The following is a 144,179-nucleotide window of genomic DNA, read 5'->3' as shown; positions in this document are numbered from 1 at the left end:
TTGTGCAATTCCATGTGTGTGTCGATAAGTATGCCTAAAGGACCAGAAATGAGAGACTTAAACACAATTAGTATATTTTGCTGAATATTTTGATGTCTTACGTTTAAACTCCTTGGGATGGAATAAAGAATTCTGTTTTAGTTATGTAGTCTTCCTAACATTCTTTGTTTCAGAAAAGAATTAAATAAAACAGCACTCAGTGCTTACTTTCCTCAGTCTACATAATAATGTACAACCTGAGTCACAGGACCCTAGAGATGATCAAGTGGATGCCCAAGCCCAACTACTGCCATGCATTTTAAGCATCTGGTGTTGACTCAATGTTTGTATCAGAGTAGATGAAATGTGAATACATACCTCAAGACAGTATCTTGTCCTGGTTTATGGCTGGGACAGAGTTAATTTTCACATGAAGCTGGGAGGGGACATAGCCCAAAATAGCCAAAGAGGTATTCCATACCTTATGACATCATGCCCAGTTTATAAGGGCAGAACTGGCCAGGAAGGAGGAGTCACTGCTTGGGGCAAATTGCATTGTGCATCACCTGCTTTGTATATTGTCTTATAAGTACTGTTGTTATTTTCCTCTCCCTTTGCTGTCCCAGTAAACTGTCCTTATCCCAACCCACGAATTTTACCTTTTTCTTCTGATTCTCCTCCCCATCCCACCGGGGGGGGGAAGAAGAGTTAGTGAGCGGTCACGTGGTGCTTAGTTGCCAGCTGGGGCTAAACCATGACATATGTAAAGTAAAAAGCCTATTACTTGGAAAGAAGCATCCAGGGAGACTAGAAAGGAGAAAGAGTTATGATGATGACAAATGCTATTCTTACCAGGATTATTTTTTTTCTGCATCAAGCCTTCAACATTGCAATATCACTAATGCACATTTTATTTCACCTACATCAGTCACAACTTTCCCCTATAAATTCAACATATAAATTTGAGTTTTCAAATAAATGATCCATAACAAAATATTTTTTAATCTTAGTTTCTGAGATGAGTAAAGAACAGCTAATAATATATACTTTTTATAAAATAAGGTTAGCTGAAGCCTTGGGGTAAAAATCTGCAAGATAGTAACAGGCAAAACAAAACGTATGCTCTGCCTAGAGGAGCCAGTAACAACCAAATTCCCAATCATTACTGAATATTGATATGCTTTAGGGAGGGCACTCTAACTTTAAATGGGGAGAGAGGACTGTACACTTTCTCTGTTACCATGAGAAAATCAAAACTCCTGTCAAAGCACTCATCAGGCAGCAAGCATGCATGTTGCCAGATGGATAGGCAATCTCTGTCAAGAGTAATATAATCCTGCCATTTGCTGAATAGCAGCCAGTAAAAATTCACTGCCTTTATGTAGCAAAGAGGCTTTAGTTTATTTCTAATTTCTGATTAATGCTCTGTGAATGAATCTTTGGCCAGTGTGTGCTTTGAATCACATGTGACCATGGGGATACAACCCTTTGATCAACTTGCATAGGGATCTCATTAGGAACTAGTGAAATACTGTATTTACAAAATGCACCAGGAAATAAACTGTCTTAAAAACAAAAGATATGTAAAAAACCCAACCTGTTCTCTGACAGTAGAGACAACAATTAAGAAGCAGACCCCATGCTCAGCATGTAGTCAGCTGCTTAGCTTTCCTTTTAGTGAGGCAAACTATTTGATAAGTGATGAAAACTGGATATTCGGGTACCTAGACATAGTCCATTGCTTAAAAAAAATTTTCCATGCCTTGACATATGGATCATGTAACTGCCAAGTACACCTCCTGTCTGGCTTTGGTGCAAGAACATATGATGGGGGGACAGAGAGCTTGCTGAAGAACACCAGAAAGAGGAAAAGGCAGTAAACGGTAGCAAAATTGCACTCCAGATACCACTGTGCACAGTAATTGTATTGACCTTTAAGAAAAACAAAAAAATGTGCTAATGGAAGTATAATTTTTTTAATTTAACTTAGTATTTGTAGTGGTTTTATATGGAATTTAGGCGGAAGCTCTGTCTACTGAATTTTCGTTGAAGGACTTTCAGCACATTTGTAAGCATTTGTGAAGGAAAGAGTAATGAATTCTTCAGATCATAGCAAAGTCCTACCTTTCTGAAGACAGAACAAGAAATTATGATAGAATTCAGCATTTACATAGAAACTATAACCAGAATGAAAAATGAAAAATGTCTTGCTTAATTCAATTCAACTAAATAATAATTTTTTTGATAAAAGACAGATGAAAGGATGAATTGTAAATAAAGAATGAAATCTATTAATACATGTAATCTTTTCTATAGTTCAAGAGATATTGTTTTATTATTTCATCATTTCTATGCATCTTTTTTATGGTATTTAGAGAAGTTTTGGCAGAGGATAAACATCTCGAATTAGGCTCATGCAGTCTGAAGTGCCAGAAGAGGATTCATCTTAGTGGGCTATATTTACTTACTGAGTGCTAATGAACATTTTGCTTTAGATTTCATAAGTCAGGTCACTTTATGCAGACAAATTAAAGTTTCTGGTTACATTTGCAGATGCTGAATGAATTGCAGTTTTTGCAATTGCCAGTGGAAAAGAAGTCACCACATGAAGTACTTGCACATGCAGTTTAGATATTGAGATATAAATCCTGCATCCAGGGCTCCTATTGTATGAGGTTGTCTCACACCTTGCAGAAGAAACTTAATACCTCTGGCAGCTCTCCTCAAAGTAGTGTTGAGTCACACGACAGAAATATCTGCTCTCCATTTTAAGCATGAGTCCATGCCTTCATTCACACTCAGACTTGTTTCTTGCCCTTGCATCAAGATTAGAGGCAGGTTTGAAGAAACTTCCAGGGAATTCTGGGGGAGAAAAATTGGACCTCATGTGCTTGTCAGTGTGGATCCAGCCTGTCTGCAGGGTGTATAGGCCAGCCAAAGCACAGCATATCCCATCTGTCTTGGTACAGATGTCAGGTGAGGACACATGATGTTGTTCAAAGGACTGGCAGATGGAAGATGTAGGTAGCTTAACATTTGCCCACTTTCCTGCTGCATAGGCAGTGGCATCTGAAATGGAAGCACCTTGCAGGCATTCAGATATGGACGCATTCAGAGAAGTCAGGAAGCCCACCTGTTTGGTGTTTGGCCAAGGCTTCTAAACACAATGTAGACTCAATCCAGTTCTTCAAAAATGAAGTGAGAATATCCTTTTTGTACCAACTGCTGTCTATAGAAGGCTGTTATAATTTAAGAAGGAGAACTCTTGGGATTAGATAATCAGAATTCTTTGTTAAATTTCCACAATTGATGTCACAAAGCACTATGGACCCAGCCTTATGAATTGGTTTCTCTAAAGCACCTCTAGGACTTAAAAACCTCTAAGACATTTTAAAAAGTGCTACTGAATTGTAGTATTTGGCCCAGTCACAGAGACTGGAAGAATTTTACATCAGAAATTAATTATTTCAGCATTGGGAATTTTTACTACTTTTGCTAGAATATGCTAGTCACACTAGGTCAAGAAAAAGAGCAGATGGTGGGATTATTTTTCTCTGCCATCAGAGTTTTTTGACAGCATTTCCTTCTATTTTGACAACAACAGGGGTTTTTTTTATCAGTATGTTTTTAAGCATATATCTGTATGCATACATATATTTATGTATATGATAAACCCCAGGTGTGTGCAAATATGTGCACACATACATTTATGATTTATTCACAAGATGCTACTTCATCTACTATTTATTCACAAAATGTTACTTCAGAATGTCTACAAGTTGACGGTTTATTAATATTAATGTATTCCAATTGCTTTGGATTATCCTGTTCATTGAACAATGAGAAAAAATAATATTCATGATCTCCAAGGAGACAAGCAAAATGACTGTTGCTGTTTTAAATGAAAACTTGTCTTAAGAGAAGTGTTTTGCATAGGGAAGAAAACATAGATCTGTACTATTTCATGACAAGCAACAACCTTGTCACTTTAAGCATGGCAGTCTTGCCCAGGACCAAATAAAAATAGACTTAGCTGCGCAAATAAAGAGGACTTCATGGGTCATATGAAATGTCTTCTTGTCTTAATGATAAAAAATTATTTTAAATCCCATCTATGACATGCTTAAAGAATTGCTCATGCAAAGACAGCAAAATGAGAAAAATTAGTAACCTCTGAAGTCCTTATAGATATGTACTGAATTTAGGCTTTTTATTATTTTATAAATTTATACTACTTATGAATGGAATCAGATTAATTATTATTTTACAGTGTATTGATCTGTTATGTATTTTATATCTTATTTTTATATATATATATATAAAAAATTATGAAATCACTGAATTCAGTGAAATACATGTAGCCTGTAAGGAACTTATGAGCTCGCACAGGTACATGTAGTTTTCTAACATGCAATGTGTGTAGACATTTAGTACAATGAGGGGTTTTCTCCAAAGAAGGTGTTTAGTTGGACAGGCCTTTGAGCTTTTTGATAAGATGTTTGCCATATTCAAATTCACTTGAGCTCTTCTACTGCCTTTAGTAGGATCAATATTTCATCCATTGTGGCTAAGGAGTAAAACCCTTGACGTTGTAGGCAACTGCAGATAAAGACAACAGGTGACTTTTTCTGATTAAAGCTACGTTATGAACACTAGCTCATTTTCTTGGAGTATTAAGAGAGGCAAGCAGCAGACACCTGAAACGGCTGAGGTTGAAGCAGACTAAATGCTGTCTGTTTCAACATATAGAAGCTGAGCGGATTCTTGGGACACTTAGAAGGGGTATGCTATCGTGGAAGGCTTAATACTCTATTGGATTTTAATTTCATATTTTTAATTTTTTTAATTTTCATATTTTTAATTTTTTAATTTCATATGCCTACATTGAACTGCAAAAGTATTATCTTAGGTTTACATCAAGTTACTTTTGTCCACAAAATTCATACTACAGAAACAAAATTTTAGGCAATTTCATAAGAAGTCCTACTGCTAAAGAAATAACTAAGTATGAGAGTTTCACGTGTTGATTTGGGATGTACTGCCAATGTGAAATGGTGAAGCTATTCAGGATGCTCTTGTTAGTAATGGTTTTGTGGCTTGCATGTAATTTCTGGTTAATTTCCTATCTCTGTATTAGGTAGTTTGCTATCTTTGTATTAGGGACAATAAAGGATATAAATTTAACTCACTAGACATTTCATAGTGAGACTTGTGTTGAAATGTTTCACACAAGAAGTGTATTTTGACAGACACTTCCAGGGAGTGGGTCTATAGCAAGATAGTCTTGATTGGAATGTAGACATTTGTCTTTCAGTCAGCAATAGCTGGACACGTCCTTATATCCAAGACAAATTTCGAGGAATGTCTATGAGAAATAAAGAAGTCACGTACAAAATTCACAATAATAAAAAGCACAGAATAGAAGGGGACATGGTACATAATGTAGTTTTGACTTCAGAATTTTTGATGTTTTTTCCCAAAGCAAATATTTGCATTTTTCTGGATTCCTTGTTCATAACAATTTACAAATCAGGTCAAAACATTTAATGTGAAAAATTGTTCCTCTTTTTCTGATTGGCAATTTTTAGCCATTTAGAAAGACAGATACTATTGCTACTGCATATTCATTTAGTTTCTGTCTCAGTAAAACAGTCTATTAACAAAGTATTTTTTTTTTCAGTGTAAGATTCAATTTCCTTTCGTAGAAGAAACCTGGATATAGGCAATTTCACATTTCTAATTTTTTACTTTCACTCCCCAGTATATGGTACTGATAGATGTGCTGTGTCTCTCCAACGTAGTTCAGGTTTTCTGTTGACGGTTGGTGCACACAAAGATTCTGGATAGGACCAAGTAAGAATTAATTAAAATGTTCATTTTTTGTGCAGTCATCTGTTGTGGTACTTAACACGTCTGGTCAGAGGAAGAAAGCAATTTGTTAAAAAAGTCCATAAACATAAAAACACCTCATAAGTGATGTCATGTACCTCTCACTTTCACATCTGTTTGCTACTAAGATACCAACCTGGAAACTTTCTTTCCCCACTCTCATTGTTGTTCTTTCTTCCATGCTCATAAATTGCATGAAATGACTTCCCTTGACCCTATGCCAAATCCCTATTATCTGTTGATTCAAATTCTTCTAAAAATACATCGCTCTCAGTGAACCACAAAACTAAAACCTTCTCCATCCCACTGATATACTAGATTCGAATTTTTTTACAGAATATTACTAAGAAAATTATAATAGTCAGAAAACATAAATTTGATCCTTTCTCTGAGCCTTGCAGGATGTTTTAGGCCTTCCAAATTCTAGCAATTATGAAATTAAAACCACTGGAGATCTGGCACTACTGGCATTTGAGGTATTTTACATTCTTTGAAGATGTGAATCTCCTTTTCATTTTCTCTTCTTCATGCTCCTTTAAAAGGCTGAAGCAGTTTGAAGGGCCCTTTAAGATCACACATCAAGCCAAGACGCAATTCAGTCCTGTATGCTTGCCCCATAATCCGCTCTAGTAAATACTTGCATGAAAGGCCATGCTGAGCAAGAGAGGGACACGCCAAGAAGACATTCAGAGACCTGGCACTATTACGGGCTACAGGACAGGCTGAGAAGCAGCTCTCAGCTAAACAACCTCTGTGGAAGTGACTATATTACGTGACAGACATTTTTCCAGTCTGGAAAAGTCAAGCAGTTAGCGTTACTTACAGATGTCTTGGTCAGCCTTCTCTGGGTTAGGCTGTGCAGTTGTGCTGTGCAGCAAAGAATAAAGAGCAAAGTCTCTCCAACAGCCTTTCACTGCTTTGCAATGCCGCAGGCTTCTGGCTGTTTCTGTTTAACTCTTAAATCATATAAATTATAGCAGCTAAACAGATGTTTGCTTTTGCTTACCAAAAGCTCAAGGATGAGTGACCTAATTACTCGACTCAGAGTTTTGTTTTGTTCTTTCCTCTGGTTGCCCTACCTCATGTCCAAAATCTATGATATAGGAGGATGTTTTATGTTTAGGAGATTTTCTTCTAGCTGAATAATATCTTTATTTATATTTGCATTGACAGGCTGGTACAACATCATCATGCCAATATGGGAGCATACACTCGTGCAGGAAACAAAAAAGTTTAAGCTTATAGAATCATAGACTTATAGAATTGTTTAGGTTGGAAAAGACCTTTAAGATCATCAAGTCAACCATTAACCTAGCACTGCCAAGTCCACCGCTAAACCATGTCCCTAAGTACCACATCTGTGCGTGTTTTAAATGCCTCCAAAGATGGTGACTCAACCACTTCCCTGGGCAGCCTGTTCCAACACTTTTAGACAAGCCTTTCTGTGAAGACATTTTTCCTAATATCCAATTTAAAACTCCCCTGGCACAACTTGAGGCCATTTTCTCTCATCCTATTGCTTCTTACTTGGGAGAAGAGACCAACCCCCACCTGGCTACAACCTCTTTTCAGGTAGTTGAGGAGAGCAATAAGGTCCCCCCTCAATCTCCTTTTCTCCAGGCTAAATAACCTCAGGTCCCTCAGGTGCTCTTCATCAGACTTGTGCTCTAGACCCTTCACCAGCTTCATTGCCCTCCTATGGACACACTCCAGCACCTCAATGTCCTTCTTGTAGTGAGGGGCACAAAACTGAACGCTATTCGAGGTGCAGCCTCACCAGTGCCGAGTACGGGGGACAATCACTTCCCTACTCCTGCTGGCCACACTATTCCTGATACAAGCCAGGGTGCTGTTGGTCTTCTTGGCCACTTGGGCACACTGTCAACTCATGTTCAGCTGGCTGTTGACCAACACCCCCAGGTCCTTTTCCGCCGGGCAGCTTTCCAGCCACTCTCCCCCAAGCCTGTAGCGTTGCCTGGGGTTGTTGTGACCCAAGTGCAGGACCCGGCACTGAGCCTTGTTGAACCTCACACAGTTGGCATCGGCCCATCGATCCAGCCTGTCCAGATCCCTCTGTAGAACCTTCCTACCCTCAAGCAGATCAACAATCCCACCCAGCTTGGTGTTGTCTGCAAACGGACTGAGGGTGCACTCGATCCCCTCATCCAGATCATTGATAAAGACATTAAACAGAACTGGCCCCAGTACTGAGCCACTTGTGACCAGCTGCTGACTGGATTTAACTCCATTCAGTTACCCAGTAGGATTGCACCGAAGGACCAATTTCCAAATATAAATAACTTTACATTTAAATTCTTCAAAGTGTTAACAATGTCAGAAATTATTACTGCAATGTAACATACTATTTTTGTATTCTATGCTTGGATTACAGAAAGTAGTTGTTAAAATAACAGTCTTCGTTTGTCATTATCCTGTGGCTTAGTGATATTTGCTGGTTTTGTCATTTCAGTTAAAATGCAGTTTTGTTATAATTGGATCTGGACAAAAAACACTTGCTTTAGGTTACAAATCCAAATGTAAGTTCTGTGGCCCAATATTATTTTTTTTTAATCTAGCATGAAACAGTGCTTGTTTGAAATAAGGTTTGCGAAATAAAAATAAGCAAACAAAATCATTGCTATTGAAGAAGTGTTATTTAAATAATCCAGGCAGCTAAATAATTCAGATGATAAACTTTTTTACTTTCTTAGTATCCAGAAGTTCATAACTGAGAATAATGAAGACTCAAATGAAGTCCAATAATATTTTTTTTAAGCCCTAGATTTTAAAGCTGTTAATTCTCTTTTAACAAGTTTGGTTTTACTACTGTCATACAACTACATGTCTGAACCAGTCTTTTTCAAAGTTGCTTTTTTAGGTTGTATTTGAAATGTTTTTGAACAAATAATATGTTATGTTCACAACTGTCATTTACACCTGAGTGGTTTTATTCCTGTAAATAACAGTTCTAATTATTTAATCTTTCAAGGAAGGCAACTTTGAAGTGTGGCAAAGTCCTGTTTGAAATTTCAGTCGATTTTGTAGACTCTTATGCGGTGTTTTACATACAGACTAATTATCATAAGAATGTTGTTAATGTAAATAAATAATTAAAATTCTAGATAGCTCTTTTAAAATATTTAGTTTATTGTCATTATAATAATTCTCATAATTGCAGTGATTCTACTAAGTGCAAGATTTTCAAATCATATATTTCTCCTTCTGCTACTGCACCATAACTTATACCTAACTTTGAAACTTTATTTTTGTTTCATCTACCCCACTGCCCCAGTTTCTGCTATTCCTGCCTGTAAAAATTAATAAATAAAATTTCAGAAAGTGAAAATCAACATTACACATATCATTAGGACAAATGGTTGCTAGTGATAGCAGTAAAGCTGTGCATGACTGTATGTTTACAGTATTTTGTCCACTCTAGTTTTAAATGCTTCATATGTAATATCAAATGACACAGTAAGAAAAATTAACCAATAAATCCCTAAAGACATTTCCATAACTTTTCTGGAAATAGGAGACATTGGCCAATTCAAGGGAAGTCATGAGATGAATTTGACTGCAGCAAAGCCTAAATCCTCCAATATTTCAAGAGTGCTTTCACAGTGTCAACATCTGCTGTCTTTCACACTTTTCCCACATAATGAGTAGGCTAGGAATGGGCAAGAGGTTGGGAGGGGACACAGCTGGGACAGCTGATCCCAATTGACCAAAGAGATATTCAATGCTTTATAATGTCATGTTCAGCAATAAAAACTGGGGCAGTGGGGCACTCTTTCCAGAGCAGCTGCTGCTTGGAGACTGGCTGGGTGTTGGTCTGCTGAAGGGAGGTAGTGAGTGCCTTTGCATCACTTGTTTGTTTGTTTGTTTGATTTTTCTCTTTCTTTCACTTATTTAACTATCTTTATCTCAACCCATAAGTTTTTCTCATTTTTGCTCTTCTGATCCGCTCTCCTGTTCTGCTGGTAGGGGTGGGGTAGGAATTAGCAAGTGGCTGGGTGATGCTTACTTGCAGGCTGGAGTTAACCCACTACCCTCTTTTAGATATAGAGGCATTTTAGAATATGTCTAAGAAATTATATTGGCAGTAGTGATGAATAAAGAAAAAAAAACAAATAAAAAAACAATCCATAAAATTGGTGCAAGGAAGCATTTTCTGATCGCTTCAATCCAGATCTCTTTCTAGGTAACAATATAACCACTGCTCCTTCACAGCAAGACATGGGCTGAGGCCCACATCTGCAAAAGTGTTAAGTCATGTGCAGATTATCTTTTAAGAGCAGCCTCATTAGCACTTTTGAGAGCTCACAAAGATGATGACTCACTCACTCTCAACACTGTTTGGCTCTTGGAGAGGGGTGCTGAAGGGTAGTTTAAGGACGAATCAGCCAATACAGTTGGTGGGAAGCTAATAGATAGAATCATAGATTCATAGAATCATAGAAACATAGAATCATAGAATGCTTTGGGTTGGAAGGGACCTTAAAGATCATCCAGTTCCAACCCCGCTGCCATAGGCCGGGACACCCTCCACTAGACCACATTGCCCAAAGCCCCATCCAACCTGGCCTTGAACACTTCCACGGAGGCAGTCTATAGCAAGATAGTCTTGCTATAGGAAAAAAAAAAAAAAAAAAACAAAGAAAAAAAAAGAAGCAAAAAAAAAAAAAGCTGTAAGGAGGTTGAGAAGAGAGAGGGATAATCCCATGGCTCACATATTCCTTTACCAGCAAAGTGGGCTAGGACCCTCATAATGCTTGGACAGTAGTCAGAAGAGTGTGCATTTTGGCTATATCTACAGTTTAGTACAAAGCAAGATCTGAGGAGTCCTTTGGTGGTGCTGTGCCTGGCTATACTAAGAAATGTGTATAGATTCTTTTGAGGCACCAGATGTTCCGCTGATTTTAGAGGGGGTACAGTGCCTAAATAACCTTCAGAAACTAAACATAAGAGAGGTGAAGTCTCTTGAAGGTACGCTGACGATATGATTTAGAGATTTTATTAAAGGTCAAAAAATGTGTACAACTATTTCTCTTATTCTTTTTTGAGAATCTTCCAGGAGGTAATTTTCCTGGCTATCTCTAAAACAGATCAACTTTTTGAGCTGTAAAAGCAATAACAGCAAGGAGGATTAATCCAGCATTGGGGGTTTTTATTACTTTTTCAGGCATGTTATTTGCTATTACTGCTCACACAACACAGCTTACTCTTTTTCTTTATCTGTAACAGTTTGTTTTACTCAAGCCTTCTACAAACTTGACCTCTTGTAATAACCACAGCACTGCATTACCCAGGTACACTGGGTATTTCAAACATCCTTTAGATGACATATTTTTTTGTTCTGACAGAAAGAAACAACAGATCAACTTTGATAGACAAAAATGTAAATAAGTAAAATCTCAGAAATGTGACAGAAAAATTAGTTTCTTGTGTGTGTGACTCCATTAAAGATCATAAGATGTGACAACAAACAATTAAGTCCATTTAAATGCTGCTTAAAAATAGTTTTGGTCTTCAAGCAGAGTTACTATGACATATATTCCATTGGGACAAGAACAAATTTATTTTTGATCATTCTTAGATCACTTACAGTATTTGTTTTAATCACTTTCAGATGAATGTTACTTTTATGTAATAGCAAACATCTTGTGCACATTGTTGTGGATTAAAGTCTAAACCAAGGTTAGAACATGTGATCAAAGGTTCCTGGTAAGTGCTTGCTTCAAATACGAACAGCCTGTGCACTAATGGAGCTGTGTTTCAAGGATGCCAAACTAACTACAATTAAAAGAGACATACCTCTTAGGTAGCTGGATGTCCTCGGGAGTTTTACTTACGAAGTGGCTTTGCCGGATAGTGAAGGTGGACATCAGGACAAGCTTGTTAGTCATGCAGAACTGAAGCAAAATGGCAATTTCTTCTTAATTATTAGCTATGGGCTGTTAAGAGTTGTATTTTGTTTATACATGGACTCACTCTGTGAGTAAATTAGAGCCCTGCCAGCACAAAAGCTTAGCTTAAAAAAAGTAAAATATAGCCAATCTATTTCACTACACTACCGATGTTCTGTGGCAGGTGAGTTATTCTGAATAGAATAAAATTGCTAAATTGTCCTGCAAATGACTTTTTAATAGCAACTTCCAAAAAATCAAATGAAGGACACAACACATAAAGTAGTGGGATTTTTCTAACTGATGAGGATAAAATCTAAATGCATATCAGAATGCAAAGCTCAGCAGAAAATAGACTCTCAATAGATAAGTGTTCAGAGTTCAGAGTGTTTACTGCCATTTATAGCTAGAGGTCCTGCTCTAGATTTTTTGACATTCATATTATTTAGATGCCTACACAGGGTTTGAAATCATATGCATTGGGCTGTGATTGGAGAAGACAGCTAAAAATGTATTGTAATGTGGCAGTCCAGGAGGACGAATATTATTAACTGCAAAAAATTTCACACAAAGACTGACTTTGGGGATTACTTTTTGACTTTGGTTAAATTAAAAACAAAAATCTCATATTTCATTCTTGGAAATCTCTCTTTACATTTTCTGGATGTCATTTAACTACTAACATCAAAGTCCCTTCAATTTTGACATGAAAGCTTTCTAGATCCATAAAGTTCTGGTTGTGTGCATAACCAGAATCATCTAAGTCCTAAGAGGACTGAACAGTTTGGCACCTAGGCCAGACGTAACAATCTATACATTAGGCAATTCTCAACCTAACTTAAGAGAGGCTTGATTGAGGCTGAAGGGTTTGAATAAAACTGTGATCCTGCCTGCCAGAGCGGGCTCAAGAAAAATTCAGTTCTGGTGTGTTTTACAGCTCAGCTGAAGGCTCATGTAGAGGTGATCACTTAAAAGCTCTTTGGTAAAAGTTTCCTCTGAGGATATTGGAAACTGTGATTTGATTTCTGCTTTTGCTTGGATTCAGAAATGTCTGTCTAGACTAGATACTAATCATGATGACATAAACTTTTCTAAAATATTGATATGTGCTCACACCTTCTTTGAATCAGCTCTGTTTCCAGAGAGCATTATTCCAAAATCAGTAATATTAAGACTAACAAAGAGACAACAAACACATCTTGACTGAGTAATTCTGTTGCTGGGACTTCAGTAATAATGCTGTCCTAGGCACCTCTTTTTCATTCAAAGATCTGACATATTTTGGACAAAACATTCATTGGATAAAAAGTAAAAAAGAAAGACTAATTGAAGAAGGGACAGGATCTTGGAATCTCTACCAGCTCAGCAACTCTCCTAAAACTAAGGGGGTTTGTTTTTCAATGTCTTTCTTTTCTTTCCACCAAATAATTTTCAGATCTTTTTTGTAGTAAGGAAAAGCTTGAAAACTATATAGCAGAGCTGCCTGGCAGTAAAGCATTACTAGCAACTTATATATTTGAAATACTGTCAGAAATACCTGGAACTGTAGTGAAATTCTCCATCCTCAGTGTTAGAATGAGAGAGTAAGTGTTGCTACTTCATTGAAATAGAAAAGATTAGCCTTGGCAATGTTTTTAATTACAGTTGAGAGTACAGATCTCAAGTAGAAGGAGATATCTTCCCTCAAGCCTGAGTTAGTTGAGTTTAAGAAAGTAGTGGAGATACTCTTATTATTAGAGGTTTGCAGCTGGTTAAATCAAAGCATTTATTTCTCTGCCCTCCTCCCCACCCCCCCCTTCAATTTCAAGTTTGTTTTAGCTTGCATGTTTACTTTTATGGTCTTTTTAGGGATTCTAGGCAATTTAACCTCTGGTCTGCACTGCAGGCACAAGGCACCTGGAAGTTAGATGCTCAGCTTTGCTATGCCTCCTCTTCCCCAAGCTCCTAATTGGATCCAGCTTTTTATCTCACTCTTCTTTCCTGCTATTTCAGATGAACCATGTTTATTCAATCACTGTTTAATTCAGAATACATCAAATATGATTTTCACAAGGAAGTCTCACACTTTGAAGAAGAAATTGGAGGATTTTTTTGTATGTGTGAACCACACTGACTACTGCTATAGACAGCCATTAGCTACCTCTAAATCTAACAAGACAAGAAAACTCAAGGTAAGATATTTACAGGAAGCACTGCATTTCCTTTGCCTAAAAGATTTTGATAATTAAAAATTTTCAGTGGATTTATGGTTTTGGAGCAACTGGTTATGTTATATTGGTTTTGGGTTGATTCATCTTTGTGCACTGTGGGAGAAAAACAGTAAATTTTAAAAGTGAAAAATACAGTTAACAAGCTTTGTTAAGGGCAAAATAGGTAAATGAAGACAAAATAATAACATTAATAATAAGAGCTCTCTTCAAAGCAGACAAATAGCTCCCAGAATTATTTTAAAGTTGCACTATTTAATGTAGATTCTTACACTTTTTTAAAAAAAAAAATAAATACATCTGTTAGCTTCTGAGACACTACAAAAAAGTTATTTAGAAAAGATGAGGAAACATGCCAGCAAAAAACAAGTACAAACCTGCAAATATCCAGCTGTTCAAGCTCTAATTTACTTCAGTAGATAATCTGGACAGGAGAAGCTAGTAAGCCCGAGTACACTCAGAGTATTTAATTTTAAGGGAATTATTCAAGTAAAGTGTATTTAAATGACATTGTGAAATAGGTTGTCTTGGGTTTGCGTGGCAAGGTTTTGGTAGCGGGGGGACTGCAGGGGTGGCTTCTGTGAGAAGCTGCTAGAAGCTCCCCCTGTGTCTGATAGAGCCAATGCCAGCCGGCTCCAAGACGGACCCGCCGCTGGCCAAGGCCAAGCCAATCAGTGCCTCTGTGATAACATATTTAAGAAGGGGAAAAAAAAAACAAGTTAGAGAGAGCTTTTGCAGCCGGAGAGAGGAGTGAGAAGATGTAAGAAACTCTGCAGACACCAAGGTCAGTGCAGATGGAGGGGGAGGAGGAGCTCCAGGCGCCGGAGCAGAGATCCCCCTGCAGCCCGTGGTGAAGACCATGGTGAAGCAGGCTGTCCCCCTGCAGCCCATGGAAGAAGGATGAGGGGGTGTAGAGATTCCACCTGCAGCCCGTGGAGGACCCCACGCCGGAGCAGGTGGAGGCACCTGAAGGAGGCTGTGGCCCTGTGGGAAGCCCACGCTGGAGCAAGCTCCTGGCAGGACCTGTGACCTCATGCAGAGGAGCCCACGCCAGGGCAGGTTTGCTGGCAGGACTTGTGACCCCGTGGGGGACCCCACGCTGGAGCAGTTTGCTCCTGAAGGTCTGCACCCCGTGAGAGGGACTCCATGCTGGAGCAGGGGAACGATGAGAGGAGTCCTCCCCCTGAGGATGAAGAAGCGGCAGAAACACCGTGAGATGAACTGACCGTAACCCCCATTCCCCGTCCCCCTGTGCCGCTGAGGGGGGGAAGGTTGAAGCTGGGAGTGAAGTTGAGCCCGGGAAGATGGGAGGGGTGGGGGGAGGTGTTTTAAGAGTTGATTTTATTTCTCATTGCTCTACTCTGTTTTGCTTAGTAATAAATTAGATTAATTCCCTCTCTAAGTTCAGTCTGTTTTGCTCGTGACGATAATTAGTGAGTGATCTCTCCCTGTCCTTATCTCGACCCACAAGCGTTTCGTTATACTTTTTCTCCCCTGTCTAGTGAAGGAGGGGAGCGATAGAGTGGCTCTGGTGGGCACCTGGCCTCCAGCCAGGGTCAACCCACTACATAGGTAAAATACACTGAGAAATACAATGTATAAACCAGAAAAAATCATGGCTATAAGAGCACTGAATGTGCTGCATAATAAAGAGAACCATAATGAATTAATTATGTGAAAAGTTCCTCAGAAGTCATTTTTACAACATGTAGATGAGAGCAAGCAAAGGAATAAGGGTAACAGAAAATTATTAAAGTGATACTGGATGAAGATAAGAGTTGGCCAGGGAAAATGGCTCTGCATTAATTCCTTTGTAAATTACTTTAAACTCTTGTTTCCCCGACAGTTCCATCCTAGCACTTAAGCTTGTTTTAAGGACTAACCTACACATTTTGAAAGGTACAGAAGAGAACAGTAGAAAGGAGAGAAGATCATAGAATCACAGAACAGTAGGGGTTGGAAGGGACCTCTGGAGATCATCTGGTCCAAGCCCCCTGCTAAAGCAGGCTCACCTAGAGGAGGTAAGATGAAAGAGACAACCATTGAGGGGAAAATAATGAGACCCTTTGTCTCCAGCAAATTAAACAAGTGACACCATCTAAGCAGTATAGAGAAATACAAGCAATTGCTGTCATCTTTGCTATGTTCTGCTACTGCCTTCTTGAAAAGTTGATAAATGAATAAAATAGCTAGGGGCACCTGAACTAGGTTATATTAGAATATTAAACTCGATTAAATGAACTATGTATGAAAATAACTTTGGGGCACAGAATCACTCTCAGCTCTAAATTACTCTCCCACAAACTTAAACCAACATTTACGCTGAAGGAAAAAGTGAAAGCTATGCAAATGTGCATGAAAATATCAGCTGGAAACACATCCAGAATTACATTAATTATAAATTACCTATATTAAGTTAAGATAATGGATTAGCTTTGTTTAGGGAACTTCTGTTAACTTTGATGCAGAATTCTCAACCAGTTCTTGACTGATGTAAAATTCAGCAGATCTGATTTTTTTTTTTTCCATATCTGGACAGATTTGCAGTCCCTAAATTTCCTTCGGACTTTTCACTTGAATGAACTCAAAATGAAGCTTACGCCTTTTAAATGTAAATCACTGAATAACAGTAGGACACTGGGCCAATTCAGCCTCATACTGACACATATGCAGAGCAGATTGGGAAATGATAGTCTACTGCACAGTAATGTTTATAAACTGTGAATCTTTATTAGGAGAAGAAGAAAGTACAAGACTAGTAGAGGGATCAACAGTGTAAGGAGGTCAGGGAATAAATTTACATTTCAGCCACACACCCGCTGATAAGGCTGTAAAATCCATGCTGTGGGAATGACTCCTTTTCAGTTTTGGCATTATATAAGGGATATGGGGAACCTACATTCATCCACCACCATCAGCCTTCCAGGGCTGGCAGAAATTCATTGTAATTTTCTTCTCCAGGGTAGCAGCTCGTCACTTGTATTTATTCTGATGGCTGGTAGCAAACACACGTATTCTGGAATGTTGTTAACTGTGAAGAATCTGTTGAAAGTGAGGTCGTTTTGCAAGCTTTTGTGAAAAGCAGTTGGAAAAGGTCTGAGTTATTGAAAAAGTAATTATAGGATTGCTTCTAATTAGATTACTCAGTTCTCTAGGGAAACACAAAGATGTTGTGGTTTGACATTTTGGCCCCACACGCTGCCATGCAACCATGTTTAGCAAAAAGGAAATTTTGTCAGGGTGAATAAGACATATCTCAGGAAGAAAGTGCATTGGTGAAAGAAATGTGGATTAGACTTCAGTAGAGCCAGATTTTTAATTGGAAGATGTGACTCAGATGATTTCAAAGCCCCATAAAAGAGGCTTATTATTTAATTTAAAAATGAGTGTTGAAATAGTAGGGGTTTATTTCCTAATGAAAAGATTTTAATGAAAAAATGGCTACATTATTTAGCTTTTCATTATTGTTGGTATAGTGTTCTTTAGCTGATTCTAACTCTTTTGATATTCCCTAATTCATTTGTTTGGATTTCAGTGTTTTTAATGAGAAATGCAGTGCTGATCGTCTTGTTTTTCATCCCCTTTTGTTATAGTCAACAGATGAGGCAGACATTTTCAATGATCAATCAGTGCCAATTTGTAGAATTATTTTGGCTGTTTCTGCAACCTGAATTCCTAATTTTATCCAGAAATAATCCCAGAGAAAACAGAAGTAGAATATAAGCATTTCTAAAGTGTTTATCTCTCTTGAACATAACTGCTTCCCTTGAATCGGAGAAAGCAATGATATCAATTAGAAGGCATAGCCACTTACCATATCATTCACTGGTTTGATTAACATATCCTACCTTTGGAAAAGACTGTGTATGGAGTATTTAAGGAATTATCTGATAAAGATACAAGTCTTACAATGGAATTCTGGAATTTCCAAGATTTAGACTTTTGCAAGTCTCCCTCCATGAGCTATTCCTTTGAAGACTTGCTGAGAATATTTGAGCTGGTGCCTTCAGTGCTAACAGCAAAGAGCTCATTGATCAGAGACAAGGTGGGTCACCAGGCTACCATTGTCCTGTCTTCCTGTGGCTTTGTATCAGTATTTGTAACAGCTCCATTAATAAATGTGAGGTAGAATACACTGAGGACCACCATAATGATTGGTCCCAGTATGGGAAAGTGTTATTGCTTTAGACAGACATCTGCTCCAAGCTGCTTAGGAATCAGAATGAACTGACTAGGAAAATATCCAGGAAAATGAAAATAGAAATCCCATTTCTAAAAACAGGACTTTTTTAAAAAAATAAGTTTTAAATCAAGAGAACTCTTCTGTTAATTCAGTTTTATTACTAAAGCAAAAATCATAGGGCAACTCCTGAGTCTAGGTTCAGGTAGTTGATGGGAGATGATGCAGAAAACTCTGCAAAAGCATTCTTGACCTCATCATAATAACAATGGAAATTCTTGTTTTCCATGAATCATAATTTTTGCTCTAATATTTTTCCATGGGATAACAAACTACCTAATTTTAAAGTGGATTTTTTTCTTTTTATTTTTTTCTCTATTCCTTTCATAATACACAATGTTTAAAATAGAAAAAATACTCTGGCAAACAAAGATGGGATAAAAAGATTATTGCTGGTCAGTAGGAAAAAGAAATGACAACTCTTTGCATGTCCATGTAGGTGTATCAGATACATACCGACCAGTTCTGTGAATTCACACTCAAACCTCCTCAGTTAAGTATGTGCTCATTGACTTTGTTAAAATTGTTTTAACTACAGTTGATTCCTCTACAGGTAATATGACCTAAAGCATCAAGAGGCAAGTAGTCAGACACAGCCAGCATCTATTAAGTATCAGGGTCTTAAAGTCTAAGAACACAAAATAACAGTGAAGAATAATATATAAAAAAACCCAAATGAACTAAAAAACAACAAACCAACCACCAAATTATCTACAGCTCCATGGAGCATACAGAATTCAGAAACATATCCCAGAAAGCCAACTCTTGCCCTTTAGTTTCTGTAATTTCCAAAAACAATTGTTGGTTTATGATAAAATTTAGAAGAACATGTTTTTTATTTAAACACATCAAAAGCTGTTAGGGAATTTCCATTGCATTTTCCATTCAAGGAACATCATTGAAGCAGATTTGTGAACATTTATAGACTTTTATTTTTATTTTTGAGCAGAATAATGGAAGAGATGCAGTTTTGAGCTATATACCAAAGAGTTGTTTCAGTGAATAAAGCCAATAACTTGTTTTTGGAATTGCTAGAAAGGATAAGATATGGGTAGAAAGGTGGGGAAGACTGGCAAATTAATTGTTTCTAATCAACTGTGCGCTGATGCCATTAACTTATCATTCAATTTTTACCAGGTATTGACACCTGATATTTATGAAAATTAAAGTAATATCTGCTTACAGCTTAGGTATTCTGTTTTTTATTACAGGCTTTTTTAAGTCCACAATTACATATTTTCATGTATTTATTAAGCTATACCTTGATTTAAGATGAGACAAATAAGTATCTGAACATAATATTTGATGAGATAGCTGTTAAAGACTGTCATTAAAGAACAGACTGAGCCTGACATGATGGTTGAAGCCTAAAAGAAAACTAGTTCACTCCTCTCAACGAGGAATGAAAAAAGGCCCAGGAAGAAAACTAGTCTGAACTACTGGTTTCATCATTAGAAACAGAATTGAGAAATTGAAGGATCTCACATGAGAATACAGAGAAGCTTTCTGAATAAGTAGCTTAAGTAGGAAATGACTTAAGAATATTTTATTATTTTGTCCATCTCACTTTATTTTCTTCCATCTGAGATAAAGACTGATATACATTGCAAAAATCTGGTTGTAATTACTTCAACTATCAGATAATCATGATGGGGTAAATCACATTTGCTGTTGTTTGGAAATTTGGGAAATAGCATGTTTATAGCATGAAATTTTTAGCACTACATTTGGGATGTCCACTGCATGTCAGTCTTCTCTCACAGCCTTGGTGGTCAAATTCACCCTTGTTAAATTCCAGGAAGGGAATACTCTGTGAAAGCCCCTTCCTTGACAGAAAGCAGGGCTATATTCACCTTCTTTAAAAAAAGAGATGAAACTAACTTGATGGGACTCATATGTTGTATCTGTAGCAGGAAATAAGACAAGGTTAGTAGACATGGAAAAATATGGTTTTGCACTATTAAGCTCATTTACTCTGCTACTAGGAAGGATCTTTGGCATATGTTAACTCCCAAATCGTGTCTGGGAATTGCTTGGGAAAGTATAAGTTGGTACAGATGTAAACCATACAGGGGACTGTTCTATTAATTTAACAGTACAGATGAGTATGTCCCAGCTTCTGAGTGTTCTCAGGCACTGGTTAGTTTACTAGTACAGGCATTGCCAGAACATGGATAGAATAATAATTCCAAATTGGCTGCTATTGTAGGAATAAGAGTGAGACACTTAGTTATATACAGACGTTGATACACCCCCAACCTAAACTCCTAAAGACACGTACAAAGACAATATTTTTTACTCTTGACAAGAGAAAAATTCTAGAAGAGTTGTCTTATGACAAATATTTTTCTATGCTGGATGTGCAAGCAGGGTGGTGTGGCAGGTGACCTTAGAAGATGAGAATACAAAATTCAACATCCCTGTAGGGAGTCACTGTTTGTGCAAACTGTCAGTTGAAGTATATCCAGAAGTCAAGGTGTTATGTTGAAAAACATAGATTTCTGATAGTATACAGGATATTAAGGTGTACCTAGTTACTTTTTCAATGTGTGGGAAAAGAACAGAAAGAAACCAGTAGAGGACCTAAAGAAATTTGGAAAGAAACAGAGCAGCTAAGTTAAATCTTTATAGGCAGAAATTTAAATTCAAAGCAATAGAAATAAAATACTTATGAAAGAAAGAAACATAGCATGATGTTTAGAAGATCACTTTAGTCATGACTATAGCACACTGCTAAGCTGCGGTTGAAGGTTCCTCCTCTAAAGGAGATTTACAATTAGAGATCCCCTCCACATTCACACCACAGTCCTACTGACTGCCTGCAGGCTGCTACACCCGTGCTCACACGGTACACCATGCTGGAGTGTCACTCATCCTCCAGGACTCTCGTGACAAAGCCGCTCTGCTTTGGCTCTGCCTGGCCTCTCTGCACCAGTCCCATCCCACGATCTCACCAACAATGTGACATTATGTGTCCTGCCTTCTTTGGTCCTTCCATTTCTTTTCTTACCTCCCCATGTGATTTGTCGATGATGAGAGACCAGTAATGCACTGGTTACTTTTGCTCCCAGAGAATGCAAAAGGACTATTACATTTCATTAAGGTTATTTGTATTCCTATGTCATTAACAGTTGTACGTGTTTCTGTGCTCAACTTTCAGGAAGTTGATATAAAGGCTGTCGGTAATCCATTGTGTACGGTTTGACCACTGCTACAATTTAACTTGATCCTTTCTATCAGAAAGGTTGTTCTGCTGAAAATTGCTGGAGCAGGGTTAAACTTTCACCACTGCAAGGGTCTGTGGAGGAAGGGAAATTCAAAAGAGTTGGAATCCTTCTAGTACAGATTTTTATGATGCGAACTGGAAATCTGTTTTCAGCTTTACTGTAAATCTATACAGGCATGAAAGTAGTTATTCTGCTTTGCATAATGGCCTCTGACTTCTTAGGTGACACTTTTTAATCGCAGTTAGACTATCTAGGATTGCAAACCTGAAAGGTGCAGCTCTTGTTATGTAAAGCTTTATCTTTTGTAACATTGAAGTGTTTCTGGAAAGTTAATAATGACTCACAAATCAATGCCAAATGCATAGTCTAGGCTTCTCCCTCTTCACAGTTTGTGGATTTGCAAACTGTAATTAAACCCTGCACTTTCTTTTAGTCTCCCACTAGAGCACCTCGTCATTCGCTGTACAGTTTCGACACAATTACCATTTCTGCTGGCCTGCCAATATCACCCTGTCCCTCAGGAAATGGTCTGTGTACAAAGGCATAAGCTTCAAAGAACAAACTAGATCTGGAAACATCACCACAACCACTGCTCAATATTACTCCAGAGTCCCACAGAATACTAACGCTGGTTCAGTGGCATCATGAATAATTAAACACAACTGGCATTGTTTCAAACATTTTCCCAATGTCTTCAAATCACAGCAGTAAAGGCAAGTATTTCAGAAACATGGATCGTTGAAGGACCTGTATCATGATGAATGTTACTTGAAAATTACATACTAAAAATATGACATCAGAAATGTCTCCCAGGTTTACAGGATAGAATTAATCTGCATATATTGTTAGACCGTGTAAGTATTTTAGTTTCTTCTAGTAACATTCTTGTATTTTATCTTGTTGCTTGGCAACACTATTTTTAGATATTCAAGTAATGTGTATCTTTGCAAATTAATCTCTGAAACATGGTTGCTGAATCCTTTCTAAATAGCCCATTTTCATGATGCTGAAATACAAATCAATATAATAGTCATCTCTAGCATTTTAAAATGATGAGTAGAATGAAAAAAAAAAAACCAACAATGAAAACACACATTTTATAAATATGCTCTGGGGCATCATTATCTGCATGTCACAACACATAAAAATTCAGAATCACAGAACTGTGAAACTAGTTTAAGGGTCATCTATTAAGACTTCTCAATGTGCTGAACAGTTGCTAAGGATTCTTAGGTAAATTAACAAATGAAATTTTTGCCTGTAACTGTTGACAAAATATGTGACCAAAATGTCGCCAAAATTTCCATATGGATAATCACTGGCAACAATATATGTATATGGAAAATTGTTTAACTATTATTTTGTAGATGCACTTTTTAAAACTAGCCAGGATTTTGTTTCATTTGGATTCTGTTTGGTGGAACAATGCCCATGAAATAAAATGCAAGCTAAGACAAAATAAATGCTGCGTCAGAAAGTGTTAATTTAAAAAAAAAAAAAAATCAAATGGGAATATAACAAAAGATATAATTTGGATGTTTTCATTTTGAGAATAACAGTCTATTTATTTTGATTTACTTTTTTAAATTTTCAGGTGCATATTCACATAATTAATTCTATGCAGTATTTTAGACAGTTATAGATTTGGAAGTTACATCATTTTTATCTATGAAAAAAATGTTTACATTAAAAAAAATAATGTGTTCAAATGGATCATAGAATATTTACAGATCAAACTTTTTTAGAATTTCTGTTCTCAGGGAAGCAGCTAGTACTAGTCAATATATTCAAAATACATGAGTAAAAATTGTATGAGTAAAGCTATTGTGACATTATCAATTATGTTTTAAATTTCCTTTAGAATGGTGACAATAGAAATGTCAGACCTTGTGATCCATAGTTAGAAATCTTAGTTAACGTAGGCTTCAGTTGTGCAATATAATTTCAAAGAAATCAGTGAAAATGAAGCACATCACTGGCATATTGTTAATATATAGAGGCTCTACCAATCCCATCTTGTTTTACACTTTCATGATCTATTCACCACACTAATCAAACAAACACAAATCAGGAAAATGATGAAAAAAATGTAAATGGTAAAATAATAAACAAATCTCATCACTGCTAACCCATCTATTTGTGTGCTTTAAGAACTTTACAGCAAATGTTTTTATTGAACTATGATGGAGAACAGGGTAAGATTTCCTTTGCTTTAGATCAGTACAATTTTCAACACCTCATAACTGCTACAGTACCCTTCTATGACCCCCTTTTTCTCTGAGATTGTAAGTTATTACTTAAAAAAAAATACTGCTGTGAATTATATTATTCTATGTATGACTTTCAGGCCAGATCTGGAGATATTTAAGATAAGTTTTTTTTCGTCTTGAAATCATAGTTTGGATCTGACAAAGATTTTCAAAGAAACAGGGGAATTAAGTCTGTATCTTGAATAAGCCTACTAAAATGTTGAATTAACAGATGAGAAACATCAGCACTGTTGTGCTAGATATTTCAATATAGCTTTCTGAATGTTGTTTTCACAAAAAAACCCCAAATCCATATAAGATCTTAACTGCTACATTTTATCTATTTCTGACACCTTTTGCTACAAAACTAAAAAATCTGGAAACTTTTATTTCCAGTTCTATGCTACTTTTCATATTCAATGCAAACAAAATCTTCACTTTTGAAAATACATACTCTAAACCAAGCCTTTTGTGATAATGTTCTGTTAATACAATGGGATAAACAACTATCAAATGCCCTTGGAGGTTAGGGGAAAAATCTTGTAGCCAGGAGAGGGAGGATAGAGACTTTCTATTTCACATGTACTCTTGCCTATCTGATGCACCCGAATGTCTCTGATATGCACCAAGATCATAAAATCAAGTCTTTGAAAGTCATAGTGTCAGCTTCCAACTCTTTCTACAAATAACCACATTAAAACTAAAATAAAATTACAGTAAAAGTGCATTAAATTCACAGTATGTACATATAGGGAGCAACAGATTAGACAGAAGCTGGCCATATAGTTCTAAAGTAACATATTTGAGCCAAACATAAATTCTTCTAAATCAAATGAAAATTTGATCTAGTCATAGTTGGAAGTAACAGTACTACTAGAAATGGAATTCTTCTATTAAAATATAAAGAAGAATGTTCTAGGAATGTTTTCTATCCTTAACTGCTGTTTTTTTCTGTCTTCCTGTTGGTACAATTGGTGCAAAATCCACTTCAAATGATATAGTATACATATAGAAATTCAAAATGTGTCTTTTTTGCAGATCTTAAAATTAAGACACAGAAAATAAGAAGCAAGAGGAGAATAAAAAAGTGACCAAGAGAGGTATTGTAAGATACCATTGAGGACAATATGAGTCTTTTGGTAGAAAGTAATTAGAATGTTCAGCTACAGCAAAAAACATAACCTCCTCCCTGTTTTCTCAAAGAGTTGCCCAGTACAATGAGCATCTTCATATTCCAGTCTCCTGTTGAGACGAAGAAGACAGTCTTGGGACCAGTAAAGACCACTGACTACTAAACAGTCCATTTACACCATTTTTATAAGATGGATACAAAAAAGTCAGCCAGACATCAAATCTCATTTAATTATTCCTTCGGTCAGATGAGCTCCAAAGGCCCAGAGGTTAAATGGAAAAACACTTTAGTCCATTAAAATGCACTCACTTAAATAACCGAGTATTTCAATAAATTCTGTTCAACTGGGATTAAAAATAAAACATATTTGAGAAGAGTACATCTCACAAGGAACCTTTAAACAGCGGAATATCAGTAGTCATTGAATTTAAAAATAAAGTTATAAACTAGCATAAAGGGGGATGGGCATCAAAATACTTCATTTCCCATATCTCTTATGAAAACAAAACAAAAGACCCAACCCAAACCAAAACAACAGTCCTTGGGAATGAAATAATAAATAGTTTCTTTGTAAGACAGAAGAAAATTTTATGCGTTCCTGCTCTTTCTCAGTAGGTAAAACTACTTTGAAGATCAAAGACCTCCAGCAATTAACTAGCAGACTCAAAACAATTTAATCACTTGTTTCAGCAAATATGCTATTATATTCCCTATAAAATTTTTGTTCTTATGGAAGTAAAATGTTCCATCATTTTATATGTATATATATATATATGACATTCTGGTATGGGTCTTGTGGAAAAAGTGGTAATTACCTTTACCCTGCCACTAAAACTTTGCCATGCAAACCGAATACATTTCTTTTTTTCACAGTTGCTTTAAAGTGTGAGCATTGTTCAAGAAGATGAGAGTTGGAGAAAGAATGCATTACCTGTTGGGGGTGGAGGGTGGCAGTTTTTCACACTCAGAAATCACAGCTCTGTGTGTGTTTGTGTTTGTTTATTAATGTGCAGATAAAAGCAATTGAATATTAATTTATCCAAAAACTGGTACTGTAGAGTGGTCATTCTTCTCTTATATATGAATTTAATAGCTTTTCAAAGGCCCCACTATCATTAATTTAGTGGAGTATCAAGAGCAGCAACTCCTTACTTTGTTAAATCTCATTTTTCAGGCATTAACAAAACATTGCAATATCTAGAACTCTCTTAAAAAATAATTATCATTTAATAGCTGCACATGGGTGCTGTTAGCCCTAGGTAGTAATTAATCTCTCTACAACAGTTTCTATTGTAGCAATTGTAAAACCCATGTGAAACTCAGAAAATTACTGATTTGTTATATTTCCCATATTTTTCATGCTTTTGATATTCAGGATGACATATCTTATCAAATCCATGACTATCTCTATGTTCTTACTACATAAAATACTAAAACATGGTGTGTGCAAGTTTTTGTAATACTGTGAAATATTAGTACTCAAGAATACCCCAAATAAACAGGAACAAAAGATAAAAGGAGAGTCTTGTGCATCATCTATGACCTTGAAAATTACCCTGAATGTATGATGATTTGTAGGTTTTCCCCGTTTATACTACTGTTCTTCTTACCTCAATATATATTCCAAAACTCTGAATAGGATTCAAGCGGAGGGCCTACTACTTGTTAGTATGGAGAAGAAAATTTTTCCTGCCATCTGATGTACAATGATAAATTGGACCAGAAACTGATATAAACTATGAATAATAAATATGGCACAACAAGAACTACATCTGAAAAGAGATGAAATCTAAACTCCAGAACCAGATAAAATTGTAAATATTATTGCAATAAATATGACCTCTACTGAGATCTACAGGGTTCTGCATTAAATGTTTCACCTTGCATATAAACAGGACTGTAAAAAAAATTTACTTTTTCTTTTTTACAAGTGTGGCCTTTATCTCTGATACTTTAACTCACATCCTTTTAGGGGAAACAACAATAATAAGAGAACAGCAGTGTGATAACAGACCGTCAGAGCAATGTCTTAATAATGGTATTAAGCACTATACACTCAGAAGTTTTGGGTTTTTTTTTAAAAAAAGAACAATCCAGAATCTTTTGTTTGTTTGTTCATTTTCATTTAAACATGCCAACATCTACAGCCAGAGGAAAATCCTAACTTTATTTTTGGCCTTAAATTAAAGATTTTCCCTTAAAAATTCAAAAGATAACATGGCAACTTTTGCAATTTACAATTCCAAATTAAATCACTATGAAAGAAAGAAAAAGTGAAAGTTTCTTTCTCAGAAAGGCTCTCTCCTATAACTATCACCATCAGCCTCAAGAGTAGAATAATCCCACATTAGCAGAAAGATTATTTGATGACCCTCAGGTCAGAGTGATGTTAAGGGACTGCATAAGATGTTCTCAAGGCTACTCCAATTGGTGCAAATTCATCTAGTCCCACAGAGGGGAATTTGCTATTAAGAGTTTGCTACAGTGCAGTCACATTCCTTGTTTGCATTTTACGAGTGCCGCTCAGCTGGCTATGGCTCTTCCTCTTTATGTTTTCTCCACACTGGAGAAACCCAGAGACCTAATTCTGGATAGGCAAGTGGAGATGATGTGTGACATATGCCAACATATGTCAAGACCTCATTGATTCATAATTAATAGCAAAAGGATGGTGTTTGCTACCCAGAACAGTATTAAGAGTTCTGCCACATTTCACCGATACATTTTGACCATCTCCTACCTAATGCCTTTCAGTTACTATGACTCCATGCTTCTTCAAACCAGCTGGACAATTTTTGGGAGAGATGGTGATAGTTAGGTATATTTGATCATGTAGGATCAGTCTTGGCCCTACTATGATACTGTCAAGTCAGATTACAAATGAAATTACAAACCAGATTACAAAACAGCCTGTGCTGGTGTGGTTTCACTCTGGTCAAGATTGCCATATTAAAACTATCTCTGTTTTAAGATTGTGATAACATCTGGAGATACAATACAGATTTACCGTAGGACATCTGCAAATGTTCAGAAGCACACACAAAGTCAGTGTTGAAAGAACCTAGCAAAGCTGAGGGTCTGAACTAGGCATATATTTCTCTTCATGGCTCTCTGACTCCATAATCGCTTTAAATTGATATATTCTTGCAGAGGAAAGCACTTTAAAAATGAGCTTGGTTCAGATGGAAAATTAGCAAGCATCTCTCATATCAACAACCACTTTCTCCAAGGAGCCAAGGTGCCATCCTCACACATGGAATAACTTTTCTAGGCGGCTGCTGCCTCTTCTGCTGACATTGCTGGGAATCCAAAACACAATATAATCTTAATGTTGATAAGCTTCTGATAGCTTTGCAATGCTTCTAGAAGACCCCTACAGTAAAATAGATCAAAGAATTAGATAAATACATGAAATCAGGCCCCAGTAAGAATGTCTGGAGGGATTATATTCCAGGTACAGCTGATAAATGCTTCTGTGACTCCAGTGTGGTACTTTTGAGAAGACAGAAAATAGGGAAGAGTTTTAACATTTTCCTCATTTTGTAAATATATATAGATGGGACACTTAAAGTTTCCACTTTTCAAAAAAAAATCAAAACAGCCATTTGCTCAATCAAAAGAAAGTAGTAAAGGAATGATAAGAGGTAAACAGAATTATTAACTTGTCAGTGACTTGACTGATCACCCACTGTAAGAAGCTGACACTCAAATGGTATTCTGTACAGGTAATCAATTGTGTAATAGCCAGCAACAAATGTTGAGGAACTGTTAAGATGCATGTATCATATATGCTTAAGGAATAAATGATAGGTGAAAAATTTCTCAGCCTAATTGCAGTACAGGTAGTCTAAGATGTATGCATGTCAGATAATTTATTCTGAAATAAGACAGAATTTGTGAGCAGCATGCCATTTGACCTATGCTCATGACATAAAATGCATCAGCCTAATTTTGCTAGGGTCTGCTGGCAGTCGTCAGGTTGCTTCATCTTTTGATTAACTATCGTCTTGTGTTAAAATGTAGCTCTGTAAATGCTAGAAGTAAAGGATCTAAAATATGGTTCCAATAAACTTGCATCTATTTTTGAGTCCTCAGCATTAGCCTTTGTTGAATAGTAAATTAAGGCACCTGTAGTCAGTAACATCTTTCACTGACAGTGAAGGAAACAAGTGAGAAATGTATGGTCAGCCATCCTCTCAGAATCCCCTTTAATTTGTCCTGTTCAGCAGTGGTGGTCATCCAGTTTTTGTTATAATTATGTAGTAGCTAGAAAACCCACGTAAGGAGAATCAGGGTGTGGTTCTGTTATGTAAACACTTAGTGCTATTTGACATTCCCTAGGGCCTCTAAGACATCTGCATGGGGCTGGAACATATGTAATTGGATGTTCAGAAGAGCATACTCCGGAGCAGCAGAGAGAGGCCAGGCGACATACCCCTCGAGCGACAACACTGGCATGAGATTTCTCAGTTTAAACTAGAGAGTCCTGTCCCGGGAGATCAGGATGTGAGGTCCTTCTCAGATATAGAATCTCTGTTTCTTGTGTATCCTAAATAAAAATACTCTTTTCCCTCCACTTGAAACTGGCTTACGGTGCAGCCAGGAACACAGCAAGCATGGGATCGGCTGGAGCACAGGCAAGAGGAAATGGCTGGTATTCCCCTGGTGAACATGGAGGAGACAATGGAGTGCAGTTACATGTCACTGACCTATTTTTTTCTGATATTATCAATGAATCTAAAGGCTTCCATATGTGAAATAGATTTAACTAAAGAAAAGTCTGTATCTGCCTTGGTATTGGAATGAATAGGAGTGTCATTCATTCCTGAAAAAGTTGTTCTTAAGCAATATCTATATGTTCTGTTAAATACAGGTAGTAGAGGTTCATAAAACCGTATCTTGCAGGTAATCCAATTAATTAACATTTCTCAAGTTGAATAAATGAGGACAGCAATTGTATTTAGCACTGAAAGTCAATCATGCCCTTACATTGATATTAAAGAATACAAGGAGGAAAACCCATCCTACAAAGATTGCTAACAGCTTGAGTATTTCTCAGTCTATATGTTTATCAACAGAGAGAAAATATAGGCATTTTGAAAAGGATGCAAGTAAATTTTGCCCATACTTTACAAGCTGATCATGTCTTACTTATATTTGCTTTGTCTAATGAGCTGCAATTGAACTGTCTGCACAGAAAGATGAATTTATACTCTGGGTAAAACTTCTTGACAAATTCATTTGGGGAGACTCTGCTAGAGCTAGTCATTGAATAAGCAGGTTTTTTCAGAAAGAAAAAGGTTTACAATAGTCACTAAAGTCATAGGTCTAAAGAGATTAATTAAAATCCTCTACTGGAAAGTTTAAAGTTCTTGTTAGCATAACATCTGACCTTTGTCTTCGACTTTATTAGACTAATGAGAAAAAATTCTATGATCATGTTTTCTTGCTGTTTTTGCCAGGGAAGAAGGCAAAGAAATTTTGATTAATCACTTATGTTAAAAAGATATCCATTGTGCAAAGAGTTAAAATTTGTTTGATCAGTAAAATTCATTTTTGTGATGGGTCTAAAACAGTAGTTTAACAGTGTTAAGATTTTACAATAAGTATCTAAAAACTTGTCATGGTTTGACCTCAGCCGGTAACTAAGCACCACACAGCTGCTTGGTCACCCTTTCCCCCACCAAGGGGATGGGGAGGAGAATGAAAAAAAATCTTGTGGGTTGAGATAAAGGCAGTTTAATAGGATAACAAAGGAAGATGATAATAATAATAATAATAATAACAACAATAACAACAACTTCAATAATAATAATAATAATAATAATACCCAAGTAATGCACAAATGCAATTTCTCACCACATGCAGAAAAACCAAAACCAGATGCCCAGTCTGTTTCCAAGCAGCGATTCCACCTCCCCAGTTAAATATGTTATATAGCAGGGAACATCCCTTTGGCCAGTCTGGGTCAGCTGTCCTGGCTGTGCTCTCCCAGCTTCTGCTGCACCTGGCAGGGTGTGAGAAGCTGAAAAGTCCTTGACTTAGTGTAGGCACTACAACTACCTAGCAACAACTAAGAACACCAGTGTGTTATCAACATTATTCTCATACTAAATCCCAAACACAGCAGTATACCAGCTACTAGAAAGAAAAATAACTCTATCTCAGTCAAAACCAGGACGATATCCACCCCTTATTCCATATAATCTACATCATGCTCAGGTCCTATACTTTCCAATACATTCCAATTAATCACCATCACTTTTCCTGTCCTCTAATATATACACACATATATCATTCCCTTAGTCTGTGGGCCATCCCTCTAAAGTTTATGTTGAATTCATTTAATCCATGACTTTTGGGCTCCATCTGTCATAACAGTCTCCTAGGGCAAGGGAGATGGTGTATGATGTTGGAGATGGTGTATCTGGTGTGGTCCATGCTCACGGTCTGTGAGTTGAAGATGTCATTCTCGAGGAAGTTGCTGGGCTCTTGTTGCTGAAGCCATTTCTGGTTTCATCACCTCTGCACCTTGCTTGGATTCATCAAAGTTCATTCTTCATTTGTCTGGGTCATTCTTATTGTAATATCATTGTTATGGCATACAGCAATCATAGTAATGATGACACGCAATATTCTGTAGCAATTAACATCATACAATTTAAATCATGGCCTGGAAAGACGAAGAGGCACCAATGGTGAATGAAGTGGCTGGCCAGCTCTGGCAATACAAAGAAAACTCTCTTCCTCCCTATGAGCCTGTGTCTGGGCTATGGAAAAACTGTCTGAAAAATCAAAAATCCTGTTCAAGAAACTGTCTCGGGAGGCCCGCCAACTCAAAGAGGATATCTCCAGTTCCCCATTTGTACAGACCAGTATCTCAGCTATTTGATGTAAGTGTTCCTCTGCTCAAGAGAGAGGATATAGTGGTACACACCATAAGGCACCCTGTGGTTTTACCAGCATGATCACAGAGAAGACATGAGGAAGTGGAATGGAAAACCTACCTTGGCTCTAGAGGCACAGGTATGTGAATTGAAAGGAAAAACAATCTCAAATAGGGATTTTTCCACGAAAATTGCTGTTCCAGTCTTGGTGTTTATGCTGTACGTTTTTTTGCAAAGCTCAGTTATTGATTTTTTTAGCATTAAATAATAGTAAACAGTTCATTTACAAGCTGTAGAACACAATTGTGCTCCTCTGACCCAGTGTTTTACAAATAAGTTAGGTGACATTATATTTAACATTTTGGAAGAATTCAGCATAATATTGTCAGCCTCAATTATTTGAAAATAGTAAGGCAGTCCAAAAAACCCAAAATCTTTAAATGTGGGGGTTTTGGTGGGTGTTTTGGTTGGTTGGTTGGTTTTTGCGGGGGGTGGTTTTTTAAGTGACCATGTGAAAATATGAGGGTCAATTATTTGCTTTTTTTCCTTTTTGGTTCATATGGCACACTTGGGGCAGCTTTCAAGTTTTCTTTTACTGTCCTGAGAATTAAAACTTTTACAAAATATAAGTCAGAGTATTCTTTTAGTTGGTATGAATCCAGAAGCTCGTATTTCAGATCAAAATTAATGATGCCTGAATTTCTATGATCATTGAATTTTCCAGATTCCAAGATGCTGAAAGTTCCTTTGTTACCTTTTCTCAGGGTTGGGGTATTCATTTAAACCATTTGGTGCAAGTCTCAGGGCAGTCTAACAATAAACTCTTTTCTATACCAAGGACATTAATTAGATAAATCTGATTGAAACACCCATTTAGCCAACTGTCCTTTCTTAACAAAATTTGTAAATATTTGATATCCTTGAGGCTTCTGCTTTTCTATCAGATTTGCTTAAAGAAAGCAATCTTTAAAAATTATTCAGGAAGGGCACACAGACAGACACAGACACATCCACACGGGAAACCATGCTAATTACCCCTAAAGTGTGTTTCACTTCCTTTGAATTCTGAACTGTTTGCACAAAATGTATATGAAACACCTGTGAAGGAAGGACAGACGAAAACGTTGATTTCAGATAAATTGCCAGCAGGAAAAAGAGTTTGCTAGTTATTGCTCAGGAAGCATCTATCTCTCAGCTTTGCCCAGTTGGTTCAAAGGCAAAGGATGCTCAATTGTAGCACTGCATTTTTTTCCAGATCATCCAGCTCTACCTGCTACACAGCTGATAATGTGTGACTGAGTATAGTTGTGCCACAATGACTTAAAGGCTTACCCTGGCTTACTGCCCTTACCATTGTACAAGTAGAAGCGAAATCTGTGTCCACAAAATATCTGTTATGTCAATGAAGGAAAAGTTCTACTATTGAGTATAGCACTTCCCCCCACCCCTATCCGTCTTTTGGAAGTTAAAGAAAGATCTTGAGCTGTTGCTCAATACCATCACTATTCTGGTCAGGTTTGCATTCAACCTTGATTAAAGCAGACTTTTCTCAAGGCATGGATCTTTTGCCATTTTCTCAGTTATTCTGAAATATTGCACAGGAAAGCTTAGCAGAGAACGAATAGCCTACCTTTGAAATGCAGTTTTTGGTGATGTTCCTGAATCAGTACAGCATTTTATTAAAGTTGACAAAGATCTATTGGATCATTAGGTCAACCTTTTGAATCAGCAGTATATTTCTCTGAAATAAAGGATCTATCTTATTCTGAAACTTTAGCTTCAGTTTAATGGCACTACTCCAAGAGCAGAATCATTAGGAAGCCTTGTCTAAGAACAACAATTATCATGAGTTCATTCATATTCCCAGTGGAAGGAATCCATCTAGTTAAAACAGCAACAGATCTTTTTCTGGTCTGGTTAATGAGCTGAGAGGTCCGGTCAAACAGCAATCAATTATCTGTAATTTAAAGTTCATCTGCACAAAAAGATGAGTGGTAGCTTCAAAGAAGTTGACGTGCTTGTCAACTTGTCAATGTAACCTACAGCATGGTCCATACTCACAGGGAAATACAAAAGTACTTCATGCTGTTTTTCTCCCAGCAGGGACATGTTGTATGATCAAAGACTTTGTTCTGAGTTAGAGCACTCCCTAGCCAGAAAGACTGTGACTTCAGCTGATAGCGAGGCATGGCTTTCTGCTTTGTGGTATCTTCTGGCTTTCACAGTGTAACACAAGCTTTCAAGATGTATTTAATAGTACAAAAAATAATGAAAAAAGAATTTTCATTGCTCTTTTCTTTCTGATGGTTTTCTCCTTCTCTCTTGCTAACTCTTTGTCTAAAATTTACAAAGGGTTTATCCTTCTGGGCATTTAGGCAACCACTTCATAACATCAATAGTAACAACAAAGTCCTAGTGAAGGTAGTGATTCCCTTGAAAAATTCTGCTTTATGGACTAGATTCTATTTAGGGTATTAGTAGTAGGGTATTTGTTTCCAAGTTTTAAGATCATTTCAGTATTTCCAGTGTATTTATACAATTTTATGGGAGTCACAGAGTGGATGATTTTGGTGTTTTGATGCAGTACAAAAATGTTTTTGAATTTCCAAAACCATTCAAATCCTGTATTCTTTTAATTTCTTCTGGGAATCTGAACGCCCCCAATAAAGTGTTTTGTTCCTAGCTGTACTATTACCCAAATATTTGCAAATATTGATTGCAAATATTTCTTGGTCCAACATGTACCAGCCCAGTTAAAATAATGAATTCATTAGATGTATTCCCACACTTGCAATACCCACTAGTTAAACACTTAGTCTTAAGGTTTGTTCTGTTATTAGGTGTGAGACTTACCATAGAAAGAAAAGTATTTGGGAGACATTTCTACTCTTCAGTGCTAGTAATTGCATGCTTTATTTATATAGCAGATACAGCCATGTCCCTTATGATCTTTACTGCAGAGATTGGAGCTCTGCACCAGTCTGATAAGTTGTGAGAATCAGCCATTCTCTGAAGAGGTTATTAAACAAGTGGCAGTAGATTCTTAATCAGCAGAAAGAGAGAAAGAGACAAAGAGAAAACTGAGGGTGACAACTGATTATGCTAATATTGATGGTTTAAACAAGGTGATGAGGTAAAAGGGTTCAGATAATGTTATCATAACTCCGGAAATATCATCAGCTTTTATTTCAACACTGTGTACAAAACCTGTGACCTGTGGTACCTTAAAGAGAGGCTCATCTATTAACGACTCATTTTATATCATATATATCCTGCATTTTATGGCTCTTGCTCTCATTGTGGGTTTTTCCATTCACAGTTTAAAAAAAGCACATGTCCTCAAGCTTAAACAAATAAATATGATTTAGAGAGAAAAAAAAATCCTCGAGAAAATTAGTGAAGCTGACTTATTAAAGCTAATTTTCTTTAGTATACTATTTCCATGATGGTATATAATTGTTTCTTTAATGACCTGAGAGTTTTTGCCTCAACAATCTTGCCTGGGAGGCTTGCTCTATACTTTAATAATTCTCTGTATGAAAAAAAAAAAAAACATTTCTTGACATCTGTTTAAACATTATTTGTCTTTATATTCCCTTTAACCTCTTTGTCCTGCTGGTAGTCATATTAGGTGGAAAAAATAACAAAATAACTAACGTCAGTATACAGTTCCTGAATTTTACAGACAGCTTTAATAAATTCCATTTATCCGTATTATGCAGTTTAAAAATAAGCAAAGATTTACAGTACCTTCTTTTGGGCTTATACTACATGCCTTAAGTTAATCTTATTCTCATTTTTCCACAGTGTTAGTTATATATGATCTTTTCATTTAAATTAGCACAGAAAAAAATAACAAAGCAAAATAACAATAAAACCAAATGTAAAATCCAACAGAAAAATCCCAGTCCTCAAATTTTCCTCAAATTTTCTCTTTATAATCCAGATAGTCTGTGAAGGGTCTGCATTTTGCTATATACTGAAGGGTGTGTGGGGGGTTTTTTTGAAGTTCACTTGTATTTAATTTCTATTTAAATTGGGTTTTTAGACTTGACAAAAGTCAGCCCTTTCTTGGTTTATTCACATTAAAGTTGTAATGGGCCAAAACCATTTACATTCACCAGTGCATCACAGACTTGGAAAGAGAGACTTGTATAATTTGTGTGCTTTGGTGGGATGACCAGAAGAAGTGGCTAAACTATCATTGTTAGAAAAACAGTCTGATCTTTGAGGTGGAGATGTTTAGGAACGAGCTGTCGTATCAACATGTGTTGTTATTAAACCTTACTTCTGTTTTCTTTTGCCGTGATTCTCTGTGAGGCAGTTTGAAACACGTAGTGCTGCAGAGGAGCCGCAAGGTGTTACCTCTCGTCCTCATGAGCACAGAGCCTAGGTCCTCATTGCTGTTTAACTGTGTAAGTCTCAGAAATGTTTTCTCAGAAGATGCTTGTGTGATACAAAGAATCTCCCTATACACATCTAACTTCCCACTATATTTTCAATTTAAGAAGCCATTTTGGCTTGTATAAAGAGCTTTCGTTTGCTGTTTCAGGTGCAAGGTGGCTCCTGAATTTCACCTGTGAGATGCCTGTATTTCAGAATTGAGTCACTGCTCTGTACAGTCAGGAAAGCACTTTGGGATGTTCTTGGCTAAAAAACCTCATGTAAGAATAATGTACTGTATTGCTAGTCTATTTATTGATCCATTTGTCTTTATTTTATGGTATCAGTTGATCTATTTTACAGCAAGCAAATGGAAGCATTGACTTTCAGAGCAGGACAACAGGTCAAGTCCAAACTTCCCTACATTGTGTCACTGATAGGAGGAAGATGGAGCACTTTTGGGGATGAAATGGCAATTAAGGCTTCAGGTTCATTAAACAAGAACAGAAGAACTGCCTTCACAGAAAAGACTGCTAATGCATTCAGTCTGCTTTCCTGTCACTTTGTGTTATGACGGTAGTGTCACACAAATGCAAAATAAACACCTAAAAACTATATTGACCCCAAACTTGCATTTAAATCTAGACTTCCTATTCCTGTAGTCTTCTAGGGGGCTGAGATTTTCAGGGCATCGTTTTCAGTTTTATTTAAAATTTTAGAAAGATTAAAATAATTTCTACAAAAGAATCAAAACTGAGTTAAATTCACTTCTGGATACACGATGGTCTACAGGTAGGATAACAAAATGGAAAGAGCAGGCATGAAGCAGGGCTGGTGAAGCTAATGTTGAATGAGTAAGGTTTTTTTAAGCTAAGGAAATGCTGTTTATTAATGGGTTTAGACGTAATTTATTTGCTCAACATAGTTGACATGTGGAATAAATCACCCCACCAGCAGAAAAACTAACTAACATAAATAGATTTTAGGAAAAAAAAAATAGAACTGTTGGAGAAAAACTAAGCTTTTGAGAGTATATGCTGAAAAAAGCTTGGAAAACAAGCCACCTGATTCTGAATATTATCTGCAATTGTGTGTTGGGTCTTTAGCAAGACCAGGTAATAATAGCTAATTACTTAGAGACTACTCATTGTCATCTGTAATACTTAAGCTGGAACTATTACTTGACTTCAAGAACTAGAATATTTGGGTTTCCTATGATAGCTACTTTACAGCCTTATTTTTATACTCACCAAAATGAGATTTTCAAATAATAGTTGTATTTAGAGCTATATTAATATCAGCTGACCAAAGCTCAATCCTACAGCAATAGTGTTTCCAGAGAAATTGCATTCTTGGTTAGATCATGGGAAAAAAAAATTTGCAAAAGTGTTATCAATTTCAAAGAAGCATGGCCAATAAAGATCTTTTGTTATAATTTTTAAGATATGCAGAGTATCAAAGCCCTGATTTCAACATTTAGGTACCATCAAGATTCTGTCGTGCTGTTTTCATGTCACAGGGATTCTTAACCACATGAATGTGAATATACAACCAGGATAATCTAAAGAGGCTCACCTGCTTTTCTACTTGATCCTGACATTACCTCAGTTTCCCTTCTTCATTAACCAAGACCTCAAGGCTTACCTTTTGTAATTGGTGTCCTTCATCATGTTGGGACTACTGTATTTTTATTTTAACAGACCAAGAGAAACAAAGCTCAAACCTTTATCTCTCTTTATTTTTCTTTTTTTTTTAATTTGGCAATTTCTTTACTTTGGGTTAATTAAATTTCTGGTTTTAACTTAGAACAGGTTACGATGTTTCTTTATATTGACTTTCAAGCCCCTGCTGAAAAGACAAGATTACATGATTTCAAATTGGAAGTCTAAAAAAGGATGTGACTCTAAAAGCTACCCACTCCTCAATATTCCTTAGGCCAGACTGAAGACAGATTTCTCCTTCTGTTGTTTCTTTTTGAGCTCCAAGTCATTCATAAGAGGCTCCTCATTATTTCTTTAGTAGGAAAAGGGAAAAGGGAAAAAGGAAAAGGGAAAGCTTCATGTTCTGAAAGACTTCTATATTACAGAATCACTAAATAATCTGCTACCAGAAAGAGAATTAAAAAATGGGCATCAGTTCAGATATAACCATTTTGGAGACCCAATGGTACCTGATGACTATAGTAAGGTATTTAAGTGGGTTCTTTTTAATGCAAAGTTCATTACATGTACTACTAAATTATCTTTTGGAGTGCAATAATAATTCAGTAATGATCCTTGGAAGACTGAGACACTTCCACAAAAAGAAAAAAAATTGCCGGACAGAATGGGCAAGGCAGAATCATAGCTAAAAGAAAAGAATGCAGTAATGTGAAGGAACAGGAGTATTTTGCCTTGACACATGTGAGGGTATATAAAAATGCATTATCACATTCCTCACTGAATATATCACCTCATCAATTCCAGAACATTTCAGTCCTGAGATTGGAGATAACCTGCAAAAAGCATGAAATAACTTCAGTATCTCCCACTTTACATGAAAGTTGCTGCAGACAATATTTACTATATTTACTATACTTAGTAATTTTCACTATGATTTTTAAAGCCTCATGTCTTAGTTCAAAAGGCTAGATCAGGCCTTTCTTGATGTAAGAAGAAAGAATATTCCCCTGAAACAAACACTTTTTCCTTTGAATCACGCTTTTTTTTTTCCAATATCATTGTTCAATCTTCAATCAGAAGCTTTTGTGTATCAATGAAAGAGTATACTAACAAACACAGTTCTTTTAATTTACCAATTTAACCATTTAAAATTTGGACTTCAGAGCTACTATTCATATGCTCTATCACACAACAAGTATTATTTTAGATTTTTGTCTAATCCGTTCAGTCAGTCTGGTTATATGTGGAATCTAATATAAGAATATCGCTTGCTTATCCTTGGAAGATGTAGGTCTGTTCATACAAGCTACAAAGTTGTTTACAGTCACTTAGACCTGTAATATTAAGAGGTTCTTGCAACTACTCTGCCTTAAAAGGCCTGGCAACCACATGATATACATACACGACTGAAATGTTTTCACAGTCTGCTAGCTGCAGAATGAAAGGATAAACAGTAATTGAAAATAGCAGGCATAAAGCACAACCAGTGCAGAACGTTTTGCATTTACTTTGCATAGCTGTCACTAGAAGCAAAAAGAGAATCATGCCCAGAAAAAGGCAAAAGAGAATCATGCCCAGAAACTGTATATACCAGTCCCTCACCAAATATAAATTTTTCCAGGTCCATTGATTTCAATGGAGGCAGACAAATTTACAGCAGTGAAAGCCCCAGGCCATTTTATTGTCCAGATTCTTTTCTGAACACATCCCGTATGCTGCAAGGTTGGATCTCATAGAGCATGGTTCAGCTCTGACCCTGTAGAAGATGAGTTTGTTCCAGGACAGTTTTAATGTGTTTCTCTAATGAAGTACAAGTGGCAAGAGGACTGGTGCAGAACAGGGGCATTTCACCCATTGCAAATGCTTCGCATTCTCATCTCATCTGCATTTGTGTGGTGCTGGTGGGAGAGAGCAGTACATAAGCAGAGGCATGAGCAGCAAATACTTCTCGAAGAGAAAATCATCTGCACGGCCTCTGGGAGTCAAAGAAGCTGTGAAAGTCCAGCCTTTATCACTTGTTATTACATAGTTTTGATTGATGGGATTAAAACGCAGTTTAAAAATCTTGGGGCACTATTCTGCATAGGTTTGCATGTCATACCACATAAGGCAAATTTTCTCATAATTTATTAATTTTAATTCATAATTTAAATGAGAAAGTTGTAAAACATGGCTCTAGCTGAAGTTGTGAAATATCAGTATTCTCCAGCATGACTCTTTTGTTCAATTCTCTGCACCATGAATCTGACATAAAGGTAGAGGAAACTTAAAGGAATGGATTTTTTTTTTTCCCCCAGAAAAAAAGGTACAGCCAAACAAAATAATGTGAGTTCGTACCTAAGAGTCATATTCTTTTAAAACAAATAAACAGCTTTTGTTTGCCAAAATATTCTGGTAGCCAAATGAAGGGTCCGGAAACAGATTCCTGGCAATCCAGGAACTGTGTGACAAATTCATCTACACATCAGCTCAACAGCCTTTGGCAGTGCATTTTTAATCGACTGTGTGGTGCAAGGTGGGCAAGCGCAATGAAGTATGTAGAAATATTTATGAATACCTTTAAAGAGTTGTAAGTGACAATATAGGAAACAGCTAAAGATACAGAAAATACACTTCATGAACTCCTCTTCACTTCTTCTTGTTACACAAATACAAAAGGATACTGAGTAAAACTGAATGATGGGAAAGTAAAAAAAATCATCATTTTCCACAACATATAATTAGCCTGCAATACTCATTACCCTGAATATCAACAAGAGTAAGGGTGACAGTTAATAAAGCAGTCAGGTGCTTTGCAGGATTTTCAAAAGGAACACGGAGATTATGTAATAAATCCCTACTGGTTTTGTTTACACTCCTCTGAAAGCATGATCTCTGGAAAATGGCATGTTATGCTACTTATCTGCCTCCAATCTACCTTACAGAGACACAGAAAATACACAGACTGCCTGGGAGACATCCCGGTGTATCTGGCAACACACAAGCACCCTGGGTGTGCTCCAGCACAAGGCATTCCCAGTTTCATAAGGGTTTTCTCTGGTCAACATGAACACCCAGCTGGAATGCTTAGTCAGCAGCCTTGGGGGTGGGCTCTAATATCGAAATCAAACAGTTGGGTGGCTTTTCAGCATTTCATCATTATTTTAAGGCATTGTCCTGGTTTCATCTGAGATAAAGTTAATTTTCTTCACAGGAGCTAGTATGGGGCTAAGTTTTGGATGTGTGTTGCAAACAGTGTTGATAACACAAGGATGTTTTTGTTATATAGAGGTGTGGGGTTTTTTATTGTTGAGCAGTGCTTACACAGAGCCAAGGCCTTTTTTGCCTCTCACACCACCCCACCAGCAGGATGGCTGGGGGTGCACAAGGAGTTAGGAGGTGACACAGCTGGGACAGCTGACCCAAATTGACCCAAGGAATATTCCATATTCCATACCATATGACATCATGCTCAGCTTATAAGGGGCTTGGCAAATAGGAAGGATGGGGGGGGAGGGGGTGGGCAGTGGCATTCGGAGTGATGGTGTTTGTCTTCCCCAGTCACCATTATGTGTGATGGAGCCCTGCTTTCCTGGAGATGGCCGAACACCTGCCTGCCCATGGGAAGTGGTGAATGAATTCCTTGTCTTGCTTTGCTTGTGTGCGTGGCTTTTGCTTTACCTATTAAACTGTCTTTATCTCAACCCATGAGTTTTCTTACTTTGACTCTTCTGATTCTGTCCCCCATCCTGCTGGGGGGAGTGAGCGAGCGTGGTGCTTAGCTGCCAGCTGGGGCTAAACCACGACAGGCATTTTAGCACTTTTGTCACTCAGACCCCATGACTTCAGGAGGATTTGAAAAAGGGACACACTTTTTTATGGTTAGCTGAGGTAAGAAGAGATAATAAGAGTGGTGTTCCTCAAGGGTCGGCACAGTTCAACATCTTTGTCAGCGACATGGACAGTGGGATCGAGTGCACCCTCAGCAAGTTTGCCGATGACACCAAGCTGTGTGGTGGGGTTGACACACTGGAGGGAAGGGATGCCATCCAGAGGAACCTTGACAGGCTGGAGAGGTGGGCCCGTGCGAACCGCATGAAGTTCAGCAAGGCCAAGTGCAAGGTCCTGCACGTGGGTCAGCGCAATCCCAAGCATGACTATGGGCTGGGCGAGGAATGGATTGAAAGCAGCCCTGAGGAGAAGGACTTGGGGGTATTGATTGATGAGAAGCTCAACATGAGCCAGCAGTGTGCGCTTGCAGCCCAGAAAGCCAGCCGTGTCCTGGGCTGCATCAAAAGAGGTGTGACCAGCAGGTCGAGGGAGGTGATCCTGCCCCTCTACTCTGCTCTTGTGAGACCCCACCTGGAGTACTGCGTCCAGCTCTGGGGGCCCCAGTACAGGAGAGACATGGAGCTGTTGGAGAGAGTCCAGAGGAGGGCCACGAAGCTGATCAGAGGGATGGAGCACCTCTCCTATGAGGACAGGCTGAGAGAGTTGGGGTTGTTCAGCCTGGAGAAGAGAAGGCTCTCAGAAGATCTAACTGCAGCTTACCAGTACCTGAAGGGGCCTACAGGAAAGATGGTGAGGGACTGTTTATCAGGGAGTGTAGTAACAGGACAAGGGGTAATGGGTTTAAGCTGAAGGAGGGTCGATTTAGATGAGATGTTAGAAAGAAATTCTTTACTGTGAGAGTGGTGAGGCACTGGAACAGGTTGCCCAGAGAGGTTGTGGATGCCCCCTCCCTGGAAGTGTTCAAGGCCAGGCTGGATGAGGCTTTGGGCAACGTGGTCTAGTGGAGGGTGTCCCTGCTCGCAGCAGGGGGGTTGGAACTAGATGATCTTTGAGGTCCCTTCCAACCCAAACCATTCTATGATTCTATGATTCCTCAGGATGATAAGGCATTTATAGCCTCTCAATCTTTGATGAATCTTCCAAAGTGTGGATGTCTGATCTCATAAAGCTCCTTGTGATCAGGCATCATACAGGCAACTGAACCTCAGAGCCAGAGTCAGAATAGCAGGTAGTGCTAGTGTCAGTAAATGGACTCGTTTGATCTGCTGATCGGCATGAGTGTGGCCACAGCTATGTTCATACGAGCAAAAGCCAGGATCTGCTAGTTAGCTGTGGTTAGCCAGGCTCAGTCCCTTTAATGAGGGCCTTTTCACCTGTCAAACCACTGTACTTTCCCACATTTTCTTTTGTTTCATTTTAAACCTCTCTCATCATCTTCACTTTTTCATACCGTTTTTCCCACTCTGAAAAGATATGCAAGAGAAAGAACTTTAAATTAATTTTTTAGAAGTGCTTTATATAGGTAATGCATGAGGGCAGAGAGAATTCAATTTGGTTAAATGTAAGCTAATGCGTACTCGCAAAAAATGTCTGAATTTCTTGTGCATTCTCAAAGGCTCTGACGTCCTGATTCAATGAGCATTTGAGTGCTCCTGAGAGAATCAAACCCCTTAATTTCCTTGTCAGGGCTTAAGAGTTCTCTTTCTATTCAATCAGCAATGCAAAGGTACCTTAGCATGGAACTTTGACCCCTCTTAAGAGGAGTCTAAGTGACTGTTGTTCACTGAAGATAGCTTCTTGGTGTATTGCAGCAAACAGGTTGCTTGGGTGAATTGTAAGGATTGAAGAATGTCATATAAATACCATAATCCTGTTATATGAAGCAATGCTATGAGCTGGGTAGATGCTGAGTCCCACATTCATAGGATCACTTAAAAAGATTTAATACTAGAATTTCAGAGAAGGTTAATGAAAGCAGTAAATGATATGCTAGAATTTGCAGGAAACAAGGCATTGCAAAGAGCAAGGCGCTCAGTTCCAGCCTCACTGTGGCTTTTTTATGATGGCAGCAAAATAGTCAAACTGACCATTACCCAGGAGAGAGAGAATTTAAAGTCACTATAGGTGATTTTATTGCATTGCCCTCTGCAGTCTTCAGGATTGCTAGAGCGCTGTTGGAAGCGGGCCTGGAAAAGGAAGGAAAGAGGAAGATCTCTGTGCTGGATACTCCAACTAGACGTGCAGCCCCGTGGGGTGTGTGAACAGCCAGTCTCGGTAGAACCCTTCTTACCAGAATATAGGCAGGAGCTGCCCCCTCTTGGTGGTGCATAAAGCAAGTTTACCTCCTTCCCCATCTTTGTTCCTTGGTAATGACAAGTATGGATTACTGAAATACAAGGAGAGAGGCAAGATATTGAGTTTGGTCAAAATTCTGACTTTGTATCAAAGTTTTTTCATTTCCTACATATTTCAGTATAGAATCAAGCATAGATTAAATTCCTTTTGCCATTTACACATTCATTTTATTAGCTATACACATTTCTGCAAAGTGCCCCACTCTGGTTGAACATGGTAAACGAGGCTTCGCCATCGTTAGACATATACATTCACTTTGTGAATGAAAAGTTCCGTATCTATACATTTATTTCAGAATTTTAATTTATTTCATAGTTCTGAGTGTATGGAAAAAAATATAATTACCACACTAGAAGACACGTCAGAGATTCAAGACTTTTTGCTGGGATTTCAATTGAATTTGGTTTCTTAATGCTTATAAGGCGATTGTTATGGTTTTAAATGAGATTTGTTGCTAATGGCAACTGTTTCAGTAATGGTAAAATCTATAAAATAGACAGGACTATTTAAGCTGCTTAAAAATTTATAGCATATTAGATTTAATTAATACATTCAAATATGAGAAGGCATTAATGATTTAAAATCTGAATCAATATTTTTCTATATATGTATGTTTTGTATTAAAAATAATGTATGCAATTCTCTCAGTAGTGTCAGAATGGACAATTTGTCTAAAATGGTATAGTGACTTAGTCCGCTACTGTATTTCTTGACCTCTGTATTCCACAACTGACATCTGGATTAGGTAGGAAGGAATTATTGTTGAAGATTCAACAGAGCTCTTTGCTGGCATGTGAAAACCAGGGTTTATTAGCAGGGTTGTAGTTGTATAGTCATTGCAGTGTTTATAGTGCATTCAGCTCCAGGTGCAATTACCATATCTAACCTCACACATATTAATTGGTTTTATTATAAACTACCTTTCCCCTCTTAATAAATAAAATTCACAGTTATTATATTTCCTTCAGCATAATTATGTTTTTAAAGTGTTATAATAATATATAGAGAACTCTAGTGTTCTACTTAAAGTGATATTTTCAAAGCTCCTTGAGGTCACCAGATAAATGGAGCTTAGTAAGTACAAAATTATTATTATTATTACTATTACACAGAAAGTGTAGGCAAGACTGCAAATACAGTATGTATATACATGTATGTCTATATATTTGTACTAGTGGTGTCTGAAGTACTTGTAATTACATTTCAGGGTTATTTCATTCTACTATAAAGACAAATAGAAGCCTATTCTTTTCCTAAACCACATTTCACTTGAAAGCTGGCTTCCTTAACTATGTAAAAAAAAAGAGCTAATCTCTAAAAGAGAGAGTTTGTTCTAGCAGGAGATGGCACAGCAACTTAAATCTGTAGTATTTCACTGAGTTTCACTTGGGAAAGGATTTGCAGGAAAATTCTGTAGGGTTTCCCTTGTTAATATTTCTCCAAAACCTCCAGTGCTGAGTAAAGTATGAGATGTATTTTTCTGAGAGACTCAATAGTGATAGCCACCCATTTCAGACTAGAAGATCTCTGGAGATTTATATCAGTCTCCACCTTCGACTGTCTCCAAGGAGACCTAGGACAAAAGGATAAAGTCTCTGTTTCAGTCACTTCCTCTGCTGTGATTCCAGGTTAATCAGAGAATTCCTGTCCTAAGATGCTCCCTGAACTCCTAAGGAGAGATATTTTCTATCAGCATGGAAATTTTACTGCTCTTGCTTCTCTCAGACTCAGTGGGATGAATTTAAAAGATATGTGAAGAACTGTAAATTCATGGGAGTGTAACAGGCTGTATCTTAAAGAATTTCTGCAATGACTGCAGTTTGTACAGGACTAGCTTTAAACTGGGCATTTTTAGCCATGTAGTATGCTACAACACATGGTTCAGCAAGTGACAAAATCCAGAAAGATTTTACAGCTTGTGTCGAATGCCTTGTCATAACTGCACTGCTGCAAGTAGCTATGTTATAACTAGCGTGAGCATCTTTAAAGAAGCAGCAGTACCATCATGTGTAATCACGGAGTGTGTACATACAGATTGATCCGATCCAGCTGTAGATGCATACAAGTGAAACATACACCTCTAAGGTGGTTACTGTTCTCAATGGAGAAAAGTAGACACATGGAGAGATTAATTGATTTGACTGAATTGCTGACTAAAAGACACTGGCAATAAGGCATGGGAGCCTACATACCTACCTTAAACTCAAGACATCTAACTTCTGGTGCTTCATTAAAACAGACAAATCCCATTCACAATGCTTAATGGATGACAAAAAAGAAAAAGTAAGTTCTACTCAAGACTCACTACTTAGAATTTCACACCAAACCCAAAGATAAATGAGCTAGAGTGTCAGGTAAAGGGTGGAGGTCTTGAGACAACAGGTACTCCTGAAAATAGTAAAACATCTGAAATCAAGCCTATTACAGGAAACATTCAGACATAGAACAAGTAATATAGCTTTGTACACAAGAAATTTCATAGAACTGGATAAATACCCGACTGGAAAGGGTCTACACAATCTCCATATAAAAGTATAAGCATAGCAATATGCTATTTCTCTTTCCAGCCTCTAGGTTGCTGAAAGGAAATTGAGCATTCAGCTTGGAGGGAGATCTAAGGAGGGAACTAAATTTAACAGAATAGCAATAGATGACTGTGGCTGTCTACACAGATGCTGATGAATTGTTACAGGGGGAAAAGGAGGGAGACACTATGTCAACAATTCAGGTATTTCCACTTAGGAAAGCAGTCTATATCATAACAGAAGGTGATAGTCTCAAATTGTGGTTAAATAAGATGAAAAAACTACTTCAAGAATACCTATAATTGGCAGGTCACATGATGCAACATTGACTCAAAGCAAGTTTATCCATGAATTCTCATCTGAATAATTTTAAAATTTTCATTTTAAGTTATAATCTTCTGCTCTCTAACTGATTAAACTAGAGAAGCAGGTTTCTCTGTTTCCATGGAGTAAGACTTCCAACTGTAAGGCAGCCTAGCTATATCACATACAAAAGACCACCTCCTCCTTCATAGAAGGAGAGATAAAAGTTCAGATGGCAGAACCTACAGGAGTCAGTGGCCTCCCACCAAGATCAAATATGACAGCATGTTAATCTGAACATATTCATGAATTGTATATTCTTAAAAAGAATCAAATAGATTTATTTATTTATTTATTTATTTATTGGAAAAGGATCCTCACAGAACTTAAGAAGCAAGGCATGTTCCAAAACTGCAATAGGGCATAGAACATGCAGCTGAACATGTCTCCAGAAGTGGTAGGCAGCACTACATACAGCCAGAAGACAAAATTGCCTGCCCAAGTGATGGAATTTAATGTGTGAAAAATGGAGTTTCTAGTAAAATATAACTACTAGTTCTCAGCAATCATCTTTAACCTTTTGAATTTACTTTCCTGGATATATGATCTGAATATATACAGCCTGTTGGTTTGCCTGTGTGATTCCACAATAACACTTATGAATGTTTTGGTTAACTTTAATCAGCTTTGTCATAGAGGCAGATGTTTCAAAAATAAATAATGTCTGAGGAAAACAGATGATGAGGCAGAACAGAGAAATCTAAGTAGCATCTCTATGGGAAAAAAAAAAAAATCCTCTCTGTGTTTTGTACCTTCTTTTCCACTGCATTCATGTGTTGAAACAGTCCATGTGTTAAATTTAGGTCAGTGTAACCTCTAAAAAAAGAAAAAAACCCACCACCACCACCAAAAAAACCCAACAACCCACCAGCAAACAATGCCACAACAACAAAAGGTACCCAGAAGGGGTACCTGAGAAGAACTGATGAGGAGAAATACATGTTGCCTTCTGAAAGCAGCATATGCATGGTGAAGGGCTTGTGTTAGTCACTTCAGAATTTAAAGAGTACCTCAGATTTTGAGTACTTCTCTATGTGAAGACGCTGATGCTAGAAGAAGATATGGTGAGATACATGATGAAGTGTACTGCTGGATTGCGGTCACATTGCTTATCATCTTTCATTCCTGTGCATTGCATCCATTGCTACAATGGGGGAAAAAATGTTTGAGAAAGTAAAAACAGACACTTGATTTTTAAATGTCCAAATTATATACAATTTCTTAATGAAATATGCCACATAATTCCTGTCAGCCCTTTATTCTTGTTGGTCTCTACCAGGCACAGGGAAAGATATTTCTGTGCCACCTCATCTTCATCCTGGAGACAACTGGGCTGATGGAGCAACTTCTTTGAACTATACTTGGCTCACTGAGTGCAGCCTCAGTAGCAAATCACTAAACCATCCACAACTGAACTCTTTTTCCTTACTCCGAAGCAGCTAGTCTTTTCTACTGCCAGAGGTCTGATACTGGATTTAGCAGACCAGGGAATTGCTTCAGGTTGTCACTTCCTCTATTACAATAAGCGCATGCTAGGCTGCCTCGAGAAATTGTATGAATCATCCTGCTGGTTCTCTTTAGGCAGCAAAGGTTGAAATAAAAGTATCTTAAGTGACTGAGCAAAAGAAAAAAAAAGTTTAACGTTTTCTGGTATCTTAGCCTTGAGACTCTCTCATCATGCTTTTCCTATCCTTCTGTGAAAGTGATAGAAGTTCTTATTTCAGATCTGATTCTCATTACTGACATAATGTCAGGTGGTTAAAGGTAACAGCTGGGAGAAGAAAGGCATCTATTACATTTGCATTCAGACTATCATCAGGGTTGTAGAAATCTATAGCACTTCAGGGCTAATTTCTGCAGCAATGTTAACTAAATTCAGAAGCAGGTTTGTGAAATTTCCATGACAATTTTGTAGCAGTACATGCTGCATAATTTATAAGAGCATGAAATATAATACATGTATTTTAAAGCATTTTATTATTATTTGGGTTTATATCCAAGTAATAAATCACACAATGAAGACTGGTTCCCTGGCTAACGAGGAAACAGCTAGCAATCTTAATATTTGCTATGCAGTCTCACAAAAGAAGCATTTTTCCTGCTGGCAGCATGCAGTAGCAAGCTATTTCCCTCAAAGCAGGATAAACTCATTCTTTTCGCTGCATTGTTTTGTTCACGTATTTTTATTCGTGTGTGTATATTCTATTATTTACTTATACATATATTAGAAATCACCACAAGAATTTGACAGAAAATTATCCTGCCAGAAAATGCAATTTGTCAAAAATGAAAAATGGAAACAAAAATATTAACAGTGTTATAACAAAGCACTTCAGTGTTAACAAAATGGAAAAAAAAAAATCAGTTTCAGTGAATTCAACTGAATGTTTCAACTGAAGCATTTCAAGTTGATATTGTGTGTCAGATTTGTATTGTTTCCTCTATGACACTAACATATGTAATATTAAATTATCAACAGTTGATAAAATCATAGAATGATAGAATTATTTAGGTTGGAAAAGACCTTTAAGATCATTGAGTCCAACCATTAACCTAGCACTGCCAAGTCCACCACTAAACCATGTCCCTAAGAGCCACATCTACACACATTTTAAATACCTCTAGGGATGGTGACTCAACCTCCTCCCTGGGCAGCCTGTTCCAATGATTGACAACCCATTCGGTAAAGAAATTTTTCCTAATTACCACTCTAAACCTCCCCTGGCACAACTTGAGGCCATTTCCTCTTGTCCTGTCACTTGTTACTTGGAAGAAGAGACCGACACCCACCTTCCTACAATCTCCTTTCAGGTAGCTGTAGAGACTTTCAAACTGAAACATTTAAATATTTTAAAATGTCTTTTCTTTCAGGATGTCTGAACTACTTATATACCCAATACTTAGTCTTACATGCTCAAATGCTTATTTCTCAGTCATGGAAAATCAAGTACTGAAAATAGTTACATGAAAAATGCTAGGTAAAATGGAGATGTGGAGCAGCTGTTTTTCTCTGGTGAAATAAAGGATGGAATAACAAGAGGGTTTTCTGTGTTATTTCATTTTATTGCTTGCATTGATACAGCTTATGTCTTTTCACGTATTTAACCAAATTAGCAAATAAGATAAGCAAATGGATAGTGAAAAAGGACCTACAAAGGCATCTAGAACTCCTGCAGTAGGTCTTACAAATAGAGAAGTAATACAGGTCAGATCTTTGGATTTCTCTTAAACTGAAGGAGGGAAGAATCCCCTCAAGGTCTGTATCACCCAAACCCAAGAAACCGGGTGGCTAAGGAAGCTACTGATTAACATGGTAATTCTTCGTACTGTATTGAATTTCTTGCGAAATCATATATTCTATTCTGATAAATAAATCTCCTCTTTGACAGACAACAGTCTCGTCTCTTTTGATACGGGAAAAAGTCACACCAAAACTCCTAACTGATGTTAACAGATGACAACTGATGTTGTCAAACTGTTGCAGCCTGAAATAAATGAACTGTGTCAACATATTCCATGGAAGCAAAATTCTGCCTCTTGACAGGTGTATGTAGGTTTCTGACAGTAAATACCAACAGATTTGAGAAAATTGCCTGATTTCAGAGAAAATAGGATTCATTTTATTGCATGTCTATGATTATAGTGGTACCTACAGAGTCAACATACAAATACGCAGATCCAAAGATATGAAAAGCGCAGTTAATTGTCAATTGTGTACATAATAATTGTTACTTTTACCTTTATAATTCATCCTTATTCATAAAATAATTTTGAAACATCAAAACTTGGGACTAATCACTTTCCAAATAATCTCCAGTGAAGACATAGCTCAGGGCTTTTGAAAACAAAATGTACTGTGTCTAACATTTCTTCCACACTTGCTGATGTGCGCAAAGAAAACACAAAATTTGGTATGTATGATTTTCCTTTGAAAAAGCTACCGTGTTCCTGCCACATTTTCTTATAGTTTCATGCCAATGCTTCTGACTTGAAGCCAGACTCACTTCTCTGTTTGTCTACTGAATTATTTCTGATACCTTTTAAAAGTTAGGTCCAGATTTACTATCCTCCACTTGTGTGGCAAATTACTTGCTCTTACTGAGAGAAGGCATATATTTGGTAGTCACTCAGCCATGCCACGTTACCAGTTCATTTAATTTTTCTACTCTTTTTAGGTTAGAAATTCCCTCAGAAACTTGTATTGCTTTAAACCTGTAATTCAGTGGTGGTGAACTCATGCTGTTTATGAATGGATGCTTGTCAAAAGTAAAGACATCCCCTTGCTAATGTATGTAAACCAGGAAAACAGACTGCAGACTTGATCAATAATTTGCTAAAAGGACTGTTGCATCAGGGACAATATAAACCATATGTAAGATGGGCAATCATATGGCCCAGCATTCTCTGTATGTTGACTGGTTAAATTTAGACAGCATAACACATTTTATTTTAAAATACTGTTAGTAGGACGAACATCACAGAAACTGTTGATATGTAGATAAAGGACATTAGACTTTTCATTTGGTTAATTGTTCTATAGGGTTTACAGAATCAAGTCTGTGATAAATGTATGATATAAACATATCAAGAATAATTTTCTAGCAGATTCTTGTTTATCTTGTTATTTCCTGGGTGCAACACAATAAATGTTAATTATTTTTCACATTTCTAAAGTGAATTTGGTGGGTTTGAGTTGGCAAACTTACCTGATTAAACCCCCCTATCAAACGAGACAATATACAGAGCTAAGGGAGCAGATTTGCAAGCTTTCAGGCCCTACCAGTAGCACTGTGACATTGCTGACTTGAATAGGAGGCAAATGTAGCTCTGTCAGCCTATTTCCTCTCTCGTCACCCTTTCTAGAGGGCCATCCAACAAAACTGTTTATTATGAGGGTATTTTTAGTTTAGTGAATACCTCTCTTCCAGGGCATTGCCTCTAAGTCACTTTGGATGTGTCATTAAAACTCCATCAGAGCACTGGAGTAAATAATTGTTTTGCCCTTGCTCTATCTATGGAATTTTTATGGACATGCACATGGTCATGAGGAATCTTTGTTTGACTTTGTGACTTTGCACATTGCTGTGAGTACCTCAATTTGCATTCATTCATCAATACTGTTGTCATGCAGAAATAAGACATTTTTTCACCTTAGTCCTCTAAGTTACTAAATTTTTAGACTACATTTGAAACACACCAAAACAAGTGGTATTAGACTCCATAGAAAATAGAGTTATCCCTGCCTTTTCCTTAAAAGCATATCTGGCAGTGGATATACTGATGGTTATCTTCTTGCAAGAGCCTACCTGCTTATGTACATATTCAGGAAGTGAAATATCCACTTCTTGAAGATTTCAATTTGCATTTGCCTAAAACATGCCCTGGCACACAGGCTATTAAGCAGATGTGGCAACAGCCTCCATTTATCCTACTCAGAAATCTATTTTATACCAAAATTTAGATGAATAAGTTACATGAAATGAATCTTACCCTGTCACTTTACCTGTTTCCTGATATTCCATCACTTCATATATATATTTTTTAGCCAATTAACTTGTCTATAAAAAACCCTTACTTTCAGCTGTCTAGAAAGAATGATTAATTCTCAAAAACTTCAGATTATGTACTAGAGAAATAATTATTCATTATTCTTGGTTTAGATTCTTGGTATTGGTAGATAGGAACCGGTAGGTAATTTGACATACATGGTAGCCTGTGTAATAAAATGAAGATATTTGTCACTAAATCATGAGCATTCATGCTGATTTCATGGCAAATAATATTTAATTAGACTGCGTATTGCTAGTTTATGTGCTCAAAGGCTCACTTCCACCAACCCAAAGGAACTCAGAGGAACGAGGACTGGCAGGGGAACCCCAACAACCTTATCAGAGCAAAGGCAGCCCCTGAGGCAGCTCCTCCCCATGGATTCCATGGGAGTTTCAGCGCATGGCCCTGAGATGGCACTCACCAAACTCAGCCAGTGGGAGAGGCTCCCTCATTCACCTTGCAGACTGATGAGGGGACTTACTGCCCCTGGGAACATGGCATTCAATATGGGACACCAGGAAGATCCTTTTGGGATTGAGCCAGATTTATTCTGGGATGTTCAGAGCAGGGACCAAAGGCACACAAAGAGGGGTGGACTGGGAAGGTAGAAGTGTGGGAAGAGAGACTGAAAGAAACCAGTTGTCTATAGGCAGGTTCCTGGTCAGCATGCTTGTCTGGCCATGCCTTGCAGCTGATCCCCACAGCCTGTCCTGTCTTCTCATTAAACTCTAACTCTTTTCCTGGGTGCAGGCATCTCTGTCCTGTGTGGACATGTGTGCCTGGGGATTTGAGTGCAGCAGCTGGAGTGGGACCAAGGGTCTCAGGGGATGTGTGTCTGTGGTGGGAGGAAACAGAGAGACCAGAGAACGTGTGCATTGTGCGCAGGTGTGTACATCAATGTGTCATCACTGCTGTGCATCAACCTGGACTAGCCAGCAAGTAGGACGACAGGCTTGGCAGACAGATATTGGAGTGGTCATAAGTCTGGGCTAGATCCTGAAAAGACCAGGGGGTCTGACAGTTGGACACTGGAGGGACCAGGGGTTCCATCCCAGGTACTGGAGAGACTATGGGGTCTGGGGATGGTTTACTGAAGGGGCCCTAGATCTGAACCAGCTTCTAATGGGATCCATGGTTGCGTGTGTGTGTGTCTGTGCATGAGGCAGCTAGGAGACATGGGGGACAAGGACCAGCTACTGAGAAGACTGAGTGTGTAAAGCTAGTTAGTGGAGGGATCCATATGTGTAGAAGTATGTACATATGTATGTATTTTTCACTAACAGGCTTTCATCTTGAACAGAGTGGGTAACTGGAGTTTGACTGGCCGTGCGTATATGTATATATGTATCATGTGTATGTGCCTATTGGGAATAAATAATTTAGACAACTGAGGTAAGTGTCCAAAATGAAGGGCAATGAATCTAGACTTTTGTCTGGTTATTAATGTGTACAAATACATATAAATTGTAAATATGTGAGCTGAGAAGATAACTATTTAAATCTCCACACCAATAAGGTACATTTGTAGTACCTTTTTCTAGAAAACTGAAAGTCAGGGGTGCACCAAGATCATAAAAAAATAATAAGCTGTGGAAGTCTCAGGCTTGGAGAAATGAATATACACTATTCTGGATATAATTTATTTGACAGCAGCAGGTAATCTGAAAGACAATATAGCCTAAATGATTCATGTGTACTGAGAAAGCAGGTCTAATTCACCTAAGGAAAAACTCTCTCAGTCACAGTCATTAAGCCAGGCTGAGTTCAGCCCTGTATTCTTCTAGTACGGCTGTAAGTCTACTGTGCTTGAACTCTGTCTCGGTTAGAAGTAAAAAAGAGAAAGCCTGTTCTTTGGTACATGCTATCAGCATCTTTATATCCTGCTTGCTTTCCTAGGGCTTTCAGTCATGGCGCGGTACAGTAGTTACTCAGGGACCCCTGATATCTGAGCGTGGCTTGTGCACAGTGTCAGCCTATGTTTTGCATATGTCTTGGCTTTATTTTATGGCAGCAGGGTGGTACTTTCTTTTGTGAAAATGGGGGACATAACAAGCAATGAAGCTGTCTTTGTTCACGGTGTGCCTGCGTTCTGCCTAATTGCTCTCTCCCTTTGATAAGGAAGCAATAAAGCCTATTTTTTAATCCTGTATGTTTTCAGCATTCTAGAAATGAAAAAAACCCCAAACTGTAAATAAATATGCTCAGACTAAAATATACTAGGATGGACCTCAATGCCAAATCATTCAAGCTACTGGAAGAAATGAATTGCCACAGCTGGTTTTCCAGTAGTTGTGGTCATTTTCCTTCTCTGAATGGGTTACTTGAATAACAAGTTCATCCTTTGAGCCCTGAAGGTAGACTTTAAAATGTCAGTCTGGTACTTTAGAATCCAGTCAGGGCTGGGTGTTTACTTGGAAATTAGGACTGTCTGTCAGATCCTAAGAGATAACTTGAACCATGTAATTCCTTGACAGGGCTTCATGTTTTACAGGAGATCTCTGCTGAGAGTTCTTATCTCATTTCACAATTATTAGTACTTTGATCACCAGCTATGCTTGTGACACAGATTGGAGCCAATACTGCTGTGATCAGCAGTGGTACAAAGCAGTTGATGATGAACAGGCTGCTCTGCCCTCTGGACTGACTGGTAACAGAAATTGTGAAGAACTAATGTAGGTGATGGAGTTTTGATTTAGTGCAAGACTGAGCAACAACAAGACATGGTCTTCCACATCTGTTTTGTTCCCCTTTGTGGTGGGTTGACCTTGACTGGATGGCAGGTGTCCACCAAGCTGCTCTATCATTCCCCTCCTCAGCAGGACAGGGAGAGGAGAAAAATAAGATAGAAAAAAAAATGTCATGGGTGAAGATAAAGGCAGTTAAATAAAGCAAAAGCAAAAGGCCACACACAGAAGCAAAGGAAAAAACCCGAAAGTTTTATTCTCTATTTCCCATCAGCAGACAATGTCCGGCCACTTCCTAGGAGGCAGGGCATCTGTATGCGTAGCAGTTGCTCTGGAAGAAAAATGTCATAAATAACAAATACCCCCCTTTCTCCTCCTATCTCTCAACTTTTTATTGAGACATCATATGGTATGGAATATCCCTTTGGCCAGTTTGAGTCAGCTGTCCTGACTACGTCCCCTCCCAAGATTTTGCCCATCCCCAGCCCACTGTTGAGGGGATGTTGGAGAGACAGCCCTGGTGCTGTGCCAGTGTTAATCAGCAGTAGCCCAAACCCTGGTGCGTTACCAACACCTTGCTGGCTACCAATGCACAGCACAGCACTAACATAACTCCATCTCCGCCAGACCAAATGCACCCTTCATTCCTCTTGAACAGTTCTATGTGTATTATTATAACAGTTAAGCAAAGTGGTAGGTGATATTCTGCAAATCTAGATAAGAAGAAACAGAACAAGTGGAATACCCAAGTCATAATGGTCATTGCAATTAGAAGATGATACTGCCCATTGATAAAAATGCTATCGATACAAAAATAAAATAAATAATCAGTGAGGGAATATTTGGACCTTATAAACCTTATTCGATTTAAATGAATGAATTGCAAGTATGATGATGTATGTAATAGATTTTTTTTTCCTACACAAGAAAGTTGATATTTGCATAGGATGTACTGGGGAACGGAACATTCAAACATACATATATGAAAGCTTCTAACTGGAAATATGAAAACCATGTATGAAGTTTGTTTTGGCATCTGTCATCTTCATAGCATGGGATTTTGAATTTTATAAACAACATAACAATATGATCATATAATGCTGACTGAGGTTTGATGTGAATGTGCATCATTTTGGGTAATCTATAAATAAATTAGTCTATTGCATTTACCAAAAAGTTTTAGGAAATTTTTGGAAGATTGTATATACATAAAACTAATATTCAACATGAAAAGATGGTTTAAGGAGTCGATTCTTTTCAGTTTTTCTCACATATTGTTTACTGACTCTTCAGTTCTGCTTTGCTAAGAAGGTTTAAGGGATTAAAGCTAAGTTGCAAATATGGTCATGCATAAAGCCTGAAGTAGATCTCGCTGCATAACTTTGTCCTGTGCTTTGATGGAAAACAAATCCTTGATTTATAATAAAGAATACTAACCTAGGCAGCAATTTCTGTTGTATGATGTAATAGTTTCAGTGTGATTGATCAAAACCAAACTAAATAAAAGTGATGGTTTCACTCAAACCTAAGCCGATTGCTACTAGCATGGAGGTAGTGGTGTGGTGACAGCAGATGGTGTACAGTGAAAGTGCAGAAAAATTTGGAGACAGTCGAGAGACAAGGCATGTCTTTCATTCATGTTCTCATTAGACTGGAGACAAACATACCTCAGATGAATGTTTGACGCTGGCTTTTGGCTCAACTTCCATAACAGACCATAAGTTTGACGTTGCTGCTGGAAGAAGTGGGTGGGTGCTCTTCAGAGCTGGGATGTTTATTCAGTTGAAACACAGAACTTTTACCTGAAACACTGTGGGACTGAACTTGTCCTTGGTTCATTGATGTTACTTTGTTTTCCTGTTAAAACATTTCATTCCCTTTGCCCCAAAGTTTTTTTTTATATTGAACAAACGTCCTGACTACAAGTGGGAGAAGTATGGACTTTTAAGGGTATGCAGTGAAGATACTTAGTTTTCCAAAGTCTATGAGAAGGAGCTCAAACTAGTTTGTTTTGTAATTTTTCAGAGAAACTCTAGATTTTCAAGTTGACTGCTGTTACCACCAACTTTGAGTGGCAGAAAAGTTACTCTTACCTTCCATTTGGCAATGGAGGTACTTTAGCTTCTGAAATTAATGTTTAAAAGCTATAAAAAGTCTTCCATAAGGGAAACATATATTTCACTTTTACTTAGGTTTATTCATGTTAAAAGTTTCATACCTGAATGTTCACTAGTATTGGACTATTTGTGCCAAATTCTGGACTCGAGTGCTGCTGAAAACCCTGAGTTCCTACTGAGATGCATGTGGGCCAAAGCTCCTATGTGGCAACGTAAAATGCTCAGTTCAACTTGCAAGTTCAGATCCTATGTGAAGTGTTTCCTTACAATAAAAAGCATATTGTCCCTTGATGCTATTCCTTTTAATCATACTTTTTCTAGCATTCTGGCATTGTATTTCTCACTTTTTCTACTTCTCACTCTCATTTATTAACTACTGGATGAATTTATTATTTTTTTTTACTCCACTGTAGGTGGGGGAAAAAATAATTAAACTACCATGGGGATACTAATTTCTTCTAATCTTTTCCCTCAAACTTTAATCTCTAAATTTTAATGAGGATCTATTTGATCCCTTTCAAACTGGAATATTATATTAAAATTTTACTGCTTCTAATCTAATTGGTCATTTGATTATATTGTATGTGTGGTGATTTTACATCCATTTAAAATGATCTACTAATAATAAAACTATCGAGGGAAAATTGAGAAGAGAGATGACACAATCCTATCTGAGACTGAGGGATACTGCAATTCTGCTGTTGTACTTTAAGGCTGTCCTATGAGACTTGGACTTTCCTGCTGGTCTCATTCATTGAAGCAAATCGTGTCCAGGCATCTTTTTTTCCTGCCCGGTCATGACAAAGTGCTGAGTTTGTGCCACTTATTATGGTATTAATTAGGCTATCACTAAATTTAATATAATCTAGGGAAAAATTCTTGATAAAAACTGGCAGGCTATCAATTCTGAACATGAGGAGGAAAGAAAAAAAAAAAAGCAAGCTGAAATTAGACCCTTTATTCTAGTTGGAGTAAGCATAGATTGGAAAATGGATCCTTACAGTGCTACTCTTTCTTTCAGTGTAGTCATTATACAAAGAACAATTTTAACTTCCTTGTAAGTTACAGAAGAAAATGTACTTCATTTACATAGAGACAGATATGGGGAGAAATGGTAGAATCTTGACAAAATATTTCTAACTTTCTCTTTCGCCAAAATTTCAGAGAGTAGTCATCAACTCAGTGTAAACTGTAACATGGTAGATAAGGCTCATGTTCGAATTAGCAGAAGAATTCTATTACTGTGTCAGAATGAAGCAGTATTCAAGACAGGGTAATATGCTCTCATAGGTAAGATTGTTAAAAACAGCTGTGAACCATCACAGAGGTCCAGCCAGGAACACTGAATGAAGCAGGTACGCTGCTATTCTCTGGTGATCCAGGCTCTTTGGAGGCAGGGGAGAAGGCAGTTAAAGTTTTCCTGAAGCTAATTTAACAAGGTGCAATACAGTGTCTTGTAGAAGAAAGGGTAGCTGATTGTTGCCGGGTTTCCTTATGCCTTGTTGCTCTCTGGCACATATTCAGGATGTACTAATTTACAGTGCACAAATGGCTCTACCACTTTTGCAACTTGCTGGTTCTAACTTGAGCTCGGACTCCACCCAAAAGCCAAAGAACAAGTCACTTTGTAGATGTCTAAATGACCAAACTAGGAGCAAATCAGAAGAAAATCAGGCCCACAGGCTGTAAGCAGGCTTGGAAGGTGTCTCACCAGTGTCCTACAAAAGCAACCAAAGTCAAGCAACTCTGCCCTGCCCCCCCACCCCCACCCCCCAAAAATAAAAGAAAAAAACACCAAAAAAAAGGCCAATAAAAGAAGTAGTTTCTGATATGATCAGCTGGAATTACTGGAAAAGTTAGATCTTTGTTGCTGTTATTCCTGGAAATTTAAAGTGCTTTTACCGTTTTTCTGTACAAATCATGTTAATAAAAGATTTGCTATGTCTATATGTTGTATATATATATACACACTGGATATAATTTCATAAACACTTAAATCCTATAATTCAATATTTGATTTACTGTATTTTGGAATTTTATTTATAACTTTTAGAGGTATTCATCAAAGAATAAACTACCATCCTTAAATTGCTTAAAGCCCAGAAGATTTGCAAGTCCTTAGGCATTGCAAAAATGCTTTAGAATTTCAGAAGTGAAAATACTTAGTAAATGGCACTATACCACTGGGTAGCTGCTGTGGCATTTGGAGGATGGTAACATGGAGAAAACGAGCTGGAGCACAATCCTTTAAAACACAGCCTTTGATTTTTTTAGTATCCTTGTGAAGAAAATCTGAACTCAGAAAATGTGAATTGTCAGATTAACTGAGCACTCAGATGAAATACTGACTTCAGTTAGATTTCGAGCTGTACAAATAAGACCTCTAAATTGTCAGAAACTGAAAAGTGAAAATCCCACTGGTGGAATGCAGCTCGCTGATCTATTTCTGTCCAAAAGGTATGTAGGGTTAGCTGTTTGCCTAGTTTGACTCTTCAATCAAAGGCAAGAAATAGGCATTTCCAAGGACAATCCATGTGATCTTCAGAGAACTATCTGCCCTCAGCCAAAGCTTACTCATGTTATTTTTATTTTTTTTTCTGCCCTGAAGCTTATGTAAAACTGATATTTAAGAATTCCAGGGTGTATTCTGAATTCTAATTCTTTTCTGTGTCAAAAATATATAATTTTCTGACCTTAATGTATGTTGAAAAACCAAAATATTGATAATGGGGGGAAAGCACGCTTAACACATTTTGTCTGTGTGTTACAGATAAGTGATTTCTTAGTACTAAATAAACATATGTATATTTAGCTCCATGTATACGGTTACAAAGAAAAAGAGGTTTTGAGAAAGACATTTAGCTTATTTTGGTATCTTAAAGTTTGAAAATTAAATAGTGCCACAGAAAAGGTAAAATATATAAGTATGCTAGACTGCCAGACAGAGTTTTTCCAGACAAATGAACTGTTAATGCCATATTTTTTTCATGAATATGAAATAAACTATTCAGAAACATTCTGGAAGCTATAACTGGAAACTACTGGAAAGCATTTTAGGGGACATCATTGTATTTTGTTTTAAAATGCACAGGGTATAAACATCTGTGAAATCACCATAGATTTGAGAATCAAACTACTGAATTTTTTATTAAACAATATTACACCAGATGTCATGGTTTTGCCCCAGCTGACAGCTAAGCACCATGCAGCCACTCACTCACCTCTCCCCCTGCCAAGGTGATGGGGAGGAGAATGAAAAAAAAAAACCAAACCACCACCTCATGGGTTGAGATAAAGACAGTTTAATAGGTTAAGAATGGAAGAGAATAAGAATACTAACAACAACAACAATAATAAACAGTGTTAATAACAACAACCACCAAATGATGCACAAATGGAATTGCTCACCACATGCAGAAGAAAAAAAATCAACCCCATGCCCAGTCTGTTTCCAAGCAGCAGTCCCACCTTCTGGCTCACTTCCCCAGTTCATATACAGAGTATGATGTTCTATGATGGTGAGTATCGCTTTGGCCAGTCTGGGTCAGCTGTCCTGGCTGTGCTCTCCCAGCTTCTGCTGCACCTGGCAGGGCGTGGGAAGCTGAAAGGTCCTTGACTTAGTGTAGGCAGTACAATTGCCTAGCAACAACTAAGAACATCAGTGGGTTATCAACATTATTCTCATACTAAATCCCAAACACAGCACTATACCAGCTACTAGAAAGAAAATTAACTCTATCTTAGCCAAAACCAGGACACCAGAAAATGTATTTTTTCTACTTATAGCTGGTCAGAATTATTGCTGGGAAATAAAGAATATCTTACTTTCAGACTTATCTTTGTACCTGTTCAAAGCAATGGTGCTGATGGTATCACCACTTTGACTGCAGAAGGCCTGTCTCACTTTTAAATAACAATATATGCAAGATATTCCATTGAAATATTATACAAGAGTGTCTTGCCTAATCTATTCAAGTTAATATTAATATACAATGAATAGTGTACATAAGATAAAAAAAATAATAATCAGCGTTACCTGGGATTGGAGTGGGAGGAACTGAATGATGAAGTTGGGATATTGGCTCTTAGAGGCTGTGATAGGGGATGTTGTGCATTAGAGCACAAAATATGTTTACCTTGTGGCCACTGAAATAGTCTGGTGTAGTCCATGTAGAGTTATGAGATACAATTTAATTTTTCCAATATTACTCATATGGTAACAATTAAGGGTCATATTGCCACTGAAGAGGAAATACATTTTTATGAGAAATACAAAGAGAAGAAAAATCCCCTTGTTTAGGTTAATGTGTTCCAAATGTAGAAGCAAAATGGAAAACAAGAGTTTTTAAAAAATTTTATTCACAAAATATCTTGCTTGTTTAGGCAGTGAGATACAAAAAGTGTGTGTTACTATGAGATAACACTCACCTCTGGGGCTGTTGCAAAGGAAAAACAAAAAAAAATACAAATTGCCTTCTAAGGAGAGCTGGTCGCTTTCAAAGAACTTGAGAAAATTGCTGTTACAGTCAGAAATACTTCAAAGTACCTAATTAGGATTTTGGGGATGGGATTAATGAACCATTTTTAAGGAAAAAAAAAAAATCCATGCTTGTTAGAGCAGTGATAGATATTCCACTTATTCAAAAAAAAGTGGTGAAAACATAATGGATGAATCTTAATGCATTTTCTTTCAAATGCGCACACATGTATGACTTTTTAAATATACAAAAAGAACATCAAGATTTCAAAGAGGCAAGTGCTCAAAAATCAGGCTACTATAGTACCTTTAATTTACCCCTTGTGCTCATGTCTTAGAATTTCTGTCTCAGTTTAAGATCTTGTTTTATCTGTAGTGGAACAGCTTTTTATTATCTTCTTCGCAGTGATCTTTGATACATTTGAAGACGGTTGTTCCTTCTAGTTAGCTCCTATGCACACTAACCAGACCCAGTAGGATAATCTTTCCTCTCCAGCCTTTCTATTTTTTTTTTGAACCATTCTTACTCTTTACCTCTGAACCTCTTGTACATTTATCTTTCTTTTCAAAAATGTGAGGTCGTATTCAGAGCTGGAAAAAAACGAATGTGTGAACCAGCAGAGCCCTATTGACACTGAGGAGAGTGGGCTTCATGTACCTTACATATGAACTCCTATTTATACATTCCAGTACAACAGTAGTTTTGTTTCTGTTGGTAATCATATGATATTGTTGGCTTGTGCTCGGTGTCTGCCCCCATAGAATTCCTACATACTCCTGTACAAACCCAAGTGTTTCCCACCTTATTTCTGCAGGTGATTAATCCTGTCCTGGTGGGTAGAATATGAAACTTTGCAATATGTTCTGACCAGAACATTTTCTCCAGGCGAGACAAGTCCTCTCCAGGATTCTAGCGGTGGAATATCATCTGTACTCATCACATCAATTTAATTCACATCTGGCCTTTACTAATACTCAGTGAAGATTTCAATGTTTTCTACAGTTATTTGTGAGAAATATAAGCTTCTTCATTTGAATTATTTTTATTTTTCTTTAGCATAAGTACTGAGACTGTTTTATGGAAAGAGTCCGACTAGCTGGAGATACCAAGGTTTTCTTTGGTGAGCTGCTGTTTTGGGCACTCTGAGGTGCGGAAGTCATCCCAGAGCAACTCTTGGTGCTCGACAGCATATGAACAAATTTCTCCCACTGGTCTTCCTGACTAATCAAGGTGCCAGGGTCATGACTAGCTCATCAATATTTTATACTATATTTCACAGAAATATACCAACAAGCAACTTCATCTCACTGAGGCAGGTTACATTCTTTGAGGTAGTGCTGGTGTCTTTTCTTGTTTGTATTGCCAATGAAGCCGAAAGGTAGGATGTTTGTCTTCAATTGTACTGAACGAAATTTAGTCCAACATGATGAACAATAGGTGAACTACTAATTACTGTAATCATGCCAATGTCAAAGTGAATATGGTTAAAGAAACAGTTTTAAATATCTGACCTACAGTTAAAATGGGACAATTTGAAAACCAAACACGTAACATATCTTGAAATATATATATATCTGTCAAGTTTTATTAATGAGTGTTATAGATTTTGGCAGGATAGCATGACTTTTAATTTGTTTATTTTAATAGTATTTTTATTTGTTTGTTTTGGGGTAAAATACGTAAAAGTTTGACATATCTAAAACTGTTCTTTTCAAGCTTAGTACTGACGTTATTGTGGATGTATAGATAAAATACTAGAATACATGACACATACAATCAAATCTGAAAAAACAATGAGAGAAAATTGTAAGCACTGCACATCTGAAATACTCTTTTTTTTATAGACATACTAAGTAAGTGAATAAAATGCGAGAAAACACAAAGCATTTGCTCTGCAGGTGCATTCTGAATGACAGCTTGACTTATATTTTCCCCAAGAAAATGGATAAGCTGTGTTTATTTGGGAAAGTATTCAAACTATAAAAGCTTTGAAAACTGTTTAAAAACTTATTTAAGTTTTGGGTTTTCTTTTAAAGATCTGTCGTGGTTTTACCCCAGCCAGCAGCTAAGCACCACGCAGCCAGTCACTCACTCCTCTCCCAGTGGGATGGGGGAAAGAATTGGAAGACTAAAAGTGAGAAAACTCATGGGTTGTGATAAAGCCAGTTTAATAAGTAAAAAAAAAAGCTGTGCACACAAGCAAAACAAAACAAGGAATTCATTCACCACTTTTCATGGGCTGGCAGGTGTTCAGCCATCTCCAGGAAAGCAGGGCTCCATCACGCGTAATGATGACTTGGGGAGACAAACACCATCACTCTGAACATCCTCACCTTCCCTCTTCCTCCCCCAACTTTATATGCTGAGCATGATGTCATATGGTATGGAATATCCCTTTGGTCGGTTGGGATCAGCTGTCCCAGCTGTGTCCCCTCCCAACTCCTTGTGCACCCCCAGCCTCCTCGCTGGTGGGGTGGTGTGAGGAGCAGAAAAGGCCTTGGCTCTGTGTCAGCACTGCTCAGCAGGAACGAAAACATCCCTGGGTTATCAGCACTGTTTTCAGCACAAACCCAAAACACAGCCCCGTACTCGCTACTATGAAGAAAATTAACTCTGTCTCAGCTGAAATCAGGACAAAATCAGATACAAATTTCAAGAAGCAGAGTTATATGGAAATTGCAGGAAAATATATTTGCTTCATTATGTTACTTACAGGCTATTTTAGTCTTTCTAATCAAGCCATTCTAGAAAGAATAAAACATTAACTCTGATAAGAATTGGTTAAAATTTGGCATTCATTATGTGTCTGAACTTTTTGCCTGCTCCTGAGATAATGCTTACAGTACTGTATACAGCTGGCAGCAGATGCTGGTAAAGACCGTAAGACAAGAGAAGAATAAAAAACATTGCAGAAGATATTTTTGCTAGTAATTTAGAGAAAATGTTCCTACTATGGCAACTGTAAGTTTTCTCTGTTTTAGTCAAGAAGCAGACTCACAGATAAAGTTTAGTAAACTTTCCTGCTTTGTCCCTGGGGAAAAGTTATGTGAATTCCAGAGCCAGATATGCTATTTGAAAAAGATGAGCTATCATTGATAATATTTACAGAATTTAAGAGTCTTTTCTTTGTAGTAAAGAGGAGAAAGTGGAGGAAGTTTTGATTAGTATTATAGACTACCTGAGGACCCTGGAAGAGCCAAAAGCTGTTTGTGCTATGTAATCCTCAAGTAATATTTTCCATGCTCGTTTTTAAGCTAGACAACTGGCAGAAAATGACACACCTCCTTACCCAGGCAAGCTGGTAAATCAGGTCTTGCAAACAAGAAAGATAAAATGCCATGAAGCAGATTAACAGCATCACAACACTTTAATCAGTATTTCCATTCAGTGCTACATGTTGCTCAAACAAAATCCTCCACAATGCAAAATCGATTATTACTATATCAGACTGGAATCTAAGGGCTCAGATGTACTTCACTCATCTCTAGATGCAGGAAAACAAATGAGATTTTCAGACATAAGTGTGTCAATTTTTTTTAAATATACTTCTGATTTGATGGATGCAATTGGCCTGTTTGACACTGAGAACACTTGTGAATGCATGAGCAGTGTATGAATATACAAATACCTCATCCAAAACCCAGAATGTTGCATCCAGTAATATATACTTTGGCTCCTTAAAGTGTACTTATTTCAGACAAAGTTAATGATATATCACCTGCCTTTCAATGCTGGTTAAACACAAAACTCACGAAGCATACAAATAACCTACATTTTACACCGGTTATTGTAACCCCAGTATGTGCATGGCAGCATGGCAAACCAGTATAGATTTGCATATTTTAGTATATAATTCATTAGCTTGGCAGCATATAATATACTACTTTCTAGTTCACCAAGTACAATATGTGAAGTTTATAAGGTGCAGGATAAGACACTGTCCAAAGGGACCTTGCCTTCTTGGCAATGAAACAAAAGAAAGATATGTCTTAATGTGTGGCCATTAACAAGGCTGCCAATTTGCTGAAGTAGGCTGCCAATTTGCTCAATGGGAAGGCCTTATGGGATTAACTATTTAATTTTTTAATTGCTAGTTATGAATGTCACATAAAGAAACTGAAAACTTAGATGAGGATAATCTTATCCAAAAGAAGTGTTTTTTATTAGTTCAGTATATATCAACCAGGAGAGAGTCCCTTTTAAGAAGATAGCATAGATAGCACAAAAGGTAAATGCACATGTGTATCCCAAATGAGTGATTGTGTTTTTCCACAGAAGACATCTATTCCTGTCTCTGTCTTTAACACCTACTGGGTTATCTGGTTAGTCTTACAGATTTTCAAAATATTTCCCAAGATTTAAAATTTGTTTCTTATATTATGGGTGGGACAGTGGCATTCCAGTTTGTAAAAATTCTCCCAGATAATTGGAACAACAACAGGTCTTTTCATGCTCTCCTGTCCTAGCATCCTGCTTTAGCCTCTGGGATTGGAATTTATCTCATCTAACTTTAGACATCTAAAATTTATACATCTAAGTATGAGATAGTCACCTATGCTCCACTCACGGTCAATGGAGAGAAAGATGCACCTCCAGAGGGCTATTCATCTGATCTGTCCTATATTGCTATAGCAGCACAAAACAAATGGCTCTCTGGTGCCTATTTCTCTTCACTGACTCTAAAAAGAGACTCGTGTGAGTACAACAGACTTAGATGTATAACTTTTAGATGCTTAAGCTAAGGCAGATGTATTCAACTCTAGATTCTCAGTTAGTTCCTCTATTTGTCTTTATATATATTTATTCAAAATCAAATGGTTTCAGCTGAGTGGACTGAGAAAGACTCACCATATAAAACCATACCAGATTTGCACTCTTCTGCAAGATGTGCATTGACATTCTCATCATTGAGAGAACAAGCAGAACTTGGATCTCCTGTCTCCCAGGGCATTTTCTATCTGGCAGTTTGCTGAATATAAGGCATTGTGTTATTTCCCTGACTCATCTCTGAAGGCTATTTTGAGAAAGGGGTTGACGGCTGTGGTTTCAAAAATAGGAAGATCCAGCAGGGCAAGAAGTGATGGGACAATAGAATTTCCTGTGAAGAAGTTGTGGAAACTTACGGACCTAGGAGGGTCCTGGATTTTCCTGGGGCTTCTTACAATTCATTGAACATTGTGGTATAAAAAGTGATTTTATGAATCTAGTGTTCTATGAATTAGCATCAAATTATTTTTAGTTGCTTTACCTTGAAATGTATTACTGAAAAAAAAAATAAATTATCCCATTCTGAGTTTCAGACTGGGACTGAATATCACAGCCATGAACTCTTCATGTGTGCAAGTATCTTTACCAAAAATTCTCTTTTCTGTTTTTAGATATTTAATTATACTCCTGGCTATAAAAATATAATATATTTGTTCTTAATAGCTATTCACTTGCTCATAAAATCTTTTAAACTGTGGTGATCTGGTATTTATTCCAGTTGAGAGGTTATCACACAGTCTATAAGAGGTGTAGCTGGTATTCTAATTTCCTAATAAGGGAAGCTTGTACATGGAAATAGTACAGTTAAGAAAGTAATGTAAGATAGAGATATTAACTCAGCCTAAACAACTGGCACTGCTGATTTGAATTCTACACTTAGTGAAATGAATGACAAGGCTTCTGCTAAATTCAAGCAGACTTATGTCCATAATTTGGAAGGAATAACGTCATGATCAAATATAAACAAACGTACAGCTCCTAATAAAATAATTAGAGTTGTCAGTAGCAATTTGGAGTAGAGCAATGACTTATGTTTCATCTGATGGTGTAAATTCTTAATGACATAAATCAGTAGTCCATCAGGAACAGATAAGTTTTCCTATTCAGATTTTTCATAGTCTGCTTCTGTTTAGCAGGCAATTGATAGCTCAATATTTTGTCATCCAGGTCCTTGAGTGATTTGGCATCCTATAACATTTGGAAAAATTCAGCTTTAACAATTCATCAACTTAAACATGGGCAAGAATGGATTATGGACCTTTAGCCAGGTGTGCCTTTAATGAAATTTAAGTTTTACCTGTATATGAAGATAAAATTTAATGTGCTTTCATTTACTTGTACATTCAATGAATATTGAGAATGCATAATGATGTGTTCACTTTGTGAAATACACTTAATACATTTCATGACCCATGGTCAGTTCAGTCACGTAAAAGATTTTTATCATAGAGATGACACCTGAAACAAGGAAAAAACCACTATTGATTGTATTAGATGAGGCACTTTTAGAAATTGCAATGGGTGACTATTAGCGTGTTGTCATAAAATCCAGCCCTAAGAACTGAAGAATTCATTATTTTAATCAGAGAAGGAAAATTAAATAAGACTTTCAGTATCTACTGCAGCATAAATAATTTCAAAGTAACAAATTAAGCAGAAATAATTGCTAATCGTTATTCAAGCTGTTTTTATTGGTGATCTGAATTACTTTAGATACTTTTTTAGAAAACTTCTTGGATTGTTTCACACTGTAATTTTAGAAATCCCTCATTCAACCTGCTTGAGGAGGCTTACTTCTAGAGGAAGTCACAGTTTTGATATTCAGCTCAATACTCAGGGACATTATTCAAGCCATCAGATGCCCTTTCATAAATGTTCTTTCCAGACTCACACCAAAACTGGGCTGCCACTAGTTCCTAGATAAACGATGTATGCAACGTGTATCTGTGTTGTCACAGAAATACTGAGCAGACATTTGCTGAGGGCTGGTTGCCCTGATTAAAGGAAAGATGAAATAATTGTTAATGTTATAACCTCTTAGTGCTACTCTGGGCCCTAAGGGTTTTTATACTAGATAAATCCTCTTTCCTCTCTTTCAGTGTCTTTGAAACAATGTACTATGTAGAGCATATTCATACTATCTGCTTCAGAAGATGGTGCATCCCTGCAGAAAGAAATTAAGGAATTAATGTCTACAAGAACCATTTCTTTCTAATCACTATGAGAGATTTTCTATTGCCCACTGTGCCAAGCACCTGGCAAACACATGTTCAGACTTGGCTTGACAACTTGCAGCACAGCTGTGTGGCTCCGTTCAGTTTTCAGTCATCACAGAACTTTGAGTTTGCCCTTGCTAGAATGAATGGAAGGTACCTACTAGGCACTGCAGTTCAAAAATAAGTGTGTCATACAGTTTTATTGTTCCTACTTGTGTTGGTACATAAAAGAATACATCTCTACAGAGGAAAGGTCCAAACTCAGGTTATTGGAGAAAGGAACCTAATTTACAATGGATTTGGTCTGGATCTGTTGCCATATATTCTTGCAGAACCTTTATTGCCCGTATTAAAGTGGTATAATGTCTTTAATAATTGCCCTGGGTTTGGTTGGGATAGTTAATTTTTTTCCTAGCAGCTGGTTAGTGCTGTGTTTTGGATTTAGGATGAGAATAATGTTGATAACACACTGATGGTTTTAGTTGTTGCCAAGCAGTCAAGGACTTTTCAGCTTCTCAGACTGCCCTGCCGACAAGAAGGCGGGGGGCACCCAAGAAGCTGGAAGAGGACATAGTCAGGACGGCAGACCCAAACTGACATGTCCCCTCCAAGTGTCCAAGGCCAGGTTGGATGGGGCTTTGGGCAACCTGGTGTAGTGGAAGGTGTCCCTGCCCATGGCAGGAGGGTCGGAACTAGATGGTCCTTAAGGTTGCTTCCAACCCAAACCATTCTATGATTCTGTGACTAAAGGGATATTCCATACCATATAACATCATGCTCCATATATAAAGGGGGGGTTGGCTGGGAGGCAGGGCAGCTCGGGAACTAGCTGAGTATCATCTTTGGGTGGTGAGACACTGTGCTGTTCATCACTTGTATATTATTATTATTATTATTATTAATCCTCCTTTTCTGTTTTATTAAACTGTCTTTATCTCAACCCGTGAGTCTTACTTTTTTTTCCCCCTTTTCGATACTCTCAAACATCCCACTGTGTGGGGGGAGTGAGCAAATGGCTGTGTGGTGGTTTTAGCTGCCAGCCGTGTTAAACCACGACAATAACAATAACAATTAGAAAAGCAAATATGTTTTTCTAAAGGTAATTTTTGAAGTTACCAGGTGCCTCTGTGTTTACAATATATCTTTAACAGGATGTAGCTCTTCCTCAGTCTGAAGGAGTTAGAGATCAAAGAACTTTGTGGATCTTGCCCTCTGTCTCTAGAATTCAAGCTAAGCTAAGTACAAGAATGTATTGGCTAGGATGAAATTGAAAGATTTGTAGGAATTTATCACGGACTTTACCTTTGACACAAGACTGATTTACAAATGACATCCTACTTGATAAACCTGGTAAAGTATATTAAACCAAGTAGATTTGTATGATAATTCAGCTTTTTTTCAATACAGTACTGTAAATAAAGAAATGGTTTCCTCTCCAAGGAAGATTGCTCTAATCATTCATATAACTTAGGGTAGGCATCTTAATGCAAACTCATTTGTAGTGTAATGTCTAGAAAATTAATAATTCTATCTACTGTAATTTCATTACAGATTTAGACTTTGAGAAAAAAAGAAATTATAGAGATTCAAAGGTAAAAACCAATAGAAGATATATCCTTTAGTGCTCACGTACTCCATGTACTTCACTTTTGTTCAGTTGCTGGTAAAAATAACAGGAAAAGAGAGGTTAAAAAAAAGAAGAGAAGGGAGATAGAAGAAGCATCAACATCTTGGTTTGCTATAATCCATCTTTTAATTTTCAACTAGACAGTGGAATGAAACGGACGGTAAAATCCACTATATAGGGTCCATTTTACTTAGTAAAAATTGTAGTCAGTTGAAAGAGCAGCTGGTGACATTGTAGTCAATGCTCTCCAAAAGCTAATTGAGAATGATAGGAAAAAAAAATCTGATGTAATATATAGCTGAACAGATTTCTATCTCACCCCAGACACTCATTACACACATCTGTTCTTCATTCCCAATGAACAACACAATTCCTCTGAGTTTCTTCCAAAGAAACTCATCAACAACCCAGAAGACAAAGAGGCATACGTGAAACACATGTTGAATTTTATCAATCCTGGATTAACAGTTACTCTAATCACTATCAACTTCCAATGTAATTTGAAGTATATCATCAATGTACATTTTTTCATTAAATTTAGAAATATTTTTATGACTTACATTATTGCATTGCCCATAACATGAAAAATGTTGTTCATAAATACAGGGAATTTATTGCAATGAAATAGCTTGCAATCTAAAAGGTACAGCAAATGGAAATGTTGATTCGAATCTATGTTTTGAAATAATAAAATCCATTTTGACAAGCTGGTGTGGTTCTAAAGGTTGATGCCATTTTCCTGAATATTTTCAGGTGTTTAAATTCTCACAGAGTATTTTATATTAGTTGGGATATTAAATCAAGCAGTATGTAAAAAATTAAGAAAAAAATACTTTTACTTCTCACATTTTCTCAAAGGTCATAGGTACTGAGTATTAATCTATCACTTGGTTGTTAATCTAGTAGACAGTTTTGAGTATTCAAGTTGTGTTCTACTAATAACATCGTTCTCAATGTACCATTAATTGTATTTTTTGTCATCTGATATTAAAAGTCAGGTTTTCTGCTTGTAGAGAATCATGGAGTCCTATCCGGATTGATTTGACACCATTTTATGCATGCTAAGAATCTGGTCCGCAGACAGTGAAAACTTCTTTTTCTTTTACGTAGGATTCCACTTTTTTGTGGTGTAATGGGAAGAACCACAGCATTCTTTTCTAGATTCATACCTCTTTACAACTAAGCATGTCAGCTTAAATGGAGTCCAGAAATTGAAGGAGTCTTGTTTTTCTGCCATCAGACTGTCAGTAGTTGGGATTAATTGTGATGGAAACGTTTTACTGGATGTGGTTGTTGGAGGCACTAGAGCTCAAAGATGCAGAGCCTTCCTGTTTCTCATACTGAACATGACCTAGAATTGTCTCACATCTCTTTCTCTTTCACAGCTGGGCCTGTATCATAACTGTTTGCACTGCTGTATCATCTCCCCATGATTCTGCAGCCTCGCAAGTCTGGCATAGCTTAATTAGACCTATTCTGCAATTTGCCATTCATTTTGGGAACTCTGTTAGTCACGGATACAGAGTAGAGGCTTGCAGATATGGGGCAGAGGTGCTGTTCTGCAGAGTGTGTGTGCTTACTGAGTAGGCTTCACATTCAAATGAGCGCTGTTATAATTCACGCTTCTAGTTTGTGTTTAGTGCCATGGCCTTTTCCCAGTCAAATGAACTGTCTGTAACAACTTGATTCTTTTATTCTTTGCACAAAATGACATAATGCATGGGTTCTTGTCTTTTGGGAGGAAAGAAACTTGAGAAGTCTACAGAAGAGTTGTAGTGGATATACTGTATGACATTAACAAGACAGTACTTAAACTCCTTCAGGCATGAGTAGAGGAGCATATGCCCACTATTGGTTATTTAACATCACCGCTGCACCATAACAAGAAATAATGCTCTGAAAAGGAGGCCCAGAGGAGTAATGCCATGTCAAAAAGTGATGAGAACTCTTATTCCAAATACCAGAAACACCTCTGAGACTTAATTTTTCCTCCAGTGCAATGTGAGAGGGTAGTTAAGGTGTTATATTTACCATTGCAACCGTGTGTTTTTATACTGCCTTACACAGAAAATCTTCGAACAAACTCCTTGGAGGGATAAAAGTCACCAGAATTAGTAAATTATAGATTGTTTCACTGGGAAATACAGATGTGAGCAGTGCTTCCACAGCATACAGACAGTGACAAGGGTGTTCTATACATCAAAGAAAGCATTTTGTGTCACTGTTCCTACATACATGCTAAATCTGTAGAAAAGTCCAGAATCAAAATGTTTATCTCTGCAGTCATACAGTAAGAGTCACAAGAATAGACCAAAACTCTATGTGGTTTTAAGGATTTTCAGTCATTTAGAGATGAGTTAATTATCCCATCTAATTCAGTAGGGCTCTAAAATTCTGAAGAGTCTGCAGTACTTACAGTGAATGCTCATTTGCTAATACAACTACAGACACTTCTAATCCAGTCTACCACTGGTAAGTATGTTGGACTGAAAAGACAGAGCAACGTTGTCCATTTTGTCTGGTAAATGTATAGAGGAACACAGATGTTTAAAGGAAGGCAGCTCTGTTTCATCCTTGGGTAACTAGCATCATCAACGAGCAATCTCACAATGTCCCTGCAAAGCATAAAACTTAATGCCCTCATTTTACAACGATAATATCATTCTGTCCTATTGATAGGAACATTGAAAATGTTACCTCACTGTTTGACATAGCATCTTTGTTCTGTTGTATTCTTCAATGTATTCTACCTCACTGTTTGACATAGCATCTTTGTTCTGTTGTATTCTTCAATGTATTCTACCAAGAGGTAGAATGATAAACTCCTAATGTGAAAATCGCTAAGCCTCATAAGGCTATAATTTTTTATTTAAAGCTTCCACCACATGTCATCAAGTGTCGTTGTTTCTTAGTAATCTTGGTTTTCTCATTCTGTTGTCTTTTTGATAATTTCCATGTTACTTGAGGAATGGTAAGAAAAAGGAATCCTGAACTTTTCCTTATTCTGAATCACCAGCTGTCTCCCACAGACCACCAGCACTCCTCGCTTCATGCAGAGTAGAAGAAGGATCTTCTTCTTTGTCTCATATATTTTTGTATTAGATCTTTGATCACAGAGTTGTGAGGTCCATGAGGAAAATTAGGCAAAGATTTTAGCAGGAGCACTGAACATAAGAGAAACTTTGGCTACATCACTAGGTTTACAAACCTGCAGAAATAACAGGACAGGCTCTGCCTGTGCCAGTTATCTAACCGAGAAAACTTTATTACGTGGCTGACAAGGGCAGACAATTCAGACTAGGGACCTTCCTAGCAGGGTCCCAAACTCAAATACCACAACGGCAGCTAAAGCTTGAAATGCTGCTAATAATCTGCTAATAAAGCCCACTGCATGTCTTACAGGCAGCAATATGGGCGTATGGTGATGGGCTTGGGAGGCTGCCAAGCCTTAATTACAGCTTGGACTGTGGGATCTCTGTAACAAATAAATTACCAAAGCATCTCACTGACTTTCTGTTCTCTGGCCATTCATAATCTCCCTACAACATATTATTAGAATAATGAATATAACATCTTTCTCAGTGGAGACATCCGCAAGTGGCCTTTCTTGTTTGGAACTTGTCTAATGCTTGAAACAGGTTGCAATTCTCTCACTTTTAGGAGCAACCTTGTTCTTCAAATGGCAAGTTTACAGCAGAACGTTAAGGTGATAAACACTTAGGGTAGGATTCAGTTCCCAAAACATGGGTTTCTTAAACCACTGTACGTGGCTCAAGGATCTGTATGGGGCTGGAAAATATAACACAAGGACCTTTAGCAGACTCTTGATTTTCTGGAGCAAAAGCTGGTGGCCAGATGAGAAACCACAGAGCATCTCAAATTGTAGCAACACCTATGTTCAGACAACTGCATCCCTCCTCTAACGTCTGATTCCTGCTTCTGAATCCATGGAAATTGATAAAAGACAATCCTTCATATACTCCCAATTTGAGATAGCATCAGGAACACACTTCCATTATAATCTGTTTCCCTCTTTCCCTCTGCTAATTTTAGAGATAGCACTTCCTCAGACAGATGGGAAGCCTCTTGCTCTGGCCAATCCTGTTTTGGAAAATATTCTGTGACTGTAACCAGCTGGGTCATAAAGATGTTTGAATCATAAGCTTTCTGGAGAACTTTCCAATAAATTATCTCAAGTTTTTGGCTTTTACTGGCCTAATGTGTGCATATTCTGCTTGAAAACAAAATCAACAGCCTAGCTGACGAAAACGAAGGCTAATACACTTTCAGATACAGTTGGGAAAATTCCATTCTTAAGCACTGGTTTCATCATCTATCCAGTTTATGAAAGAAAATATCTATATTGGATAGTTTATCCTTTTCCCAAGATACTGCTAGGACGTGTGCCAAATGGAGCCCGATTTAACCATGAGGTCCTTCTGGACATCTTTCTTTAGGTCTCTGGCTGAAATGTCAAATTAGAAAGTCCTCTTGCTTCCCACTAACTTCTGCAATTGTATTATTCTGCAGTTCTAATGGGACTGCATCAGTATAGCTGACAGTGAGTTATGTTCTTTATTTCTGGACTTTCAGATGCAAAACATTACTTTTTTTTTTTTTTACTTCCCCCCCCCACCTAATAGAAATAAAGACTAACTCCTCTTTGTGAAGGAAATAAAGATTTTTGGATTTGAAAGTTCATGATGAGTGTGTGTGCTGTGAATTGTCCCTAGGTCTGAAAGCTCAGTTGAACACAAAGTTGGTGTAGATTTTGTTACAAATGAATCATTCTCTGTAACTTTACAGTCTACTTACCAAAGATGCACATACTACCAAATTTCTATTTAAAGGAGTACCCTCCCTCCTCAGAACTAGATTTAACTAAATGAGTTTCAACACAATAGATCACCTAAATGAATAACTCTCTAGAGAGACACCAGCAACATTAATATAAGTTGAAAACCATCCTAGATCTCCTTTACGCTAAGAAGAAATAAAAGAAATTGGAAAAAATGTGTAACAGCCCAGAAATAAAGACTGTTCAAATGTTAAAATTGCCAGGTACAGTATATTTTCTTCTTAGATATAAAAGAGAGATCAGAGAGCAGATGTTGTTTCGAGCTTGCTTCTCAAATAGGTCAGCTACTTATGGTCTTAACTTTGAATAGACTGTGGTAAAACATTTGTTCATTCTAATCAAGGACAAATGTCCTATTGTTTATTTCCTTTCCATAAAGTAAAATGGGACCTTAAGATAATAATATTATATTTCTAGATTAGGAAATGCTGGTCCAGGTTTTTGCTAAATTGATATGATGGGGTTTAAACAATGTGAAATAATTTTCTGTATTGAACACATTCTCAGAACATTTGACAATACAAATTTGCTAGTTCTTGAAAATTAGGTATACTGCTGTGAATGAGTAATTAGATATAATTGGATAGCAAATTAATGAGCTGAAGAGCTTAAAAGTAATGAAGAAAAAATATGGCCCAAATGAATTACAGTAAAACAGACAGATGACAAAATGAGGTATGCAGTGCTTAATCATTTGCAAATATTTTAAAACATAATTACCAATATTTTATTCCTATAGAATGTTCTTTTATTTACTTAGTTGGCAACACATGATTTTTGAAGTGCTATTGTATTCATTGGAGGCATTTCAGCTGAAAGTAGTAGTCCGCTCTATCTCTTTGTGTGACATGCATGAAAAATGCAGGATATTTCTTGCAAATGCTAGAGCACACGTGTGTCTCTGTGGCGTTGCACATCCATGTGCCCATATGCATATGCAATCACTTGGATTTGTGTTGCGTCTCTTCTAGCCCCCATAGATGTGCTCCAAGCTCTACCTTCCTAAATAATGTCTGTATCGCTCTAACATGATTACTATGCATCTATTGCTATTTTGCTTGGTGAAGATTGCTCATATGTACTGCATACTAATTCAGGAAGCATTTGCCATTGGTGGTGAATAAGTAATCTATTTCAAGCTTTTTTACTCTCACTGTAAATGCAAAAATGTTTTACTAATGTTTTCTGCTAGATAAGAAGACTTTTTTCCAAATAAATTTCTCTTCCATTTTGCTTTTTTTACCACATTATTTCAAATGGCAATAGATAGAGCGATAATGCCTTGAGATACTGCAAAATTTCAAGGAAGATTAATGTTGTACCTTTCACAATAGAGTGTTTATTAATAGAAAATAAAAAATAAATAGTACAAAATGCTGAGATACAGGGAGATGTACAGCATCCAAAATCAATGCGTACAGATATGGGTTATGAGGCTGATCCAAGTCAGAACAGCCTTTTCACTTAACTGAACAGTACCAATACTCTAACACCAATTTGGCCATAGTATTTGGAAGTGCAGAATAAACATGATATCCAGAAGGGACATTCACGTACATTCACACACATATATTCGGGTTCATGCATGAATAGAGAAGAATATATTTTTTGTTTTCATAGTCCCTGGATATCCTTCCACTAAGTCACATTTTATTGTCTTCCTCACAGGATGGGTTGGTGTTTCTCAGAAGCTTCACCTCTGCATCTCCTTTCTAGATAGTACTTTATTCATCTGCATGCAGCTGATTACTAGAGCCACGGTTGCCATTACTCCTGGACACACTGAAAAAAAAATGAACAAGGGAGAAAATAAATTCATTTTGGACAATATCTCCCTGTGTTAACTAGCACCCTTTCTTTGGAAAGAAGCTCATCAATTTTGTAGATGTGATAGAGGACGTCCTCTTATCTTATCCTTTTATACTGTTATCTCTTACCTTTATTTTGTACAAACATATTGCCTCCCCTACCATGCAGTCTGCCTTCTTTTGACTTTTTACATCACCAGTAGCTAACTAGTTGCAGGCTTTAGAGTATAAAAAATTAACTGGCATACCTCTTCCTTGTAATCTGCTAAAAAGGAAGGGAGACCATAAGTGCAGTTGTCATGTATGTATATTGCTTCTGTTTTCTTGCTTATTGCAGCCAGAAGTATTTAAATCTGAGCTGTTTTCCCATGAAAGACCCATCAGGTCATCAGACCTGATCATTAAGGGTGGAGGCAGATACAGGTTGGCATTGTGTGTGCACTTCTGAATGTGTGCCATAGAGTTTCGTGGATCAATCTGTAAACTGACATTTATGTAATTCTTCTCATTGGATAGAAGATTTATGGGCCATTTCTTCTTGAGATAAATGAGGGAGAAATGTTAACTTGAATAAAGGTTTTTTAAAAGTGGATTAATATTTTGTGCAGTATGATTGTATAAGGTAATTCACTAAATCAAGGTGTGTATCTTCAAGCATTAGATGTTCTCATCAGAACCTGAATCTCAAAATGGCAATGTAGCTGCCATGTTTATGCTTTTGGGTTTGTGGATTAGTTAGGAGGGTCTAAAGCTATTTTAATTTGACATCACACTCATTCATATCACCTTTTAATGAACGCAACTGGCAAATACATAATTTAAAGCAGGTAAAGGGAATAAGATGACTGGAATAATAAAACAACACGTTACACAGGTAGGGCGCAGTTTCCGGATGGATATTTCAAAAAGCAGAAGTCACTAACTGAAGTTGAAGACAAATACTCTCAACTTGCCATTTTTTGGCAGATAATGGCTCATCACAATGTGCTCTGTAGGGAAGATGTACAAAGGCATCAGGTGGAGACTGCTATTCTCCACAGGCAAATACTCCCTTAAAATCTCATCTGGCCCAACCATGGAAGTGTGTCAGGCTCTGATAGGTTTCCCCAAGCTACATGAAATTATTTTCCTCTGTCATCATAGTGGGTAAGTCCAGTGGGTGAGATCTGTAGGAGATGTGAAAGGTAAGAATGAAGAGTTTGAGGCTGAGAGCAAATGACTCTTTGGACATTTAGATACTGATAATAATAGCCTACCACTTGGCATCCTTGAAGGCTGAGCTATTACATGAATGAACTATTACACTGATGTTTGCAATTTATAAATAAAGCTTCTCACCATATGTGAAAATAGTTTGACTCTATTAAAGAGTTCTGCCAGAAAGGTTATTGTGAAAGATAAATTGTTCTTAAATTTTGCATGTCTGCCTAGCTGTATGGCAAGAATATTTTCCATTTATATACCACAAATTATTCTCATTCAGTATTTTCTTAAAAGACAGCAACAACAACTCCCCTTTGGGGGAATTTTCTAAAACATAATCATGAGGTATAAAAATGAGATTTGATTTATATAGGGACATATAGGAAAGGCTTAGTGTACCATTCCAGAATTCTGAATTCTGGGGCTATGTCTAGAACAGAAAGTCTACAGTTCGACTAATTTCGAAAACAAAATAAACTAAAAAATCACTATGACTGTGGATTACATAATTGATCTTCAAATAGGAAAGAAACATTAGGATTTCAAAGTGTAACTATTTTTTTTTTCTCGAGGGAAAAATTATTAAATTATGTAAGATGCTCTTTCATAATATATTATTCATTAGAACATATTTGTAGTTCTTATTATTGCCCTCAGATATTGAAACTGAAATAACATTCGTAGGAAATGTTTTGCATTTTTTGTTAAGGTCTAATTACCTGGCAAGATAGCAATAACAATACACATACACATACTTCTGAATGGCCCACCCCAGATTATTCTGGGTTCATGGCCATTTTTCACTATTGCAGTGGGGCAAGACATTTAAACCCTAGTTTAAGAAAGCAAACAACTTAGGGCAGTTTAATGCTTAAATGCTTTCCATCACAAGTTTAAACTGCCCAAAGATACTTCACTAATTTGGAGACCTGTGGTCCACTAATGAAAGTACTCAAAATTACTTTGGGGTAATATTGTTCTGTCAAAGCACAGCTCATTAATGAGGTGAGAGAAGGCCTTTTGCTACAAAACTGAGAGGATGATGTGATCGTTGCTAGTTATTTCTAAGGTAGCCAGCCTGTTAAGCTCTCTGAGTGCTCTGATATTGGGTAACTCTAGCACTGGGATTGTCGCCTCTAATTCTTCATCCAGCTAACAAGCAACTTACATCCAAAGTCAGATAAGATTGGTTTCAAAAGAGGACTTAAATTGGCATAATATATTTTTTTCCTTATTGTGAGTCATCTGGATTCTAAAATGTTTAAATCATATTCTAAAATGGTGATGGGACTTATATTTTCAATGTAGATAAAATCTAGGAGGAAAAAAGTCTTCTGTAGATGTGACAAGTTATCAAATCTTGGGATGTTTTTGTTTGAGTTCCTGCAGAAATGACATTTTAGGGATTTCCATTATGCATGTGTGTGTATTTGTAGGCATTACTTGTATGTTTCTGAATCTGCTTAGATACTGTTTCTGAGTTTCCAAAAATATGGACAAATTCAATTAATTTGATGGACATGCAGCACGATGAATTCAGGTAAGAAGCTGACAAAGAAATGGAGAAACAGATAGGAAGCCCTATAAGTTTAATGAAAAAGATTATGTAAGTATGAATATGAAATGTTTATAAAGGTCAATTCATTCAGATACCAGTAGCATCATGCAGCAATACAGGATGCATGAAGGACTCAGTTTCAGCAGGATTGAAGCAAACTAGATCTTTCTGTAGAAGTCCTAACTGCCCTCTACAGTCAATGGAAAAGACAAGCTTCTCCCAGGAGCAATTCAGATTGGAGGAACTTAAGTTGCTGTGGAGGTAAGTCTTTCTACACTGGCTAAATATGGAGTCAGGGGCAACTAAATTCCTAAGTGTTCAAGTTTAAAGGCATCTAGTTCATTAGAATGGATTCAGAGTCACTATTTGAACTCTCAGAAGAATATCTTCTTTCAAAAAAAAACCCCAAACCATTATTTTGATTGTCTAATAGAAATATTGTTCTAGATTATAAAGTAATTTTGTTTATTACAATATATTGACAATAGTAAATTGACAAAGATCGAAGCAAAAAGATTAAAACTGCATGTAAAATTGCATCCTTTCAAAAATCTAGAAGAAGGAAAACTTATTAAATCCTATCAGATGATCTCCAACTGCTTATAGAAATCATCTTGAATGTTACTACTTAACTGACTGAAGTGAATGTTTTCATCATTACCTGCTATATGTTAAACTGGCCTCTGCTCAAAATGGGAAATTTCTCTGTTGTCCCAAAATACTGAGGAAGTATTTGGTTTCTGTTGCACAATGGATTGGAAGGTATTTCAGAGTCAGTGAAGATCTGGTGAAATATGATTAGGGTTTTATCCTTTAAAAATATTCTGCCTCAGCCAGACATTGGACTTTACAGGAGTAAAATAGAAAAACAGATTGACTTTCTTCGCTTCCACAAATCCATCAAACTGTCAACCTATCAGACTACCACATTTCTTTTCCTTCAGCCCCAAATGGAAATTCAGGTAGGTGGTTTCTTTATTACAGCAGTATCTACAGATGTCATTGGTGGATTAGAACAGGTTGCCTTTGACTTTCTGATTTAGTTTCACCATCCATCTTCGTGTTCCATAGAATCACACTGAAGAAGGACGTTTGTGGATGGTTGGTGAAATGAGTTTAAGGATATATTGCAAACTGAAATACTGTCATGAACATGTTAAGTTTTACACTAGTGATGCAGAAGGTGAGCTAAGCACCTGCTTAAGACATTTAAGCATTTTGTTAAATGATTGTATACAAGTCCAAGGAGAGATCTTTGCATTTTATTTGCTTCATGGTGCTATGTGGTTCAATTTTTTAAATTCTGAGTACAAAATTTTCTCTGTTGCAGATACAATCCCCTCCATTTCAAGTACATTTAGTGTTACACACTTTATCATTGTCCATCTCTGTTACTCCCCACCTTACCCCACTCCAGATCCAGACACTGACACATTGTCGATCCTCTGCTAAGACAGTTCGAATAGCTCAGAAAAATGCCAGTCTTTCTCTAAATAATATGGGGATTAAACTGAAAATTAAGGAGAAGCAATATACCTCTTGCTTGTTTTGCTTGTTTGTTTCCCCTCTCCTCTTATGAAGAGAGTTCTACTTGTAGATGGGTCTTTCCAAGGAAAATGCAAATATGAAAGAAAAAAAATCTTCCACTGTTCTGCCAGAAGGCTCATCTGAGCTCATCAGAAACCTTGATCACCTTTCCAGATATATACAGTCTTCCCTGGCAAAGTTACAGGATTGCTAAAATCACCTACAAGCCTATCATGTATGCGGCACAAAGTGATGAATTAACCTATAGGCTGGACCGAGACCAGGTCACTAGCACATAATGGGGAATGATAATCAGCTGTCAAGAAATAAAATTATTTTCTCTCAGATACTTTCCTTTTTTTTTTTTAAATTTTTATTTAATTCCATCACATTTTATGAACTGTTCACTACTTACTTGGGCCCCTAGCAAACTTTAGATAGCTTTTGTAAACTTGAACCTATATGGCAACACACAGCTATACTGCTTGTGTCTAAAGAACCTAATCTTTCATAACTCACATCTGCTAGCTAGAAGATGCAAAAGATAAAAATGTAAAAGCACTTTCTAAGTCAGTGAGACATATTTTTTCCCCCTGTTTCTCAGTAAGTAATGTCAAATGTAACTCTTGCAGAGAAGAGCAATTTGGTGTAAACAATAACACAGGAAGTCAGCTTGCCCATCACCTCTAAATTAGGTCTTTATTGGTGAGTTTAGGGAAATCAAAACGAGATAGGAAAGATTAAACTGGAGACAGTCTGAAGAGTTATAACCTGTATAGTAAGTGGCATGTAAAAAACATGTAAATATACCAATTTGTATTTTTCAGTTTCACTTAGAACTGTTTGAGTTCATTTATAACTTCATCTATGAATTTGATCACTACTGCTAGTGCATTAGTTCTCATTTCATGCTCGAAATTTTGCTTCTTTATAACAATCGATGCTAATGGAAGAAGGGTCATTTTTCTTGTTCTTTTTCTACTGAATAAAATGAAGGATCGGTTCAGGGGAAAGCATTGCAAATTTTAATCTCAGAATAGCCTTAAAGGGATAGCAGTGCGGATTAGCATGTATATGAGTATGGTAATTTGTCACAATGCTTCTGAATCGGTCTTTCATTTAGTGGGGATTATATATCTGGTTAGCAAACATGAGCTCCTAACACTTTCTCTTCTGATAGATTCTACAGTAATGGGGTCGCTCAGATTACACTACGAATTAGGATCAGAGTGGCATGTTAGTGAATTCTTTAGTTTGAATAATAGCCTTCACTTGTCAACAAATTGCTGAATCCAGCTAGCATACAACAGGTTTTAATGAAGTGCTTCTTTTTGCTGGAGTGTTGTACATGTCCCTTTCTACAGGAGCAATTCAGAAACTCCTGAAAATGATCTTAAAAAAAACCCAAACCAAAACAAAAAAACCTCATTCTTTCCCTCTGTAAGGTAGAACTATGCAATGTTTATGGGCCTGTGTGCTGGTTTTAGCTTGAGTAGTTATTTTCTTCATAGTAGCTAGTATGGGGCTGTATTTTGGATTGTGCTGAAAACAGTGCTGATGATTGATAACACAGGGATGTTTTCGTTCCTGCTGAGCAGTGCTTACACAGAGCCAAGGCCTCTTCTGCTTCTCACACGACCTCGCCAGTGAGTGGGCTGGGGGTGCACAAGGACTTGGGAGGGGACACAGCCGGGACAGCTGACCCCAAGTGACCCAAGGGATATTCCATACCATATGACACCATGCTCAGCATATAACACTAGGGAAGAAGAAGGAAGGGAGGGACGTTCAGAGTGATGGCGTTTTTCTTCCCAAGTCACCGTTATGCATGATGGAGCCCTACTTTCCTGGAGATGGCTGAACACCTGCCTGCCCATGGGAAGTGGGGAATGAATTCCTTGTCTTGCTTTGCTTGTGCACATGACTTTTTCTTTACCTATTAAACTGTCTTTATCTCAACCCTTTTCTCACTTTTACTCTTCTGATTCTCTCCCCCATCTCACTGAGGGGGAGTGAGCAAGCAGCTGTGTGGTGTTTAGTTGCCAGCTGGGGTTAAGCCATGACAGTCTGTCTCCACCAAGTTCATCAAAGTTTTTACGCTTTGGCACAAATAAGCAAAAATTGATTCTACTTACCAGTGTTTTCATTTAAAACATTAGAGTGACCATATTAACAAAATGTAGTTCAACTGAGTAGTCAAATGCTGACAAAAGTTCAATAGTTAAGTTTCCTGGGATATTGGCTCTGATGTTTTGTGTCATTAGGTCTGAAAATATTTTAAAAAGAATAATGCTGAGATCTAATGGAACAAAAACTGTATATAATTACAAAACAACTCTTAAGTCTAATTCTTAAACTGTAGTAGTTGATTCTACAGTGAGATTTATTCTGTAATCATGGAAAGCAATGGCATTTACAACTAGAATAAATTAAAGTAAATGAAGAGGAAAATTGTATTCTGTGTAACATTTAGTTCATTATAGGCTTAAACAACTATGCCAATCCATGTTCATCAATATAAGTTATGATGCTCACAGACATAATTAAATAAAAATGCTATCACCAAGAAACAGTTCATGTTACACAAGCGTAGAAATTGTTACATTGTAAGAGATTTGCTTTTTTTAAGGTTTATTGGAAGTGCTCAAGAATATGAGTAGTAGACAATAGTATAGAATTTTTTTGTGTGGTCTGGTTGTTGTGTTGTGGTTTTGGTTTTGGTTTTGTTTTTATTTTTTTTTCCCCCTAGAGGTCATAATGTATAAAATTATAGCCTTTTCTGCACTCTCTGCTGCTAGGTCTTACTCCCTACTGTGTTGATACTTGATTCCATACCTCATTAAGTGCCCCTGTGGCTCTTTATTTGTTCAGTCAGGGTCTCACTGGAGTTCATTAAAACACGTTAGACATTACTGACATTCCTGAGGGAATTGCAGCATAAGATATACAAGAGTCTAAAAGGCAACTCTGTAATTTTGCATGGTACATATAAGCAAGGAAGTCCATAAAGTGTGGGGCAAACTGTGCATCAGGTTGTCTCTATATCAGGCTGTTGTATTATCTTCCCAGGATCTTGAATCAAGCAAACTATGCAAGCTTAAAAAAATATTTTCTGGGACATCATAAATGTTCAATTGAATTTTTCATTTAGTGCAATTCTCAGATACAAAGATGGAACTTTAAATAATTTCTCAATGTCTGCATGTATTAAGTGGAATGAGGCTCAAATAAAATAAGCAAACAACTTAAACATTTTCCTGTAGATAAGAAATGGGATAAGATTCTTTTCTAGTAGTCCTAGTGGTATTGAGTATGTGTAGCATATTCTGAGATTTGGTTAAGATGCAGAAAAAAAGTCCTAAGTTTGGTGATGTTGACATCTTTCTGTGCAGTGGAACAGAGAACAATTATTTATACCAACAACATTTTCAAATGAAAGGAATAGTAAATGACAGTAATCAACTATCTACTTAACTGAATCTTAAAATATTGTCCAGTCAAGTGGTTTGAACATCCTTGTGGGAGAGATGAGCTCAAAAGCCCCTCAGGTAGAGACAAGAATTGAAGTACAGTTCTATTCATCCTTGATGAATATCCCTAGACACTGTGCTTCAGAATAAAAGGAAAATTACTCCTATGGCTCTTTGGCAACACTAATGATATCTTTCATTTGTTTCTTTTAGAAGTACTCAGTATCATATTTTTGTTTCAAATGAAAATGACTTGCTTTATGTTGAAGTAAATAGTCATTCTTTTACAATTATTTACTTTGAAAAAGAAAAAAAGGACAACAAAATGAAATTTTGGTTAATTTTAGCGTTGGTTCCTCCTCCAGGTGTTTTTTTGGTGGTTTTTTTTTTGTTTTGTGGGTTTTTTTGTTGTTGATGATGATGATGAATTACAGCAAAAACAACAGTTATTCCACAGCTCCTAGAGAGGCCATGAATGATATCTAATGATTGGCTTTACAGGGATTAGAAGAATTCACAGCAGTGCAGTATAACACCAAAGATTTTATCAGTTTGCTAATGCTGATGATAATAAAATAACAAAACCTCTTGTGATATAGGCAGGTTGACCTATAGAAAAGACAAAGAAAGCTCTGTATAACACCAAAGAGTCATGCCACATGTTTCACAGACAAACTATTTCAGAACTGCGTGAAGGAATTGTACCTGCATGAGTTCAGCCTCAACCAGCCTACAGAAGTTTTCCGAGGTAAAGTTTTTACATATTTTCTTTCAAATTTCTGGGATCTGACTCCCAGTTCTGATTTAATGTCTCTTTAGGTATAATTAGCTTATAGGGTCAGCTGAAATAATACTGGTTTTGATTGATATTTTGCTACTTACACAGCTCTTAAAAAGCAATCATTCTCAGAGAGATATATTGAGTAGTAATAACAATAAAAACAAAGATTAAAGAGAACACCAAATGTAAGAGCATTAATAAGAAAAAAAAGTTAGACAAATATATTAATGATTAGATAACAGCTTAAATTCCTTTCCTTCACTGAGCTTAAAAATACATAATTACTTCTTTTTCTGTATGAGTACTTTAATAGTGTTTTCATGTAAGTACTTTTGTACATAGATACAAATACAGAGACATGTTCTAGAGAGTACCCATCATTCTGACTTTGCTGTTTTGATGATTAAAATAGAATGGTTTAAAAATAGGTAATTTCATGAATTTATTCCAAGTAAATATAGATTTAGTCTTAAAAGCAGAAACAGAAAAAAAAAAAAAAGAACCTAAAAATACAACCTCATTCCACTTTCTTTTTGCAACACAAAAATGAGGGATATTCAATGAAACTGAAAGTTAGCAATTTTAAAAAATCATAATTAATGTGAGGTACACACTGCAACAAGAATTGGCACTAAAATGAATAATGACAACATTTGTATTGGGATAAAAATATATGAAGAAATCTTTATACTTCACGACACAAATAACTACTAACAAAAGGAGTTTTGAATAAACTTCCCCTCTTGGTAGATGTATAAAACTAATGAAACTCACATAAGTATCCCCTGAAGTCAGCAAAACTATGCCTATCCACACCAGCTGCAATATAGAGACATTGTTGAAATGACAAAAAAAAAAAAAAAAAATTTTATTGAATGCAACAGCTCAGAGAAGAATCATACTACTACGAGAAAGTAATTGACAAAATGAAACCATGCATGACAAGAGACTTAATGGATGCCAAGTTCAGAGATGGACAAAATTGGGCCCTGGGGGAATCTGTGTACACTGGATACTCACATCAAAGAAATTATTAGAAATACACATAGAAGAAGAGGTCCAACTCACCATCAGTTTCATTGATTTTCTCAAACCATGTGTTTGTTCAGGCATACAATGTGGTCCACACTTATCATCAGCCTGCTAAGTGAGCACCAGGCAGCATCTATCTATGAGGACATCATCTATGACAATGCTCAGGAGACACATAACAAACTTTAGTTGGTGCTGGAAGGTAGAATTTCCAGATTGTACCGAGTTTCCCTTTAAATTTAAATTTAGGCATTCTGGATCTTGTCCCATGAATTTACTGAAAATAGAAAAATAGTCCACATGGCTGTTTTATATTAGTAATGGTGAAGAAAGTTCCTAGGTGTCTGGGTTTTTTCCAATTTGTTTTTGTCAGAGTTTAACAAACAAGTTGTTTCAGAATAAGTAACGCAGATACTTACTTAGAGAATTTCAGATAACTCTTGAAGAGTCTTTCATCTACCCAGTGATTTTAAACATTGCACGTCTCAAAAATACATGTTTTTGCCTATTCATTCCATTTGCTCTGTTCTTACAGATTTGAACAGGATAATTAAAACCCAGAGGATATAACTGAACTTTGGGTAAGTGCAGTTTGCTAGATTGCATTACACTGTTAGAACTGAAAAAGGTAACTTTTTACATTCATGAGTCTCATTTCATTTTAATTTAAAATATTGAGAAATGCTAAACTTGTAAACTTCAGAGGAGCAGCAATTAGAAAACTACCTCACTGAGAGATACACAGAATCTTCTAACCTGTGTAGTATCAGAGCTAGACATCAGAGAGATGAGTATCATAGAAGTTCACCATTCAGAAATGTAGCTGGTGCATGAAAAATACCTTAGAACAACCCTACCAAAAATAGCATTTTGGATCTCTATACCTAAGCAGCGAGCATGAGCCATTTTTTTAATAAGTTACGATGACTCATTTAAAAAAAAATCCCCAAAAAACAAAACAGGGATAGTAGTTTAAACTCTATAGAAGAAAAAAAAAAGTTTCCTTGAACAGTTTAAGATGTTGGAGTTGTACATTCTCAAAGCCAAATTAGGCATGACAACTAAACATAAGGAACACCACTTGAAGACTTTTCTTGACTGGAACTCATCCAAAATTTTTTCAAGTCCATGACTGAGCAGCAGATAAATATATGTTAATTATAAAAGCACAAACATCACAAAATCTAGCCATTCAGACATGTCTGCCTCTGAGTTACAAAGGCTCAACCTCTTAATGGCAACCAGGAAAAGATCATAGATTTATTGTGAGGGTCGCACCCAGAGGGTACCTCATGGTAACAGGGTCTCCCTTCTTATGAGTCCTGAGCCAGTGATCCAATGGATTTCAGTTTGACCCAGCTTGGAGTCATGTGTTGGGGTTATACTAAAAGTAACAGAAGCAGTAAGTCTTGCTTGCATTCACTGCCAGGTTTATAAATTTATATTAAAAGAAAAAAAAATTTGTATACTTAATAAGCATTCTATAGAAAACCTCCAAAATCAGAAGTTGGTGACAAAATTATGATATTGAAATTTATGTTGTAATTGGAAAGAGATGAAATTTATCAACAGCATAAACAATTTAGTGTTTAGCCTTTGTTCTTCTGTGTAAGCTTGCAATCTAAGTACACCTTTTTTTACACTTTCATTTTAATCACGTGCGGTATTTATAAACTATTTGGAAAAAATGCATCCATAATATGAATTGCACAATATCTTTTTATTGAAAAATGAGATCATTTTCCAGAAATCTGTCAAATCAATGTGAATCTAAACCTGAAAGGGCTAAAATTTTGATTGAGTTCAAGATTTTTATGTCATATGTTAAGTACGGTAATTAACATATGAAATAAAATTTTGTTTAAACAATAATAATAAATAATAATAATAATAATAGTAAAACATTGCTAAGATTCTGACTGGATTTTCATTATGCAAATGATGGATTTGAGTAAAATTTTGGTCTACTGAATTCCTTTTTTTTTTTAAGTTTGATTTAGGTATCCCTCAAAACACCACTTTGAATAATTTCAGAAATTGAAATACCACGTATTTTGGTGGCTACCATAATTTTCTTTGTATTTGTAATTTTTGCTTAAATAACAAAATTTTGTGACTATGAACACTTTTTTTTTCAAATAACTCAATTTATTCAAAATTGAACCTAATATATTGATTTTCTATTAGTATAGCAGTGCTTTAAATTGACATACTTCATAATTACACCTAGAAAAATATTCTCAAAGTGCACTAACAGCAAAAAAAAAAAGTTCAGGAACTGAGAGAAAATAAGAATTATACAAAGAGTTCAAAGCAAATATTTTCATCATGGCTCCACTGTCACTTCACAGCTTTCAATGTTGGAACCTTACTAAGATCCTCAAGAAAACAATTTTTAGTGAAACTAAAACTGTATATGCATGAATACTAAAAGGTTACTGTGATAATCTAATCTGATCTCTTGCATAAAAAGGGCTAAATGATTTTAGGCTATTAAGACCATAATTTCTATTTGAAACTTGTTTTCAGAAGGGTATCTCATCTTGATATAAATACTTCAAGTGATGCAAAGTCCAGTAAGCCTCTCCCTCAGTAGCTCCAGAGGGTCATGATTATTAAAAAAACTCAACAAACCCAAAAAAACCCCACTATGCCTTATTTTTATTCTTAGTTGACCTGCCTAAACTTTGCTTTGTCTCCCTATACCATTTACTGCCCGTTTGAAGAGCAGTGTCAGAAATCTCTTTCCAGTGTGCATGTGAACAATACTAGCTAGCCACTACACTTTTATAAGGTAAATTATGCAGGCTGAGCATAATGTTACATAAATTAATTTATGATATGATGCAGTTTCCAGGACCTGGTCACTACTGTTAATGCTCTTTTCTGAATTCATTCCAGTTTTTCAAAAATCGCAAAATAGCTCCATTAAACTTCTGAACACTATTAATACCACCTCTGTGTCGTGCAGCATCACAATACTTCCAACATCTGCCACCTGGGAGCATCACCAAAGGTTGCAGAGCCTTATGGGATCAAAAAGACTCCCTTCCCACTCCCTCCCCTCTCCTCCCTTTCCCTTGGATATTTTTTGTTTTCTTGAACATGAAATGAATATTTTTTTCTACAATAAATATCGTATTATATATGCCCATTCACAGCACACAAAACATTGAAATTTCAGTTTTTCTCTTATTTTTCTTAATACTGTAGCTTACAGCAGTGGCTGCTTTCATTATTTGGAGAAAATAATTTAATCTTTGAATAAATCCTATGAAATATTCCTTAAAACCAGAAAGTAATATCCAACTTAACAGATTTCAATGTATGTCACATAGTGGTAAAGACACTATAAAATCATTGTGTTCATATTGTCCTATTTTGTGACTGAGTCATGAGTTTTCCTCAACAAGCATCAGTTGTTTTTATATTTTTTTTTGAGATTGATATTGCAGATTTCAGTTACTAACTTTGCCCAGTTCTCTTTGCTGCAGATTGTAATAAATTTTGGCTGACCTACAACATCTCTGAGCTCGAATGCTTTTTTCACTTCTCCCATTTCTGTAGTTTGAGACTTCTTGTGTAAAGTTCAGCTGTCCGCTTCTTAAATGAACGTAGTAAGGTGCGGATGCCTAAATATTTAAAATTCTCCAGTGTAGGTGGTCACCAGATATCAATTTAATTCTTTTTAAGAAACTGTTATACAACAGACTAAGAGGACCCAGCACCCTTGTCTCCCCATTCTTATGATGTCACTTCTTATGATGCATTTTATTCTAACAATGACTGCTCAAATCCCTTAAAAAATATTAATTCAAAAGATTCCTGTGGAACTAGTGCAGTATAAGCAATACATTATTTTAATATGATGGTATTAAGACTACAATTCTTCAAGGTTCATGTAGATTTAACGCTGAATTTCTATGGCTTGGTTGTAATAATTATAATGTCTGGATTTCCTCAACTCGTTTTGTACAACTGACTTCAAAACTCCCAAAGCAGATGAGATACCATTTGAAATAATATAGTGTGCTTCCTTTAAATTTCAGCATATTAAACTAATGAGAAAAGTCTCTTTGGAAGTGTGAGGGGAGATGTCACTCAGCTGTGGAGACTGCCATTCCTCCCCTGTTCATGATTATCTCTCTGTAATTTGCTGTCTTGAACTGAGACAATGTTCGTTTTCAGGTTCAAGGTAAATTTTATGTAATGGCAATGATAAACCAAGGGGTGTGGAGTGCCATGATTAGATTACCACTGAGCTCCTTGTTATTCTACCCTTTCACCTGTGGCCTATCTTTGATTATTTTCTTTTCTTGTCCTCTATCTTTAAAACTGCTACTTCCCTCACAAGTGAATCTCTTTTCTGTATCTCAGTTCCTTACCTAGACACTCAACATTTCTTCATTGGTCAGATCAGTTTCATTTTCACTCCTGATTTCAACACTCTCAAAATATTTGGGAAGGGGAGAAGGATTACCAGCAAGGAAATTGTACAACCCAGTAAACCACAGAGACACCTCGGTAAGTGCAGAGATCAGCTTGGGAATCCAGGGACCATATGTGACATGGACATGGGACCAAGCTCATCAGACCAGATGAGAAGCAAAGTGTATAAGCCTATCAAGCACTGTATCAATGTGGCTATGCTGTTGTAAAATCCCAAACTACCTTGACCACTAGCACCTCAGATACCTCTATAAGGACCTGAAGTTCCCAGATGTCATGGAGAGGTTAGTATCTTGCCCAGCTCTCTCCCCTAAACTCTCTCCTGGTTCCTTCCTTGTTACAGCGTGAGCAAAACCTCTGTGTTTTTTCAAAACTGTCACCTCTTACAGTTGGCTTCTTTCTAACAGTGGTAGTCTTCTGCTTCAAGGTACAAATTTCTTCCTGTTTCTGCCATAAATGTTCATACAAACAGAACATCATGATGCTCACAGCCCTGAGGCTGCCTGAAAAAACTATAAGCTCTTTAAATTCCTCCTCAGGACCTAAATTCTGTCCTTCCTACAGGAAACAAATTTCTTAAGTATCCTACGTAATTATTTTATTTAATTACCTGACTAAATATTGTTTTTCTTTTTCAGAGAATAAGGAGTACAGGTAATGACAGATGATTTCAAAGAACAGAAACCAGAGATTCATGGAACAAGACTAGAGTGACTATATTTCAGAACACCCAGGTAGTGAATTATTTGAAAAGCAGTTATGTTGGTCTTACTGAGAGCAGAAAATATTTCTAGAAGGTTCTAGGAGGACTTTGTTACTTCATTACATTTACAGTTGTGCAAAATAGGGGTAATTTCAGCAGATATTATTTTCTATTTCTTTATTTTCTCTCTCAATATTTCTTGGTTTACTCACATTTCCCTTTTCAGTTCAAAGAAATCCCAAAAGGCTTTGACATCCAACTACATTGAAATCAAATGCAACCAAATCAGCTGAAATGTGGAAAAAAGTTATTCTGTGTAGACATTGTAGAAACCTAAGAGAAAGGTCATTGAAGGACATGCTGACCCTACTGCACCTGGCCTAATCTGTACTATAGCTCCACGATCAGGTGAACTTTACTTGTTTCAGGGTTCCGCCATTGAAAATTGAAACATTTCTAATTAGAGAAATGATCTGTTTCTCTGGTGTCTATGTACCAGCTGGCTCATGCAAGTGCAGTGTATGTGTAACCTTATTAAAAATAGGATCTGCAGTATCTTCTTTTTAGAGATAAATAAATCTGCTGCTTAAAGTCTTTCAACATGGAAGAAGACAAGAAGTTCTTATTTGAAGGCTTATGGCTAATTGCTTACAATTTCTTAAAATTGTGTCTCTGGAGTAAGTCAGGCAAGCATCTAAACTCTGTGAAAAGACCTTTCTGGTTTTGGATTGCAATGTCTAATAGTATGGTTTAATAAATTTAAATAAGCCTTTTAGGAACAAATTGCAACCAGGTTGACATCTTGTAAGCTGAGTTCCATTCCAGTGGGAATTAAATTCACTGAGTCATAAACTCTTGAAAAACATGGATTATAATAGAACTGTGCTAGCAGGCATAGCTATAATTACTCTTTAAATAATGACAATGACAAAGTAAAATAACAGGTTTCACACAGTTATCCAGTAAAAAGGGAAACCCAGCTTCTCTGTGCCTAGTGGTGATGAGCAAATTAAACATTGAAAAAGGACTGAATGTAAATTTTTTTCAGAACCTAGATATGGCAGCACCTTGTTGATTATTCTTTACTTCCAGGTGCCAGCGATGCTGGGTAGCTCACCATTGGACAAAAAGATAATACTAGCATTATCCAGAGCATAAAAGCTCTTGTCTTTTTTAAAGATTTGTGTTTCACAGTTCCTGGTTCCTTTTCTTGCTATTATATATATTACATTTGTTCTTCATTGAGATGACCAGCATGAGGGATCCCATTGCAGTGCTAGTCAATATTTGATGACCTGCTGCTGTTTCCCTTAGTTTTTCAGTAAAGATGTGGGAAAGCGACAATATCAATGTTGGAAAAGACATCAGATAAAGACATGACTAATTCATCTTTTATGGGAAAGCTACTTTATTTATTACACAAAAAAGAGTCTTCACAGAATAACTGAATGGCTGAGGTTGGAAGGCACCTCTGGAGATCATCTGGTCCAACATCCCTGCTCAAGCAGGGCCACCTACAACCAGTTGCCCAATACCATGTCCAGACTGCTTTTGAATACCTCCAAAGATGGAGATTCCATAACCGTTCTGGGCAACTTGTTCAGTTCTCGGTCACTCTCACAGTAAAAAAAAATGTTTCCTGATGTTTAGACGGATACTCCCATGTTTCAGTGTGTGCCCACTGACTCTTATCCTGTCACTGGGCTCCACTGCAGAGTCTAGCTCTGTCGTCTTTTCACCCTCCCTTCAGATATTTGTACATATTGAAGAGATCACCCCTGAGCCTCCTCTTCTCCAGGCTGAACAGTCCCAGCTCACTCAGCATTTCCTCATATGAGAGATGTTCCAGTTCCTTAATCATCTCAGTGGCCCTTAGTTGAATTCTCTCTCCAGTAGCTCCACATGTCTCTTGTACCAGGGAACCCAGAACTGGACACAGTTCTCCATGTATAGCCTCACCAGTGCTGAGCAAAGGGGAAGCATCACCTCCCGCTGACAACATTCATCTTAATGCCACCCAGGATACCACTCACCTCTGCCACAAGGGCACATTGCTGGTTCATGTTCAACTTGGTCCACCTGGACACCTTGGTCCTTTTCTGTAAAGATGCTTTTCCAGACAGTTGGGTCCCAGCATATGCTAGTGCATGGGATTGTTCTTCCCAATATGCAGGATTTTGTACTTCCCCTTGTTGAACTTCATGAGGTTCCCGTCAGCCCATTTCTCCAGCCTGTCAAGGTCCCTCTGGATGGCAGCACAACCCTCTGGCATATGAGCCACTCCTCCCTGGTTTGGGTCATCAGCAAACTTGCTATGGATACACTCCACCCCATCATCCAGATCATTAATGAAGATGATAATGATCGGACCCAGTATTGACCCTTGGGATATACCACTATTTACTGGCCTCCAACTACTGATCACCACCCTCTGGATCTGGCTGTTCAGATTTTAATCATCTTCACCGTCTGCTCATCTAGCCCATACTTCCTCAACTTCTCTGTGAGGATCTTATGGGAAACAGTGTTGAAAGCTTTACTATGTAGTCTAGGTAGACAATATCCACCGCTCTCCCTTCATCTACCAACCTTCTATCCTCTGTTCAACTTCTTCTATCCTATGGGAAGCGCTTTAAAAGTTTCACTACACTTTCTCCTGTGAATGCAGCCTATAAATGTCTTTCATTGTTAGTGTTTGACAACACCCAAAACAAAAGAGTGTCTGACTAACTGGAATTAGTCGTTTGCCTTGTTAGGACTGGAAACCACCAATACTGTACACATAAATTACACCTGACACCAGTATACTGAACGTGGCTAATAGAGGAAGGACATCATTTACCAATGTAAACAGTAACACATTTTTCGCCAGTAAGAATTTGCTTTAAATTTGAAAGAAAGTCCATTTTTTCTTTGGTTTGGGATTGTTTTCTTTGTAAGTCCTTGGTTAAATGGAAAAGTAAAACAATCTCCCTTTTTCTTAATATTGAAAACTAGGGGATTTTCAAAATACATATTAAGTTATTCTTATTGCAGAAATATGGAAAAGAGCATGTCAGAAGACTTTGGTATTTGTCATAGCATTAAAAAAATGGATTTTCATGGATCCTGCCAACTGATTTTCTATATATGGTCTATAAAAGTCAATATAAGGTTTCGGATTTAAAATTTTGTCCCTTTTTTTTTTTTTGATGACTAGTTTTGGTCATATCAAAATAATCTGCATAGTTTGTTTAGCTGTTTGACTATGATACATACATCAAAGTTAGGGGAGGACATGGCTAGCTTCATGATTGTCAGTAGAACAGCAAACAAAGTTAATGGTCCCTTTCCACTATAGCTTTGGTTCAGTGAAACCTAATTAAACAATAATTACAGTCAATGTTTCCAAATGTTCAAAAATACGTCAGTTGCAGTATTGAAGATTTTTTTTCTGTCACACATATTTAGAATTACCTATTAATTTTGGATTTCCTTTTTATATAGAGTCACATTAAATCTCACCAAAAAAAGGAGCCTGATTCTTCAAGGCCTTCTTTTGAATTCCACCAGATTATTTGGTATACAAGGAATCACTATCAGGTATATAATGCTAAAATGATAATTCAAGTCAGTACAAGTTTTAAGAAAGATGTCTACCTGCATTTGGAGTTATACTTGGCACATGTCATATCATGCTAGGTGGTGGCTTTGGAAGGACAGCAGTTACTGTCCTTCTTTCTAAACAGATCAAAGATTAAGTTAACATCTGAGATGCAAAATTAATTTCTATTATTAATCTTGCTGGTGTTTGCCAGATTTGGTTTTTGTTCCTTCTTCCAAAGATTGGAATCTCCTATTGCACAACCTAGCAGAGTGGGAGAGGTGGCAGAATGGTTGAGGTGTCTCACGATGACTTCTGATGTGCCAGTTTCAGCCTTGTTTTTCATTTATATGAAGACAGTCTACACTTAACATCTCCGCAGCAGATGATGCCCATCACACCAAGTCAATGTGATTACATAGCATGTAATGCTTTGCCGGTTTGATTATGAAAAGAAGGTTCCATACAGGGTTTTATTTCTGGGAAGGCATGGATTTTCTCCTTCTGACAGATATGCGTAGGAAAAGTAGGCCAGAATCTGATTTGCTTCTAAGTATTTTAGGCTTAAAACTCTATTGGGTTTAGCTAAGCATCCAAGCGTTCAGGTTTATTTAGACCTTTGATCTGTTGAATCTCAGTGTTTCTTAGTTCTGAGAAAGCAAAAGGGAAAAGCGGTACATTGCTTCTATCCCTCTATATCACACTTAGATAAGTGATGATAATTGATAGAATTTGTTCTGAAAAATACCCATGTAATGGCTAAAAAAAGCTGATTAATTCAGCTAAGTACCACCTGTTAAATTAATATATAAACTCCTCAAAACTTTTATCTTTTTTATCCCTACAAATATCCACCAACTTCTTTATGTGGATTCATGTAGGTGAGAACAAATAGTTGCATTACACTTGCTATTTTACCTAAATTTATTTGGCATGAAAACAAATATCTATTTCAATGGACAGGTTCTTTTTCCTTTCAAAAGCAGGGGAAGAGTTACCATCCATTTTTATTTTGCCTATTCTAAGCTGTTGAAAATGTAATGTCATTACCACAGCGTGAGTAATTATTTTGGAAGTATTTGTAAGGAATTATATTGGGCTGCCAAGACTGAAACCAAACATTTATATCAGTACGCCATGCATATAACCTATATTTGATCCAACTTTGTTTAATGATAGATCTCTTGAAGAATTATTAAATATAAGAAATTAGTATTGTCTGCTCTGCTTGTTCCCTGCAGAAGATCAACACTGAAAATTCTTACTGTTTTCTGTAATATAATGACATGAAAAAAGTTGCAGCAAGTGAAAGAAACCTTAGACCAGAATTAATTGTCAAGTAATACCAAAACCTCTGGTTTTAGTGATAAAATATTGCTGTTTTGGATAGAGAGTCAAACATTGGTGATAATTCTTAGGTACATCTTTTAAAATAAAATGGTGAACCTGAAAGAGAGCAATGCTCTTTTGAATGTTGAATAGATTCTTTGAAGAAGAATAACTCTGGCACCAGAATATTTTTTAACTTTAACTTTGGTCTGTTTTACATTAGGTGAGAAATCCTTTCTGACAAATGAGGGAAAATTGAACTCTTTTGGTTACACTCTAAAAATAATGAATATAGTATAAAAATAGCTTTTAATAGAGAAAGTGAATAGTCATGAAAAGGTTGATTAATGCTTAACACAAATATACAGATTTCAGTCCCCTGTAAGTATCTTTTCTGAGAAGCTATGTCAGTGGTGAACTTACCAAACTTACATGGGGAGTTGTTAAATTATTTGAGCTCTTCTGATAATGACCAATTTCAACAATACTTCTGTGGGTCTTCAAGATGCTGTCACAAAATGCAGGTAAAACTTTAAGGATTTACAAGAGCAGAATCCTAGATGCTCTCAGCTTGACTTTTAAGAAACAAACTAGACATAGGACCTTATTACTAACTTCATCCAAATAAGATACCAGTACTGGTAGTGGGCTACAAATGCTTTGCTTTGCAAGCCATAGGAGACATTGAAGAGAACAAGACTCGCACAAAGGGACTTACAAATTCTAAAAAGAATGTCATGCATAGTGACTTAAAGTAAAACTACGCAAAAACATATGTAAAATTTTAATTTACAAGAAATACTACTTTGTATAAAATTAGCCAGACAGAAGTCATGGTAAAACAGATGCCAAAAGAAAGCAATAGTTCATGCATTTGCCAAGTGATAGGGTAATAAAAGAAGGTAGCAAGATTCAGGGCTTTCTAAATGTAGTCATCACACAGAGTAGTCAAGTTAGGGATGCTTATTCTTTAAAGTATCAGTGAACCGTCGCTTTTATATATCCTCCTGTTCAAGATTTATCACTATCAATAGGACACTGACAAATTGGGGACATAGCAGAATTTATGTAGGAAAGCAGCAGAATTGTTCTCAGTCAAAGACTATAAAAATTTCTTCTTTCAGTTTGCCAGTCTTACAGTCGTTTTTCTAAATTAAAATACAGGACCAACGAATGCTTCATAGCCTTGTGGATGCTTTATAAGATAACACCTTCAAACCTTTGATAGGCATTTGTCTGTCTTCCTGCTTCTCTTAATGGCATTATCCCATGATATGCCAACAATTTACCATTACATTGAACAGCCTCACATTAACCCTTGATGTATTTCCAACATCAAGTATTCCTGGAATGTAGAATTTCACCACAACTGACAATAACATCTCCTATGACAGGTAGTAGACATTACTATAAATGGCCATACCATGAAGAAAACAAAGCTGGCATTTATTTTCAGACTGTAGTTAAAGGAACTTAATCAAGGTTAGTCAAGTTTTTATTTCCTAAATGAGCACTTATAAATGTTATGCTGTAAAATCATGTAAATTTTTTCTAACTATGGTAAAAATTCCTTTACTTTCCACTGAACATAATAGTGTCTAGCAGCTGGTGACAGCTGATCTATGCATGAGTCATATTGGATAGAAAGCACAATTCAAGTTAAGAATGAATTATGGAATTAAGCACGCCATGCTTCTTTAAGAGTAAGCTGAATGAGCTTCAAGGTGACTTTTCCAGTCAACATTAACTCTAAGCACAGATAGCACAGGTGACATTGCAAAGGAGGATGTTTATTTGTGGTGTTATGTTGAAAAAGTGATACATGACCTGAAGTTCAATTTTCAGTGAATTCAGTAGCCATTTCCTGGTAATGCTGGTACAAAACGCCAGGAAGATTTGAGAAACCCCAAAAGAAATGACAGTGCTGTAAGAAATAAGGTCTATAACCATGGAGAGGGCAAGTAAATTTAAAAATAGAGGTCTATTTTTTTTTTCATAGTATTGGGCTTCAAAATATTGTTGTGCTACTGGAGTAGGTAACCTGGTGAATAATATTTATGTATAATATATATGCAATTATATACAATTTGTATACAGTATAGATACAATTTGTATGTGATACATATACTAATACAGATACCTACTATATTGACAAAAAAAACCCAAAACCAAAAAAAACCCAAAAAAACAAACCACAAAACCAAAAGAAAGGGAAATCACAATACTCTTTTTGACATTGCTATTGCAGAATGTTTTTTCTGCAAGACGTGTAGGAAAGCCTGCAAGATATAAGGGGATACAGATTGTTAAGGCATTCAACAGGGAGAATGAAATGTTTGCCCAGGCTTACTAAATGCTTGCCAAGAACTCATTAAATTATTCCATATAAATAACTAAAGAAAAATATCTCTGTGCTTTCTCATTCACCATTGTTCACAAAGTAAGACAAATTTCTCAGCTTCAACGTGTGTTGATAGCCTTGATTAAATAGCCTAGTAGAAGGAAATCCCAGATTTTGAATGCTCATTTTGACTCTGCTACATGTCATTTGCCATTGATGTGTGAGTGACAGGTGAACCTAGTCAAATAGCCCTATCTTCTGTTCCCTGATTGTATGACTGAAATGTTTAAGAGAAAAAAATAGGGAAGTTACTTGGTGAATAGAAAATAGGGGATATTATATCCATGAGACAAATTTCCTGCAAAATGGCTGTATGTTCTGAAGTCCATAGAGTCACATATTTCACCCATATGTTAGACTCATAACTAATGAAATATAAAGTCTGATAGTCAGGAGGGAGGTGAAGCTGCCTTATCATTCTTAGATGTATTCACAGGATCTGAGATTGGTAGAAGAGGGTCATTTCTCCCACATTCCTTACAAGGAATGACCAACTAAACCAGGACTCTCCAGGCTGAGAAAAAGGCAACTGAACAACAGTATGATAAAAAGCAAGAATGACAGAAAGAAAATTAGTAGAAAGTTATTCTTGCTCTCCATCTAATAAAATGTCTAGAAGTGATCACACCAAAATGGCAGCTGACATTTAAAACAAGCAAAAGGAGATATTTCTTCACTCATTAATTTATGTTTTAGGACTCCTTGCTATAGGGAGCAAATAATTTACACACATTTTAAAAAAAAAAAAAAGGACAGAAAGGGAAAATAAAGATCACTGAGATTAATAAATACAAGCACTGAACCAGGAAGTTCTTGAGACAGCAATGGCAGGGAGCTGGGAGAGGTTTCTGCAAAGTACCACAAAGTCCTACTGACTCCACCCCATCCCTCTTCCAAAGGCATCCTCTACTCCCTGCTTCTGGAGGTGGTGTGCTGGAGATGGTGATCTCTTGGTATGACCTGAAATAACTGTTCTTTTTAAGATGCAGCAGAGTCTTGTCTTTCTTCAACAAGCTTCAACATTTCCCCTTTCATCTATTCTCCAAATGCTTGTATAATTCCATTTCTTCATTCATTTCAAATTGAGGAACTGATTTCAAAATTATAAATCCAAAAAGCCTATTTCTGTCTGGGTTTTCTTTATCTATTACCTCATCTCTTTAATTACAGTACATGATCTATTGCAATTGGAGCTACATTAGGGACACCAAATGTTTCAAACTATTAAAGTGATGTGATACTGTGGGTTTTATGTCATTATTTCTCACAGCACTTTTATGTTCCAATATTTTTATTTTTAACATTTTAAAAGTATCCTCAACATAAATTGAACCATGTGGACATTTTGCTAAATGAACAACATATTCGCTGTGACAATTCAAATAATATTTAATGTGAATTTTTTCCCCACAATTGAGAATGATAGAATACATCCCTCGTAATCTCATTACTTCATTATGCACAATGTCTAGATAGATAAAATCCTGTATGAGTTGCTTTGAGTTAGCTTAGCAAACTTCTTCCTTCCCACTTGTGTAGGCGTTGTTCTCAGAGGCACAAGCCTTCCAGCAATTCTTTTAAAGTTTGTGATTTTACAGAGAAATTTGGCTCATGCAAGACATAGATTTCATATATTCCTAGCGTCCAGAGAACAACACAAATGATTAAAGAGCTCAGTGATAACAAATAGAAAAAAACACCTAAGTTCCATTCTTATAGCAGTGAACAAGTAAAGCAGGAATATCTACAAGATATTTTTTACTCTCTACCTGATTCACTGTGCTTCTACTTACAGTCTTTCTTACCCCCCTCATTTTGGTTTCTGGATTTATTTTTAAAGAGAAAAGAAACATGTTAGTAGAGAGACTTGTGTTAAAAGAAATACAAAAATTTAAAGTCATATGCAGTTGGAAAAAATTATCATAGTAATCTGACAGCTTGGAACAAATAATTAATTTGATGGATTTCACCTTTTATTCTGTTTAGGCATGGTTCTTGAACATATCACATTTTTCTAAACTCTTTTTCATTATTTGAAATTACAGAGCCAGCACTGTTACTAATCTATTCTTGGGCTGCTGTTAATTCATGAACAATTTATTTTATATATCTGACACTGTAGGTAGGCACATTTACTGACCTCCAACACCCCAAAATTTCCCAGACCAATGTAGGTCTGCCTGTGCTCATCAATGCTGTCATGATTTTTCCCCAGGCTGCTGTCCCTGAAAGGTGTTCACTCAAGATGGCTGCAGAGCACACTGGGAATTTGTTATTATTATTGATTTATTTATACAGCATCATGTTGAGAACGGTGATGAGTGGCGCCCCTCAAGAGTCGGTACTGGGACCAGCACTGTTCAACATCTTTGTTAGCGACATGGACAGTGGGATCGAGTGCACCCTCAGCAAGTTTGCCGATGACACCAAGCTGTGTGGTGGGGTCGACACGCTGGAGGGAAGGGATGCCATCCAGAGGGACCTTGACAGGCTGGAGAGGTGGGCCTGTGCGAACTGCATGAAGTGCAACAAGGCCAAGTGCAAGGTCCTGAATGTGGGTCGGTGCAATCCCAAGCACAGCTATAGGCTGGGCGAGGGATGGATTGAAAGCAGCCCTGAGGAGAAGGACTTGGGGGTATTGATTGATGAGAAGCTCAACATGAGCCAGCAGTGTGCGCTTGCAGCCCAGAAAGCCAACCATGTCCTGGGCTGCATCAAAAGAGGTGTGACCAGCAGGTCGAGGGAGGTGATCCTGCCCCTCTACTCCACTCTGGTGAGACCCCACCTGGAGTACTGCATCCAGCTCTGGGGGCCCCAGTACAGGAGAGACATGGAGCTGTTGGAGCGAGTCCAGAGGAGGGCCATGAAGCTGATCAGAGGGATGGAGCACCTCTCCTTTGAGGACAGGCTGAGAGAGTTGGGATTGTTCAGCCTGGAGAAGAGAAGGCTCCAGGGAGATCTAATTGTGGTCTTCCAGTACCTGAAGGGGCCTACAGGAAAGATGGTGAGGGACTGTTTATCAGGGAGTGTGGTGACAGGACAAGGGGTAATGGGTTTAAGCTGAAGGAGGGTCGATTTAGATTAGATGTTAGAAAGAAATTCTTTCCTGTGAGGGTGGTGAGGCACTGGAACAGGTTGCCCAGAGAGGTTGTGGATGCCCCATCCCTGGAAGTGTTTAAGACCAGGTTGGATGAGGCTTTGGGCAACGTGGTCTAGTGGAGGGTGTCCCTGCCTATGGCAAGGGGGTTGGAACTAGATGATCTTTCAGGTCCCTTTCAACCCAAAGCATTCTATGATTCTATGATTCTATGATTCCTCAGGATGATAAGGCATTTATAGCCTCTCAATCTTTGATGAATCTTCCAAAGTGTGGATGTCTGATCTCATAAAGCTCCTTGTGATCAGGCATCATACAGGCAACTGAACCTCAGAGCCAGAGTCATGCATGTAAGCACACTTAACTCCTGGAGAGTACAGGCGTAAGTGGAATCCGTATGCATGAGTGTTTCAGAGGGATACTTTAGCTCAAAGTTGTAAGCGGATAATTTGTAGTAACAAGCATTTCAATGACCCAAGGTAATCCTCTGCTTACTTCCATACTCATTGCAGATAGGACACCTCATGTGCAGATGGAATTTAAGTGGTAAGTGAAGGGCATTTATATTGTATTCCCAGAACTCTTATTGAAGAGCCTTGAGATTAAGCCTGGGATTATAAGAGAAGGGGATAAGAATATGTTGCCTTTTCCAGATGCGTCGGCCAGTCATTTCCTAGCAAAGGCTGGAAGAAATTACTGCTTATACTGGCATCAACAGCAAATGAGGGTTTCGGTTCAGGTTCAGACAAGACATGAACCTATTTAGATGCAACTTGGATTCAAACCTGGAATTTGCCTTTTTTGCTTTATCCCTTTCTTTGTCTTTATTCAGTTAGACTGAAAGCCCTCTTGTTCTTTGCATGCTTTCTTAGATTAGTTGTCTTGATGACTATGAGTCCTCTCAGCAAAGGAATTGTTAATATGACATTAAAGTGGTGGAATGGTTGTTTTTTTCCTTTTTGACTTAACTCATCTGCTCACACACAGGAGAGAGTCCAGTATAACTGTGTTGCTTTGATTTAATTTAGCTTTATTACATAATAATCTTATATATTAAATTAATATTGGCTCAAGTTCTGCTTCAGATTTGTAGATATAGATCTTAGTGGGTTTAGTAGACAGTTTAGTTACATGTCTTTGCACATAATTTTGCACTGAGTAATGAGTCATTACACACATCATTAAATATAAATGGTGGAATAAAATAACTCTTACATTTCATGCTTTTGTATTCTAGGTATTTCTACATCCTGATAAATTGCAATTCTGAGTAGCCCAGTATAAATCTTCTCAGTGTCAATCATGTAAATAGATAATGAACCTCAAGCCTTTTTCGATATTGGAAGAACTCTGAAGTTTAGGTATGCCTATATATGTTTAGACATCTTTGCAACTGAATCTCTTAAGATTTATTTTTGGAGGAGATATTGTACTTTTAAAACCCTGTTAGCACCAGTACCCTAGAAAACAAAGACAAGCTTAAAACTCAGGAGTAAACACTAGTTACAGTCTGAGATCAAATTACATTCCCAAAGCGGAACGCTAGAACCTTACTCATTGACAAAATGTTTCTATGCGAAAACTATCCTACCTCTTATCAATGTATGCAAAGCCCCATGACATCAGAATACTTTTTTTCACTGATTTTCATAGGCAAAAGTACAATTTCACTGTATTAAGTTCTTGTTTAAATCCTGTGTGTTTATAACAATTTGGCAGTGTAATATGTTCTTTGTTTTTTAAGAAATATTTTTATGCTTAGACAATTCTAATAAAAGTGTAACCATTTGTGCACAGGCACATGTGGAAATACATATTTAATAGAGATTTATTGTTTCTTTTCAGCATTAATTCTACATTGTTTCACTGTTTTTATGATAATGTAATTTTCCTTGATATGTGATGATAATCATGATTTTCTTTCCCACACATGTCAGATCACATGCCATATATAGAAATATTAAGTAAAATTTTACATGGGTATCACAGACACATCTTGAAAAGGTGAAGAAAAGAAAACTAATTTAAACGCTTCATCTTCTGGTGTCTGAGATACCCTAAATGCATTTATAGATGCCTCAGGGGAAGGGAAAATGAATAAAAAAATTTCTCCCTATTAAAAAAAAAGAGCTTTCTTTTGTAAAATATCAAACCAAAAGCATACAGAGGGTTAAAATCATTCAAGTAAAAATTCCATTTGGTGTACTTATTTTAAAGTACTACAAGATTGAAGACAATCCACCTAAAGAGTAGTTAGAGTGTTCACTAACATGGATATAATTTGTAATATTCAATAGACCTCATAAAACTTTTGTCTATCTTAACTTTCTTACTTTCAGGAGCAATCAACATTTTTGGCAAAAATGGAGACAAAGGAGTTCAACCATATCAAGGATGTAATGGAGAATTGCAGGTGATTAATGCATTGCTTGTAGACACTTAAGAAACAAAAGGAGACCAAAATTTAAATAGATCCTGGAAGGTACTGCAGTTCTACAGGGGTTTCCAAATGGTATGAGAAATTGAGAGAAAAACAGAGCAAAAATATTTTTTGATATCTGTAATAATGTCATGGATGAAAGTTATTCATTACAAGAAACTGAAAAGAATTACCATTTTCTCTTAGAATTACTTATGGGAAAAAATTACCTCTTATTAAAATATTAATTATATTATCATTATAATATATATTTGCAAACCTTGTAATGCACTGTTTATAACTGTGTAGACATAATTTCAGAAATAATAAAGAAAACCATAATTTACTGGAAATACTCTGCTCCACTATGAATCAGCTGCAGGGGAAAATCACAAAGCTGCCTTCTTCAGACCTTTGTAATAAAACTTGGTCATGTGAATCCAAACAGTTAAGCAACTAATTACATATGAACTTATAAATCATGAAGCTTGAACCTTAAAAAAGTTCTAGAACTCTTGTGAAAGTCCTCAGACAGCTTCTTCAGCATTCTTTTTTACTGTTGTACCAGAAGAATGGCCAGTCTGCACAAACTGTGAGAATTATATTTTACAAAGAACACAAAAAACATATTTGTTGGGGTTTTTTCAGTTCTTTTCCAACCACTTCTCTGGCTGTAAGTACTATTTCCCCCCTTTACATCTCTTTTGGATAGGCATAATCTGTAATATTTCAGGTGAAATCTTAGATCTATTATCTCAATGAAGCAAGAATTTTGCTTCTGCGTTCAAGAAGAAATGCATAAAACATATCTTTAAATGTCAAATGTCCTTACATTACAGTATCTGAAATTCCTATTACTTAGCATGCCTGCAGACTCCCTGTAAGCAAAAAAAACCCCAACAGGTTGCACATACTTCCATCTTTCTGGAAGTTACATACACAATGCAGAGCAATCTCATTCCATGAGAATGAATATGCTTGATATTTTACATTTCTTTTTACAGAGTTTTGACTTGAAGTATTGGACCCAATATTTCTTCAGACACACACATGTCAAGAACAGAATCTATTTTACTTCTTTCTTACACTTTAGTGTATTTCATTACACTATAACATATACATAGAATTTTATTAGTTTATTGTAATTTACAGGTAAATCTTACCATTTGAGATCAGTTGTGGCTTTAGTAAAATTCCTCTTACAGCCAACAGAAATATTACTTAAATGACACCTCTAGAATTGGAATCTCTATTTTTTTTAGTGAAGAATTTAGCTTTCTGATTTACATAGGGAAACATATGTCCCTGAAACATGTTCTAGAATATTCATTTTACTAAAACACTGGTTTAGACTGACATTATTTTTTGTTGAGTAAATATAGAAATATGCATACATGTTTACATAAAACAAAGTGGATATCTGTTGAATGTTCTTAAAAATCCAGGAAATTTAGCACTTCTGGTAAATTAATGAGTTGCATGATATTTCCATAGGGATCTCTGGGAAGCACTAAGACTCCTAGTCTAACTTAGGTGTCTAATGCCCACCTGGCTACCCTCCATGCACTTTCAAGCCAGTGGAGAGAAATAGACACCTGGAGGAGTGATGATCCAATTCCTGCTAAGATAGGTCCCTATAAAAAAAATAACTCACCTTCAAGGGTGGTCTGTTTTTCTTAATTTACCATAAAAGGAGCCTGAAGTGTCTTGCTTGGATGGGACAAATCCCATGCTACCTATACATATAAGACATCAGTGATCTATGGCAGACCTGGCTGACACTGACTTTTTTTTTTTTTTTTTTTTAAGGAGGAAAAAAATGGCTAGATTGTTATCTAGGCAGTCCATTTAATATTGTTTAAAGATTTCTGGTACAGAAATTTTTTTCATTGAATTCTGAGATCTGATAAAGAGTAAGGTTCTTTGTACATCATCTAGTAAATGAAAGTTGAAGAAGGCAGCTGAAGGAATACACCTAAGTAAACTAGTTGCCTAAGCTGTGCAGTGCATGAGCAGCTAATTGTTTAGCAACCGCCCTGAGTGTGCTGGACCCATTTCCTTTCTTAATAGCATAATTTTACCAAAAATAAATCTCTGATGAAAACCAGAGATAGGAGATAGAATAGGTGTATGTTAACACAGTGCTTTGAAAACCCAAATCTCAGTTTCCTCTTTCACCCATCCTTTAGATGTGTACTCTGTGAAATAAGCCTTGTTTTCTGAATATTTAATGATGCCTGATGAGTCTCTTGCAAAGATTACCTTTTAACCCTCCAAACTAGCACATGGATTTTTAATTTAAGATACCACAGTTCAACTCACTGCCTTCAGAAAGAGCTGGGAGATAAAACTGATCTCTCGTGCTGTTTCCTTTCTCACATTCACATTCCAAACACATGAAAATTCCATTCAAATAACTCATTAACTATTTCACTGAAATTTTTGCCCTTTGGATGGACCCTAGTAATTTTTCAGTTTTTTTCTTGCTATTTCCTTCCTCACTCCTACCCACCCTAACCTTGCACAAATAAAAAAGTAAGTGTCCAATGAATTAAAACCTTTTAATATATATAATGAATTCGTGTAGAAGACCAGAAAATGGAGAACAAAATTCAAAGCATTTCTGGAAATAATATTTTATCTAGCCAGGGGCTCACTGGTTAAAATATTCACTCAGGATGTGCAAAGCTACTACAAAATAGTGTTTAAAGAAATACATGATTTGTCTCTGAATGTCACAGTTTCTAATTCTAGGTAATTGCCAAATTATCAAGAATGTGTATAATTCCATAAAGATGCAAAGATTATCTAGATTTTCTTCTGATCAATGAACAAATGTGTGATTGTGGGAACTTCCACATTTCTTAGAAAACTGAATTCTTGTTCTCCAGTATCAAATATCAGATAATATCACTGATTTATAACACAGTGATAGAGGTGGATTTTCCCATGTTTTCTATTTAGAAAGTGGTTTCAAGCAAAAGAAAATCAATGATAATGCTCTCTAATAAATGTTCAGTTTAGCTGTTGTTTTAAAATCTAAAATGAACAAATATTTGTTTTGTGCCTATATTTTAATTTCTTTCATAAAAAGTATTTGATAGAGGCATTTGTTTAGTCGCTATTCTCGAAGTATTCATATCAAACTCAGGATTAGATACAACTGTGATGAGAGCAGGTTTATTTTACAGCTCAATTGTTGACCACTCACTATAACATCTAGAGCCCTTCCTTTCCATTTCAACTACATCCTTCCAAAATAAAAAACAAACCAAAACAACAACAACCCCCCCACTCCTAAACCTATTATTAGAAAGACAGCTGAATCAGAGGCTCTAGACATCTCCACAGTCATCTTCATCCATAACTACGTTCTTTGACAGCTCTGGATGCATTTTACTACTAAAACCAGTTCCAAATCAATCAGCTACTTAAACCCCCAGTTGGGCAAGTAAATTAAGGGAACCTGAATCTTTGAACATACTCCAAATAGCTCATGCAAAAAAGCACTTTGGCAAATAAAGGTCAATTAGTTTTTCTTTAAATATCTTGGTACACCTTTGTAATTAAAATACCAGTTCTTTAGCTTAATATCTTAATTCTTATTATATTTTTATCTAAGGAATTAGGCTACTAGCCCTCAAAATCCTTCAGCACAATCCGTTTTGAATAAGTTTGAATCATATGATCGGCATTCGTAGAATCTTATGATCTCATTTGCTGCTTTGAATTAGGTCATGATCAGAGCTGGAATTTGTGAATATAGTCGTGATCATCTTACGCTGCCAGGAAATTAATGTCTCCAAGTTCTTTTCTCCATAAAGGATTTTCCATTCTGTTTAGTTATTCTTAAATCATTGTTCATGGCTTGTAACTCACATCTGTACCTATAGAAGCAAACCTGGCAGGGCAGAAACAATAATATATTTTAGAAGTTAGACCTGGACTTAAATTAACCTCTTTCTTTATTCCTCCCAGCTTTCTAAATCGGTAACAGACAGATGATACAAAATAACAGATTGTTTTAAATTGGTGGAGTCACTTCAGATTACATCGCTTACATTTTATGATGCTGCTAGTTATTATCACATGATGTAACATAATTTGTCAAAATGACATATCAGTAACATGGCAGAAACACCAGATGTCCTAGGAATGTAAGAATTGCCAGCTCAATTTAGTTAATTTGTCCTTTTCGGCCAACCCATTTCTAATAGTGGCCAGTACCAGATGCCTCAGAAGAAGCAAAAAGCCTTGTATAGTGAAAAAGATTTGAAAAATCAGTGTACGGGAGCATTTTCTTTCTTTCTAAATCCTACTTAGCAAATGGTTGGCTTATTTCCTGCAATATAAGGATATAAATTTATTCTGCTTTTGTAAACAGAGCTACCTTTATTAATGAAACTGTTCTCTTTAAAATGTCACTCCTGGAATTCCCTGTCATGGGTATGACAGTGAATTTGTACACTTGATTCCTCTCAACTTCTACTTCCTTCCTATTGATTAGAATATGTACCCCTTCAATTTCATTGACTTTTTTTTTTCATTAAGAGAGAATGAAAAGAAACAATAGCTTTACCTTTTCTATAAACCAGTGCTAAATTAATTAAAAACAGGCACTGAAAATCATAATCATAATCACTAAGTCATAAAAGGTTCTCTTTATTCAGCTGAGTTAAACTGCCATATACATGAATGCTTCTCTGAAACACTGGAGTGCTAACTCTTACATTCCTCAAGTCCCCTAAATGTCTTCAGTTCCCTCTGATTTTTATTATATTTTATATATAATATAATAAATATATATTTTATTTTATTTCTTCATTCTCACTTTCATGTCATTCTCAGCTTCTTTACTCCATGTCTCGGCTGGTTTACTCCATGTCATTTAGGATGTGATACAGCAAACCAAACTGAAGAAACATGTGCAGGTAACCACATATGCATTCATTATTTGTGTATATAAAGAAATGAACTATATGAATCTGTTCTCTGAAAAGGTAGCACTTTATGTGAAAAAAAGGGAAACATTTAAAAAAAAAAAGTTTTTTTTTTTTTAAAAATTATTTTAAGAGAATCAAAATTATGTTTTCTTCCAGACTGCACTCAGCTGGGGAGTCTTACATCATCTGCCACCTATATAGATGATGAACAGCAATCTGATCTGCTTGATTATGTTTTCCGAAAGTTCAGATGACTGTTGCATAAGGAAATTTTTGACCAACTTGACACAGACAAAGGAATGTAGTCAAAGTGCCTTTTCCCACAAAGTTAGACAAGCTTCAGGAATATGTTTGTTAGCAAGAACATATACTTCCCATTGTTTCTTATCTGAACCAGTTTCCTAATTCCTAGTTTTCAGCATCTACTTAATAAGCAGAAGGCAGTCATAGTATAGAAAACTGTTATTTGTCTGTGAAAATTAATGGTATACTGACATTCTGTTAAGTAAGATAGCAAAGATCAATTTCCAGACTTCTGGTATGGACTAAGTGATCTTCATTTTACATCTTGGATTCCTGGGACAGTATCCAGTTCAAGGAGACTGTTACTCAGTGCTTGATGCCCACACAGAAGCAGAACTCATCATTTTTTTAAAGCAGCTTTTCCCATTTGCTAATTCGTGTGTGCACTACCTGTACTTCTACAAGGGACCTACTAGTGGTCTTACTTCAAATTCTCAGAAGCTGCAGAAAAAAAGTTTATTTCCTGTTGACAAGTGCTACCAGGCAATGACATGCCTAGATAATTGAGAAACAGTGTGTGTTCAAAGCACCACGGAGGAGTTACATGGATGAAATAGGTGAAAGGAGGTAAAATTTCACTGAGAACGTAGCTGGCTTATATCCTCTCCCAACAAGAACTTAATTTCAAAGAAGAAATGAGATTAAAAACAGCTTTTTGTCCCTAAAAATTGTATTAGTTGCAGGATGATTCCCAGACAAAACAATTTACCGAAGCAGCACAGCTAGACAGTGAATGACTGACAGTCTGAGCAGCCAACCTCCTCAGGGGCATCTAAACATAGTGCTTCGTAGCAATCCAAATCCAGTAATGAACCTCGAAGCTATAAACTATCTACTTTGCTGCATTTTGTTAGGCTTCAGTCCCAGAACCCCAGACTATTTAGGGGAAAAAGAAGGGCAATATCATATACTGCAGTTCAGTCACGCTTGATCACATCTTTCTAATAACTAGATGAAGCTTGACTTTGATGTCTATAGGGTAAAGAAAAGGTACAACACAAAGCTGAACAGGAGCAAGCAGGCAGGCAAAGATAGATATTACTTTTTTTCTTTATAAACACAGAATATTTTATTTAGGTTTTAAAATTTCTCTTATTTTCTGTTCTGACAGGTATATAGGAGGATTTAGATATCTATTTCTCCATAAGCTCAAATCAAGCATACTGGCCTGAGAGCTAACATTGGCCTGTAGCACTTCTATTGTTAAATTTATAGGAACAGGAAAGATTTATTTTTAGCACTAATTATTTTTTCTCATTAATGACTTTGTGATACACTATTAGGCTATAAGCGGAGACACAGGAAATGATGCACACCATGTAATTTTTCTCTTTCTGCTCCTCATAAATATATTTTTAATCAGCCTTTAGCTTTAGACTAAGTTGGAATGTAAACTCCCATTTTTTCCTGCAGAGGTAGATCTAAAGTCAGGCCCATTCATTCTGGTACAGATTTTGTGCTCAAGAATGGAGTTCTGCTAGTAGAGATAAGATTGTGTGTACATACATGGACTTGCAGAGGCATAAGTAGGAAACTGCAGGGACATATGATGTTATTATTGAGTTGATGAGGTGGGTTAACCTGAGTCAGCAGCTAAGCCCCCACACAGCCTCTTGATTACCCTGCCCCAACCCAGAAGAACGGGAGAGAATAGGAAGAGGAAAAGCAAGAAGTCTCATGGGTTGAGACAAAGACAGTTTAATAAGTGAAGGAAAGATAAAAACCCAACAGTTGCAAGTTCCTTAGGGATTTCTGAAGAAGCTTTAAAGACGAATACTGTTGAGAAAATGAGATGAACAAAAGTCATCCTTATCAAACTGGTTGGCAACTCCTGTTTCCACAGTGTCATAAACCTGTCAGACCCTACTGGTTATCTCAGTCCAAGAACTCTTCTACTCCCATAAGTGGTCTCATTCTGACTTCAACCACACTACTTAAATTCTAGAAACACTTGAGTTGGATGGCCAGAAAAATGTGTTCTTAGAAGCCACCATAAACGCACCTTGCACTATTATTTTGAATATCAAGACATAGAATATGAAAATTTTTGACACTGTGTTCACCCGATTAGGAAGCCCCTGTTCTCTCAGAGAAAGAGACTGAATTAAGTACTATAGCTTTATTGCTCCTAGACAATATCATTAGCAAAAGTCTTCAGGTTTCTTACCCAAGATAATTGGTAAAGGACTATGTAGAAAGCCTCAAGCTTGTCTACTAGATAACTATTAAATTGCCTTACCGCTACAAAAGGTCCTGTAGAGGAAAAAGCACTTCTCTGAATGACTTTCTGTGAATACAGACACGGACAGGACTTTTGTGATTTTAGCACACTTTGGTTTTTGTGGAGGAGATATATTTTGGTATATCATAATTACTTATAAATAGAAAAGTTACAAAAATAATGCAGGTCTGTGTACAGTATGACTGGTTTTTTCAGTAAGAGGACTATTAACATACCAAAAATGACCACTGAACATGACAGCTGGATAATTTTAATTTCAGTCTAATCAAAACCTTAGGGAAAGCAGAAAAATATAAAGGATTCTATAGGAAACAGGTCTTTGTACTACACACATAGCTTTTTACTTCAAGAAGTTTTTAAGTGCTGGTTTGAGTACTGAGGTTATGAAGCTAAGTTATAAATTACTCTGTAGACAATTAAATAATCCTTCTGGGAATTGAATAGGAACAATGGGGAAAAAAACACTATAAGACATTTTTCTAAGGAAACCAAAATGAATTAATGGGTCTTCAACATTTTGAAATTAAGCCCAAGTGAATTGCTATTGTTGGAGCTGGTATGAGGAGTTATGTAGTATTTTCTCATTTTATTAGAACTAAATGAAAGATGCCAAGCCCTAATGAATTTAAATACTGATGTAATGCAGTTTCTGTGAGAAAGAAGGCACTCATTGAACAATTCCCTTGTTTACTTTAGCTGAAAAGTCCAGTGCCTAATGCAATGAAGGAAACGTCCATATGTTATTTACAATACTGTAATGGTGAAGATGGCACTGTAAAGTACCAAAATCTTGCAACTCTGTAAACAAACTGATTAAAAAGCATAACATTGTGTATAATAAGGAAAGTAAGTATATAATATGTTCTTAGATACAGTAGCATGTTGACTTCTAAGCAATAATGGGCTATTATGCCTGATTCATCAAAGGAAAATGGGTAGATTTTTTTTTTAAATGTCAATGAATAAATGTCATGTACTTATCCATTTATTCACTGCTGAATTTTATCATATTGTTGTAGAGATAATAATCTCAGTCATGATTATTAACCTATCAAGGGAGTCAACTGTTTCTGTGAACTGAAAAAAAGAAGAGAGAGGCTAGTTCCTTGCATCCCCAATATCTCCACATGCCTTCTCCTTTCATCCACGTATTGGTTTCATAGGGCCAGAACATCACCTGGTGACTCTTCTGCTGTGCAGAACCTCACCGGGCAGTCAACAGCCACAGACTTTATAGGTAATACACCACTATCAATGTTAATTTACAAAGGGATCTCTATTGATTGGGAGAAAAGCTGGGTTCAATCTAGTGTTCTCCATAAACTTAATTTATCTTTATTACTATGATGTTAATTGCCATCTTCTTAGAATTTCCATGATACAGTCTGAAGATTAAGCGTATTCCTAGTTCTGTGCTTGCTTTGTCTGGATTTTCGTCTTCTTCCCCCAGCCCCCTTCCTAACTCACACTACTGAAATGAACACATTCAGTTCAATTTCAGGAACGTGAATTGCAAAATTCTTATTCAGATGTACAGCCCTGATTCCTTTGTCTAATTTTTATTTTGGTGCTTTTCTTCTTAAGACAGTAAGAGTTTTTGTAATTGAAAATGGAATGAAGGCCTTAAAATGCACCTTCGCATCTCCAGAAAAGAACAAATGCTGTAATGCTGTTATGATTTTCAGTGTGTTTTTTCTCTGGGGCTACAATATGCTATCTAGAAACATATTTGTATTGTATCCTGGTCAATAATCCATCAGCTATTCATCATCCCTTTCTCATGTTCCATCCTTAGGCATCTTTGAATTTTTCATTTTTGTTAAGAGAAACTATGGAAAGTTTTAAAAATGCTATAGTACCTCAGTGAAGTCTGCCCTTCTTTTTCTAGTTTTAATGTTTTCATTTTGAGTTGGAAATTGCCATGGAGCTACTAAAATCTTTCAATACTTCCCATGTTACCATCTCATTTTATATTCTTACAATATGAGAACACCCTTCAATGCTTATCATTATTTATGAAAATAGTGGATATAATTTGTTACATTTGTGACCAACAGCAAGGGTGGTTTTAGGCACTGAGTATTAGAAAATTATTAAAATCTTAATTGGTGTCTTCATCTCCTCAGAAATTTAGAAATGGTATATGACAATGTATACTCAGGAGCTAAGCTTCTTCTTGAAAAGTTAAAGACTGTTCAGGCCTAATAGAAGATATAGCACCAGTCTCCTGTAAGCCTCCACAGATTATAGCTGGTAGAGAAAAGCTGCTACAGAACATATTCCCAAGTAATGATCAGACTTGATCTCCAATAACTGCTAGCTTTAAAGATAGTTACTAAGCAACTCCATGAGAAAGGTACTTCAAGAAAAAAATCTAGATGTTAGTTTCACGATATATGTCAACATTTTTTTCTATCACTGGGAATTTTTCCTGTGCTGTTTTCTCCTTTCAGAGTAGACCAAATGCATCTGCTGGAAATGTGGCATTCATATATTCATAAATCAAACGCTATCTTGCAACTCATTGACTTCAGTAATACAAGAGAAGAAATTATCACAAAATCTTTACCTCAGAAACAATGCTATTAATTCATAATGAAAATCCTCTGTGCTATATTGTGGTGGGATAGCTCCTATGACTGGAGTGTTGGGATGGAAGGGTACAGGCTCTTTAGGAAGGACAGGCAGGGCATACAAGGAGGGGGTGTCGCCCTCTGTGTCAATGACCAGCTGGAGTGCATGGAACTCCACATGGGGATGAACAAGGAGTCAACTGAGAGCTTATGGGTCAGGATTAAAGGGAGTGCTGGGGCAGGGGACATCATAGTGGGGGTCTGCTGCAGGCCACCTGACCAGGGACACCAAGCGGCCCTCTATAGACAGACAGGAGCAGCCTCACATTCACAAGCCCTGGTCCTTATGGGGGACTTCAACCATCTGTTGGAGGGACAACACAGCAGAGCACAAGCAATCCAGGAAGTTCCTGGAATGTGTTGATGACAACTTTCTCTTCCAAGCGACAGAGTAGCCCACGAGGAGAGGTGCCATGATGGACCTTGTTCTCACCAACAAGGAGGGGCTGGTAGGGGATGTGAAGCTCAAGGGCAGCCTTGGCTGCAGTGACCATGAAATGGTGCAGTTCAAGATCCTCAGGGCAGTGAGGAGGGCGCACAGCAAGCTCACTACCCTGGACTTCAGGAGAGCAGACTTTGGCCTCTTCAGGGATCTGCTTGGTGGAGTACCATGGGACAAAGCCCTGGAGAGAAGAGGGGCCCAAGACAGCTGGCTAGTATTCAAGGGTCACCTCCTCCAAGCTCAGGAGCGATGCATCCCAACAAAGAGGAAGTCAAGCAAAAACACCAAGAGGCCCCCATGGATGAACAAGAAGCTCCTGGGCAAACTCAAACAAAAAAAAAAGAAGCCTACAGAGGGTGGAAGCAAGGGCAGGTAGCCTGGGAGGAATACAGAGAAACTGTCCGAGCAGGTTAGGAAAGCCAAAGCCCTGATAGAATTAAATCTGGCCCGGGATGTTAAGGGCAACAAGAAAAGCTTTTATAGGTACATCAGTGATAAAAGCAAGACTAGGGAAAACGTGGGTCCCCTCCAGAATGAAACGGGTGACCTGGTTACCCAGGATATGGAGAAGGCTGACGTACTCAATGACTTCTTGTGGTGGGTTGACCCTGGCTGGGGGCCAGGTGCCCACCAGAGCCGCTCTCTCACTCCCCTCATTCACTAAGCAGGGGAGAAAAAGTACAACGAAAAGCTTGTGGGTCGAGATAAGGACAGGGAGAGACATCACTCACTAATTATCGTCACGAGCAAAACAGACCGAACTTAGAGAGGGAATTCATCTAATTTATTACTAAGCAAAACAGAGTAGAGCAATGAGAAATAAAATCAACTCTTAAAACACCTCCCCCCACCCCTCCCATCTTCCCGGGCTCAACTTCACTCCCGGCTTCAACCTTCCCCCCGCTCAGCAGCACAGGGGGATGGGGAGTGGGGGTTACGGTCAGTTCATCTCACCGTGTTTCTGCCACTTCTTCATCCTCAGGGGGAGGACTCCTCTCATCGTTCCCCTGCTCCAGCATGGAGTCCCTCTCACGCGGTGCAGACCTTCAGGAGCAAACTGCTCCAGCATGGGGTCCCCCACGAGGTCACAAGTCCTGCCAGCAAACCTGCCCTGGCGTGGGCTCCCCTCTTCACCGGTCCACCGGTCCGGCCAGGAACTTGCTCCAGCGTGGGCTTCCCACAGGGCCACAGCCTCCTTCAGGTGCCTCCACCTGCTCCGGCGTGGGGTCCTCCACGGGCTGCAGGTGGAATCTCTACACCCCCTCATCCTTCCTCCATGGGCTGCAGGGGGACAGCCTGCTTCACCATGGTCTTCACCACAGGCTGCAGGGGGATCTCTGCTCCGGCGCCTGGAGCTCCTCCTCCCCCTCCTTCTGCACTGACCTTGGTGTCTGCAGAGTTTCTTACATCTTCTCACTCCTCTCTCCAGCTGCAAAAGCTCTCCCTAACTGTTTTTTTCCCCTTCTTAAATATGTTATCACAGAGGCACTGATTGGCTTGGCCTTGGCCAGCGGCGGGCCCGTCTTAGAGCCGGCTGGCATTGGCTCTATCAGACACAGGGGAAGCTTCTAGCAGCTTCTCACAGAAGCCACCCCTGTAGCCCCCCGGCTACCAAAACCTTGCCACGCAAACCCAACACACTTGTTTGCCTCAGTCTTCACTGGCAGGTGCTTGAGCCACACTGCTGAGGTCACAGACGACAAAACCAGGGACTGGGAGAATGCAGAACCGCCCACTGTAGGACAAGATCAGGTTCGAGAATATCTAAGGAACCTGAAGGTGCACAAGTCCATGGGACCTGATGAGGTGCATCCACGGGTCTTGAGGGAACTGGCGGATGAAGTGGCCAGGCCACTCTCCATCATATTTGAGAAGTCCTGGCAATCTGGTGAAGTTTCCACTGACTGGAAATGGGGACACATAACCCCTATTTTTAAGAAGGGAAAAAAGGAAGACCCAGGGAACTACAGGCCGGTCAGTCTCACCTCCGTGCCTGGCAAGATTATGGAGCAGACCCTCCTGGAGACTATGCTCAGGCACATGGAAAATAAGGAGGTGATTGGTGACAGCCAACACGGCTTCACTAAGGGCAAATCATGCCTGACAAATATTGATAGCCTTCTATGATGGGGTTACAGTGTTGGTGGATAAGGGAAGAGCAAATGACATCATCTACCTGGATCTGCGCAAGGCATTTGACACTGTCCCACATGACATCTTTGTCTCTAAATTGGAGAGACATGGTTCCATGGATGGAGCACTCGGTGGATAAGGAATTGGCTGATGGTCGCACTCAAAGAGTTGCAGTCAACAGCTCAATGTCCAAGTGAAGAACAGTGACGAGTGGTGTTCCTCAGGGGTCGGTACTGGGACCAGCACTGTTCAACATCTTTGTTGGCGACATGGACAGTGGGATCGAGTGCACCCTCAGCAAGTTTGCCAACGACACCAAGCTGTGTGGTCCAGTCGACACGCTGGAGGGAAGGGATGCCATCCAGAGGGACCTTGACAGGCTGGAGAGGTGGGCTGATGCAAACCACATGAAGTTCAACAAAGCCACGTGCTAAGTCCTGAATGTGGATCGGTGCAATCCCAAGCACAGCTGTAGATTGAAAGCAGCCCTGAGGAGAAGGACTTGAGGGTATTGATTGATGAGAAGCTCAACATGAGCCAGCAGTGTGCACTTGCAGCCCAGAAAGCCAACTGTGTCCTGGGCTGCATCAAAAGAGGTGTGACCAGCAGGTCGAGGGAGGTGATCCTGCCCCTCTACTCCGCTCTGGTGAGACCCCACCTGGAGTACTGCGTCCAGCTCTGGGGGTCCCAGTACAGGAGAGACATGGAGCTGTTGGAGCGAGTCCAGAGGAGGGCCATGAAGCTGATCAGAGGGATGGAGCACCTCTCCTATGAGGACAGGCTGAGAGAGTTGGGATTGTTCAGCCTGGAGAAGAGAAGGCTCCAGGGAGATCTAATTGTGGTCTTCCAGTACCTGAAGGGGCCTACAGGAAAGATGGTGAGGGACTGTTTATCAGGGAATGTAGTGACAGGACAAGGGGTAATGGGTTTAAGCTGAAGGAGGGTCGATTTAGATTAGATGTTAGAAAGAAATTCTTTACTGTGAGGGTGGTGAGGCACTGGAACAGGTTGCCCAGAGAGGTTGTGGATGCTCCATCCCCAGAAGTGTTCAAGGCCAGGTTGGATGGGGCTTTGGGCAAACTGGTCTAGTGGAGGGTGTCCCTGCCCACGGCAGGGGGGTTGGAACTAGGTGATCTTTGAGGTCCCTTCCAACCCAAACCATTCTATGATTCTATGATTCCATATGAAAATTTGAATTAACATACTTAATTTTACATAGTAATATATCCATCCCTGTTCCTGCTTTATATTACATATACAGTGATGGGGATTTTTCCAACTGAAAAGGGAATACTAACTAGCACAAAACAAGTGACACAGAGGATCTATATTAATTATAGATTTAAGCAGTAAAATATGAGTCTGTGCTTAGTGAGGCAGATTATTATTATCAGATATTGGTTGTATAGTTGGGTTGAATGGCACAACTAACTCAAATAACATTTTTCATGGCATATAGCAAGAATATTTTAATTTTTTTTTTTAACTAGGATTTTTTTATTAAAAAGGATAAAGTGCTAACTTGAATTCTCTATGAAACTGTAATTCTGTCAGCAGGATTATATCCAGGATGCACATAGTCTTTATTTAAAGTTATTTATTAAATTTATTTAAACAGATCCAGACACCTAAATTTGGACATCTACATGAAAGCTGTGTCAGAGCTTCTGCTGTAGCCAACAGAGACTTGGCTGATTCAGACTACAGAGAGTTTTTCAGCTCACTTGTAATGAAGGTCAGTCTCTGGACTCCACTGACTGTACTGACTAGGTGTTCATTGAACAAACTGTCATTATAGACAGGACAGCATCAAATTTCCTACACATAAAGCTTGAATGCCATTTCATTCATCTTAGAACATCTGAGACTTCTACAAGATCTGTCAGATATCACATAGTTTCCAATGAAGACCCACTTCTCTCAGGGGTGGCAGCTGGAGAACGTACAGGGTATTCTGGAGGATCTAAATGTCACTAGATACTACCTTTCAGGCAATTCAGTAGAGCTTCTAGGTCACATCTAGATCCATTTGTAGCTATACCTAGATGTCTTAATATGCAGTGAATCACACCTGTAATGACACAGTAACTTAGAATCTGTACTGGAGAATGTTAATGAATAATACAGTTTGTTTAAACCTCCCTTCCCCTTCTGCATTTAAAATACATGTTCATGAGCTCTTAAAGAGATTGCCCAATTATTTCATTATTTATTAATGATGCAAAAAAAGTATTTATAGCAATTTAGTCAGGATGAACTCCTTTATAGATAAAAATTACATAGCATAATGGAATTCAAAGAATTCAACAGGAATGGCCTTACCTTATCTAACCCATAAACCTTTTACAGATGCTGTCAATTGGCACATAGCTTGTATAAGAGACAGGACAAGTACACTGTATTTCTTCTATATCTTCTCTGAAGTTGCAAAAGTAGGCTTCTAGACTCTGTGAGAGCTAAAGGCACTGGGCTGGCTTTATTTTCTAATAGGTCTAGGCAGATTTTCTTTCCTCCAATTTGTGTATACATTTTTGTGTGTAAAACTTCAGCTACCCCAATATCATGTGGGAACACATTCCATTAACTGTGTGTTACCTGAAAATACACATTGCTTTATTTTGAGTTTATGCCTGACTTCTTAAATACTGTATCACTAGCTCTCCTACTGACATAAATATTTTAGCATGTGTGTTGTTTCTGCCTCTTTCTGAATGGTCACATTTTCATTGCACTCATCACCTTTCTCAGATGAATCAAGATCAAGTCAGTCAATAGTGGAAGGCAGAAAAGTGGGGTAATTGTCAAGTGTCCAGTTTCACAGATGAATTGGTTAAGCTTTTCCAGATTAGCGATCCTTTCCAAAAAGCCACTGAAATTCAGCCTCCAAAAAGATTCACTTCCAGCTGATGAACTGTGGTGAGTTGACCCTGGCTGGGGGCCAGGTGCCCACCAGAGCTGCTCTCTCACTCCCCTCATTCACTAAGCAGGGGAGAAAAAGTACAACGAAAAGCTTGTGGGTCGAGATAAGGACAGGGAGAGACATCACTCACTAATTATCGTCACGAGCAAAACAGACCGAACTTAGAGAGGAAATTCATCTAATTTATTACTAAGCAAAACAGAGTAGAGCAATGAGAAATAAAATCAACTCTTAAAACACCTCCCCCCACCCCTCCCATCTTCCCGGGCTCAACTTCACTCCCGGCTTCAACCTCCTCCCCGCTCAGCAGCACAGGGGGATGGGGAATGGGGGTTACAGTCAGTTCATCTCATGGTGTTTCTGCTGCTTCTTCATCCTCAGGGGGAGGACTCCTCTCATCGTTCCCCTGCTCCAGCATGGAGTCCCTCTCACGCGGTGCAGACCTTCAGGAGCAAACTGCTCCAGCATGGGGTCCCCCACGAGGTCACAAGTCCTGCCAGCAAACCTGCCCTGGCGTGGGCTCCCCTCTTCACCGGTCCACCGGTCCGGCCAGGAACTTGCTCCAACGTGGGCTTCCCACACTCCTTCAGGTGCCTCCACCTGCTCCAGCGTGGGGTCCTCCACGGGCTGCAGGTGGAATCTCTACACCCCTCATCCTTCCTCCGTGGGCTGCAGGGGGACAGCCTGCTTCACCATGGTCTTCACCATGGGCTGCAGGGGGATCTCTGCTCCGGTGCCTGGAGCACCTCCTGCCCCTCCTTCTGCACTGACCTTGGTGTCTGCAGAGTTTCTTACATCTTCTCACTCCTCTCTCCAGCTGCAAAAGCTCTCCCTAACTGGTTTTTTTCCCTTCTTAAATATGTTATCACAGAGGCACTGATTGGCTTGGCCTTGGCCAGCAGCGGGTCCGTCTTGGAGCCGGCTGGCATTGTCTCTATCAGACACAGGGGAAGCTTCTAGCAGCTTCTCACAGAAGCCACCCCTGTAGCCCCCCCGCTACCAAAACCTTGCCACGCAAACCCAACACATGAACCTACTCCTGCCTCTCCATCCTCCTCACCATGCTGTCATGAGCGAGACACAGTAAATTACAGCTCACAGTGGATTTGAACACTGGGGCTTATTTAAGATCCAACTACATTAGAGCTTTTAACTTGATTATTTCACACGCTCATTCATTCATGTTCTCCCAACCCCCAGTGCTTCCTCTGCCCACAAGGGAATTGCACCTGGCCCAGGAAGACTGAGCAGAAAGTCATGTCAGTTCATGCTGTGCATCTGCTTAAATTTACCAGTCTTGGGCATTAATGATCAAGGTTTCTGGGCATCCTCCAGCATTCATCTCCACTCAGCTCTCTGATGTCCTGGATCTTCTCACAATTCCAGGATCTTCCCTCCACTCAGGACCTTCACTTTCTTCTTTCCAGGCCCCTTTCTTCTTTCTAGTCCCCCTTCTTTTTTTTGGGACCCCTTCTTTAATGCACCAGCTCTTCTTTCTGGATGTCTGACCAGATTGATTTTCTCAATCTAAACCATGTATGTGCAGCAGCACATCACACGGTCAGCCTTCTAACAGGCAGTTCTGTCTTGTGTCTTTTTTTTAATTGGAGGATTCAGGACATGTTACTTTTGCTTAGTCAAGGTGTTACCAAAATTTACAACCACCCAATCAGTACCAGTTGTAGCCAGCAAGTAGCAGGCCTCTACTTGTGACTTAAAAAGTTCAGTTTCGGACTCCCCCTCCATCCCTCCCTCCCCAAACATACACCCAACCGTCTGCTGCCTGTTAGCACTCACAATTTTAACTATTTTTCACCTCAAACACATACATACAGTCGTTGTGTGCATTTGTTAAGTCCCTGCACACCTACCCCTTCATTCAATTAAATTAAATTTTTTGGAAAAATTTATTTGCTATATCTGGTGAATTGCTAAACACCTTACCACCCTCAATGGATATAGGTGCATTAGTGTACTATGAGAACAACCATTCTCTTTTTACTTTTACCATGGCACTTAATGATGGTAGCAGCTGCATCAATGTTACTAAGCAATGTCATTCAATAGGAGCAGAACCATAAAGTGAAACGGTTGGTGCTGAGCGTTAATATTGCAGCCCCGGCATGAGGTTTAGCTATCCGAACAGACCCTGAGAAACTAGAGAACGTGACATGAGAAATTGCTGAACACAACAAATAACACAGTGAGAAGCTGGCAAAAGTTACAGCTAGTGCTGTGAGGAATGGCTGGATTGCACAGATGGCTAAGGGGGGGTTATGTGAGAAATGGCGATTCCCAGATAATTGTGGGGAGTATTGGGGATCTTTGGGGGAGAAACACTTAGGTAACCATATTGGTAATATGAGGTAGGGCTGAGATGACGTAGGTAACACCATCAGAAATACCAGATTTGGATAAGGGTATAGCAGAACTGAGACCACTGGAGAAAAAATTATTACATGTGGGTTGTTTATTCTGGATGAGACAAGGGTGGAGAAAGGAAGGATCAAGGTGGATGAGAGAGATTACAACTATGGGAAAACGAAGAGAAGGGGAGGAGACCTGTTGTATATAAGCAAGTGGCTGGCCAGTACACTTGTGTGACTGAGCCTCACTTCTTTTGCTTTGTTATGTCATTCTCTTTCCTATGTGTGTGCATTGGAAAGTCTAAGTGACAGCAACTAGCAATTGGGTTGTGCATATACCTACCTAGTGAACTTCAGTCCTCTGTGTGCGCGTGTGTGTGTGTGTGCATGTATATGTGCCTCTCTGCAATACAGGTTCTGTCTTGCTACTGGCTGGACCTGCAAACAGGAACAGCAGCAGCTTTGGTGAATGTGGTAAAATGCAGAAAATGGTGATAATTAGGAGTTTCACTTCAAAAGTACACTCTAAATCAGAACTAAGACAACAGTGTGGTCACATACAATGCTACTTCATACATTCAGTTTTCACCTTTCTAAGGCTGACGGGTCATTCCAGGCTGATGGTCATGATGTTTTTCCTTGCGATTCCACACCTTTGGTCATCCACCACAATCCTCTGTAAACTTTCGAGTTCTCTTTATGTCTTTTGGGGGAAGTGTGACAGAGGATGAGTGTCTGCAGAGCATCAAGCTGTGATGGAGAACTGATGAGTATCACCATCATGCTGATGTTTTCCATTTTGTGCTCTATTCCTTATCCTTATGATTTTTTTTTTTATGTCAGCTGAAGAATTTAAAAATAATTTTATGGTGTAAATTATCAAAGACATTAAATTAACAGATATAGCCTGTCCCTGATTGGACATCAAATTGGAAGGTAGCAGAAAAAAAAAAATATTCTGAAGGAGAAACACAGAGTTTGAGATCTGATCTGAGATCAGCTTTCCTGGGTGGTACTTTACAGCTGGAACTTTCAGAAGTAGGCAACCTAGGCATAGAGAGATTTATGCAGACCTTGTTAAACCTGACATATACTACGCTGAGTGCTGGAAATGTTATATATGAATGTATAATCTTTAAGATCTTCTATCTGATAACTCAACCACAGAAGCAGAGACATCCACCACAGCAGCAGAAGGCAGAGCTAGACAATGAATCTTCAAAAAGCAGACCCTATGGAATATTTCTATGATGGAAAAAAAAACCAAACAACTGGAACAAAGGCTTCATTTATTAAGATGTTGTTGTCTCAGGTGAATGATTGCAGAAAATCACATGTCCATGTTAATAGCAACCATTACTGCAATACTAAGTAAGAAGGAAAGAACAGACAGGCTGATACAGATCATTGAAGGAGAGCAAATACTATGCTAGCAATGAAATGCATGTTAGCTCAGCTCTTCATCTTCCTGGGATAAATGAAGCCTTCTCACTCAACTGGAACATGAAACAAACAAACAAACAAACAAACAAACAAATAAATAAATAAATTATGATTTCAGAAATTCAGGAAGCTGCATTTCTTTAGCAAAGAATAAAAGCAGTATTAGAATATCAGCTGGGATCCCTTTCTTTTGGGCAAACTCAATCACTTAGTTTAACTTAGTTCTTAATAATCAGATATATATTCTGTTAAAGTCCTTACCTGCAAGTGAAATACTAGGAGTTTATCTTGGTGAAGATTTGACTAGCTCTGAGTATTTGCCAATGAAAATAAAAATTGCAACACTGCTGCAAATTCTTTCTTCTACAAGTCTGCTTTGTTTGTGTTTATTGACCATTATTAGCATGAAAATATGATAGGAAAGGCCACTATAGAACTATCTACTTGCTATGTATTTTTATCCTTCATCAGTTATTGCTAATTTGCTAAGTTTACATGTCAAAACAAAGTATTTCCAGAGCCTTCTGTTCCACTGATATCAGAAAAAAATCAAACTTTGCCTCTTGGTTCATATATCAACCCACTTGTTACCAAGGATCTTATTTCAGAATGCTAAACTCCATTGCAATTTTACTGCATAAAGAAAGTTAAATTGACCATAGCTTGCTTTCATAAGCTATGAGGTAACAGCTGTGCAACACTGGCAATGATTTTCTTGTATCAGAAATAGGCAAAGTCCACATCTGACCACTTTCTATCTTCTCCAGTACATTGGATTCAGTTCTGAACATTGCAGCAGAACCTACTTTTAGTGGGCTGAAGTAAAAGTGAATTTGGAAATGTTGGCAAAAATACCTATCAGTATGGTAATGTGCACTCAGACTTTTTAAAATCAACTAACATAGACACATAATAACACGGAGAGGGTACTATTTTTCACAGGCTACTTCACAGGACTGTTTCCTGTCTCCTAGCTCCAGGGCTCAATTGGAGATCCTTGCTAAATCCAAACTGCGTGTCAGGCTGAGATAGGTAATATTTCCCCCAAGCTTCGTTGTACCTTGAAATGAAATGGGGCCTGCAGGAAAAGACTGAAGTTCAGCAGGAGGCCCTTGACTATAGAGAATTGGTGGAGCTGATCACAGAGAAAGAATGCCCCTCAGTTCAGAGGCTTCCATAGAGACCTTTCTCCTGATCCCAAGTTCTTTCTGCTTCAAAATTTGCTGACTAGGGTTCACATACTACAGTGAAAAGACTCCGGTTTCCGGTGTATTCCAGTTTCCAATGGAAATTAGTCTTTTTCTGAATAGCACTGGTTTATATATATTCCTCCCAGTGGGGAGTGTGTCATGACTGAATACTAGCAGCCTAAATTCTGACTATAGTCCTGAAGTTCTGAAGGACTGATAGGTTTTGAATTCTTTAGCTTCAGAAGAAAACTAAGCTCCTGTTCTGGAGTTGGAGGAATGTGGAAGGCTAAGGCTTGATTTATAGCTTCAGAGGCAATTTATCCTTTGGTCTTTTTAGAGGTGGTCCGCACAACTTACCAAAATTGAATCTTTTGGGTAAGTTCCAAGAATCCTTGATTACTTCGCTTGATCCACTGTGCTGATGGTGGTTGCATGTAGTTTTTTGTGTGCAAGACAGCAGTGTCTCAATGGCATTTCAAGAAAATGCAGATTGAAATGGACTATACAAATTTCCCATATTAATGTGATAGAGTGAAAGCTGAACATAACATTAAGAATTATGAATTCTGAAATTATGAAACTTTGCTACTTAGTTCAAACACTTCACGTCTCCCCTTGTCTTTTTTTTTTATATTTTCAATTTTGAGCCTATAAACCAGTACATATATAGAAAAAACATATATTTTGAGCACATATATAAAACAAGTGGTAGTGAAATCAGAAACTCTGGTTGCTGATAATTTCTTTATAAATAATTACAAAATGTGTATTTCCAAAGTACATTTCTAGTACTTGACTATGGACTTGATCCTGTAAATGCTTGCAATTAACAGAATCAAGTATTTTCTCCTTGAAGTGTTTCTTGCAAGATTCATTTTCCTAATGCTTTTTACAAAGTGAAAAATCATTACTTTAGACTGCAAAACCTCAACTTGCAAGACACCCCTCCCCTAAATAAAAAATGCAGGACAACATTGTTACTATTCAGGCATTTTCCCAATTTATGTATCTGTACTAAAGCTCAGACAGACTACCTAAATTCACTTGTCATTTGAATGAAAACTGTGTTCTTCGAGCTCTATAGATATGACCTAGCTGAAATAATGACTATAAACACATATATACAGCATATCTTTCTGGAAATTCTCTCATTAATAAATAAAAGATAATTTAGTGGAGTGGCAACATCATTCTCTAACCAAAGCAGCAGCAATGCTGACAGATGTTCATTTGACATGGATGAACGGAGGTACGTTTTCATCAAGTTAAGCTAGGGAAATCTATATGATTCAGATGCCACAGTCAGAAAAACTGACATTAATGTCTTGCTGCAGTGTTTGGAGATATGCAATAGTCTGTGTTTTTACACAAATATGAGGAACAGACATTTATATTCATTTTTCCTTCAGAATATATCTCTAATTCTTCTGATAGTTGAGAATTCTTATCAGCTCAGTTAGCATTGTGTTCATGTCTTTTCTAATTGTTTTTACTGCTTGCTCATACACAGCTCTTCCTTGCAAACTGCATTTCTGTCTTTTGGAAACAAATGGTGCCAAAAGACCATTTTGAAGATACAAAAGTGCAAAAGGATTCTTCCACTGAAAGATAAGACTTTGCATAAAAGGAAAAAAATGTTAAACATGTCTTAATGAAAAATATGAATGTATAATTTGTTTTGAACATGTCCCTCGTTATTCTTTCACAACCTAAAAAAAAAAAAAATCTTGCATCAATATAATAGCTGTTTCTAAAGACACCTTTCATCTTCCTCAGTAAGACATACCAAATCCCAAAGCATTGCTGCAAGATTGCATGATGCAAGAGAAAAGTTATTTTTAATTATTATGTATCTGTAGTCACCTAGCTTAATACTTCTACAATGGCAATATCTCTATGACTCATTCTTAAGATCTCATTTAAACTTCTAGCAAAGGTTTTCTTTCAGTAAGTCTAGTCTCACAAACTTTTAGATTATTTCTTACATAAGGAATGAATGGCTGGTTAATTCTATCAGTAGTCCAGAATTATAATCTATATGCTTCCCTCCTGTGTAAAACTATGTGCATGCAAATTGTTATGGTCGCTCTGAAGCACAGATGACAACTATGCAAATATTTTATTCTCAGTATTTCACAACAGGATTTATGCTTTCTTTTATGGCATATGTAAAGATGTAGTGGCTTTCTTAGACCAAGTCTTGGGATCCACTTGCAGCAACACAGTAAAATCTCACAGATTTTATCAGTAGGCCTGCAGAGAAGAACTGAAAAATATTAGCTGACTGTTATTTTTTTTTGCATTATATTGAAGATGGTACTTCAGGGTTTTCATCCAGAATTTTGGCCAAAGGCAATAAGCAGTATGACCCACAGACCATTCTGTCCTAAAAGAGCTTGCTAACTATATTTGTATTGATTAAAACATTATTTTTGAACCAATAACCAGTGACAAGACAAACATATCTCAGCTATTCTTCCATAAAGGGCTGTGTAAAACTTCAGATTCTGCTCCAGTTGTCAACAAACTGCTGTGTGATTGCTCAGAACAGAAGCTTTTCTGTTTAACAAAAATTACAACTAAGCTGGTATCAAGAGAAAGACAAAGGGAGATCTGACAATGAATGAAGCCTTTACACTTTATTGCAAAATTAATGTAGATTTCCAGATTTAACTAGGGCTTCCTGATTGCAATGTCAAACCCTTATCAAAGAAGTCTAGTGAGACTCCATTGTTTTTCTGTATGAATTCTAAATTATAATGACGATAAACTGCTCCAGGCTTTGTGCATTTCAGGTCCATTATTACACTTCACAGTAGCCTGGAATCACTTGGGTCTTCAGTCTAATGTTTTATTCCACTACCCAAGGTGTACTAAAACTGGCCCAAAATGCACTGCTTTTTATGTCTAATTGTTTAAGGAATTTGATTATTCTCAGTAGGTGCTATTCAAAGCCTGTTTAAAATGTCATATGTATGCTTGTTGGAAATTTATTTTTCTTGTTTATTTACTATCTTATCATAAAACAAAAATTGTTTGTGGAAATCAATGCCCAGCTGCACATTCTCACATGAGAATCTTTGAAATTAGAAACTACATTCATTTTCAGATTTGGAGAATAGATAAAGAGACAGTGACTGGATTTTAAAGAGTTTATTATTTTTTTAAACAATTTAACATTCTCTTTTCCAAGTAATTTTACATTGAAAATCTTTCTTTATGGGCTGCATATGAAAAAAAGATTAAAAATTATTTAGATTATGATGAAGTTTGTTTTTTAATTATTTATTATTTTCATGTGAGATAAAGAATCTAAAAAACCACTGGAGTGAGCAGAGATAAGTCAGTAGCACACTTGTTTTTTCTCTGGAGATATCTTTACCTCAAGATGTCTCAAGAATATGGAATTGAAGTAACAGGTAAATTAGTTATTACACCAGATTGGTAGATACGGTGCTGTTTCTCTTAATCTTATAGAATAAAAAGCAATGTAATCCCAGGTGTGTCACTCCAGGAAGTTCTGTACTCAGAAGTCTGTTTCTTTTTCCTTCCTCTCCCTCATGTCTAAGTTTTATGGGTTTTTTTGTCCCTAAGAATCAAGAGATTTTTTTTTTTCATCAGTACCACTGTTGTCAGAGACTTCTATAAAGCCAGAAACTTTGACTCCTATGGGCCGTCCAGGTGGTGCATGAAGTTGTATGACTATCAGCAGTGCTATTCATAATGAGAGAGAGGAGAAATTCTGCAGGTCCAGAAAGGTTGCACCTCTCCATCCAGGCTTGGGCAAACTGGTACTGCCCCAAGACCTTCCCCCACACCCTCATAACAAGAACCTCCAAAGAATGTGTGTCTGAGGCAGTTCTCTTCCCAATATTTGCATGGGAGGAAATGCCTCAACCTCTGTGATTTAAGTCTGATCAGACATGCTGAATAGACTTGAGTGTCAGACTGTATGACTTGGTGTTTTCTTACGTCTTTTCCATAAAACAGGGTTTTAGATTGCTCTTGAGAGATCATTATGGTTGTTGGTATACTACTGGCATGAATGAAGTTTGCATTTGTCTTTAGAACAGAAATGCCCCAGTAGCAAAATACTGCCTGAAAAAGATGACATATTGACAGTATTATATTACATATCCTTTCCTCATTGTCATTTGATCTTGCAGATTGGTAGTTTAATTGAGAAGATAAAGAAAGCACTCAATACTAATTTTGGTAGCAGCTCTTTTTAATACTTGGTAAAATTAGTCCAAACCAACACACTGTAAGAGGTAGAATGACATACAGTAGGTTATAAAATTATATAACTGAGTGAAAGAGAAGAAGCAACATTTGTTATAACATATAACAAACAAGTAACAAACAATGAGTAATTAATAATTTGAGCCATATTAGTGCATGTCTGACATAATTTTGCAAACTATCATGCCGTGAACCACAGAATGATAGAATCATTTAGGTTGGAAAAGACCTTTAAGATCATTGAGTCCAACCATTAACCTAGTACTGCCAAGTCCACCACTAAACCATGTCCCTAAGCACCACATCTATGTGTCTTTTAAATACCTCCAGGGATGGTGACTCAACCACTTCCCTGGGCAGCCTGTTCCAATGATTGACAATCCTTGCAGTCAATAAATTTTTCCTAATATCCAATCTAAACCTCCCCTGGCACAATTTGAGACCATTTCTTCTTGTGCTATCACTGATTACTTGGGAGAAGAGACGAACGCCCACCTCACCACAACCTCCTTTCAGGTAGTTGTAGAGAGTGATAAGGTCTCCCCTCAGCCTCCTGTTCTCCAGGCTAAACAGCCCCAGTTCCCTCAGCCACTCCTCATAACATTTGTGCTCTAGACCCTTCACCTGCTTTGTGCTTGATCCCCTCATCCAGATCACTGATAAAGATATTAAACAGAAATAGCACCAGTACTAAGCCCTGGACACCACTTGTGACCTGCTGATATAGGTATTGTGAAACACCAATATAGGAATAAGGTATAATAAAATTGGGATTTAAATTTCAGATTTTGTTATTTTTCTAAAGAAAACAGCATTTAAAACCCACACTTGTCTTTTCTGGGATTCTAAAATTCAACTGAAAACTAGGTGTTATGGTTCTTCAAAATAAGTACACTAAGAATCAACATCAGAAAACTCTTAACAAGTCCATTTTACATATAAAAAGAGAGATCCTAAAAATCTCATAAGCATTCCTCTGTAATCCAAAGGGTCCAGGTGCTAAACTTTGTACAAACTTGTTAATCTCTACTGTCATTAATATCTGTATTGCAATGAGGAAATAAGCTGTGTAACAGGAGCAGTTGGGTGGAGTTTGCTAGACAGGCTTCAAATTTTGGTCGGATGGAGAAGGAGAGTTATAAAGAGTGGCATTATTATAGGATTTGCAGAGGGCACTGTCTTAAAACCATTTTTTTTCTCCCTCAAAGCTGACCTTATTTAGATGATTAATAAACTCTGATTCTGCAACTGGCTTAATGTGAGTAAATTTTAATGGTATCACATATGGAAGTCAGGAATGGGATTTGTGTCTTAGAATTCTAGGACATTTGTTTCTAGGGAAGAGATGGTTAACGTAACACACAACAGACTGCATGCAATCTAAACATAAAATTATACACAACTTAGCCCTTTACTGAACATTAAAGTGAATGTGTGACAGCCTTGGGACATCAAAATATGTAAGTACATTTTGTTTGTTGACAATTTCATTACTGTAAATGGTGTAAAAGAATAGGAATTATTTTAAAATTATTTCTGCCTCCAAAAGTAATGTCAGAAATGTCTATTATTGCAGACTTCAAAAATTGTCCAATCATATGGCCAATGTATTTCATATCTGGAGCAAACATAATAAATGACTACTTCAAGAAACTTATTCTGATTTAACCCTGTACATGGTAAAACAATATTTAATACCGAACAGACTATGGAGAAAGCAAACTCAGTTGTGGTGGAGATAAGAGTGTAACCTGTGTCATGATAAAGAAAACCTTGCAAGCCTCAACCAAAATGTATGGGGTTTTAGAAAGGGGAAAATCCTTTAAAATCTTTTCACTGTTCTGAATATTTTGCTATTTTTATCTGTATAATGGCTACTACTGCAGGTACCACTGATAAACCAGGCAGGAAGTGATGGTGCCCCATCCGCAGAATCTGACAAAAGGCCCACCTCCCTCCCACCAGCCTCATGGGCCATTTGCCCCAAAAGGTTCAGCATAAGGCAGTCATCTTCATTATTTCTCCATTCTCAAACCTCTACAAGAATCCTTCCACTCAAGAAAGCCTGGCATGTACTAAGTTTGATGAATACTTTTCCCTTTCTTCTGCCAAAGATTCCACAGATTTTTTCCTCTCCTGCCAACACAGAATGCAAGACTGACCTTGTGTCCAGGGTCTGTGTTCCTTTCTTGTAGATAAACTGTTGCTTTCTTCTATGAGAACTTCAGAAATAAGTATCAATAATAAATTATCCTTTGCTAACAGCACAGAGGGAACTCTAACTTTTGCAAGAGAGAGGGAAAGTATTAGGAAAAGCATTAGTAAAAGAACTTGAGAAAACTAATATTTAATGTCAGTTCTCTGCTTGCTTTGTTAATAAACAGAAGGTTATATAGTTTCTGGAGATTTTATTGCAGTTGAAAAACATGAAGTTTCCACATTTCTCAGAAATCTAACCTAGGAAACCACAAAATGTTAAGAGTTGTTGTATTACCTTGGTCTAATAAAGCTGCAAGTTTTCAAACCGCAGTAAATCAAGATCTGTGAAAGAGATTTTTATAGGTTAGTTGCAGGAGAATTAAATTACATGTAAAATAGGCAAGGAATGAGTCTGTTCTCCCCACTGATGGATGTGATCATGTTTTTTCATATGTGATGCATAATAGGAGTGTAGCTGATTCACAGGAGGATATAACCCCACTGATACAGGGAGGAGCTAGCTATAGCATATTAAAAACTCACCTGTACTCAGGTTGCATATTTCAATATTCAGAACTTAAACCTATCCTAAATATTGCATTTCTGAGCAACAGGTCCTATTCCTTCCTTGGGAGTTGTTAATACACAGCAGCCTGCAAGATCCAGCACTCTGAGCACTTCAAAACCATGAATCTGTATGGTAGTAGGCTATTTTACACTGGAGCTAGAGAAGTTAATTCACCCCCCTGAAGATGGCTAATTGTCTGAAAAGACAGTTATTCCAGCCTTTTACACAGCCTGGTAACTATTTCATCACTGTTTATCATCAACATTCATGAAGCAAAGTTGTTTAAGATTCTCAGAGCAGGAAAAGATTGGAAAGGGAGGATGTGTGTACATGAAGAAAGGCTGCCAGCTAAACAAGCATGTGCAAATATGATCCCAAGGTTAAGTTAACTTGGTTACTACTACCCCCTGTTCTCCAAATAAAATCAGTGTACAAAAATATTAACCCAATATTTATTTGAGCAGTCAGGCAATGAAATAAAAGTACTGTTAACTGGCTATAAGCACAGGTTGGGTTTCATGGTCATCACAGGCCATGATGCAGTCAAAGTCTGATGAACATGAAAGAGCTATTATTCCTCTTGCCCTTAACTTGTCCATTCAGATTACAAGTCCTCAGCTGCTCCCCTCCTTGCTGCTTAAGACAGGAGAACCACAAGCTGTGCAAGAATCACAACATGACCTTCCAACACAACAGCATGTCAAAGCAGCCACATCCACATTTTTCAACTGACCAGAAAGTCTGGATTTACTAATTTGGGGACAACTATATTGTATACTGTTCTTAGCAGAAATCCCTGGTATTGGAGCATACCTGAAATCACTCATGCAAAAAGTTTGTCCATTTTTCTGTATATGTACAGTCTACCACAGCTCCCAAACTTTGTCTTCAGCAGTCTTTGTCTTTGCAACAAACTTATGCAATCCCCACCCAGATTTTATCTCCATTAAACAGGAAGAACTGATCCCATCCCAATAACACTCCTACCGCTCAATGAAGGGAAGGCTCCACAAAGTCCAGGAGCAGTACCATCTTCTTCATTTATTGCTCAGAAGGAAATGGTGGCTAAGGGAGTAGAAAAAACAAAAGTACCACCCTTCCAGTGAAGACAAATGTGTATGACAGTAGGTTAAATGTGCCACCATGCTCTACTGAGATCTCTTTCCCCAGTCCAAGAAGAGTTCCCTGTGCATGGTATCTCATCTAATAAGCATAGCATTTGCCAACTGTTATATTGATCATTTTGCTTCCTTTTTGTGCTGGTTTTAGCTGAGGTAGAGTTAATTTTCTTCACAGTAGCTAGTAGGGGACTGTGTTTTGGGTTTGTGCTGAAAACCCAGTGTTGATAACCCAGGGATGTTTTAATTGCTGCTCAGCAGTTCTGACGCACAGTCAAGGCCTTTTCTGCTTCTCACCCTACCCCGGTAGCAAGGAGGCTGGGGGTGCACAAAAATTTGGGAGGGGACACAGCTGGGACAGCTGACCTCAACTGACCCAAGGGATATTCCATACCATATGACATCACACTCAGCATATAAAGCTGGAGGAAGAAGAAGGAAGAGGGTCAATGTTCAGAGTGATGGCGTTTGTCTTCCCAAGTAACTGTTATGCGTGATGGAGCCCTGCTGTCCTGGAGATGGCTGAACACCTGCCTGCCCATGGGAAGTGGTGAATGAATTCTTAGTTTTGTTTTGCTTGCATGCATGGCTTTTGCTTTACTAATTAAACTGTCTTTATCTCAACCCACGAGTTTTCTCACTTTTACTTTTCTGATTCTCTCCCCATCCCACTGCAGGGGAATGAATGAGCAGCTGTGTGGTGCTTAGCTGCTGGCTGGGGCAAAACCACGATGCGTTTTTAAACTTATCTTGTAAGATTCTTGAAGAAATTGTACCCTGAACTCATGGTCTGCATCCCCACCCTGATCTCTGCTGCAATTCCTAAATACACCACAATGTAAATAAATAATACTGTATAGTTTCTTGTAGTAGTAGCAGTCTCTTCAAAGCAGATGCTTAGGTGGATTTTTTTGGCTTATTACCATTAGCCTGATGAAAGAATACAGCACTGATTGTTAGCCTCTTTTTCTGTCTTCCTCTCTTTATTCTTAACAATTATACCAAGAAGCCAGAGAAAGGCAGATTCAGTAAGTTTTGAAGGAAAAAACCAAAAACCTCTCCTCATTGTTACAGAGACTTCAGAAAACAGATAGAGCAAGTTCCAGAGTAAGCCTATTTTGCTTATTATTTCTTGTTCAACATTAAAAAAAGAACAGCTGTTCCTGTGCATTTTTGGTTTTAACCATTTGACACAGGTGATCCTGCTTGCTTTTATGGAAATAAACTCATGAGAGAATAGAAAACTGATGAACTCATCTGAGCTCAAGAATGAGGAGAGCAAGGTAATTTCCTTTGCAGCTCCAAAGCATGTACTCCTCTGTAACCAAGCAATAGTCTGTGTTCTCACCTTCATGTGTGTTGCCAGAAATTCCTCAAATAAGTTTTGTCTCCAGAGCTACAGTTATCCAGTACTGCTCTTCTGTCTAATCCATTGTATAAAGCCATATCAGCAAAACTGTAATCCTAGCTGGAATACGCACTTGAGGAAAAAACAACAACAACCAAACAAAACCAAACATACAGCTTTGCACTTTTAAAGTCACTATAGTAACAAGCAGTGATGGACAGTGGATCTGAAGCTTATTCAGGTTTCCCTAACCTTCTTAGCCAGGGAGGTTAGAGTCCTCTTAACAGTGTAGACAATATACAGAGGTTTACTCTTAATCTTCCATTCTCATATTTTCTTCACTCTAAATCTTTGCTTCTGGTGTCATACTTCACCTTTTACTTTTTAAAAAAGAAGAGAGATTTGGCTCCCAATATTTGAGAGAAATCTTTGGGTATTGGAACTCCACACAGCAAAAATTAGCAATTAAATTAAGTCAGTGTCGTGTTTTTTAGACTACTAAAGGTTATAGACCCATACTGCTCTAGACCTCTAGTAAAGATTGGGGAATACATGAATTAAGTGTGCCAGACACTACAATGTTACAGGTGTAGTTCTTAGGAGATTAGTTCAGATGAGGAAAGAAAGGAAGGCAGGGTGCACCCTCCTGTTTTGGCATTTCCCTTCCCCTCCATTCCTGTGGTCACTGTGCTTGCAGCTGTCTTGGGGAAGAACTGTGAAGATTTTACCTTTAAGTGTCCAGACTCATGAAAACAGCATGGACATTAAGGCTAAAGCAGACAACTTCTAATGACAGAGCTGAATAAAAGCCAAATATTTTTACGTTACAGTGTGATAAAAAAGGCCTTTCCAAAATATGTGGTGCTCAAAAGCCTGGCTTCACAGACTGGGAAATCAAACAATGATTGGGACGTATCTCTAAATATTTGTGTTACAAAAAGACTGCAAAGTCTATCAAATAGACTGATGATATGTTAATGTTAACTGTCTTCTAGTCTACAAAGAAATTATGCAGTAGTCTTACAGAATGATGACCTCTGCATTCTTGAAATATTTATTCCTTTTCTGTTTATTCAGTGCACCCTGTGGTGTGATTGTCCTACATGTGGTGATAAGAAAAGCAAATGTGAAGAAGAAATGCTTAGGTTTGCAGCTCATAACTTGGGACCTGATGTCAAAATTCTGAGATAGAGTTTGGGGTATTTTAAAAGTTAGCAAATGGGTATGTGAAGATTAGAAAGGGAATCAGAGAAGATATGAATCAGATGGAAACTGAGTGCTGGAAAACTTACTTGGTAAAATGGACAATACATAAAGGAACCGTGTTTAGCTACTTTTCTTCTGTAGCACTTCAGCATTAACCTGGGAGGCTTATCACTTACTTTTGGGTAGAATCAGAAAGCCAACCCGCCCCAGATCAATCAGTATATTATGTAATGTAGACTGTAAAAAAGAACACTCTATGGCCTTTATCATAGACCTCTGAGTAATAAGTAGAGAAATAAGCAATCATTTATTTTGATAGGCTTAAACAAATGAGGGATTTGAACTATATTAAGGAAGACATTACTAATGGGCTATGCAAATGTGTCAAAAAGTAAACCCTACCCCTTCACCTCATGGGTATTTATTATTTGTCTGATAAATATGAATAGATTTGATATTTTAGTTCAGATTATTTATTCTCCAAAATACTGGAGAACATGTAGATCTGTACTGTGCCAGGTAAAGCTTCATCGAGGAATATCAGACACAAACAGCAGAGACCTGTATTAGGAAGATATATGAAAAAGACTAGGGGGAAAAAAACCCAAACCAAACCAAACAAAATGCTGTATTTGGACAAGCTTAAAATGGATTTTAGAGAAAGATTTCTAGGTGAAGATATCTGAGAGGAAATGAAGTTACAAGTTGTAGGAATAAAAGTTCACTACTCTTCAAATAAGGCTAACATTTTATTTATGAATAAGACAAACCCTATATTGCTAGATTTATTGAACAGATATTAGACAGTAATCTACACTCTTTTCTCTACATCACATCATCCCTGACCAGATGTCGCTTGATTACAGTGATATTTTGATATGCTGTTTAATAGGTTCTCTTATGAAAACAAATGTCTTCTTGCTACCCCTAAATTTCCAATCTCCCTCTATTATCCTCTTTACACTAACGGTATGTTTTTTCTAGTTCAAATCTATTCTAGAAAGCCTATGTTGTACATTTCTTTCTCCTTAAGGTGATCACTTGTGTTTTCTTTCTTATTGCCACTCTTATTTCTGGTGTCCATCTGGTATCTGTTCCTAGTACTCTCACTCCTCCATCTAGTTAAAGGTGATTTCTGTGACCTTGTGATTTCTTTTCCAGCAAGGGAAGGGGGTAAGTTCTGCTTAGAGTATTCCACTGGACAGAAGATTGGAAATTGGATGGGTAAGATTTGTCTCTGCAACTTCTAGCATTGCTTATGAAATAACATGTATGGCTTATTAGGAATCTTCAACAGTAGGTATTAGGAAGTTGAGCTAAGTTTCTTAGTTGTGACTGGTCACTACAATGACACTGTCTGATGTCCAATCTCTGATTACAAAAGCATACTTTCACCAGCCTATCCTTCTTGATTCATATAATCACTCCTATACCCATATTGTATGGAAACCTGTCCTCTGTTTTCTGAAATGGCTTACCATTCCAGAATACACAATGTACTCACTTAAAAATTTGCAAGAGCCTAACGTAAAATGTACTTTCTGCAAATATCCATCCAAGGCACACAAACCTCTTTTGGAAGGAAACATAAGAAAGAGCATGAGAGGAAAAGAAACTCATTCAAGCTCAGGCAAACACTCACAGAAATTATTTTTGTTGTATTCACCAACCTCTAGTGAGTGGCACACAATTCATGCAGGAAGAGATGGAAGCAGACACCCTGTCAGCCCTGTTTCCCTTAAAGTTTCAAAGCAAGTGTCAGGCCTGTTGGACCGCAAGTGGAGCTCTCAATAGCAATACTGAAAAATTTACAGTAAAAGACCATCTTTTTATGATTCTGTTTACTTATGTATATAACATCTTTTATCCAACAAAAACTTTTCAAGAACAGCAGTGCTTCATTGCTCAGCTATGCCACATGACAGCTGGGTATAAACAGAACAATTTTTTGCACAATGTCACAAGACTATGGGTATTATAGTCCTTCATAGATTGGCAGCCATGCTAAACCACGTACTTCTTTGTGCAGTATATAGCAAAGAAATTCTTTTTTCAGCAAAGAATTTCAGTTGCCTTCTCAAATGATGAGAACAATTTGTCTCTACTTACATATGAATGGGCAAGAATTTTATGCCATTACTCAAAACAAGTTGCATTCTGCAATTAGTCCGGTGAAATGTGACATCTCAGCATGGGCAAAATTTTCTTGCAATGGCCCTTTCTCAGGTAAATACTATAGGGCTAGCATTTGCAATTTCAAACATGTCAATAAACACTAACTAAAATGATGCCAAAAGTGGAACTTGCTTGAAACTTTAAACCCAGAGTGAAAGCTTTACAAAGCCAACTTTTTCATATCATAAAATTCTGCATAATTCTGAAAATTCAGTTACCAAATTAAAATTAAATACCAAAGAACTTCATTAAGACCCCAAAATGAACTGGGAAATTAATAAGCATCAAACATAGATTTTATTGAAGTGTGACTAATATGTTCTTTGCAAGCTGCTTAAATAAGTGTTATTTCCTTATTCAAGACTATATTTCTATCAAACATGCTGTGATCATTTGGAAACAAGAAGTATTTTTAGTATTTTTTCTCTAAACTATTTAAAAATCAATTATATTTTTGCCTGAAGAAAAACAAATCTCAGAAGGATTTTTCTTCATGACAGGATTTTCCATGGATTCTGCAGAAGCTATAATGGTCTGCAGCAATATTTTGACAGTTCATAACCAGCATGACATTTGATACATTTGTACTTTGTTTGACTGTTGAAGGATAATCAAGCAGCTAAACAGTAAAATATATATTATCTGGTTAAGAAATAGATAGTTTTCTAATTTATCATGACATGTTACAGTGACTTCCCTCACTATCTTAACAATTTACCTGATCAATGAAATTGTTAAATAGCCAGATGACTAATGCTTTCCTTGCTTTAGCTGCAATGGTGTTAAAATCAGCAAAATACTCAGTGGAAAACCTCCTCACTAGAAGGTCAGAAGAAGGATGCTGCCCCATTTTCTCCCTTCTACTTACATCCCCTTATAACTGTGCCCCTATATGTCAGAAAACACAGAGAGGAAGAGATATTTCTCACGGTGCTGGAGGGATGAGGAACATACCCACTGCAGTCAGTAGGCTTACTGGCATTGACAGCTCCAGCATGGGACAAGGTTATCCTGCCTGCCCGCTGGCCAATAGACTCAGCTTGCATAAAGGGTCTTACTGGAAGTCTTGGAGAACTTTTGACTGAGTCAGCTTTGTTGTCTCCTTCAGTTCGCGTGCTCGTCTAACTTTCCCAAATCTAGCCAGGGCTACACTGCTGTATGTTTGTTGTGCAATTTCAGTATGAATATATGAATGATATAGGGGTGGATTTGGTGGGGAAAGGGGGTTGTACCCCTGATGACACTGTTTAGCATGACAGAGAATGTTCTCAGTGCCACAAGAGAGTACCATGGCTACACAAGTAGGTGATCCACCCCTCTGTCTAGATCAGGTTTACAGTTGTCCCTTCAAGTTAAGTAATAACAAAAAATGGAACGAAGAAAGGATTTCTCTCCTCCCCAGCAGAAAAATGTTAAGGAAAAAAGGAAAAACTGTGTCAAGCTGAATAAATTGTATGAAGAGGGCAGAAAAGTCTGAGGGTAATACAAGTGTTCTTCTAAAACTCCTGTTAATATGTTAGACTTCAAAGATAATATTGAACTGCGTGATGGGATTTCTTTTCTAAGAATGTATTTAATTTCTAGGACTGTAAGTATGAGCAGTTTGGTCATAGATTCAAAGAGCATATATACATATATTCACCTGGTATTTTATCTGGTCTTTTTAACAGCAGTGTAATTACTTATACCATGTAGTTTATACATATTCCATAGCAAACAGAAGTCAGGAGACCTGAACTCTCCTTCAGACTCTTCTGGTGAGCAGCTTTATATCTTTGGGGTAACCCTTAGACTTTACTGTGCACCCTGTGGGGAGAAGGATTACACAGGGACGTTTAGTAAAGTGACTAGAGCATTTTTTTCAAAGCCCAGAAAGCACTGTACATTCCTATAATTAAACCAGAACTATTCATTCCAAATATACTTTTTATCTCATTGAATAAACAAAGAGATTGAAACTCATGCTCCTGAACCTACCAGGATGGCCTTTTAATTATATATAGAAAACAGTACAGATGGACATGATTAACTCCTCAGATATTCCAGTAAATATTTCTGTTCTGTATTTGAAATAAAAGTGTAAGATCTAGCCTCCATTCTATGTAATATTGGAAGGAAGTACACTACTCAGCCTGGAAAAGTATTACATAATATAGTCAAAGGCAGAAAAAATACCTCCAGAAACAAAGAATACATATTTAGAAGTACGGGGTGGAAGATTCTAGATCATTGACTCAGACAAAGAATTAGTAAGCACAGTTTATTGTTGTACCAAATAAAAAATTCTAGTGCAGAGCTGTGGCAGAAAGGCCTAGTGAGGCCTTTGAAGATATATAACAGGAATATCCTGAAGTAGCCAGGTAATGATCTTGCTACTCTGTAGAGCAGGCTTCCTGGATTTTGTGTCTCATTTCATAAGAGAGATGAATTAGTAAACCTAGTTATAAGAATGGCCATAAAATGATTAAGGAATTACAAATTGAGTCATTCACCTTGAAGTTTAAGAAGCTTGGTTTTTTCCAGCTCATCATAAGGCTGAGAGATGACTTGATCATTGTATTTTAATACTTAGCAGATGAAAAGGATATCTGATGGGCAGTTAAGACTTTTTCAGTATTGCTGACATAGGTATAAAAAGATGCAGTGACATGAAATTGAACTGACACAAATTCACCACCATAATGGGATGTAAATAAGTGGGTAATCAAAACTGGAGGATATTATCAAGGACGGAGTTGAACTCATCCTCACTTGAAATGTTAAAAGAAGAGTAAATCTTTTTTGTATAAGGTTATGATATATTCAGAATCTAAAAGGGTGAAAAAGTCAGTATCTGAATCCAAATCATTGAGCTGTTTCATGGTAATGTCTTTTGACTTTACTTGGCATTAGTAATTATGTTTCCCATGCAGTTACTGAACTTTCAAAGTGGGGACAGAATTATAGGAGTTAGAGAACACAAGTGGTACAAAGCTGAACCAAAGAAAGGGAAGAAGAAAGAGCAGGAAACAAAAATTTGAATAGAATTATCATCTTAAAAAAAAAAAAAAGAAAAAGAAGAAGAAAATAACGTACTTTTGACCTATAAAAAGAATGATCTTGTTGATTGCATAGGTGAATACTATTATGTAAAGAGCAGCACTTTGGCTCACTTTCACAATATTTGTTTTGCAACTGTAAGGCAAATTTCGATCCAAGAGCTAAGCTTACGTCACTGTGTAGTTCACATTGGACATTGCCACTATCTAAATGAATTATCAGGGGCCTGGTGGTCAGAATTGGGGAGTCTCCAAAATGGTGATTGAAAGCACTGGGAGCTGAGGTTCCCATCTCCAAACTGCAGGAGTTACTTTCATCCTTATTAGTTTTGCATCGCTGAACTAGTTCCAGCCATCATATTTAACTACTACTGTATTGACTTTAGGGAGGGAAAATAGGGCCTGCACAATACAATTACATTTAAATTATTGCATTTCCACAGCAATGAACAAATGTTTGGCTTGCAGTAATTATGCATTTATTATATGTACAAAACTAAATCCATATTAGCAGAAATCACCTACTGTGGCACTCATGCATATACAAACATCGGGGAAATCATCGTTGTAGTTCAAATAGAAAATCATTCAATAATAGATAAAATAAACTTTTACTCAGTTGTTGACCCCCAACTGTTACCACATTTTTTAGTTTTATATAGAAATCCATGCTAGTGACTCTTGATGTTTTAGCTCTTGTTGGCAACAATTTCTGCTTTGTTTTAAATTGCTGTATAACCTCTAATACTGCTATGTTGTACTCTAAAGTTTTGCTTAAAAAAATCATATTTTCCAAATTTGTTACCTCACACAACTTTCAGAAATGTTCAACAATTGGGTTTGAGTTGTGGGAGAATGAGGAATAATAAAGCAAAATGACATCTTAAAGAAAAGAATAAATGATTTTTTTTTTTTTCATGAGTAACTAAAAACTACATAAAATGGAACTAATGATCTATAAGACTCCGTCAGGCTAAGAGTTTTTGTTTCCCTTGCTGTCTGCATCTCAAGCAGCCTGGAGAGAAAAAAAAAAAAATCAGGGGTTTGGCCAAACAAATGCAAAACAGTTTTGATGTTGTGACATTCTGCCTTCATTTAATCATTCAGAAACCTTCTTAAGAGCCATTTATTGGATTCATGTGGGTACACTGAAAACAACAAAAATAAAGTTACGGGCAAGACCACTGTGTGAGAGGTCCCTGGTTTGATGACTTTGAACCGTTGGTCAGAAGCAGCAATGATTTGTATGTGGCTCTTCTCTATGATCTGAATCTCTGCGGTACAATATCGTAGCCTCAAGCAGCACATCTGGAACTGTGGCTTAGAGGTGATGCCAGACAGTAAGATGAAAGCAAAAGGACGATAGCAGTTTTGTATGTTTGTTCCTCTGCTACTGCATATTATCAAAGATCCATTGCAGTTTTATGTAGTAAAAGGGAAGTCAAAATTGGGTAGAGGAGTATCATTCACGGGAGCCAAGAATAAAGATGGTGTAACTTGTGAAGGAAGTTTGAATAATTTCATGCTATCCTCTGCATCCCTGAGCAAGAGGTTCAGAGTTTGTAGGGTGGTGGAGTCGAGAGAGAACAGAAGTCAGATAAATCTTTTGATCAGCTACTGCAAATGACTGGAGCATTCTCAGCTGGGATTAAAATTCAGTCAAGTGAAATCTTGCTTTTCTTGTGGTTTACTAAGGAATTTGGGAAAATTGCACATTCTCTCTGCACAATCTATGTGGGCTTGCTGCTAATCTTGGCATGTTGTTGAGACAATTTGCATTTGAATTTGCATTTGAAACACACAGAAGAAAATCCTGCAGAAAGCCTGCCTAAATAAAAGATACAGGAGAAAAATACTGTACTCAAAATAATTGAAGACCTCGTATTGTCTCATTTTAACATATCCTGAATGATCTAATGTTTTTGCAAAATATTAAAAAATACACATATCTATACATATGCACATATACATGCATAGATTCTGTTATGTTTCATTATATATTTAGGTGCTTTTATAAATATATATATAATACAGACATAAACCATTATGCATATTCTACTTGCTTTTTAATATTGTTCTAACATTCTTTGTTTCCATGTGCAATTTTTATCTCATGTAACATATCTTATACCACAGGCTAGTCTGCAAGATAAAGATAATGCTTGCTCCCTGACAGATGTGTTGGGCGACTTTCATAGTAATTTCAGTGCCAATGTTAAAACTTCCAGTCACAGAATCACAAAATGGTAGGGATTGGAAGGGACCTCTGGGGATCATCCAGTCCAACCCCCCTGCTAGAGCAGGATCACCTACAGCAGGTTGCACAGGACCATGTCCAGGTGGGTTTTGAATATCTCCAGAGAAGGAGACTCCACAACCTCTCTGGGCAGCCTGTGCCAGTGCTCTGTCACCCTCAGAGTAAACAAGTTTTTCCTCGTGTTCAGATGGAACTTCCTGTGTTCCAGTTTGTGCCTGTTGCCTCTTGTCCTGTCGCTGGGCACCACTGAAAAGAGTTTGGCCCATCCTCCTGACACCCACCCTTTAGAAATTCACAAGGGTTGATGAGATCCCCTCTCAGTCTTCTCCAGGCTAAACAGACCCAGCTCTCTCAGCCTTTCCTCACAAGAGAGATGCTCCAGTTCCCTAATCGTCTTTGTAGCCCTTCGCCAGTCTGGGAACTGAATTTGTGATGAACTTCTTAATAAGTATGCCATAAAATTATTTTATACTATTATATATTTTATATATTATTTTATAAATACTATGAAAGTGCTTAATTTATTTATTATATCTGTAAAATCACAAATATTATAGAAGTGCAGAGTAAATTAATTATTTTTTCTATGAGAACCTTATCTCTTCGATTCTTAACTTGCGTTTCGCTAAATTCGTAATCAGACTATTACATTGATGCAGGATTTTTCATCTGTTTTATTTATAAGAAACACAGCTAAGCTATCAAATCTCTGTGCTATATTAATAAACTGATCAACATTGTAAGGCAAAGCACCAAAAAGAATCTTCCAGGAGAATGAGAGAGTTTTTTCCCTGTTTTTTTCTTGTAATTTGATTTCAGGATGAAGTGATTTAGAAGCACTGTGCAGGGTATTACAGTTAAAAGGCTGTAGAAATAATACGGGAGACAGAATATAGGCATAACACAGCATGATCACATAGCAACCAAGCCAGAATTATGATTTCATAAAGTCAAACATAATGCGAAGAAAGAATATATAAAG

The sequence above is a fragment of the Grus americana genome, chromosome 1, assembly GCF_028858705.1.
Source record: "Grus americana isolate bGruAme1 chromosome 1, bGruAme1.mat, whole genome shotgun sequence".
In the NCBI taxonomy this organism is placed as follows: Eukaryota; Metazoa; Chordata; class Aves; order Gruiformes; family Gruidae; genus Grus; species Grus americana.
The sequence above is the reverse complement of the archived record's forward strand: the minus strand, read 5'-3'. Positions refer to the sequence as shown.